The sequence below is a fragment of the Cucumis sativus genome, chromosome 2 (assembly GCF_000004075.3).
Source record: "Cucumis sativus cultivar 9930 chromosome 2, Cucumber_9930_V3, whole genome shotgun sequence".
NCBI classification, from domain to species: Eukaryota; Viridiplantae; Streptophyta; class Magnoliopsida; order Cucurbitales; family Cucurbitaceae; genus Cucumis; species Cucumis sativus.
Window position 1 is genome coordinate 19,964,200 of NC_026656.2, and position 143,155 is coordinate 20,107,354.

The 143,155-nt window shown below is 32.1% G+C and overlaps 15 protein-coding genes and 1 long non-coding RNA gene across 30 annotated transcripts in view; 8 read left to right on the forward strand and 8 right to left on the reverse strand.

The window, feature by feature from the left end:
* The first annotated feature begins 2,431 nt into the window (after positions 1-2,431).
* LOC101202793 lies at positions 2,432-6,848 on the forward strand. 2 transcript variants are annotated; one of them, XM_011651400.2, is made up of 6 exons: positions 2,432-2,977; positions 4,014-4,104; positions 4,353-4,507; positions 5,605-5,632; positions 5,951-6,059; positions 6,487-6,848. In XM_011651400.2, the coding sequence occupies exons 1-6, from the start codon at positions 2,711-2,713 to the stop codon at positions 6,566-6,568; spliced, it is 732 nt and encodes a 243-aa protein (XP_011649702.1). In that variant the 5' UTR covers positions 2,432-2,710; the 3' UTR covers positions 6,569-6,848. The 2 variants fall into 2 exon arrangements, with proteins under 2 accessions (XP_011649702.1, XP_004148415.1); XM_004148367.3 differs by having other exon boundaries at positions 2,435-2,977; positions 4,350-4,507.
* Positions 6,849-8,216: 1,368 nt separating this feature from the next.
* On the reverse strand, positions 8,217-14,870 carry LOC101222586 (glucose-6-phosphate isomerase 1, chloroplastic). The gene is made up of 14 exons (XM_004148364.3): positions 14,319-14,870; positions 13,507-13,629; positions 12,939-13,037; positions 11,878-11,961; positions 11,159-11,302; positions 11,018-11,083; positions 10,733-10,801; positions 10,536-10,643; positions 10,073-10,125; positions 9,853-9,991; positions 9,567-9,723; positions 9,320-9,398; positions 8,594-8,660; positions 8,217-8,506 (listed from the first exon to the last, which is right to left on the reverse strand). The coding sequence occupies exons 1-14, from the start codon at positions 14,868-14,870 to the stop codon at positions 8,372-8,374; spliced, it is 1,875 nt and encodes a 624-aa protein (XP_004148412.1). The 3' UTR covers positions 8,217-8,371.
* Positions 14,871-17,943: 3,073 nt separating this feature from the next.
* LOC101223064 (chaperone protein DnaJ) lies at positions 17,944-22,204 on the forward strand. The gene is made up of 5 exons (XM_004148366.3): positions 17,944-18,216; positions 18,363-18,440; positions 18,577-18,652; positions 21,588-21,661; positions 21,766-22,204. Exons 1-5 carry the CDS (start codon positions 18,112-18,114, stop codon positions 21,835-21,837), a joined length of 405 nt encoding a protein of 134 aa, XP_004148414.1. The 5' UTR covers positions 17,944-18,111; the 3' UTR covers positions 21,838-22,204.
* A 1,020-nt stretch (positions 22,205-23,224) lies between these two features.
* Positions 23,225-26,707, forward strand: LOC101222827 (14-3-3 protein 10). The gene is made up of 4 exons (XM_004148365.3): positions 23,225-23,809; positions 24,284-24,406; positions 25,827-25,943; positions 26,460-26,707. Exons 1-4 carry the CDS (start codon positions 23,312-23,314, stop codon positions 26,478-26,480), a joined length of 759 nt encoding a protein of 252 aa, XP_004148413.1. The 5' UTR covers positions 23,225-23,311; the 3' UTR covers positions 26,481-26,707.
* Positions 26,708-28,320: 1,613 nt separating this feature from the next.
* Positions 28,321-30,682, reverse strand: LOC105434655 (pentatricopeptide repeat-containing protein At1g09900). The gene is made up of 2 exons (XM_011651401.2): positions 30,550-30,682; positions 28,321-30,387 (listed from the first exon to the last, which is right to left on the reverse strand). Exon 2 carries the CDS (start codon positions 30,372-30,374, stop codon positions 28,548-28,550), a length of 1,827 nt encoding a protein of 608 aa, XP_011649703.1. The 5' UTR covers positions 30,375-30,387; positions 30,550-30,682; the 3' UTR covers positions 28,321-28,547.
* A 1,579-nt stretch (positions 30,683-32,261) lies between these two features.
* Positions 32,262-37,643, forward strand: LOC101222345 (serine hydroxymethyltransferase 2, mitochondrial). The gene is made up of 16 exons (XM_004148363.3): positions 32,262-32,515; positions 32,633-32,683; positions 32,876-32,962; positions 33,066-33,187; positions 33,481-33,557; positions 33,891-34,015; positions 34,145-34,237; positions 34,344-34,436; positions 34,526-34,723; positions 34,855-34,959; positions 35,214-35,279; positions 35,433-35,510; positions 35,817-35,928; positions 36,027-36,137; positions 36,283-36,478; positions 37,315-37,643. The coding sequence occupies exons 1-15, from the start codon at positions 32,432-32,434 to the stop codon at positions 36,429-36,431; spliced, it is 1,551 nt and encodes a 516-aa protein (XP_004148411.1). The 5' UTR covers positions 32,262-32,431; the 3' UTR covers positions 36,432-36,478; positions 37,315-37,643.
* A 723-nt stretch (positions 37,644-38,366) lies between these two features.
* On the forward strand, positions 38,367-41,297 carry LOC101207363 (putative pentatricopeptide repeat-containing protein At5g52630). Its single transcript, XM_011651402.2, has 2 exons — positions 38,367-38,853; positions 38,980-41,297. Exons 1-2 carry the CDS (start codon positions 38,665-38,667, stop codon positions 41,140-41,142), a joined length of 2,352 nt encoding a protein of 783 aa, XP_011649704.1. The 5' UTR covers positions 38,367-38,664; the 3' UTR covers positions 41,143-41,297.
* Positions 41,226-47,308, reverse strand: LOC101222107 (CBL-interacting serine/threonine-protein kinase 8). Of its 3 annotated transcripts, none has more exons than XM_004148362.3 (14): positions 46,912-47,303; positions 45,898-45,960; positions 45,707-45,778; positions 45,486-45,593; positions 45,300-45,374; positions 45,122-45,175; positions 44,884-45,009; positions 44,419-44,508; positions 43,417-43,539; positions 42,778-42,897; positions 42,375-42,491; positions 41,990-42,046; positions 41,829-41,903; positions 41,226-41,685 (listed from the first exon to the last, which is right to left on the reverse strand). In XM_004148362.3, the coding sequence occupies exons 1-14, from the start codon at positions 47,068-47,070 to the stop codon at positions 41,584-41,586; spliced, it is 1,341 nt and encodes a 446-aa protein (XP_004148410.1). In that variant the 5' UTR covers positions 47,071-47,303; the 3' UTR covers positions 41,226-41,583. The 3 variants fall into 3 exon arrangements, 1 of the variants encoding a protein (XP_004148410.1); XR_004214490.1 differs by having other exon boundaries at positions 41,667-41,685; positions 43,413-43,539; positions 46,912-47,308; XR_004214491.1 differs by lacking the exons at positions 41,226-41,685; positions 41,829-41,903; positions 41,990-42,046; positions 42,375-42,491 and adding an exon at positions 43,143-43,206 and having other exon boundaries at positions 43,413-43,539; positions 46,912-47,308.
* A 2,995-nt stretch (positions 47,309-50,303) lies between these two features.
* LOC101221872 lies at positions 50,304-52,214 on the reverse strand. Its single transcript, XM_004148361.3, has one exon. The coding sequence runs from the start codon at positions 52,012-52,014 to the stop codon at positions 50,623-50,625; it is 1,392 nt and encodes a 463-aa protein (XP_004148409.1). The 5' UTR covers positions 52,015-52,214; the 3' UTR covers positions 50,304-50,622.
* A 10,985-nt stretch (positions 52,215-63,199) lies between these two features.
* On the forward strand, positions 63,200-64,975 carry LOC101221329 (transcription factor bHLH61). The gene is made up of 4 exons (XM_004148359.3): positions 63,200-63,889; positions 63,975-64,133; positions 64,264-64,434; positions 64,718-64,975. Exons 1-4 carry the CDS (start codon positions 63,215-63,217, stop codon positions 64,805-64,807), a joined length of 1,095 nt encoding a protein of 364 aa, XP_004148407.1. The 5' UTR covers positions 63,200-63,214; the 3' UTR covers positions 64,808-64,975.
* Positions 64,976-73,554: 8,579 nt separating this feature from the next.
* On the forward strand, positions 73,555-78,657 carry CSIAA2 (auxin-responsive protein IAA9-like). Of its 2 annotated transcripts, none has more exons than XR_004214279.1 (7): positions 73,555-73,753; positions 74,850-75,299; positions 75,405-75,589; positions 75,674-75,900; positions 76,002-76,183; positions 77,565-77,626; positions 78,183-78,657. XR_004214279.1 is itself a non-coding variant. In NM_001280781.1 (7 exon segments), coding segments are annotated over 6 exon segments (1,068 nt in total). In that variant the 5' UTR covers positions 73,558-73,753; positions 74,850-74,885; the 3' UTR covers positions 78,221-78,550.
* Positions 78,658-95,220: 16,563 nt separating this feature from the next.
* On the forward strand, positions 95,221-98,547 carry LOC101220853 (E3 ubiquitin-protein ligase WAV3). The gene is made up of 2 exons (XM_004148356.3): positions 95,221-95,975; positions 96,081-98,547. Exons 1-2 carry the CDS (start codon positions 95,601-95,603, stop codon positions 97,941-97,943), a joined length of 2,238 nt encoding a protein of 745 aa, XP_004148404.1. The 5' UTR covers positions 95,221-95,600; the 3' UTR covers positions 97,944-98,547.
* Positions 98,548-102,831: 4,284 nt separating this feature from the next.
* LOC101220615 (glutamyl-tRNA reductase 1, chloroplastic-like) lies at positions 102,832-105,619 on the reverse strand. Its single transcript, NM_001280574.1, is given in 3 exon segments — positions 102,832-104,294; positions 104,783-105,024; positions 105,257-105,619. Coding segments are annotated over 3 exon segments (1,659 nt in total). The 5' UTR covers positions 105,543-105,619; the 3' UTR covers positions 102,832-103,163.
* An 18,761-nt stretch (positions 105,620-124,380) lies between these two features.
* Positions 124,381-127,495, reverse strand: LOC101207119 (protein DETOXIFICATION 48). Its single transcript, XM_011651403.2, has 2 exons — positions 126,181-127,495; positions 124,381-126,079 (listed from the first exon to the last, which is right to left on the reverse strand). Exons 1-2 carry the CDS (start codon positions 126,388-126,390, stop codon positions 124,523-124,525), a joined length of 1,767 nt encoding a protein of 588 aa, XP_011649705.1. The 5' UTR covers positions 126,391-127,495; the 3' UTR covers positions 124,381-124,522.
* A 247-nt stretch (positions 127,496-127,742) lies between these two features.
* Positions 127,743-136,372, reverse strand: SUT4 (sucrose transport protein SUC4). 10 transcript variants are annotated; one of them, XM_011651405.2, is made up of 6 exons: positions 135,646-136,364; positions 133,906-134,651; positions 133,612-133,675; positions 133,499-133,542; positions 130,744-130,903; positions 127,743-128,829 (listed from the first exon to the last, which is right to left on the reverse strand). In XM_011651405.2, exons 1-5 carry the CDS (start codon positions 136,142-136,144, stop codon positions 130,745-130,747), a joined length of 1,512 nt encoding a protein of 503 aa, XP_011649707.1. In that variant the 5' UTR covers positions 136,145-136,364; the 3' UTR covers positions 127,743-128,829; position 130,744.
* Positions 136,373-138,762: 2,390 nt separating this feature from the next.
* Positions 138,763-143,155, reverse strand: part of LOC116402030 — a 4,718-nt gene continuing 325 nt past the window's right edge. Inside the window, exons 1-2 of one of the 2 annotated variants that reach the window (XR_004214386.1) lie at positions 142,820-143,155; positions 138,763-139,445 (exon numbers count right to left, since the gene is read on the reverse strand). The exon at positions 142,820-143,155 is cut by the window's right edge and continues 325 nt beyond it. This is a non-coding gene — a long non-coding RNA (uncharacterized LOC116402030). Of the gene's footprint in view, positions 139,450-142,819 lie in introns of both variants that reach the window. The other variant, XR_004214385.1, reaches the window with a different exon arrangement.

A 143,155-nucleotide genomic window follows, 5' to 3' on the forward strand; every position in this document is an offset into this window, starting at 1 on the left:
ATGTCCTATATTTATCCGACTCGACCTCATTTGTTGTGAACCGTCATTCAATATATTTTTCTTTATTTGTTGTAGATTCACATGAGCAATATTCTATATATTTATTATAAAACCCCGTAAAGTTATATACGAAGTGTGTTTCATACAAGTCATCGAATGGGTGCTAGTGCAACAAGATAAAGCATCCCAAAATTAAGGGAGTTGTAAAATACATTAAGGATTGCAAAAGGAATAAGCTTGAAATGGGAACGCGGTTTAGTATATTTAAGGCTAAAGAAAGAAACTTGAAATGAAAACACGATATAGTCAACTTAACTAAATAAATTAATGTAAATTTGATCATAGCTCAATTGATTACATTATAATAAAAAATATACGTGTAGTGTTTGATTTTAGAGTTTACTTTAAATACAGTTTCTATATTTAAGAAAGGATACAAGTTTAGTTTTAAAATTTGAGATTCCTTCCCATTCAATTGGCATATTTTTTTTCTTCATACAAACCCTGTTCGTTTTAATATTTAATGTTAACATCTATTAACTAATTTAAGATGAGAAGAGATTCAAACTAAAACCAAAAACTATATATATTTTTCTTACCATTTCACAACGGACTATGGTCTTTTTTATTTAATCAAAATATTTGTAAGTGACCAAATTGTTGAGAATGGAGAAAGGGGTTTGTGTGTTTTCTTTAATAGCAATGCAATTGGTTGAGTTTAGAAGGAAATGAACGTTAAAACAAAGATGAGAATGTCTTTTGGTTCACATGAAAATTGACGTTTCCGCCTCTTCACAGTGAAACTCAATTCAAGTTTCTTTTAAATGATTGTTTGATTATTTTGGAGTAAGATTTTGACTCCATAGGTCCAAAATCCTCAATTTTAATTTCAGTTAGCCATTTAATGTATTTATGTGATTTTAGCCGAAACTAATACACTTTAAAATCAATTATTAATTTACTTCAATTTTAATTTGTTGGCAAAGAAAATTAATGATTACTTTTTTAAAAAATAAATTTAAGATTTATACAAATATTCTTATTAAAATAAATATTTAATATGTTTATCAATTTCTTTACGTTTCTATATCTGAATCAAACGTAATATAAAGTTTAAATTAAACTATTAATACACAAATAAATATTTATTTCTAATCAACCGTTCTTAATAGAGGAATTGTCCTTGAAAAGAGAAGAAAATATATTTGATTTTCAATACCGGAAAAAAACCATCTCACCATCTTGTAATTGAAATTAAAGAGGTATTCGTGCAGGGAGGTCAAGAAAGAGAACGAGAAGAACATGGTCTAACCTATTTTCTCAATTCGATCCAAAATTTTCAATCTAACTCTCATAGTAAATCGAATTTTTCACGTCACGGATTCTTTTAGTAAAAGATTAAAGAGAGAAAATAAGGAACTACCAGACAGTAGAGAAGAGTTGAGAGATAGGGAAGTTAGGGAAAAAATAAAGTGAGAAATAGAAAGTAGAAAGCAAGAGTGTAATTAAAATATTTTTCTATGTCTTTTAATTAAAATGCTTTTTTTTATTTATTTTCAAGAAAATAATTTTCTAAAAAGATTAAATTCAAAATAAAGGAAAGTTATAATAACAACTTCCAAAGAATACAAGGAGAAAATATATTAATAAAATAAAATAAATAAATAAATTGGACAAAATACAGACTACAGTTAATTTTAATTTATATTGAAAAACCTCCATTCTAAAATTGGTTTTTATTATTAAAAAATTAATATTGTTTTAAAATGGTTATTTGGCATGAATTTATGTAAAAAATTCCAATTCATTTTTTTTTGTTTGTTTTTAGTTTCACTAAAAAAATCTAGTGATAATCGATTAAGATAGATGTCTATCACTTATATACACTTATAATTATTCTCTTATTTAAAAATTGTGAGATTTTGATAGTATTTTCAGAAAAAGCAACCTTCTCCCATTGACAACAAAATAGCTTTTAGACCTATGGATGTTAATTAATATTATATTTATTTAATTAAAGAAACTGATGGAGTCTTTGTCAAATATTTAAAAACAAAATCAAAAATTTGACAATGATTACTTAGTTATTTTAAAAAGATTTAGCTAGAACAGGGAGTGTTTTGAGTTTTGAAATTAGATTCGAAAAATAACTAAATCAGGAGGAAAAAACAATAATTAAAGTAATTAATCACAAATTGAAAAAAAAACGAGTAAGTAATGAGTAGTGAAAATAGAGAACAAGAACCAACAATTACAAATGATAGTATTAAATTGTCATGTAAGATATCTATGTGTAGGATGAATAGATATGTATTGAAGTGTCTTTAATATAAATATACTATAAACCATAGTTGGATTTACAACGTTTTAATTTAGATTTATTTGGAATATTGGATTAAGGGAAAATAAAAGCCACCAAGATCCACGGTAGCAGAAAAAAGGGTAGAAATTCTGACGCTTGACGGAAGAGCATAGCGACTGGACAAAAGCAAGAATAATTCGCATTTCGTAATACAATACCGAATTAAGAAGAAACCAAACCCGGATGAACCTGCCCATTCCCAATTCAACTACAATCAAATTTTAGATATAGTGCTAAAGAAAAAACCCATAATTTCTAAATCAGACGGGGAACAAGACGATCCCCATGGTTTTCAATCAAACCAACAATCGTCTTTGAAGATCGAACCGAGCTTCTTCATCCCGGACCATGGAGCTTCAGGTGTCCAAACCCACCTCAGATTTCGTCGATAATAGTAAGAGGAAGAATTTGGAGGGCCCAACTGGTGATCGGGTTCGCGTGAAGAAGAAGACTTTGCAGGCTGTGCTGGAGCAGTGTCAGAGAGCTCTTGAATCGCTGAATGAGTCCAACGCTGACGATGAAAACGAGGGGAATGATGTGGATGAAGGTCAAGATGAAGATGTTCGGGGAGGGGAGGGTTCTGGGTCTGTGCCCCGTGACCGGGAAGCCGACGAGGTAAGGGGGTTTTCTACGATTCTATAATTTTTGTAGTTCTGGGGATTCATAACTCAGAAGTATTGTATTGCATCTGGGTTTGGATAATTTAGCACAATAATTACGGCTGCTTTTTAATTGGGAATTCTTGCCTGAAAGTTTGGCTTGATTGCTGAGGTATCTGATTTAGAAGAATCTACCATCATGATTGTGAAGATGCTACGTGACTCTAATGGTTTCTAAAAACAGGAACTTCAGTCTGTTTCTCCTTTTTGTTTTGCACTGCTCTGTGAGATTGAATACAGTATGAGATAAACTTCCTCTGTTTTTGATATATTAGCTTATGGTAGTTTCTCGTCTGATATTGAATTGGAGTAACTTTCTATGGATGCCTCCACGATTCAAGTGGTACTTTTAATGGTTCAGCTTCAGGATGTTAAGTGCAGAGTATAGGATGTAAGATTGGTCTGAAATTGGCTTCAACGATTGGGTTATAGTTGCCTGGAAGCAATTCGTAATGAAAAATCTTTTTATGTTCGTCTTTTTTTAGGATCTGTTTGTTTCTTGTTCCATTGAAGTTTTTTATGTATGTTATCAGTGATGGGACTGGTCACGTTGAGGGCATTAATTTTCATTATTTTGGAAGTCTAATTGACAGCAGCTCGCTAAATATAAGCTTATTTAGAGAAAATGTGAAATACAGTAACTGCTTAAGGTGTTTTTTGTTTATATTGGAAACGTGTGTCAATTCAAGTAATATCATTCATTTGGAGAGAACGTGAAATACAACGACCTATTAAGGCCTTATTTCTGAAAAGTGGTAACTAGGATCCTCCATCCATTCAATAGTCCTGTCATTGAAATAGATGGAAGTTTGATGGCAATTGCTAAGAATATGTTCCTTTTCCCTTAAACCACCTATGTAAATTCTTGGTTGAAGTTAGATGTCTGAAATTCTTTCTACATAGATTGTTTTGTTTCATTTGTTGGAATTTGAATCTATCTGTACTTTAAATATCATGATCCGTGGCACTGACATGAAGACACTTTTCTGCAGTTGTGTGATCTTCTTAAATCTAAAGTTGAACGTCATGACTTTCTTGAAAAGCTAGAGGATGCTCAAGCATCAGTTCCACAAAATACATTTGGTATGTCTTCAGATCAGTTCTTAATCATGGGCTTATCAGGGAATTCCAACCAGATTGTAGTTATTCCCTCAGGGACATCCGATAAAATTGAAACAAGCAGATTTTACATTTATGCTCTTGAAGATGGATATTTAGATTTCACTGGACCATATAAGATAAACATTTTTTTTACTTATGGCATGATCGGTGAATTATTATTATTCATTTCATTTCATTTTTATTTCGTCTTTTCTTTGTAATGGTAGAAGAATGTAGTTCTTGGGATTTGGTCAGTGACGTGGATCTGTGGGAAAGTGATGATGCTCTAGATCAAGAAGGTTATGTCGTTGTGAAACAAGAGGATATAGTTGATGGTATTGCTTGTTTCATGGCTGCATACTTATTGTCCTTGAAGGAAACCAAGGTAAACTCACAATGGCTCTCTTTCTCTCCCTCTCTCACGTACACACACAAGCACACAGGATAAAGGATGGTGATATTTATTGTCTTTTGGCAAGTTAATTATTAAGTATATTATAATCCGTGGTTGAAGTTTGAGAAATTTTGGTGGTCGCTAGTTTTAAGTGAATTTTGGGGGTGTGGTTTGTGGAATTTTAATTATTTTGTGTTTTATGTTTTGGTAGTTGGATTCAAATATATTTTTTCTCTTCCTTTTTAATTTAATTTTATGCTTTATTACTTTTTTGTGGGGTGGGGTGGGGGGAGGGGATTCTCCATTGTTGATCTGATCGATCTCTAGTTCTCTGTCTCTAAAAAAAATGATGGGAAATGAAGGACATTATGCATAACAGGGCAAAGCTACAACCCAGGGGATAAGAGGCATCCCCATTCCCAAAGTAAGGGTTCCAAAAAAACATTTCAATCTCAGTTAGCAGGGTCTAAAGAGTAGTTACAAAACAGCTTGTGTTGAGCCAGAACTACAGGCCGTAAACTGTTCCTCTAGTGTCCAATTGTTTTGCCGATTTTCATTTTAAATGTTATTGACATTTATGGATCTGACTGTGCTGGGTGAAATGGATAATAATGTTGGTGATATATAATTAAATTTGCCTTCAACCACTAGCGTAAGCTTTTGGATGAATTGGTGGTTTAATATGGTATCAGAGTAGGTGGTCCAGGGAGGTTCTGTGTTCAAGCCCCTGCATTGTCGTTTTCTCCCCAATTAAAATCAATTTCCACTTATTGGGCATTTCAAATATTTCAAGCCCACAAGTGAGGGGGAGTGTTAGTGATATATAATTAAATTTGCGTTCAACCACTAGCTTAAGCTTTTGGATGAATCGGTGGTTTAATAAATAATGATCATTATATCCCTCAAAATCTCATGTTTGTCTTACTGATTCTGGTTTGTAAACTATAATACTCCCATAGAGTTCCTTGTGGATAACAAAAAGAGAGTAGCAACTGGCGATTTATTTTTCATATTTATCTTGTCTTTGAACAGGCATTATTTATATGATCCTACATTCAACATTTTCATTGGTTCTCATTGTCTTGCAGGAATTGTCACCTAACCAACTTCAGAATGGTGAGTCTTGCCGCATTTTCTTGTTGGCATGATGGTTTTAGATTTCAGTAGATCACAATCAATGTTGCAGAGCTCAGTAATGTGGGCTTTTCACCCTAAAGAGGGCATTGAAATGGTTGAAAGCTGCTTCAACCCATTGGGTAGGGTATCTGGAGATTGTCCATCAGCCTACCCATTTCCCAACCAATGTCGTGGGTGAAAATGTTCAGAGGGTCTTGGTCGAGTTTTTATCAAATATTTACTCTTTTCACGTTGGAGTTCAGATTATTGCTTTAAGCATCTTGGTTCTGGTCTGATAAGATCTTGAATCTCATGCAGCCCTTTGCAAAACATTCTCAGTGAAGAAGAGAAAAGGAAAACTCAGGAAGGCATGGGATGGAAGCAAGGTCATTTATAATGTGGCATCTTGGGGAGCTACTGCAGTTGGGTATGTTAATTAACTGATTTGACTGAATAATATCATATAAAAAGAACTATTGCATTTAGCACTCAATAACTCTTCATTTTATATACCACTAAGAGGATTAAACCATTGTTGCTTGATGTGTTCCCTTCAACCGTTCTTTATTTATTTTAGTACAACAAAAGCAGAATCGGAAGATTCAAACCTCTAAACTCAAGGAAAGTGATAGATACTATTTGCCATCAAGTTATGTTCATGTTGAAAGATCTTGATATTATTTACATCAACTGGTCCTTGAATTTCTTTGTTTGAAATATTCATGTTCATACTAAAGGGTTTTTATTTTTGCCATGTGTTCATAATCAATTAGCTTAACATTTTGAATATCCTCTTTTGAAACTGAAAAATGCAAATATTTTCTTCTTCTGATATTTGCAACTGATATGCACAGGATATACCAGAACCCTGTGATTCTAAATGCTGCTTCTAAAGCCTTCTGGACCTCATGCCAAGTAATATCAAAGCTTCTCTAGTATACTCTGTCTTTCCCATTGTAAATATCCTATGCTCAAATGCATTATCTGGAAAAGAAATTGTTGTTCTTTTGGTTTATTCTTTCATGCCTCAGGTTGATTATTTTCATGAAGAACACACTCTTGTAAATATCTATTTCTTCTGTTAGGATATGGTCATTTGGATGAAAATTTATGTATTTATGGTAGCAACTATTGTCTGTAATTGAACCCTTTTTTCTCACATGGAAGCAAGCACTGCAATATATTATGATTTGATAGAGATTCTATGGTTTACAAATTAAGATTGTGTTATGTGCTTTCTGCTGTGTGAATTGGAGAATACGTCTGGTTTCCTTTGCTTGTTTGGATGCTATTTCAGGACTTCTCTTGTAACCACAAAAATTGTTTACAATTTTATGACATTAATTTCATTTTTTTAAAAGGAAAAAAAGAATACTTTTTCTCATTTTTCATATTTGGTACTCTTGAGAAAAGATTCTGCCACATGTGCCAGCACTTTGTAAGTTGTAACTGACTTCAACTTGGATGGTCCAATATTATGATGCCGATAGTTTCATGTGAGGTTGTACAATTTTCGGAAGTGTATATATATATATATATAGTTTTATATGTATTAATCGTAAGGTTTAAATTTTGAGTTTTACGTCTAATTATATTTTAGACTTTCAATTTCGTTTTAGCTTATTATATACAAAATTAAAACTTAGAAATACTAACATTTTATATTGGAAATTTTATTTAGAAGTTTAGATGATAGCCAGCGAACGTGGAATCACGGTGAATTAGGGGTTTGGTGGATTAATATTAGTGAGGTTTTAGATTAGTGAAATTGTGCATTAAAAAGAAAATATGGTAAAGTGTATTAGTATTTAAAACATTAATTTAATTCAACTAAGAAAATGCTAAATTGATAGAACCCATAAGAATTTTGTTGACCAATATTAATATTTAAGACATCAATTGAATACAACTTTTATAAAGGGGAAAAAATGAATCTCATATGCCTAAGAATTAGAGATGAGCCGTATATGTAATTGGAAGCATTGAAAGAAATGAACAATGGAAATGCAAATATCTTTCTTTTTATGTGTTGTGGCAAATAAAGAAAACAAGAAGGGATTTTGTCGTCATTGGTAAGTGCATGGGGATGTTTCTTAGTCTTTATGGTTTTTAACGCATTTTTCCAAAACAAAATTAAACATTGCGATGTGACAAGATGGATTTTTAAGACAATAATATAGTATTTAACTTTTAACAATTGTGTCTTAGTTTTATAAAGATATCCGAAATTATTTATTTCGATGACTACGCTTGTTCCTAGGAAAAATAGTTGAATTCTGGAAAATACTCTTTTTATATATTAAAAAATATAGTAAAAAAAGTAACAAAGAAAATAGAAGACCGAAAACTAAATGGTTACCAATCGTGATAGCTGCTAGCCATGTTTGCAGTATTACACCAAAGAAAAGGGGAGGATCTTGTCTAAATGCCTTGGAATGGTGTATTATCTCAACAAAACCCTCCTAATTTCCTGTGCAGTTATAGATAATAAGTATTTCAACTAGAGCTATTTGAGAGTCGTGTTGGCCTCTTATTCTTGATGCCAAGATATTTATTTGTATCAAGAAGAAATGAGCATTTGATATTGGGGCAAAAAAAAGCTCTCATAAGATTATTTGAGATAATTCCAGAGATGAAAACTCTGAGAGCCTGAAGTGACATGAACAGCAAAAGTACTTTCAATTTTATTAAGAGATCCAAACAGCATGAGATATAAGAACAATTACTGCTGTTTTTAGGTTAAGCATACAGATCATCAACATTACACTCTCCAAGGAATACCTTAATGCTGCGAGGTGAACCACAAGAGCCTTCAGCAATCAGTGCTCTATCATTGGCGGCCATGTGAGCGATAATCTTGTAAATCATTTCAATCTGTAGCAGTAACACAAATTAGCTAGTAGTCAGCAAAGAAAATATGTTGTTTAAAAAGTTCATAAAATGAGTATACGGACTACTTACATCCTCAGGAGCATGACAACGTTCAGCTACTTCATCAAGTGTCAATGGTTCCACAGGTTCTTTACAGCTGAGAGAGAGAGAGAGAGTGAGTGAGAGATACAGAGAATCCCAATTATCACAGAGAAGGCTTAAAAATTTCGTGCAGGGGTAGTGTAGCCGATGTGGAAACAGGGAGAGACTAAGCCAATCAGGAAGTTGCCTAGCGAACACTATAGACGGGGGTGGTTCCAAAGATTGCGTATTCAATTTTGCTACTAAAAATGGCATGCCTAAGGATCTATTAGACCTCCAATCCAGAAGGTATATTCAAGTAAGGGGAAAAAGGGAATTGTGGCTAACTTTTAGAGTACTTTCTATTGAAGTGTTGTTTGGTTGGGAGTTATAGCTCCTTTAGCCAGTCCTGTTAGCTTTGGTTTAATTCTTGTGCTTTTTCTCAGAGTAGAAAATTCTTGAATTTCGTGTGGTTTTTGAATGTTTCTGGTTTATTTCTATAATTGTTGAGTATAACAACTGTGGAGGTAGGGGATTGAACCTCCAACTTCTAGATAGAAGGTCATGCCAATTACTACCGAGCCAAGCTCGTTTTGGTAAGATCTCTCAAATTGTTAACTCCTAGTGTTAATTTTTCTTGTGAAATTAGTGAAATTGATGGGGATTTCTATCAGGATCTTATTTCAGAAAATGATGCATTGCATGAAAAAAACTGGGTCTTTTAAACAGATATACCTGGCCTCATTAAGTACTGCCAAGACACGCTTTTGGAGAGCAAGCACTTCCCCTGCAGCTTTCTTCCCAGCTTCCACACCTGAGATAGGATTTGATCAATGCAAAAGCAGAACTGAGGTGAGGATGGTTATCGAATCAATTTTGCAGAGTTCATTTTCATTTTAAGAAGCCAAAATGAAAGCACATGTAAACAAAAACATTAGAAGAGAAAAGACTGAATGTTGTGCTAAAGAAATATTGTATTTACCAGGTTGATGGTATGCATTAATGTTGATAATGCTGGCATATAATCCAACAGCTCTTTCATAAAGTGCTACCATTCCGCCTACAGATCTAGGAGTCACTTCTTGAACAGTGACTGAGATGGACTCCCTATCATTAGCATAGAGTGCAGATCTTGTTCCCTGAACAAGCCTCAAACAATTAACGGGAGCAAAAAATTGAAGTCTTTTGAGAGGCCAAAACAATTGAACTAACCATTTGTTATAGAAGCAAGATAATAGTAAAACTAGGATGCCTTATGTAAACCTAACCTGTAGCATACCAAAAAGGTAGTCACCACATGTAACACCTGGCTCAAGCTCCCAGTCATGACCAGGGGGCCTATCACGTAGCACTTCGATAAATGTCACGAAGAAATTATGCACGCCTTCTCTCAATTGTTGAATGTAGCTGCATAAAGTAATCTGCATTAGGTGAATACACCTTACCATTACAAGGTATATAAATTCCAATAACTAGTAGAAATCTTACGCATGTTGATCTGTACTCCCTTTATTTCCATATACTGTAAGCCCCTGATTAACCTGTGGAAAGAAGTGAATTTAGTAAACCATATTGTTATCCAAAGCATCTTTTATATTAATAATCATTCCAAGGATGGTTTACAGCAACAACGGAATAGTATTATTGTAAATCTTTTATATTCATGTCAATGAAAGCATATCCAATGATGGCAAAGGTTGAATGCGAAACACATATCAAGTGTGTCCAAAATGCCTACAAACCCTTCTCAATATCATTTTGTTCATCGTGGAAAAAAATCAAATTTCCTCCCCGTTGGTATCAACTGTGCTTTGGGGTTTCAGGCAGGTAATAGTTTTTAAAAAAATATTTTGACAAGAAACAACTGGCGGTAGTTTTTGTATCTTTCTGATTTTCTCCCATTTGATAAACAAGAATAAAAAACATTAATCTTCCTAAATGTTGCAGATACCCGATTTCCATCAAGGTCAAACTCTTTTCCAAGGGATTCCATGACCAGTTGCTGCAAATAACGACTAAACAATAGCAGACTGTCCTTGTATGGAAGAACAACCATATCCTGAAGAAAGAAAACAGGAATAAATTAACTATGGTTAAATAGTAGCAACGAGTTTCAAGACTAAAGAATAAAGAGGCAAGATTGTCTACCTTAGATCCAACCCCATCAGAAGCCCAATACCAGCACAAAGCAAGCAATGCTGCAGGATTATTTCTAATCTGAACAACAGATGATGCAACATAAGTGTGTTATTATTTGATTACGAAGAGAGAGCAGATAGGGTCATATGTAAAATAAAGTGAAAAACAAAAACTGGGGAAGTAGAACCATCAAGAAACAGCCACCAAATAATAAGAATAAGAAACTAAAACAGATCAAAGAACAAGACTACTGCATGCAAGGTACAGTATTAAAAATTAAGGAATTTTTCTCACCTCAGTTGATCTAGTTGCATTATCCATCAAAGCAGCACCAGCAAGCATTTCTCGAATGTCAATTCCCTGTTGTAAGTTTCACTTGTAAGGACAACCCAAAAGATGGGGAAGTCATGGGTTTAAATGCTTACAGCCACTCACCTGAAGTGCAGCTGGAAGAAGACCAACAGCAGACATTTCTGATGTTCTACCACCCACCCAATCAAACATTGGGAACCTGGCTAACCAACCCTCAATCCTTGCAGTATTATCCAGCAGTGAATTTTCTTGTGTTACCGCAACACCCTAGGTAAAAGACCACGTGTTGGGTCATTATTGAAAGCTTATACTATAGAAAGTAAAACCATTTATGTTATATAAGTCTAAAAGAACTTGAAAGGAATAATTAAAATTATTTATTTAAAAAAAAAAACAACAAAAAATCAAAACAAACCAGAATAGTACAGTTAGGGCTGGGGAATGCGATCTACCAACTTTGTGATTAATAACACATACATGTGCAAGTTGAATTATGCTCTTTATGGTAACATATTAATTTCCTGAAGCACTAGATGATTACAAAAAGAAGATGGAAAGCTTAGTTCTTGTTTCAAAAGAAGCACAAGATGATTAGGCTTGAGCATGGAAATGCAAGGAAATTTGTTTTTAAAAAATGTTGGAGATAAAAAGATGCAATATATCTATTTAAACATCAGAGAATGCAAGACTTGCGAGTTGATTTACACCCAAACAGTGATTGTGCAGTATGTTATCATGATCTATAATCACAATTAGAAATTAACACATGAGAGAATCTCTGGAACACTCAGAAAAAGAAGATAAAACTAATATTAGCAGAAAGAAAAACCTGAGATCAAAACCTGTTTTGCAAAATCCAAGCCAGCCTCGCGAAAAGCCTTCTGTACTTCCAATAAACCATTTCTAGTTTCAGGGGTGCCTCCACTCTGAGAACAAGGCAAATGAGCATTAAAATGGCAATATATCCAATAATGTGCAAACATATGTCAAAGTGAAAATATGTGGCAGCATACTACTTGATCATGGGGACGAAACAATGGGGAGCCTTTCCACCCACCTATGGGGTAAGCCTAATTGGTGAAAAGGGGTAGCTCCAGAGAGAGGGCCCCAAACAAAATAAGCTTGGAGAGTACACTCTAAGACTTGGTCCTGAGTGATTTATCGAAATAATTTGGTCTCTCACATCAACTTCCGCTATGTGACGATTGATCTATCTATCCTATATAAATTGGAACCAGCACTAAGGGTCCTAGGTCCAAGTCCCTTGGATGCACTTTGGAAAGGAACTCTTCTGAAGAGACAATAAGGGTGTACCCAAATGGGTTAATGTTCATATAAAATGACAGCTCAAATGGAGTAAGGTTTAAAGTGTGTGCTCACCCTTAGGCTGGTTCAGGGGAATAACTAATATATTACAATGGATTAACCCTCACCTATTAGTTGTGGCTTTTGGACTCAATTTTTTTTTATATCCGTCAGTGTTCAGACCAAATTACACACACCTTGACTAATCTTATGTGACAACCCATCTGACCTTACAGCATTTGGGTGTCAACAAAACTATTAATTCTTAGGTAGATGACAACCATAGATTGAACTTATGACCTCTTAGTTCGTCTCAGTGTCAACAAAACTCATAAGAAATTAATTCTTAGGTAGATGACAACCATAGATTGAACTTATGACCTCTTAGTTCGTTATTGAGACTGTATCTCCTTTTTTACCAATAAGCCAATTCATTATGGTTCCAAGGCTTCAATTGTTTAACATAGTCCAAGCATTTTTCTACATGGAGCCTGCCTTGCAATTTAACTCTATTAGTAGCTATTTAAGTTGATATCAGTCTCTTCCCCAAAAGTTACTTACAAGATGAAAGAAAGGTAGAAGAGAAAATATTGCTGACCTTCGAGATCACTATTACAAGAGTAGTTTCCAATTCCTGTCCTAGTTGTGCAATCTGATGATCAATTCCTGCTGGGTCTGTATTGTCAATAAATCTTATCTGCCATAAAGATGAAGAAACAAAAAAGAAATTTAATATTACAGGACAAAATAAATTGCTTTTATTAAACGGTAGTAGGAATCTTCTGTGTTTTATATTAGATGCAAAATTCAATATAATTGCTAGTCATTACAAGAACAATAGTGTTGAGAAAGATCCTCAGCAGCACACTTTTCTAGTAAGTGACAACTAGTAAATCCTTTAAACTACCGTAACTGATAGCATGCTAGATATCAGTTGCTCCTCTTTGCATTTAATTTACACGAGAAAGGTTCCTCAGCAATCAATAGGATGTCTTGTCCCAATTAAATATCTCTAATCAAATCATTTTTTTAAAGAAAAAACATTTCTTCCCTTGATTTTTCTACCTGCATATGGTTGCTATCCCGGAAAAATAATGGCCTTGTATGTTCCAAGATGGTGAAGTTAAAGATGAAGCAAAATCATTACCAATAAGCAAGTCAAATACCTTAAGTGGAGGGTTGTCTGGCGCCAATGCCTCAGCTACAAACTGCGGGCCAAGAGCTGATCCACCTATCCCAACAGAAAGTATCTGGGTAAAACGGCCCTCGGGAGAAGATGGGGGCTTAATCTGCATTGTGCATTGTGAAGAGGATCAATATATCCGGCAAGGGGAAACACACTAAACAAGACAGACAATACTTTAAATGTTATTTAGGGTGTGTTTGGTTAATTTTTCAAATGTTTGATTTCGAAAATAAGTTAGTTCAGGGGGGAAAATTGAACAGTTTGGCAACCACTTAAAATAGGTTTTGAAACACTTTCAAAGTTTATTTCGAGCATTTTGTGGCAAAAAAGTTCAAATAGAAATGACTTTTTTAAACACTTTTTTCTATAGTCAATCCAAACAAACTCATATTCTAGAAGCAAAGAATTTAACATATATATGGCTAGATATCTCAAATCAAATCATCCTGTTTCTCTGAATCCCTTCTACCCTTCGGCTCAATCAAACTGGCAATGCACACTTCTTCAATCCAACTAGTAATTACAAATATTAGTTTAAGAACACTAGAGCTGTTCATTTAACATTTAAAGAGTTTGATCTCCAACTCTAGTTACGTTATCTAAAAGGTGTTGCTACTCGAACGACTTTTTAGCAACTTCCCATTTACATTACTCGCAAATCTTGGTATCTCCCAATACCAACCTATTAATATAGTGCATTGTAGGTTTAGTTGAAGAACCATAAATCATAGCTCAACAAGAAAGGAAACATCCAAAAAAGGCTGAAGGGGAACAAATGCCATGAAAACTCACCTTACCGCTGATGATATCGTCTGCAAATTTACATACAGCATCAAGAGCACTATTAATCTGCGACTTCAAGAACGAGTTAGGTGCAAGCTCAGAGTTCCTCAACCAATAATGCCCAACCATCCGTCTCTCATCTGGATTAGCAATCGCACCTTTCTCAAGCGCCTCCATATCCTTGAACGCCTTTTGAAACCGAGGCTCCATCTCCGCTAGGAACTCATCCGAGAACCCAATCCGACTTACATCCAAAAACAACCCAAGTTCCTTATGCTGATAAAGCCAGTCAACGTATCTACTCCAAAGCGCACGAGGATCTTTCTCTAAACCCTTCTTCTTCCCCTTGCTAAAACCTCCATCAGCAGCTGACAGTTCAACTGAGATCTCTTTAGCAACCGAGTGAGCAGTACCAGAACCCAATCTACCGTCATTGAGCTTGGCACGAACCGGAAACGAGATTGAATCTTTGCGTAATGACCCAGCAGGTCCAAGAAAAAGGGCCTTGGTTTGAGGCTTCAAAGATGGAGAAGAAGAACAAATGCCGGAAATGGAAGCCATGGAAAGAGATGAAGAAGTTGATGGTGAAGATGGGTTGATTACAAATATGGTTTTCGAGTGAATCTTTAGATCATTCCATTTGGGTCTGTACCGCCCAAATGAATGAAAATGAAGAAACTGAAGAGAAAGAGAGTGTAATGGCAGTGGAATGAGGTTTTTGAGTTGGTTGGGTTCGCATGGTGTGCTTGTGCGGGCGGCGGTGTAAAAGCCTCACACGTTAACTCGTTCGCATTTGGCAAGTTGATTAAATCACTATATTGCCCCTATCTTGTTCATAATACTACGAAATTGCCATCAATTTCGAATATTCCCTTTCAAACTGCCAACTGTCATGCGGCCCGTTCCCTTTTGGACACCTGACCGCTGTTTTCGCCTATGGGAAATTTTACGGACTTCTATTTTTCATCATTTTTCAATTCTCTTTCCACATTTTAATTCAATTTTAAAATAAATACAGCCCAATTTTAAATTCAAAATTCTCAAATCTTTGAAGTTCTGTCTCCCAATTTCATGAGTTTTGTAACAAAAAACACAATTATGATGTAGATGTCATAATTTAAATAATCAATATACACCAACTAGTTAAATGTATTAAAAATAACATTTAAAATATTCGTCCTACTCCTACAAATATCAAAACATCATAGCTCAATTAGTATGTAATATTTGATAGAGATAAATAAGTTTGTGATTTTAATCTTTAACCTTTATTATTGTACTAATAAGCAACGTCGTTTATTGAATTTGCCAACATAAATCTAACTATATGTTTGTTTGTTTTTGCATAATATTCTATCTCCTATTTCTCATTTTACTTAAATAAATAACTTCAATGTGATTGCTTTTAGTAATACCCTCACTCCATTTGATTAATCAAACATAAATAATCAGAGTTCTTATCTTAGTGGTCAAGTCCAATGAGTATAAATTAGTAAAATAAAAATAAAAATAATTATAAGAAATGAAAAAAAAATCCACTAACAAAACAATAAAAATAAAAAATATTTACGATTATATAATATATTAATAAATGTTTATAGGCTTTTAAATATTAATAGACCCTGCTACACCCAAACATTAATAACAAAGCGGTACAAATGCTTATCATTAAAAAAAAATTGTTATAATTTATAATTCTTCCTATATTTAAAAACAATATTTGTAAATTTTGGTTAATTTTGGGTTGATAAATAAAAAAAGTATAAATACTTGCATGGTAGTGTAAGAGTAATTTTATTGATTGGCATATATACTTTATTGTGTGTGAAGAAGTACAAATCAAAGTACTAAAAAGGATAAATAGTACAGATTAAATTTTCGTATTTATAGATTGTAAAATTGGTCAAACAAATATTTGTCAAATCAATTTGATTAATTCTAAATCACAAAGCAAAATTCAAATTTGGTACCAAAGAATTGTTTATAATTAACCTTTTTAAATGAATAATCATTATCAAATTAAAAAAAGAAAAAACTAGACTGTATTTTTGTTGGCCTCAATTATTTAATTAGTAAATTAAGAGTTCAACTAATGAGCGAGGAAATTGCCAATTTGGCCTTTGGGCTTTCTAGACGTCGCACCCCATCGCCACCTTGCGCGGCCGCCAAAGGTCGCTCTAATGACGATGATTTCAATAACAATAATAGACATAAAAAGAACGAGATAACAAATAAAACCAGCAAACAATGGTTTAATAACTCAAGTGAAGTTTACTTCCAATCGTTTTAATTTCCATACAACTGTTTCCCATCTTGACGAAATTTTGAGAAAAAATATATTCTGTTTTTCATCCATCTAAAGTAAACTCCTGTAGGGGATAAATTTTGTTTTCCCTGAGTTGCTGATGCTAGAAGAAACAAAAAGAAAAGCGAGAGAGGGAGATGGAAATGGTGGCGGAGAGGTCAAAGTAATGGTATATCTATGTAATGAGAAGAAGACAGGAGTGAGGGTATAACCATGATATAAAGAGCAGGAAGAGAACAAGATGAAAATGTCATACAACCTTGATTTAAAAAGCCAAGTAAAACAAACATCATCATGAACCTTTGACATTCGTATAGTTGATATTTCATTACAGTCTAAATGAGATATATGTATAAGATATAACACGAAGTATGTGTTAGAATCAATCAACATCAGTAAAGATAAACTTATTAACTTTATAAATTTTACTAGGTTTGATTTTTTGGATTTTTCAACGTGGAAATCTCAACAAGTCCTTCACCATGTTGTTCTTTTTAACTTTATTGGCTCTTGTGCAATTTTCAACCATCAAGACTTGGACTAGCTGCCTCGTTGGTGTCAGTATTCAAACGAATAACAAGAGAGTAAAGACTAAAAAAATCAAAATAAATGGTAGGTGGAATGAAGGATAAAGGAACCGGTGTAGAAAAAAAATAGAAAACATGAGATCGAGATGAAGGAACTGAGATAAAAAGCAATAAAACGATATTGTATGAATTAAAAAAGATACCATACATCGTTAATTTAGAAAACTAAGTCAAATTTCATTTAAATCTCTGTTCATCTATATATTATTATTCCCAAAAAAACATCACGATGAATAATACACTTTCCTCGTTGTGATATTAATCTACCAATGTATGGTTGATATGTTAGCTATTATATAAAAGTAGCAAGTAATAGAAGTTTCTAACTAAAAACTAGTAAGCACAAACGAAACCGACTCACCTATTTTATACAAAATGCAAGGTCTTTTAATCTCCACATGGATCCTCAACGTGTCTTTTAAGATTTTTTTTCTTCTTGTTATATTTTTTGAATTGGGTATTTGTTCGGGTTTCAGCGATATCACATCACATAATATGTTATAAGTTTTGTAGAGTTTTTCAACATTTTCAACAACAAAAAAAGGTTTAGGCCCTAAGAAAGAATCAAGACATAGATAAAATAATTTGGAAAGATTTGAAATACATAAGGCATAAGAACATTATAGCTAAGCTTAGTCTCACAACAAAAGAAATATTTGGTTATTAATTCTAAAAGTGGTACGTGGTACGAAAAATGCCACCAATTAGAGTTGGGCTCACCCTTGTAAATTGAGTTTGTTGTTTGTCTTTGATTCGGATTGCATAGCGTTTGCGTAGGCTAAAATCTTTAAGACTCTGCCTTTTGTATTACGCGGCATGTCGATAAGCACAGAAACTCACAGACAAACTAGACGAGTCAGCAGGCCAGCAGATACCACTGTCCATTCACTTCAATCCATCATCTCCGACGATGTGGGACGATTGCCACGCTGGGTTGCCGGAATCCTTCCCCCCACAATACGATCAAGAATCCTTTACTAATTTTGATCTCTTCACTACCGCCACTAAATTTAAGGTGATGGTACTTTAACGAGTACCTCGCACATCATCTTCCGAGTGCATTTCTTGTCTTTGTGAAACCTAGCTAGGGTTTTGAGTTGGTTTTGGGTGTTGGGCAATTTTCTGTATTGATGAAGTTTTTTGGGTTTCGCTTCTTTTTAGGATTATTACAAGACTTTGGAGGTGGATTATGATGCAACTGATGATGATGTTCGTGCCAATTACATACGGCTGGCTCTGGTTCGTGACTTCGTGTTCTCTCCACCTTGTTTATTTTCCCTTGTTTCTGTGTTATCTATTTTGATTTGGTTCTCATTTCAGTATTCTTATTTGTGGGTCATAATCTCAACCGGTACTTGGAATTGGTTCCCTGCAGAAATGGCATCCTGACAAGCAAAAAGATCAGGATGTTGCCACTTCCAGATTTCAGGAAATAAACGAGGCTTATCAAGGTCAGGTTCTAGCTTTTAGTTTTTAGTGCAACTTACTGCTTGCATTATTTTACTGGATTTCCAGCATTTTCCATCGTATATTTCTTTAGTCGTGGATCGTGTATGCTTGTGATTATTGAGTTTTTCTTGTCGTGTTACTAAAAGGGGTTCAGGTAGAAAAAAAAGGCGTTTACAGTATGAGAAGGCTTGAGAAAAAAATTGGGTGGTGCATGTTTGTCCGATCACTTGTGATTAAAGTACTGAGTAGTATATAGATATACGAGAGAGACAAATAAGACATCATTAGAGTAAAAGTAGTAGAACAAATGGGAGGCAAGGAAAATATGAAATATCAATCAGATTGGCTCCATGTACTTTTGCTTCCTATTTCTCCTTCCAAGGTTCTATATTGGCAACATGAGGCTCTTAGATGGCAGAGTACCTAGAGAAACGAAAGAATCGATACCGGAAATATGAATTCTGTTGGGACTTTGTGGTACTAGTTATGTTGGGAAGAAAGCTTGCGGAGGAATGTTCATCTTCATTCTTTCTTTAAAGAGCATGATAACCTAGTGTTGTTGCCATTTAAACTAAGCAATTTCTGTTTGTATGAGAAGCTCAGCATTTTTTTGTGGGTGGTGGTGGGGAGATGGTGATGAAAGGAGAGACTTCTGGTTGGGAAAGGTGGTAAAAGAACTCACAGATTAGGCTAATGTCATTAGTTGGAAAAAGAATGGTTCAAACATCTATCCTAATATGTACAAGGACTAGTATTCTCCCATGATTTACTCATCTAGATAAAGTAAAAAACAATAAAAGAGAGAGAGAACTTGGATAAAACTATACCCCAATATTTTATGTTAGGAGCATGGAATAGGAGAAAGCACGAGACAAACTCTAAAAATGTCTAGAAAATATCAATTGACATGCAGATTTTGTGGGCTTATAAGAGTGCGTGAAGATTTACCGCTGAGTGGGTATTAATTATTTATTGAGTAATGTCTGGATACGGTGCAAATAACCTTTGCAACTGGATTAAGTCCTTGCACTTTTATAAAGAATTCTCACTTGGCTTTGACATTTTCTTCTCTGTCAGTTCTCTTAAGGAAGTGTTTTCTTCTCTGTCAGTCCTCTTAAGGAAGTGTACCTGATCCCACGTATGCTACATATGAGAAAGAAAGAATGAAGAATAAACTGTGATGGTTTCTTTCATCAATTCTTCCAATCAGATTTACAATGAAGAATAAACTGTTATGGTTTCGGATCTAGGTAGAGGTTAGAGATCTTGGAATCTTGACCAACCAGGGCCTTTTAGTACAATTACAAGAAAGGAAAATCAAAGACAAAGTAAATGTGCTGGTGAAGAAAATGGTTTGGAGGAGTAGAGAACAAAGAAAAAAAATGAAACCTCCTCTCTACGTGGCCCTTTATAGCTTTAGGTTTCCCTAAAATAGCTCAAGAGCTCTTTTTTACTTATTTCTTTTCACGAAGCTCAAATAATTCCACCTTCTCTGCCACCTTACGCATTTCTCCAAAAGAAAGTTGTGCAACAATCATGCTACTTTAATTTCTTTCATTTTCTTCTTCTTTGTTTTCAACCACTTCAAGCAATGCTGTGTCCTTTGTAGGCCTCAGGTGGAGAGTCTCCTCCCTTGTGAGGTTGCTAGTTTCATCAGTCTTCTTTGGTTTTGATGGATTGGATCGTTTGGTATGAAATAGAACTGTTCCACTATAGTTAAGTAGGTGCCTCCGAGGTCATCCTTTTCTAGAGAAGGACAAAGTTTTGTGGCACACTAGTTTCTTTGCTATTTTGTGGGATATTTGGTTAGAGAGAGGTAATGAGATTTTCAGAGAGGTGGAGAGATAGTGTGATGAGGTCTGAGAGGTGGCGAGTTTTAATGCCTTTATGTGTGTCAGTCATTCTGCCCGTATTCATGTTATTACTTTGATTTGTTGGATTGGAGTAATTTTCTGTAGTAGTTCTTGGAGTCCTTTTTTGTTGGGCTTGTTTTAGGATGCCGTTGTGATTTTTTTTCCTTTTCATTTCTCTCCTGAATTCTTATATAAAAACACATTTTCAAGTGAAATATTGTGTTGCTCTTCGCCTATAGGCCATAAGTTTCTCCATTTGACAATTTTTCTTCCACAATAGGGAAAAAGTGAATCCAGAGAAAATCGTTGGCTTGTTATCTGCTTACCAGCCTTCTCCCGATAGGGTAGAATTCCCTTGTTATTGAGAAGGTCAATAGTTCCCCGCCATACTTATAGTTCCCCATCTTCGTTTTATTTGATAAGAGAATTAACGGATGGTGGGTATTCGAAAGTCGAACTTATTTTTTTTCTGGTAAACTTATCTGAAGACAATTAAGGAGTGCTTGAGAAGGAAATTTAGAGGAACTTGGTCTCCGTTTGAACTCAATTTTGCCGTCCTAAGAGTGAATATGAAAGTTGTTTCATGATGGTATTGGTGATAGATAAATTTCACCGGTATCTAAAATTGGATAAATATTTATCTGATGTCTGTTTGAGGTGCTGAGTTGGTTATTAAAGTTTATGAGCTATAATATTCTGTAAGTTATAATAGTCTTATGTTTGAGGTGGAGGCTAAATAGTCTAAGTAGGAAATACCAAACACAAATAAAGAGGGGTTTGAAATAATAATACGATTGTTGCCTGAAACATGGAGTGGCCTATAATAGTCTACTCCACCCACTTGAAGTTGGGGTCGAAACACCCTCGAACTTTCTTTTTCCAGGGACTTTCTTACTACCTTCTTTTCTTTTTCCTTCTGTCTCCCCATTGCTGCTGACTGTAACAGATTATTTTTTTTTGTTAGTCCAGACTGTTTTGGCTTTTGGAGGTTACCTAATCCCCCCAACCACACACACGCAAAAAGCCACAAATGTTAATTAATAAACTGTAGATCTCACAAAACACTTGTATTATTCATGGACAGTTTTGAGTGATCCCATCAAGAGGAGAGAATACGACAACAAAGGCATGTTGTACAAATGTGATTACACCGTAGTTGTAAGAAATCCTCTTCTCTCTCTTTATATGCTACTTTTTAACAACAACATCTAACCACGCCTTCTATTATTCTTTATGTTTGTAAATTATTATGTTCTGTGCAGGAATATCTCAACCGTTTCAAGGGCCTTATTTTGACTTGTAATGGCCTTGGAATTAAACATCCAATTTGGTAGAAACAAAAAACACCATTCTTCCTAAACTATCACTCTTGGGAACACACCAATCTGCTGACATGACAACTCGAGTACATGTGCGAATGTCCGAGCCAATGCTTTTGACTTTCTACTGCACCCCCACATTTTTCTTTTTTTATGATCTTTGTATAAATACCAAAACAAAAATCCTTACATATTTGTAATCAATACTCTTCTCTGACTATACTTCCTAAGTTCGTAATATGTTTATACTGTAGGCTCTGAATTCTCTATGGGATCGAAAAGGAATGCTATTTATTTGCTTCATTAATATCCATGGATGTTGGTTTTGTATTTAAGATTCTAGGTTTGATAGCTATGTTTAAATATGTCAAAAATATTGTTATTTGTTTCAACGCCTCCAATTTTGACAGATAACTATAACTTGAATAGACTTGTGATATATATATATATGTGTTGATGACTCGTTAGGTCATTAAAGATGCCCTTTTATTTGTACTTTACGTTTTCATTTTCAGTTATTTTCATGTAAAGGAAATTACTTTATGAAATGAATGTAGTCAACATGTATACATTTTCTTCTCCTATGAATGAGTCATTCCTATTCTCTAAATTTTAGTCCATGTATATTTTATAAATCTTAAATTAGTCTTCGATTTTTATTATCTACAAAAATGTTTTTACACTTTTTGCATGAAAATTATTATTATTATTCAATTAATTTTGATAAAAATCAATTTTCTATGTTTGAGAGTGAACACAGAAGAGTAAAGTTGAAATGGAGATACCGAGAATAAATGTGGATAAATTTTAAAGTAAATGAATTGAATTAATTTTTTTCTTTTTGAAAACTGAAGGAAGAAAACAGAAAAAGAAAAATGAAATAATTAGAAGTAATTTATTTATTTTGAAATAGAAGGAATCTTCATTAAAAAGTCGATCAATATTCCATAAATATTCAATATCCTTAGTCCTTCCCTCCCATCAATTTATTAACAGCTAATAAGCGAATATTTATTGTTTTCTTAGAGGTGTTTTTAAATTTAATATTGAATAAAAATATGATAATCTTAAAGTAAATTGTATATATACATATATAAATATATGACGTGGAAATGTCGTGGCTTTTCCTCTCATGGACGTATTAATAATTAGAAATTAATTAAAACGCTACCTCACAACATGATTGAAATTATTAAAAATAGAAAAAGATGTGTTAACTTTCTCTCTCCTTGCGTTTTACATTAGCTGGCAATCCCTCCTCAATCACCTCGATCTCATCGTCCCCATACTTTAATCCAACGGCTCTCCTTCACCCCTTATTCTACATTCGTCGTATACTACCACAGCTCTTTTTTTTCTTTTATTTATTTATTTATTTATTTATTTGGCTTTTAAGGCCGCCCGCGCATCTTTACCAAACGGCGAAAACGCAAATCCCTTTTTTCTTTTCTCTTGGTATTATTTTTCTTCTGCTCGCCGGAGTTCGATAATGGCCGCCGCCGTGCCGGAAAATCTGTCTCGCGAGCAATACGTGTACCTAGCGAAGCTTGCTGAGCAGGCGGAAAGATATGAGGAGATGGTTCAGTTCATGCAGAAACTTGTTCTTGGTTCAACACCCGGCTCAGAGCTATCTGTTGAGGAGCGAAATCTTCTCTCTGTGGCTTACAAGAACGTGATTGGGTCACTTCGAGCTGCTTGGCGGATTGTTTCTTCCATCGAGCAAAAGGAGGAGAGTCGTAAGAATGAAGAGCATGTTGTGCTTGTTAAAGATTATAGATCAAAGGTTGAGTCTGAGCTTTCCGATGTCTGCGCGAGTATTTTGCAGCTTTTGGACTCGAATCTTATTCCATCTGCCTCTGCTAGTGAGTCTAAGGTCTTCTACTTGAAGATGAAAGGGGATTACCATAGGTATTTGGCGGAGTTTAAGGTTGGAGATGAGAGGAAAGCTGCTGCTGAGGATACTATGCTGGCTTATAGGGCTGCTCAGGTATTTGTGGCTCGCCTTTTCTTTTTACTTTTTTTTGGTATTAGTGAGATATTTTTGAATTGGTGCTGCCTTTATGGACATGTGAGGTTGAACATTTAACTAGTGAATTGACTTCGAATACTGATTTAGTATCGCTACGGAACATCCCTACTTATCTGATCCATCTTTTACTGTTGTTGTGTTTCCGTGTTCTATGTTACATACTTCTTTCCTTGTAGAAATGAAATCTTGATTTAGCCTATTCCGATGGGTTTCAAATTGAAGGCGATTTTTCTTTATTACTCTGTTTTTCGTTGTTTTTCTCGTGGGATCTCCAGTCTCCAACAGACCATTTCCATGCCAAACTCTTTTAACGGTTTATTTTAATAAATTGAATGAAAAGATATTAGGATCTTTCATTTCTGTAATATAGGTGCTTGAGATTGGACTATTCTGAATGCTGATTTTCCACTTGTTGGATTTTATGCTATGAAGGACGTCGCAGTTGCGGATCTTGCTCCCACTCATCCGATAAGGCTGGGGCTGGCACTCAATTTCTCTGTGTTTTACTTCGAGATTCTGAATCAGTCCGATAAAGCATGTAGCATGGCCAAGGAGGTAAGTTTGATCCTTCATGTGGCATTTCTATTGTATATCATTTCTCTTTGTTTTTGTCACCGAGAAGAAATGAGTTGATTCCAGCACACTTTTGCTTTTCTCACTGGGGCCTCCTTTTGTAGATCTTTGTCATATTGTATATTTTTTTTCTGGCTTATCAAACTGTTTGTGAGAAATTGTGTCAGGTAGTACTATTACTGGTGCGACTTGGTCAAACTGCTGTCTTTACGTTAATTTTTTTATGTGTTGGCACTTGGCAAAAGGGACCTTCGTCCTTAAACTTGACTTCTTTGTTTATCGCTTGTCTAGGATCACTAATTTGCAGGCATGAACACTACTGTACATGTGAAACAGTTTTACGTGGATCTTACAATTGTAGGCTTGCATATGCAGATTTGGACACGTTTGCTTAATTTGCATCTTCTTTGACCAATGGTTCAGATAGTTCACAGTTAACACTGTTGCATTGTTTCTTTGTGTCATTCTTTTGCTCTTTAGTTTCAGCTTTCAGGAATTGCCGTAATGTCATACATGCTATTGTTTCTTTGCTTAAACCACTGTGCATCATGCTTAATATTGAAGTATTGTCATTTAGTGTGGAATATGTCTACAGAAGTTGATTGGATCTGTGACTGAATGTGAATCATTGATCCATCTCCCTTTGCAAGAATTCAATCATAGATTGAAACTACTGGCTGACTTTGGTATTAACTAACCTTACTGCACTGTGTTTGGAAAAAAACATTATTCAATGGGGCTATTTCATAATAACCCGTTGGATTAGATTTAAAAAAAAATGGCGCTAGTAATTGCTCTTATGGTTCACCTCTTTATTCGATTGAATTTTTAGTAGATATCTATTGCTCTCTCTCTCTCTCTCTTTCACATAAATATATATATATATTAAAGAAACAGTGAAGGAATCTATTCCAAAAAGAACAAAAAACTGCCTGAGGGCCCTCTTTTCAAATATTTCATTTCAACCAGAAGGGTTTGTAACATGACTTGTCTCCGCAGATTTCTAACCCAAATTAATATGTAGTCTTGAGAAGAGGGTATATATCATTGGACTGATTTGGATTGATGTTAGCCATATATTCTAAAAAAATTTGCATGCCCTCTAATTATTTCTAGATTCAAATGAAGTATTATCTTCTGTACATCTTACAGTGAATAACTATCAATTACATCGTGATGGTCCCATTAAATAATTTGTATGTTGATTGACTCTTTGATTCTTTTAATCCAATTGCCCATGTTAACATTTTCACGAGTCTTTTGGTTCATTTCCATATCCCCTTTTGCTGAAAAAATGCATGGAACTGCACTGTTGTAAAGTTAGCGACTTGCACTTACAAGAAGTATGCTTTCCCCATCTTTCTTTCGTGTGTTACTCATCATTCCATACTCCTCTGATCAGGCATTTGAGGAAGCCATTGCTGAGCTGGACACTCTGGGTGAAGAATCATACAAGGACAGTACCCTCATCATGCAACTATTGAGGGACAACCTCACTCTCTGGACTTCAGATGCGCAGGTCAGTGAACACCATCCACCCTGAAAAAAAAAAGAGGAACATACCCTTTTGGTTCCTTGGTATAATATAAGTTTGGGTCGTTGGTTTCAAAACGATTTTGAGTTTAGTTTCCATTTAGTCCATAATTTCAACCTTTACACTTTTTACCAAGTTTTCACTAAAACTCACTTTTGATGTCCAACACATTAGCTTTTAGTTAATTTTTAAAAATTATTATAATTTGAGCATCTTAACTAATTTTAGCGGTGATAAAAAATTAATGAGTACTAATTTAATTATTTTAAATGAGTGTTTAGTAAAAAAAACAAAGGAAAAAATGTAAATTTTGAAATTTAGAGACTAAATGAAAACAACTCCAAACTTGAAGTTTTAAAACCAAATACAATTAACATTTTGGAATCTACCGACAAAATAGAAACATTCTCAAAAGAAACCCTCAGAATGAACAAACTGCAGCCTCTAATCCCTTGTCTTAGGAGGGCATTAACACAAGTGAATTATGTTGAATTGTTGCAGGACCAGTTAGATGAGTCATAGAAGGGCATCATAAGCTCGACCTGTCCTGTGCTTGTGAATGGTGGGGGGAGGAGGTGGGCTTCAAATGTCATTTACTTTATGCTATGTTTTAAAATGTGTGAATCTGGAAAAATTAAACGCATGCATTAGTCTGTGAATGATGCCGTCTTGTACTCAGACTAACAACTTGATCTTGAATTCTGAAGTTAAAAAAAAAATATATATTGGTGGGTTTTTTCTTCTTCTTTCTTTTCTTGACCGAGGGTGGACTTTCTTTTTTTTACTCTAAAAAAGAATCAGAATGAAGAACACTTTTTAGCTTCATATTTGCTTGATCTCAAGTTCTGATATCATATCCCCCACACTCTATACTCAGTTTTATTGGTTGAACACAACCAATGGGAATATGGCATTTTAAAGAGTGGCCCTCCATTAAGGTGCTTTTATGGAGGACTAGAAGAATGGTGGACAGTTTGTCTAAATGATTAGGAACTGTTATTGGTGTAACTTTTTTTGTTTTTTCAAATGGGATTTGGGGTCAGAGCCACATGTATAGTAATGTTGGTGGATTCTGTTTAATTGAGACTGATAAATTGGCTTTTTGTGTCAGGTTGGCCAGTTTCTGGCTTTTTGCTTTAGGCGGGTTTGGTTTTTATATTATTATGTCCATTTTCAAATGTGAAAACCTATTTTATATATATATCTATAGGGTCAAATTTTTAAACCTTAACTTTGAATTTTCTGCTACTAAAAATCCTAGACTATAACAGTAGTTGGGTTTGATGCTTTAGATGTCATCAATCTCTTCAACGAGGTGGATTCGGTTTCGGTTGGAAAGGTTATATAACCTTGATGTGCATTTTATCATATTGCTTGAGATGAAAACAAATGGGATGTTTATTTTATCATATTGCTTGAGATGAAAACAAATGGGATGTTTGAGGCAAGGGTTCCATCAGATTATAATCAATAGCACACTTTGCTAAAGTAAATATTGTTTAAAAATCTTCGAATAACTAGTAAATCTTATTTTAAAATTTTCAATTTTAGCTACGATAAATACTATTAAAAAAATTCAATTTGTTACCGTATTTATTTTTTTGTTAAAGCAAGTTTATAATTCACACCTCAAACATATACTATCTTAATCACTTAATTATAATCGCTTTTAATTACTAAGATAATTAGTGAAAATAAAATAATTAGAATATCTTAATCACTTAATTATAATCGCTTCTAATTACTAAGATAATTAGTGAAAATAAAATAATTAGAATTATAATAACTGATTTGTTATAATAATTTGCTGTTCTCAAACACTCCAAAAACTTTTTTAAAATATGTTTTTATAGATACGTTTTTATGGCTTTAAATCATTAATATTAAACTTGTGAATATATCCATTCAAGTTTTAATTATTTAATTATTATTACTTTTGTTTGATTTCATTTAAATTCACCTCTAAAAAAAACTCATCATTTTGAGACTTAATAGAAAACAGAAGTATTCATATGAATGTTCGAAATTAACTTAACAATGAAAGTCCAATCTTCTTTAGTATAAATTGGGGGTGAGAGTTGTGAAAGTTCGATTTGGAGATACGAATCCATAGCTTCTTGATCTTCAGGGACAGGTTTTAGTTGATTAGCCCTTATTGGCTGAGAGTTCAATTTGATTGATTTTTCTTAACCTTAAAAAAAACATTGAATTTAAGATGACTTTCTTTCTCCACATTTTTAAATAATAAAAATTGTTTATATTCATTATCTTAACTGAAAAACTGACCTTGAAAGTAGAAAAATGGAAAATCCAGCTTAAATCAATGGAGGAACTCTCCATTGAAAGCAATGCAAAATGCAGATTAACAAAGAACAGTTGGCTTCAATCAAATCTGATGTATACTACAAAACTACTCAAGTTGAGCATTTTATCTTACAAAATTGATTTGGATTCCACCCATTACCCCAGAGATGATAAACATAATTTGGCTCTAAGATCATAAAAAATCCCACACCTACGAAGATTTCACGATGAGATCCAAGGCCATTAAACAACAAGTGAAGCAAAAAATAAAAAATAAAAAAAACATTAAAAGGTATTTTTGACAACCACTTGCTCTGCAGAACTCTTCTTCACAACTCCTCTAGAGCATAATTCATTAAGCAATTCCAATGCCTCCTTGGCTAAACCTTCATAAGCCAATCCTTCAATAAGAATCATGTATGAAGTCTCGGTCGGTTTACATCCTCTGGCAACCATGTACGCCAAGAAATCGATGGCTCGTACAGTTTGTCGAGCCTTACAGAGTCCTAACATGATAGAGTTATATGTGATAGCATTTGGTTTCACACCCATTTCTTCTAAATCGTGAAAAAAAGCAATTGCTTCATCAACTTTTCCTTCTCTGCTCAGCCCACCAACAAGCGTGGAGTATGTAATTATATCGGGTTTGAGTCCTTTTCCCTTCATCTCATCTAGAAGTTTTATGGCATCGTCTGTTTTACCTACCTTTGACAACCCATCAATGACTGTATTGTATGTAATCAAAACAGGAGAGCAGCCTTTGCTACCAAGTTGATTCAGTATCTCAACCGCGACGTCTACCTTCCCATCTTTACACAATGCTGTCAATAGAGTATTGTACGTCACAATATCTGGATAACAACCTCTAGAAACCATGATATCCAAATACTCAATCGCTCGTTCCATCTTCTTATCTTTGCATAATGCATGGAGCAAAGGGTTGTAACTCAAGGAATTTGGAGTACATCCATGCTGAGGCATCTTCTCCAAAACATCGATTGCTCGACCAATTAACCCCTTTCGACATAAGAAATTAATCAGGATATTGAAAGTAACAACACTAGGTGAACAACCCTTCCGAATCATCTCGGCCAAGAACTTCTCGGCATCCATCCACCTTCCTGTACTACACATGCTACGCAGAATAATGTTATGAGTGATTACATTAGGTTGGCAACCATAAGAAGGCATGTGATTCAAGAACCTAATAGCTTCATCTAACCTTCCTTCCTTACAAATCCCATTAATAAGAACATTATAAGTAACAACATCAGGTTTACATCCTTTGTCCCTCATTTCATCCAACAATTTCATTGCCTGTCCAACTCCACTCTCTTTACAAGTTGCTTCAATCAAAATAGTATAGGTTATTACATCAGGATAACACTCTCTCTGCATCTGTCGATCCAGAACTTCCATTGCTTCCTTCAACTTACCACTGTCACAGAGTGTACGCAAGATTGTATTGTATGTGACAACATCAGGAGAAACACTCATTCGATCTAAAAGTTGTAAAGCACTGCCAATTTCACCCGTTTTACAGTAACCACTGATAAGAACATTGTAAGTTATCACATCAGGAACAGCACCAGAATCTTCTAAAATTTCCATTACACGAGTTGCCTTCCAAGTTTTTCCAGTTTTGCACAAACCACGAATCAAACTAGTACAAGCTATTATATCAGGAATATCACCACGACAAACCATATCTTCTAGAAATTTAAACCCTTCTTCCAATTCCCCATTTCTTACCAATCGACGAAGATGATTGTTGTTCTCGACTTCCTCGGAACTCTGCGAATGATTCGAATATGAAGATGATGAAGAACTGGAACCATTCAAATGGGTATGAAGATTTTTCTCCCCATGTGACAATCTACCATTGGAACTAAAAGTATCCACCCTCGGAACCGCACGGACAAGTTGTTCTTCAGAACCATAAGAAGGAATAACAAAAAACCGACCTTTTTCTCCCGCATGAAGCCTTAAAGAATTAGTCTCCGACGAAACCCTTCCTTTGGCCATAACTCTACGGTCGCGGTTTTTGGCGGTGTGACGGTGAAACAAACAGAACCCATCTGTGTAATGCTTTGCAGGCAAGGTTAAATCCATTCTCCACCTTCAACTGGAAGGAGACAAAAGGGTTTGATGTTTAGAACACCATTTTAGTCCAATGTCAATAAATTAAAGAAATGGATGTCAATGGGGTCTTAGTATTTCAGTCTATGGAAGGGGAGAGATCGAGGAATTTGCAAAAGACGAGAGATTGAGAGAGCGGGAAGCTTACAGAGTGTAAAAATGGAGGCGGCGTTTTTGCTTATCCAGTTTCTGAGACGGTCATCGTCTTTGTCTAAGAAAAAAGACGCTGGTGGACTGCAGAGGCGAGTCACTCGAGGCAAAGCTAGCCCAATCAATTTTAGTGGGCTTTTCTACTAATGATCCTTTATTGGATTTTTATCGTTCTTTTTCTCGAGTCCATTCGGTAAAATAAGTTTTAAAAATGAGGGTCAGAACCAAAACTCAATATAGATTTGATACATTTCATACACTTTCCTACATTAAAATATATTGTATTCACAAAAAGAAAAAATATTTAACACACTTTAAATAGCATATTCTTAGTTTGTCACCGACTGCAATTTCATATTTTATCGATTATTGAGCAAACAAAAGTCAAGCTAGACCTATTTGATTATATAGAGAAGGGATTCGAACTAAATTAATGAATCAATCAAATGTAATTCAAAATGCTTAGCTCAACTTACCTAATATATTTGTAGAGTGTTTGATCTCTAGACTTAACTCATATCTATATTATTTGGAACTTATATTGTAATAATATGTACTTCTAACGGTTAAAATATGTAATTAACTTGTTATCATAATTTTAGTTCAATGATAATTAAAATAGTTTTTTATTTTAGAGATGAAAGTAGTGTTCGATAATTATGCTAAAAAATTAAACATAAGATCAACTAATCTACAAAATTGAAAATTTGAAAACAGACATTAGATGAATCAATATTTTGCAATATTGCAACCCAAATAAAGTATTAAGAGGAAAAAGAAGCACTTGAGTCATAATGGGATTATTAAAGATGAAGTGACGAGAGAATTCATATAAGATGTATAGTGTAAGCTTTGATTTCTCTCGTCATTTTGGCGTTATCAACAAGGCTCTCCTAAGTCTTAATTCTCGTGCCATATTTTTAAAGGAAAAGCACTTTTACCAAATTTGGAACAATTTTATTTTCTAAACTACCAATAATAAATCAACCATTTTTTGTTTTTCTTTTAACTCTTTTCAATATTTATTACAACATTCTTGCTAGAAGTTGATTTAATTAGAAATTAAGTCAAATAACCAAAATATTTATAAAAAATCAAGTCACATCAAATTTCATTTTTTCATATTATGAATATGACAAAATTAATGAAATCAGATGATAATAATTATCAAAGAGATATCAGACGATAATCATAGAACTATATGATGGTCTCAAATTTCAATTTTTGCAAATTTAGAAAATGTTGTGAAATATGTTATATTATCATATACTTTTTTTTTTCATGTTTTTACAAAACTCCCGTCTATAAATTTTAATAGGTAAGAGTTTAGACTCTGTCTTTTAAAATCTATAGCAATTTAGTTTTTATAAAAGAAGTATAACCATTTATAATAATTTGAGTTTAATTTTAATATATAAAAATTAACAAAATATTTACACTAAAAATAAAATCTTAATAGATTAAATTAACTGTGACTAAAATGTTATAAGATAAAAATTATAGATTAAATTGTTATAAAATTGAAATCTATACAACATTGAAACAAATCCCAAATTATTGAAGTAAAATTTGGAGGGTAAATATAACTTTGTGATAAAGTTTGTTTTATGCATTATAATTTCTACTATAAACACGAGATATTAGATTCCCTCAACTTAGACATAGAAAAAAATTTAATACATAAAAGAAAAAAGAAATATAAAAGAGAGGAGAAAATGGAAGGCACCAACAAAGCGGTTTAGGCCTCCGTCACCAACCTACTACTAACCCCACTCCGCACTGCTGAAAACGGAAGAGCACCAAATCAAAAGGGAAGTCCGTCGGATCTTTTACGCATTTCCATATCGGAGTATCCTCCCCTCCATCACCCACCGTAATCAATGGCTATGGCTCTTCGAAGAATTGCCGTCGGCGTTACGAACCCCATTCTTCCTCTTCTCAATGCCCGCTTCCTCCATCGCATGGTTCTTTTTTATCTCCCCGTCATTCTTAACTCATAATACATTTTTCATTTCTTCTCTGATTCCGGATTCTTCTTCTTCTTTTTCGTATTTGAAATTATTTTCTATGGCTGCCTGCAGTCTTCTCTGTCCGGGGCAGCTGCGGAGGAAAGGGAGAAGGCTCGAGCTACTGTGAGCGTTTCATTTACTCTATTATTTTCTAATTCTTAATTTTACATTTCCCTGATTCAAGAATTGCTTCTGGTACTTCTAACGTAAACGAGGACAAAATAATGCATGTGGATCATGAGGTTTACGAGATCTGCATGATGTGTCGATTTTCCTTGTGTCGATGTTGATGTCTGGAGGAAATTTTGATTTCAGTGGATTCAGCAGCTGAACGCTCCTCTCGAGGTCATTGATCCGGAAATTGCAGATATTATTGAACTCGAGAAAGCTCGCCAATGGAAGGTAGATTTGGACTTTCGAAATTCATGTGTTGATATCCATCTAATTGAATTGAGCTTCGAGATTAACGTCAAAATCCTGTACAATTTGTTTTTGTAATGCGAAGGGCTTTGAACTTATACCTTCTGAGAATTTCACTTCATCATCAGTGATGGAAGCAGTTGGTTCAGTTATGACCAACAAATACAGCGAAGGATATCCAGGAGCCAGATACTATGGAGGAAATGAGTATGTGGATCCATCTAAATTCCAAAGTTATTATTATTATTATTATTATTATTGCATGAATTATAGGATTTTGGAAAATTAGAATCAAGGATGACTTTCTTTCGTAATATTCCCCATGCAACGGCTACTCTTCTGGTAAGGTAGATGGATTAAGTTTTCGAAATCAGTAACTTGCCGCGACGGCACTGGTCCTTTCTGCTCGTAATTCTTATTATATTTATTTCCCCCGTTTTTTCTTTTTTCTTCCCCTTTTCACACTGGATACCTAATGTACAAATGCAAATGGGATTTAGGTATATTGACATGGCCGAATCCTTGTGCCAGAAACGCGCACTAGAAGCTTTCCGTTTGGACCCTGCAAAATGGGGAGGTACGAGAATTTTTGTGTTATAATAATCTTTTGTTAAGCCGAGAGCGGGTGAGGGATTGAACCTAATCCGAAGGATGATTAACTAAGTTATGCTCGAATTGACTTAATTGTAGATATTGAATTAATTTCAAACAATAAAATTTGTTTCAGACTCTGTCTATTGATATATAAAGTGATTTACTGTGTCTTTTACCGAGTTTCTTGTGAATTCAGCTGGACGTTTGCAAACATTTTCAGAATTTTCTGATTCAGTAATTGTATTTATCATCTTATCAACGAACTTCTCTCAAAGTGGTATCTTTGTTTAAATTCGGCATGCTATTTTTTTTGTAGTTAATGTGCAGTCTCTCTCTGGATCACCGGCTAACTTTCAGGCATATACTGCATTATTAAAACCTCATGAGAGGATTATGGCTCTTGATTTACCACATGGTGGACACCTTTCGCATGGTTATCAGGTGTTTAATTTTCAAATTTAGTACTTGGTTTTCACATGGCTGCTTTTGTTGATTTGATAATGAGAACATTATATGATGATTGTTGTTTAATTTGGTACTTGCCTATGTATATTCTTTAAACGTTTGCAGACTGATACAAAGAAGATTTCTGCTGTTTCAATATTCTTCGAGACAATGCCATATAGGTTGGATGAGAGCACTGGTTACATTGACTATGACCAGGTTTGAAAATTCTTGTGTGTTTGAAACTGTATAAGGATACCCTATCGATTTTTCTTGAAACTGCATTTCCAAATATACATACTTATATGGAGGGAAATTCTGACAGTTGGAGAGAAGTGCTTCATTGTTCCGACCAAAACTCATTGTTGCTGGTGCAAGTGCCTATGCCCGTCTCTATGACTATGCACGAATTCGCAAGGTTTCTTCCTTTGCTTGGCTATACAAATTATAAAATAGCTCTCTTCAGGGTTGTACACTACATTGATTTGGTTGTGATTATTCCGACAGGTTTGTGACAAACAGAAGGCAGTCATGTTGGCTGACATGGCACACATAAGTGGTTTAGTTGCCGCAGGCGTTATTCCATCTCCTTTTGAATATGCTGATATAGTGACAACAACCACTCATAAATCCTTGCGTGGACCACGGGGGGCAATGATTTTCTTCCGAAAGGGCGTTAAAGAGATCAACAAAAAAGGACAGGAAGTAAGTGATATCTTTAAAATGTAAGAAAGATTACAAACTGAGGAAGGGCTTCTATGACGACACCTAGAAGTAAATATATGTTTCAAGAAGCAAATTCTTAGTTGTCTAATATTTTCTTTTGCAATTTGCAGGTGCTCTATGACTATGAAGACAAAATCAACCAGGCTGTCTTTCCTGGTCTTCAAGGTGGCCCACACAACCATACCATAGCTGGTCTGGCAGTTGCATTAAAGCAGGTTGTTTATTTAGCCTCTATTTCTTAATCATTTGAATTTTTGTTTTTGTTTTTTTGAGCTTATAAACGCTACTTCCACCTAAGAGGGCTTTTTGTTATGTTATCTTTGTTTCTCTCATTTTTCGTCTTTCTCAGTAACAAAAAAAAAAAATTGGATCATCTCAATGAAGTTAATTCAGATTACTAGATTTCGCTATTTGGAGGTTCACCTTTTTTTTATACGCATTATTTTTCTTCTTTACCATATTGCAATAGGCCACAACTCCGGAATACAAAGCCTACCAAGAGCAGGTTCTCAGCAATTGTTCAAAATTTGCTCAGGTATGCAGAGGAAAATTTATGACTTCTTTGGCAAATCAACAATATAATACTCTTCAATTGCATGGTTTTCTCATTGTTTGGTATTATTAATTCCTGAAGTTTCTTCCTTGCATAATCAGTATAGTTATTCTGTCAAATCAATTGTTTATGCAGAGTTTGATTGAGAAGGGGTATGAACTTGTATCTGGTGGAACAGACAACCATTTGGTCCTTGTGAATTTGAAAAATAAGGTAAAGGGTGACATCTTCCACCATGAATATTAGACTTCTCATCCAGGTGTTACCGTTTCTTCTTTCTTCAGGTGTTTGTGTATAGTGGACTCCGAGATTACAAATACAAAGAGTTTAAATAACATTATAAGTCATCCCGAGTTAATTTGGCTTGATTTAGACAAGTATTTGGAAATGACTTGCAACATTGGAGCACGGTCTCTTATCCAAAACAAAAAACAAAACATTGGGGCACGATTTTTCTCATTATTCTATTTATTTATTCTTATTCTTCTTATTAATTTTTTGGGTTGGGGTATTTGGCAGGGTATTGATGGTTCAAGAGTCGAGAAGGTTTTGGAATCAGTTCATATTGCGGCAAATAAGAACACAGTTCCAGGAGACGTGTCTGCCATGGTTCCTGGTGGCATTCGTATGGGTATGACGTTCTACCGTTCTGTCTATGGGTCTCCAATTACTAGTCTAAGTTTCTAAATTTATTTACATTTTTTCTTCTGGACTTACTTCTGTATATAGGGACCCCTGCTCTGACTTCGAGAGGTTTCCTCGAAGCAGATTTTGTGAAAGTTGCTGAATTATTTGATGAAACTGTGAAGTTAGCCTTGAAGATTAAGGCTGGTAGCGAAGGTTGTCAAAAACATAACATTTATTTGCATTAAAATATACCGATCGTGATCTATCTCTCACCCCCTCGAGTTTGCCATTTTTTGGACTACTGTCTCTTAGAATCCTTTGATATACTCCTCCCTGATTTCAAGTATTGTAAACACAGGTACTAAGTTGAAGGATTTCGTAGCAACCATGCAATCAAATAAAGATTTCCAATCTGAAATCTCAAAGCTCCGACATCAGGTTGAGGAGTATGCCAAGCAATTTCCAACAATAGGATTTGAGAAAGAAACAATGAGATACAGAGACTGAAAGAAAGGATTTTAAAAGTCGCTGGCAGTGTTTACCTGCTGATTCGGGTTAGAACATCTCTTAACTTCCATAGCTTGCTGAATGAATATCCTAATTAATGTGCATGTAGGGATAGCCACTCACATGCATACGGTGTCTCTATATATGCTTTCACCTTTTCAAATGATAGTTACGTTATATTAGGTGTGAATTTGATGGTTTTTAGAAGGTTAAAAGTGCATTCATTTAGTATGTGAATTACTTTTGAACAGTTTAATCATGCTTTGTCAGATAATTCAATAATTACGAAAGGTCTCAACAAACGGTAAAGTGGTTTTCTGAGTAGTATTGAATCAATAATTCCTCTTAAGGTGCTTTCTTTATATTGATTTTGAAAGGATTAAAATGACTCTAAAATATATTTTCAATCCTTCGAAATCTATTTCACAATTTGAAGTGATTTTGAACTCGACAAAAGTCCTTAAAATTCATTTTTGTGAACTATATTATGAAGCACTTTCTTTTATCTTTCAGAAATCATCATCGCAAATTCACCCAAAAGCTTTTACATATATTCTCAGTATGAAGTTTAAGAATTCAAAAGATTCCAATCCAAAGATCGATTTAGCAATAATAATAAAAATATTTTCTTAATTGTTCCTTTATTGTTTGTTAGGAATTATGAGTATATATCATTTAAAGTTGGTAGAATATTAAATTAAATGAATAAGACTATTTCACATGTAGCAAAACTAACAAAAAGAAAATGTTTATCTATCATGATAGGCACAAATAAATATTAATCTATCAATGATATATTGCTATATTTGTCAATATTTAAGCTTCGTAGAATGAATGATATTTGATATTTGATTACGGAGAAGGTATAATTTTGCTTCTGCAGAAAAAGTTGGTGAGTGAGATCGTCTCTAGCAAACTACCTTTGAAAATGATGGCAAGCAACCACAGAAATTTAAACGTTTCTTCTAAATAAATGTCCATAGTGGGCAGCAGATTCTTTGGACTTTCAATTATAAATCTCCACATTATAGTCTCATAATCTTTGCCAAATTTGATTTATAGGTTATTTAGCTTTGAATCATAACGTCTTATTTTCACGTAAACATAATGTTTCCATTTCATAAGTAATAGTGTAATACCACGTTACAATGCATATGTATTCTTCGTGTTAATGTTTTCTTATATTATTATTTCATTTTGTTGATTTGGATATTTTTATTTTCAAGTACGTAACTTAATTGTTATTTAAATTTAAATTTTATATATAATGTAGAGTATAATAGTTGTACGGTGATGATTCATACTTTTTGCCAAAATTTTGTATGAGTATAGAAATTTGTTAATCTTAGTACATTAAAATATATATTGTACAATAAAATGTTGATTTATATTTCAATTCTTTAGTTACAATTAATACTCATTTTATAAGTTTCAATTATTGTTTGACATTTATGCACTTTTTGACGTAGTTCTTACTTTGGAAGAAATTAATTTACCCATCTAAGATGTTTTTCTTTTTAACGAATGTATTAGACCAAGATTTCTCATAAAATGATTCTAAATATTTCAAAATGAGCAACAATATTTACAAAATATAGAAAATTTCTATATTTTGTAGATATTTTAAACATTTTTGTCATTTACAATCAATTTTCTTTTTTCTATTGTTTAGCATTTATTTTTAATAAAATTATATTTTTGAGATTTATCTTTTAGAGATACAAAAGTTTTAAATATTAGTATTTTAACTTAAATTACATTGTCTTATAATTTTTTTAGGGTTTAATCTATCTCTTTAATATTTAAAAAATGCTTTTCAAATATGGTTGCTTTTTAATATATTATAGATAGATTGTATGAAAATAATCCCTATTTCAATTTTCTTCATTGAAGTCGATGTAAGTAAATATTTGGTGTTTGAATTTATATGCTCATTCTATTTTATTTTCTTAACTCTGAATGTTATGTTTTAATTAACTTCGAATTAACTAACAAACCCTTTTAATTAAAGTTTGAATTTACTTTTGCAATGTAAAAAAAAAAAAAGCCTAAATTGGATTTAATTAGAGATTGAACAACTACTACTCTCATATTCATGTGGTGTGGATTCTTATGGTTATGGTAATGTAGACTTACACCCATTACATGAATGAGCAAATCAAATTATAAAGATAAATTGAGATGAGCAGGCAGATGCAATTGTTTTGTGTGTGTGAGGTTTAGATTTGATTTGATGGGTGAGGGGATAAAGTCGCAATATCTTCTTCCCCTCTCGAAATTCCTTTGTTTTTTTTTTTTTTCTCTTCTTCTTCCTTCCATGGCTTCCGTCCCTTCTGTTTCCCTCACTGCTGCTCTCAAACTTGAAACCCATCCAAGAAAACGTCATTCAACCGCCAGCTTTCCCCTCAACGATAAGGATAAGGTAACACCTTCATTTTTCCTTGTAATCTTCATTGATTTGAAAATCATCCTCTTCTCTTAATGCAATTAAACCTCACGGACTTCTTCTGTATTGAAATTTGTTTATTCTATGATATGCTTACTGCAGAGTGTGGGGTTTCAGAAAAATCATTCACTAATCCAATTGAATGTTGTTGATGCGGAGGAGCCGAAATTGGGTACGAGAATCGAATCTTCTTACTATTTTCCATTGTTGCAAGAATGTATAGATAGGAACTTAGCTACAGAAGCAAGAATGATCCATGGACATATCGTAAAAACTGGATTTCACGAAGATTTATTTGTTATGACTTTTCTTGTTAATGTTTATTCCAAATGTGGAGTCATGGAAAGTGCTCACAAGGTGTTTGATAATTTGCCTAGAAGAAATGTCAATGCGTGGACAACTCTACTGACTGGTTATGTTCAGAATTCACACCCTCTCCTTGCTCTTCAATTGTTCATAAAAATGTTGGAAGCTGGAGCATATCCTAGTAATTACACGCTCGGAATCGTGTTGAATGCTTGTTCTTCCCTGCAATCTATCGAATTTGGGAAGCAGGTTCATGCATATCTTATCAAATACCATATAGATTTTGATACAAGTATTGGCAACTCTCTTTCTAGTTTCTACTCTAAGTTCAGAAGATTGGAATTTGCAATAAAAGCCTTCAAGATAATCAAGGAAAAGGATGTCATTTCATGGACTTCAGTTATATCTTCTTGTTGTGATAATGGTCAAGCAGCTCGGAGTTTAAGTTTCTTCATGGACATGCTCTCGGATGGCATGAAACCAAACGAGTACACTTTAACAAGTGTTTTGAGCGCTTGTTGTGTAATGCTGACATTGGATTTAGGAGCACAGATTCATTCACTAAGCATTAAGCTTGGTTATGGTTCAAGCATACTGATAAAAAATTCGATCATGTATTTGTACTTGAAATGTGGATGGCTTATTGAGGCTCAGAAATTGTTTGAAGGTATGGAGACTCTCAATTTGGTTACATGGAATGCAATGATTGCAGGCCATGCTAAAATGATGGATCTTGCTGAAGATGATGTTGCAGCTCACAAGAGTGGTTCTACAGCACTTGCTATGTTCCAGAAATTATATCGCTCGGGAATGAAACCCGATCTGTTCACATTTTCGAGCGTTTTGAGTGTTTGTAGTAATCTAGTAGCCTTAGAACAAGGGGAACAGATTCATGGTCAGATAATCAAAAGTGGTGTTTTGGCAGATGTTGTGGTGGGAACTGCACTGGTGAGTATGTATAACAAATGTGGAAGTATAGACAAGGCGAGTAAGGCTTTCTTGGAGATGCCTTCGAGAACAATGATATCATGGACTTCGATGATTACGGGATTTGCACGACATGGTTTGTCTCAACAAGCACTTCAACTCTTTGAAGACATGAGATTGGTAGGAATTAAACCAAACCAAGTCACTTTTGTAGGAGTTCTATCAGCTTGTAGCCATGCTGGTTTGGCTGATGAAGCACTCTATTATTTTGAATTAATGCAAAAGCAATACAACATTAAGCCTGTAATGGACCATTTTGCATGCTTGATTGACATGTATTTGAGGTTGGGTCGGGTTGAAGAAGCTTTCGATGTAGTCCATAAGATGAATTTTGAGCCTAACGAAACTATCTGGTCCATGTTAATAGCTGGATGTCGAAGTCATGGGAAATCCGATTTAGGGTTTTACGCTGCCGAGCAGTTACTCAAACTCAAACCAAAAGACGTCGAGACATATGTCTCTCTGCTAAACATGCACATCTCTGCTGGGAGATGGAAGGATGTTTCGAAAGTGAGGAAATTAATGAAAGAAGAGAAGGTTGGGAAGTTGAAAGATTGGAGCTGGATTAGCATCAAAGAAAAAGTTTATTCGTTCAAACCTAATGACAAGTCTCATTGTCAAAGTCTAGAGATGTACAAGTTGTTGGAGACTGTACTCAATGAGGTAAAAGCCCTCGGTTACGAGCCTATTGAAGATGTGGAAGTAATTGAAAAAGAGGAAAACGAGGAAAGGGTATTATCTTCTACCGTTCTTCATAGCGAAAAGTTAGCCATTGCTTTCGGTTTGTTAAACCTGCCAACTGCGACCCCAATTCGGGTTGTAAAGAGCATCACCATGTGTAGGGATTGCCACAATTTTATCAGATTCATTTCTTTATTGAAAGGAAGGGAAATTGTCATCAGAGATAGTAAGCAGCTTCACAAGTTTTTGAACGGATACTGTTCTTGTGGAGGATATGGAGATAATCTTTAATGTGGATGGTGAGATACAATCTTAAATTCTTTACAAAACCTAATAACATTCAACTGTCAAAATGTTCATATGAAGATAATTTATGTAAGTAAGATCAAGAGAATAACCAGCTGATATTGAGCTTAAGGGGAAAAAAACTGACAAGTTGATGTCGACGCCATTGTTTCTTTTCTATTTACCGAAAGACAAGGCGTCGATCTGCAAATTTGCGAAGTAAAAACTAGATGACGTAATGTACAAATTTGCAAAGATTTTAATACAAATACTCTTATACAAATAACCTAAGGATTACTTATCTTCTCACTGTTGCCGAAAAGGGCAGGTAAGGTATAATTAATTAATCAAAAAACTGTAAACATATCTCAACATCATACTGCTTTGCCTTTCTTCCTCGGGTTAGATGATAGCTGTGGAATTTCTGAGGCTTTGATGCATACAAAATCAACGTTTTTTACTTTTGTTCTTGGCGATTCTCGATTTGCTGGTGTCAAATGATGGTTTCCAGACGATGTCTTCAAGATTGCCATAAAAGCTCTTGTAGAACTGTGACATGCAATGGCATTGTTTCAATGTCTAAGAAGTACAATGAGATAAAATTGTGTATATGAGAATAACGAGAAATGTGGTACTCTTTGATTTATATTCGACGACCAAAGGCTATATGTGGAAATTCTACCATGACCTACCTTGAGGTACTCGCTGGTTTCCCCTGCTGCTTTCTGAATGTCGACCATAAAGAACGTGGGAGCAACTTCAAAAATCTATGAGAAACATAATATGGATTAAAGTCCTTGAAAAGAAAATAGAGATTGTAGAACTTTTCGTGCAGAAAAATGGTGAAACTTACTTCCATAATGACTGAGAAATACGAAGTTTTACTTGCCGAAGGACCTTCTACTCTCATCTGATATTCACAAGAGATTTGATTAAGATTAGCCTTTGAACTTTAACAAGACTTTTAGTGGGAATTCAAACTTTTAATTTTGTGTTTAATATGTCCCTGAAATTTAAACTCCAGTTGAAAGCATACTAAATTAATCAATTAGTTTTTTTTTTTTTTAATATGTCAAGATTGCTCAAGAACTCAATGATCGAAACTAAAAATTTTAGAGAACGGACTTGTAATTTTACATTGAGATTATGAAATACGGGAGGGATAAGACGGATAACCAGATAGGGAAGGGCATGGAGTTGAATCGCAAGCATTCGGATGAGAACTAACGAAATGTTACCTTGTAATTGCGTATGTGTGTCTTGAAACCCATTGATTGAGCTACGACTTCCATTGTTGATAATAAGACCTTTGCAGGCTTTTGGCAGACGAAGCGTGTAGGGTACTTCATAGAATCCTACAGTTATTAGAAGAAATTAAACCATCAATTCTCGAGAAAGATACACGCACAGTATCTTATACAAATATTTTGAAATGATCAGAGCTGATATTCTCAGTCTGAGATAATTAATTATATATGCTTAATGTCGAGTAGAAACAAGTATTATACACCAAAGCAAAGATTTTGTAGTGGCTTCAGGTGAGTTATTATTATTATTATTATTATTCGAGGCAAATTGGCTCTATTAGGCTGCATGTTTTAGATGAACATCGGGGAACTTAATAAAAACAAGTAACCATACCTGGCCACGGTCAAACATCGTTCCCAGGTTTAAGCCTTGTGATAGAATTATTAGATCAAATGCATTAAGGGCCAGAGGGCACATGTTCTCGTTACTGCGTTGTTCTTCGGTCCTTGGTTCCTATGGACAAGTGTTGCGAGTCAAGAGATAATAACCATAAAATTTTATAAATGGATCTAAACACCACACTTTGACGCCACAGCCTTCAACCACATTTACAGTTTTTAGTATCTACATAAAATAAAGTTCTAGAGACTAAGATTTGTAAAGTTTAACCCACCTTAGCATAGGCAGAAAATATTGACCAAAAGAAAAGGAAGAAGATCATTGAAAGAATTGAACACAGAAGTACACAAAAATATGACCTTTTATGTCTCAATAGTGGGGAAACTATGCTGGCAGAGAACAGGTTGGCGGGAAACATTTAACCTAGAATAGTAAATTCACCACTTTTATTATGGATTTGCTTAAAAGTAATTAATGGATAGGAACCAAAGTTATAGTTAGGTGAAAGGTTGCCAGCTAAGGAGAGCAAAATAAAAATAGAATCTGTATCTAATCTTCAATCTTAACGACACCCAGACTTTAATAAATCCGAGTTCACATACATGCCAATATAGTACTCAAATCCTTACCAACCTCAGGATCATCAAAGACAGCATTCACATCATCCAGATTTACATCTTCGTCTTCGACCAATTTGACTGAAACATAATTTTTCTTGAACCACTCATCCTCTCTGATCTGTTCAATTGTAATACGCTATACACAAGAAAGGAGAGCAACTTATCAATAAAGATTAAAATATCCATCTATATGTTAGATATATGATATATCCATTGACAAATCCATAAATCATAGGGTTCAATATTGACAGTAGAAATCATTCAATATCTTATATAAATAGCCACAAAACATAAGAAGATATCATCGATTAACCATTCTAAAAGACTAACCTTCAAATAAACATAAATACCAATAACAAGCTCTATAAATTTGTTTAGAAGTAAAAACAGCTTAATTATTAATTTATATAATTTTTTATTTACAAAAATATCCAACTATATTTTTTCGATATATCCATAATTGAAAATTTGATATCGTCATCAACATCAAGATTTTAATCCCTAAATCTGAAAATACTATTGCCCAAAAGTAAAAAAGATTGATAGCAACAATTACTCTGGTACGTATAAAGCTGAGAATAATGAAAAATTTTAGTGCCCTACTCTAAGAAGCCAGTTAATAAGATATTAGAGTAAATAGGGTTATCATGAGTAACAACTACTACATTGGCTTCCTTAAGTCATGGCGTAGTATGAAACTCAAAGGACATTATAACTATACAGTGCTAAAATTTACAAGCTCATTAAATGAACTAAATAATCCTAATGTCTGTTACATCTATTCCCTCAACCGGAATGTAACAAAATCCATTCAGGTCTCAGGTAGTTTGATCCATCACTCAGATTTGAAAAGAAATGCATTTTTTTGACAGTAAATTGCTAATTTTGTACCCAGAAAGTAGCACGAACGGTTTTTTTTTTTTCTTTCTTCCACGTACTTAGAGAGTAAGTTGAAGGCATAAAGAATACTCAACAAGGCTTATGAAGAACGTCATATCTGGCAATCCATACTTACAGTAGAAGGATTGGGGTCAAATATTCTGCAGATTAAGGCTTTTGCCCCCACCGGGAACCAAGATGGACATGAAAAATCGGCTCTTTCAATCTGTTGAAGGTAAATGACAATATTAGGCGATCACTCAAGTGCAAGTTGAAAAGATATTTCAGTCTAAGTTAACCTAAGAAGATTAAGATCAAAATATTAAAAATGAATAACCTACGAAAGCCCTGCGCATCCTGATTTAAATTCAACCTAAAGAGATGGAAAATAGATTGTTTTAAAGTTTAACTGCTTTCACTGCTTGTACTTGATCTTCACAGAGGGAACTTTTTTCTTGTTTCAACGAAAAATTCACTCATCATGCTGATTGATCGCATTTTGCACCCAAGAAAGAAGTTGATAGCATTTCAGCGTTTGAAATGGAAAACACAACACAAAAAGGTGAAGTAGATTTAAGCTAACATGACAAAATGTTCATGCCTTACTATATAACGTGGTGAGATCAAGCTCATCAAATGGAAGATATCCTGCCATCAACACATAAAGGATTACCCCACAGGACCAAACGTCTGCCATAGCACCATCGTAACCCTTGTGATTGAGCACCTACATGAGAGATGAAGCGATTGAGAATCAAACCAAAAGGCAAACTTACAACTCTCATTACCAATTTATAAAATTTTTGGTTTAACAAGCTTTTTGATACCAACATAAATACCTCTGGTGCTACATAGTTTGGAGTCCCACATGTTGTGCGGAGTAGGCTAACTCCCTGTCAGCAAATACAATCAGCTATTTGTTGTTGTCTCTTAAAATTACATAAGAAATATATATTACTTGTTCAGGCAAAAAGTGTAGATCTATAAGTAAATAAAAATCATTAAAACATGTCTTACTTGTTCAGGCAACGCACTCAGACCAAAGTCTGAGATCTTTAAATTACCTAGGGAGTCGAGTAGCAGATTCTCAGGCTGCGCAGAGAAATAAAGAAAGAAAAAAATTATTCGGGTCTTGTTTATTTCTTTTCCAAATTTCAGTTAGAATGTTTTCTCCACAAGCTCAGCCAATAAAAGTGGTCATACTTTTAAATCTCTGTGGTATACTCCCCTGCTGTGGCAATAATCTACACCATCAATTAGCTGTTGGAAGTACTTCCTAGATTCAGCTTCACTAAGCCGTCCATGACGAACCTGCAGAGTATGGATTACATCATAAACTGTAGGAATACAAAATAGTCAATAGTTTCAAATTGGAATTGGCTCATCTTTCTTAAACAATGCTCTATTTTTTTTTAATTACTCACTATTTTGTCAAACAATTCACCACCAGTAATGTACTCCAAGATTATGTAAATCTTAGTCCGGCTTGCAAGAACCTAGAAACCAAAATAGATATTGTATCCAGTGTTAAACAAGTAAAACGAAGTTCAAAACTAAGCACTTAAAAAAAGGCTAAAATCATAAATGAGAACTACTTGAGAAAATTAATCCATGCCTCATGAAGACGAACGACATAAGGGTGCCTCACAAGCTTCATGATTGAAATCTCCTTCTTTATCTACAGAATATTAGTAAGAGTTGTTGGATGAAACGCCAGACAATTTAAAGGATCAAATACTGAAAAAGCTTCAGAGTGCACTCCAGTTAGATTACAAGAACTAATGAGCTAATCAGTAGAAGTTTGCAGATCGAGCATGCAAAGAGGAGTATAAAGAACATCATGCCACCAAACAACCATTTTTAGGATAGGAAAACTTGAAACGCAAACATTTTCAGCAGCTTATGATAGAAAATCAACTATCCATGAAACAACCTGCCAATTATATTATTTTTTAAAGAATCCGTGTGTGAGTTTGTTCTTTAAACTCCTTCATCACCTACCAATTATTTGCACTATTCAAGAGAAACGGTACGGAAGATACAGTTCGTAGCAATAACAGTAAGATTGCCCATCCGATAATATTTGCAGCTTTAATCAAACAGTATAAAGCAGGCACATATGATTTCCTTTCATTCGAAGTTTAAGACATCAAAAGCTCCGTTTCCTCTTCTTCAACATAGTGAGTGAAAGAGAGTAGGTGAGAAATAAACAAGGTTTTTTCATTCTTCAATCGACTGTAGATAGAGAAGCCCAAGAATGATTACAAATGAACCTCACCAGAATCTTTTAGCTCAATCCATAACATATACATTCACAATGATACCATACACCATGTAATTCAAATATAGACATCATTGAAGCATGTAATCACAGCTAACATTGTTTTGATGGCTAACTCTGAAACATTTGAACTATACACAAAGTTAATTTCAACATCCTCAATTCAATTGAAAGCTTGAGTAATCAAAATCTTTTGCCGCGCAGCAATGATGCAGTCATATAAAGCAAATTACATAGAAGAAAATCAAACTATTTCACTCTAAATCTCCGGTAAGATCAAGAACGAACATATTTCCATTTCTTAGAACAATTAGTGTAGAGAAGAAAAGACAGAGGACGGACACAGACCTGCTCGACCATCTTGTGCTTGATTATGGTGCTCCGATCGAGGACTTTCATAGCAACACTCTCGCCAGTCTCAGTGTTCTGAGCAAACTTTACCTTTGCGAAAGTACCTTCACCAATCGTCCTCCCGACCTCGTACTTGCCGACTTTTCTAACCACCATCTCCGCCGTGAATCTCCCCCGGTTCCGGCAGGGGAAAATCCTAATCAGCAGAAGTCGATCTCAGCATTTGCAATCCGCCTTGTGGAGAAGCTTTTTGGGTTGAAATCATGGAACATATATAAACCGAAAATTTCGAAGTTGGTGATTTAATTTCTTCTTCCTCTTCTTCTTCTTTATTGAGCTTCTTCTAAAGCAGCTTTGAAGATGTGAAAGCGTAACGAAAATATAGGGATGACTTTTTTAACATCAATTTAAGGAGAATTTTAATTTTATTTTATGACCAGAAATAACAATAAACAAATAAAAAAGATTAATTATTCGAATAATATTTTTTTCTTTCTCTTTCTTTTTTAGTTGGATTCCATGAATTTACAAGAAGAAAGGAATAATTTTCTTACACGTTCGGTTTTTAGAAAAAACAAACAAAGAAAACAAAATTTGTATTTCGGAATTACGAGAAATAAAAGATTTTGCGTTTAATTCTAACAATTATAATATATATATATATATATATAGTACGGAAGTTATCAAAAACTGATAATTTAAAAATATATATATTTATAAGTATTTAATGAATTTTGTATTTTATTAATTCCTTTTTAGAAAAATTGTTAAAAAAAAGTAAAATTGACGAAAAAATTTAATTAATTAAAATTTTCAGATTATACGAAAATAGACACTGACCTCTGGTATTGATGGTAGGTTCGTTTCTATATTATAATCCAAAATTTTGTTTAGGGTGTAGATATTTTAATTTATTTTACTATTTTTTTATCATTTTTTTCTTTTATGTAGTGTAAACAATTAGTCAAAAATATTTCTTTTTGAAAGAACTTTAAAATAGTAATTTATTTATTATAGCTTTTAAATAAAAAATGGTAAAAATATATGAAGTGAATTTTGTTTTTGAGTGGTTTTGTTATATAGAGTGTAAATAGTTTATTTTTTTATATTAAAAAAAGCTTTTAATAAATGAATAAAATTACAAAAACTATGGGATTGGTTATAATGGTACCGTAAAGTTTAAATGTGAAATTTAAAAAATTAACGCAAAGTAAAAAATAATAATTTATCAGTCCCAAATCAAATAAGTGCTTTTAGGATGGTTAAAATAAGCATTTTTCACCCAAATTTATTTAATTGAAAAACGTATTAAATCAACGCCTACTATTGTGGTTTTGTTTTTCTAACTTACAAAGAAGGATAATGATTTCATTGGGAGTAAAGTTGTTATTATAAATTAGATACCATTTTTCCTTCTAAGATAACGATAGCTCAATTGTTAAGAGAGCGAAAAAAATAAAAATGGTGTTGATATTTGTTTCAAATGGATGATGTGGCATAACATGAAAAATGTTGATAGATGTTGGCTTATCAATAATCTCACTCCACAGTTGTTTAAAGGAATATTATAATTTATTTTATAAATTTTAAAAAATAAAATTGTTAAAAATATTTGTAAATATAGTAAAATTTTATGATTAGATTCACCTCAATAATTGTATGATAATTTTTTTTATCAGTAAAATTTGAATGATGTTTTTTAAAAATGATTGTGATATTTTAAAAATAAGAAAAGAAAAGAGCACTAAAGAAACATCCATGGTTTGTGGACAAAGGGAAAGGGATATGCAAAAAATGGTGCCCTTAGTTGGCATTCAAAACCTAATTCTTGATTTGATAACAAAGGAGGCAGCCAGAATTGAAAAGCCCCACTTCTCCACTTCTCCACTTCTCCACTTCCTTTCTCTTCCATATCTCAACATAATTATGTCTCCCCCACTAAACAATATCCCATACTCTATTTTCCAACTTATGTTATTAATTCATCCCTTACCTTACTAAATCAATCGATTAATTAATTTGTTTTTTAATTTAAAACTTGAAAACTAAAACACAACATTCACTTGAGAGATTAATTTGTTTTTTGTTTTGGGTGAGAGAGACTTACACCTCATTTTTGGAAGATGACACATCATTCATCAATGATCTATTTTTCTTCAAAATACTTATTATTATTTGATGTGACCATTGTTTTTTCAATTATTCAACTTGTGAACTTTATAAAACATGACTATATTAGTAAATTTGACATTATTTCTAACCATCTTAACAAATTTGTAGACCTATAAAAATTAAATATTAAATCAGATGTGGAAAATGATAATGTTACATTATAAAATGTGGATATTTGTATTTAATTATATGCCTAAAAAGATTCATTGGACATGGGTGAATATAATAAAATAATGTAAAGGAAATCCCTTATTTAGTACTCAATTATGGTTTGGGGGTTTCAAAGAAATAATCAATAAATGATCCAACAGAGCGATTTGACATTTAGAAAGCAAGAGGAAACTTCAAAGTCGTGGAAATCAAATTTTTATCTCTAACTTAGAGTCAAAAATAAACATTCAAATTCTTATCCATGGTGTGATTGAACGTCACCAACATATCACGTTTGACATGTAGATGATTTGTATTTGTTTTTTATTCATGTCAATTATTATTTAAAAAGAAATAACTTACTGTAATAAAATTTTAATTTTAACCTCTCAATTATTTAAAATCTCACATTTAAGATTTAGGGGTTACTGGGTGGGTCTGAGTTGCCACCTATTTTTCAATAATCAAATAAGTTCAAAAGCAGTGGGGTGGATTGAGTGTGAGTTTAGTACACAAAATAATTCATTTTCTACACAAACAATTCAATCAACCCCACTGATTAATTACAAATTCAATAAATTTAATACTCTCATTAATTAATCCTGTTTTATATTCCTTCTTTATACATTAAGAAAATAAAAATCCATTTTACTATTATTAATCTGAAGTCTCAACAGATACACAGATTTCCCACTGAATGTAGAAAAGTGGTTTGGTTTGGATCATTGCATGATTCTTCTCCTATTCTCTTTCTCAATAATTAGAATTTAATTGCTGACATGTCATCTTAACAATGGGCTGAATTCAATCCCATCCAATCATCATATCTTTCTTAAAATATTCAAAAACCATACCCAATGAGCTAAGTCGTTGTCCTTTCCATGTGCTCCACCAACCCAACCAGTTTCTGTTCATCGTTTTCTTTCATTTCTCTGCAAAACTTACTCAAAAAGCAGAAAGATTATACGAAACAAATGAAGTTCGAGATTGCTTCTTTTGAAGAACAAAGGGGTATGAAAGTCTTCCAATGTAGTAAATGGGAAATAATGACTGTTGGAAAGCCTAAGTAATCAGAAAATTGAGTACAAAACTCTCAATCTAAACATGTATTTGAAATGGAATTATCAATGTCAATTGGGGTTGGTGAAATGACGCAAAAAATGTCACAATGCCGGTTGTGATTGGATATTCCACATTATAAGACTAAAAACCATAGAATAAACAAATACCTTCAATCTCATTTCAATATAGACACATCAAATAATTATGACGATACAAATTCATGAACACCTAGATTATCAACCAACAACTACGCTTATTAAACTAATGACAATGATAAAATTGAATTAATCACAACATATCCATGTTTTTTATTTCTGTAATTAATCATAAACCAGAGGCTTTGGAAGTGTTCATCACGTTACCGTCCGGATTATAGGAGCTTACACCACCACCAACACCACCGACACTAGGTCTCCCATGATCAACCGCCACCGGAGCCATGGTCTGATACGGTGGCGCGGTGGTAAAGTAAACTTGTCGGCCGGTGTTATGATCATATGCAACCTGAGTGTAGCCGGCCTCGTTTACGGTAATTTTGGGCTGCATCATTTGAATCCCCTCTGAAGTGTAAACCCCAACATTTGGTTGTGCCACCGAACTATGAACCTGGGCTTCACGGTATGTTGGCATTCCGTAATAAGGCTGGTGCCCAACTGGTCCGTTGATGGGTCTAAGCGTTTGAGCTTGAAATAAACCCCCGGCAGTCGGAATTAGATATATTGACTGGTCGGTGGCCGGAGCATTGGCTGAAGCAGCTACTGTATAACCACTGGAGATCATCTGCCTGTCGGGGAAGTATGCCGTGGGGACTGCTAATGGTACAGGCAGAGGAACTGCCGCCGGTGGTGGAGCGATTTTCTCTGCAATTTTTGGTGGGTGAGAATCGCTTGCAGAAGTTTTTGAGTTAGTCTCATCGCTGCTTCTCTCATTCGTCACTTGCAACCTCTGCAAATCCAGAATCTGCTTTTGAAACTCCGACGGAGAAACAACAGGTTCTCCGACTAAATGACGATCTTCAGATCCACAATCAGACCCCGCGGAAACGTCCTTCACCACCGTGTTCGAGGCGGGTAAATCCGTCAAGTTAGAACCAGAAACAGGAGTGGGATGGTAACCTTTATCAAATCCAAACAAGAAATCAGGATTCGAGGCAGATCCAGGAGGATCAACAGGAGAGGAGGAAGAATCTTCCAGAGGCTGAATCCGCACAGAATTCAACGCATCGACGAACCATTGCCTGTCCGACTTGGGGTCCTGGGAGGCAAGAATCTTGGGAACAACAGGTGAGTTTAAAGGGAAGAGAAAAAGCCGTAACCTCGCAGGCTTCGAGACACGATACAACCGGTCATACTCCAACATCATATGCTCAAGATCCTCATCGTTGGTAACAGAAATCAAAGCATCGAGATCTTCACCAGGGAGTTGGTACTTAAAACAAACAGTAACATCGCAGAGAGAAGATAACCTGGAAGAAAGAGCAGAGAAAGTGATAGTACGATCGACGGCGAGAATCTTGGTGTCGCCACCGGTGTAAGTGAGTTGATTGTCGTGAGCTCTGGGTTGTATCTTACCGCCATAGCTACACATGAATTTGACTTTGTAGTTGTGATGGGTGGGGTTGAGATTGGTAGAGGGGTCGTCCCAAGAAGGATTTTCGCATGAACGAGGAGAGGAGTCGCGAGAATCCGGATAGGAGGAGTAGGAATAGTTATCCATTAGAGAAAATAAAATGAAAAGATATTGAATAGAGAAACCGAGGAAAAGAAGAAGAAAAAGGAGAATGAGGTTTTAGTGTTTAGTAGGCATTGATGATAATGAGAGATTATTCTTTCACGGGGAGGGGGGGAAGGAAAAGCTGAAACAGAAACAGAAACAGGAAATGTATGGTTACGGCGGAGAAAGGAGGAGGATGGAGGAAGAAGATGAAGGGGGGGGGGTGGATGTGTGGGACCAAGAGTTGCGGCTGTGTGTGGGCCCATAAGGAGATGAGTTATAACAGCTGTGGGACCCCAATTGGTTTAGTGTTAAAAGAAAAAAAAAAAAAAAAGCAGTTTTGACAGCCAGGTTTTTGCGTATTTCTGCTTTTGCTAACAACAAAAAATTAAAACGTGAATAGATACTTCAATTACCGCAATGCCCTCCATCGAATATTTAACTTTGCTGTCATTCATATAAACTAAATTAATAAACAATAAATTTGATTTAATATGGGAAATTAGTGTTTAAAGTTTATAAAGATTATAGGGGAAAACAAGCAAATTGGTCAAATATCGTTTTCGTGAGAAGATCTGCACTTTTTTCATTTTTTCTTTTTGTAAAAATATGAGTATAAGATTTTATGTTTTATATATAGTTATGGAAGATACACGATTTATTACCAAAATTATTGAAATAAAAACAACCAACCATATTACATTTTGGTTTATACATTTACTTCCAATCTTCATTTACCTATTTTTATTTTGTTTGCTTTACTTTCATTTATTTGACCAATCAAAACTTTCCTATATGTATATCTCAAATAGAATTGAACAAAAAAAAAATATATTTTTTCGTATTTGTTTACTCGCCTATTATTGTTGAATTAAACAAACGTTGAAGTTTATTTGCATAGATGGCAAAAAAGCACAAAATAGTAGTTGTTACTAATATTTATATAGTATAAGAATAAAATAACTACATAGATAGCACAACAAATAGTAAAATACCATATCATCACTAGTAACGTCTATCAACAATTGATATTTGCTAATAATTTTTCACACATTTCTTTTTTATTTTTTCACCTTGAAAGCTATCAATAATGGCTACAATTGGTGAATATCGTTGATAGCTGTTATTGGTTGTAATATCGGCCATAACAACATAAGGATATCACTCATGTAATCTATAAGTAATATCCACAATGGGATACTATATAAATAATATCAAGGTAATACTACTATAAGGTGATATTGTGGTTGTTTATTTCTTAGTATGAATGAACAAAGAAAAAGACTAGATTAGCATGATATCGATAATAACTTTGAATCACTAATAATATATAATCCATGTGATAGCTTCTATTACTAATAATATAAATTAAATTAATATATTTGTAAGTTTTGTTGAAATAAATTATTTATTCCAAGTCATGCTATCAATATTTATATCATTTAGAAAGTTAAAGTTCAAATTATCAATGATAAGTAAAAAAAAAAAAAACATATTGAAATATTATAAATGACGTTACTCATACGAATTATCACCGATAAAAAATGATATAATTAGTGGTAAAAGTATTACTAATACCACGGAGAGGAAGGAAATAAAAGGCAAAATTGACAATTTAAAAAAATTACCACACGATTATGAACGGTAAAAATGGTAATTTTTTAAATATCGTTCTCTTGTATTATTGAATATATTGATTTTTTACATTTTTCGGAAAGTAGAAGAAGAGAAAAAAAAAAACTTTTGCGTTGGGCTATTTCTCACTAAGAAAAGTTCAAGATAAGTATTGGGCTTGGGCTTGGATCTAAAATTGGGTCAAGTTTTTTCAGCCATATTATACATATTGGGCTTGATACTCTAGGCCCATTTAAGTGTGAAAACTAAGAAAGTGTTTTTGTTTTTTCTCGCGGGGGGACTGACAAACTGCTACACGGAAATTTATTTTCAATAATTTTAACATAAGCTTTAGATTAATGTTTTCCCATTTAAATTAGTGTCACTAACACTAATAATAACAAAGAAATGTCATATAATTATGCTAAAATTCTCTCCACGACAATGAGCTAAAAATTACCAATTTGAACAAAACTCAACCAATCAATTAATAGAAGTAAAAATTCCATATATCCAAATAATAAAACGAGTCGAGAATTGTTCAACCTTAACTTAATTCAATACGTCAAAACTCGATGAAATTTTAATAATTATATTGATAATAATAACAAAAAGAAATGGAAAGAAACTTCCAAAATCTAAGATAGCAAAGTCAATAATGGGGGTAACACAGCACATGGCCTTGAAGCATTATATTATTTTGTAGCAAACCAAAACCATGAGTGTTCTAAAAGCATGGATTTTCATTTTATCCACAATTTGAACTTTGATTAATTTCACACACTATGGTTTTGGAATTTTTTGGTGCATTTTTTAAATATCAAAGTCAAAAACACCAACCTCCTTTTTTTAGGGTTTTTTTTTAATTAATTAAAAAAAATTTCTGTCTGTCTATGAATACATACAAAACCATAGCATTTTTGTTTAAGTTGCATTCAATACCACATTAAACTAAATAAGAAAAAGCCAAAAAGGATGTTTAGTGAAATAAGAGTATATTTACATATCTATAGTGGATTTTTGGATGTTATCATAATGAAAATGTGCTGGAATGATGATAAGATGTATGTTTAAAGAATTTTTAATACATAAATATTTTTTTTTCCATGAGTGCAAGTTTTAATTTACATTACATTACATTAATTGAATTAGTCTCGTCTTAGTTTTAATATTCAAATTTTAAACTAATTAAGCTCATAATTTTCTTTTCCATGTATTCATATTAATTCAAACTCTTAATAAATATTCTCTTTGTTTTCATCATTCCAAAATATTTAATTTTTTCCCAATTCCTAAAAAGTCAAACGTGGAAAGGTTAAAGAGATAGTTTATAATTAAATTATTTTCCATCTAAGGAAGTAATATTTATATGATTCTAATAATATCAATAAAGTCAAGTAATAATCAAGAAATGGTTGTACTGAAGACAGCAAAATCTTTTTTAAAAAATTCTAATTATTTTGCCCTCAAACTATAAAGAGTAGAACATGTACAATTGGTAGTGGCCCACTGATCGAGATTAATGAACGATTTATGAAGTGTATTATATAACTTTAATGACATTAATAATTGCCTTACTTAGCCAGGCAAATTACTTCCCTAATATGCTACAAATTAGCATCAATAATACAACCCAAAAACAAAAACCCATTTCCGTTTACTTTAAACCCTTTTTCATTAGTCGAAACCGATTGGATCTCTACTTGTTGTCAATTAAACTATGCTTATGTAAGCAATAGTATTCTAAAGTCATCAAAGATAGAAGGATGATAATTAGTATTATATATTCAGAAGAAAATTTGCATTATATCACAAAAATGTTTAGAAAAAAACCGTTTATCACACCTCTTTTCGTATATTGCAAATCTATTTTAGTAAGGTAAGTGATATAAAGTCTATTGATTATAATTTTAAATAATATGCATGTTTATATTATTATATTATTTTCCATTTGTAAAAGTTGGAGAATATCTATAATTAAGACAATATCTCAATCACATTTGAACTTTTTCTTTCAGTACAAACCATCATTAAATTAATTAAACATAGATAGAGAATAAAGCAGATGTGTGGTATTGAGTGACACGTGTTTTGTTTTACATATTTATTTAAGCCTCAAAGCATAGTATAAAGTTTATAACATTAAATTGATATAAATTGTGACGATCCCTAGAATCAAGTTCACGGGGCAAGACATGTTCTTATTGGAAATAGGTCCACTTCTTGGTTCACAACTTGACATCACCACACACACATATATATATTACTTTAATGTTTATTTGTAATAGATGCCTATCATTGCAAAAAGAAACATCAATTTTCAGATTCAAAATTAAGAGAAATAGTATATTTTAGCAATAGTTTAGTCATGATTTGATTTGTATATATATATAAAATTCATGTTTAGATTCAATTTGTAATACCAAACTATTTAGTTATTGTAGCTTTTATCCTAACCCTTCTGTCATGATTTATGATCGCATTATTTTCATCTCCTCTTTAACTTCTCATGCATTGTTAACACCCATCATGATTTACATTATAACATAATAAACAACCACTAAGCAAATTGTCAAAACAAATCCATGAATACAAACAAATCTCTAAAATCAACACATTCGTGTACGTTAGGTCTAATGTGAACATGATTAAATTGTCATGGTGGGACATATATATTATCATCATTAATTAAATGGTTTTTTTGTATAGTTCGAGTGAAGAAAGTGTGTATATATGTGTGTAGGACAAATAGAGGTGCATAGATGATACGGTGACAAGGACAATACATGAGAGATGAAACATGGTGGGGTTTGTGGTTGTGGGGGCACAAATATTCACATACACAAAAACCTACATACAACGTCTCAAAAAGTGTTCAAGAAAAATTATCGATTAAACATTATTATTATGGTCTCCACGTCTTGAATTTATTCAATTTCAATTTTTAAACACAAAGTTTGATTATAATAACTATAATTCAAATATATGTCCAATAAATATATAACTTAAAAGAACTTGTAAAAACTTTGAATATTATTATTCCATAGAATCCATGAGATACATGAAACTAAACTCATAATTTAATGAATAATATAACCCTTTGTACATGTTAGCTAGGATAGTACTAGAAAAGATTATTATAATGAATATGTGTATTTACCCTATCTGAAGGTCAAATAAAAAGGACCAACCTAAGGGGAAGTCGACCCTCATGCTTTCCATGAAAAGCTCTACTTTCAAACTGTACCTATGCATTATTGCATTGGGTTGCATTTTGTTTTGGAATTTGGAACCTCTCTTTCTTACAATTTTGATCTCATTTCAATATATATATATATGTATATATTCCCAAATCAAAACAAGGCACTACCCGACGAATTTCTTGCTTCTAGGGACCCCTTCATGATATGTCTCTTGCTAAGCTATAGAGAGAGAAAATAGTGGTTTTGAAGGCTTATAGAATTGTAGTTTACCCTCTCTCAACATTATATAATAATATTGTGGGCTGCCCTTAAAAAACCACTTTTGGGAGACACACACTTTTGAGTTAGGGGAGAGAGGGGGGTTGTTGCTGTTGCTGTTGTTGTTTCTGTGCATGGAATGGATTGGGGATTTTGGAATGAGCTCTCGTGATATACACTCTCATATCTCTCCTTAATTTGTCTCTTTACTTAAATGCCCCCTTTTTCTTTCATACTAATTATCTCAAATAACTTCAATTGGATGCCTTACCTTCGGTAATTAATTAACCTTTTCTCTAATGGGGATTTTCTTTTTCTTTCATACTTCCTCAAAACAAAAGCTTTTTAAATCTTTTCTTACCCTTACTAAGTTTTTTTTTGGATTATTTTTTTCTCTCTTCTCTTCTACTTATAGCTTTCTTTCTTTCTTTTCGTTTTTGTTCTCATTTTTACTTATTTGTTTCGTTCTTCTTTACTTTCTAGGTTTTGTCCTCTCCCTTTTTTTCATCTAGAAAAAATTATATTTGTTGTATTTGATTGATGTGTATTACCAAATTAAAGGGGAGAAGAGAAGATTTTGTTTACTGATGATATACGTTGTTGCCACTGTGGTCAAAAGTTAATTACATGAAACATAAGGTAGTGTAGTCGATCCAATGTCAAAGATTAAAATACAGTGTCTTCGGTGTTAGAGAGAATTAAGTACTGTTGTGAGCGGCTAAAAAAACTTTTGTCAATAAGCTCGATGGCATATATTAGATACGTACAAAACAACAAGAACAGTAACTTATCCAGTACATAATGAATTTTTTTAAAAAAATAAACTTAGTAACTTGACAAGTCGAAAAATAAAAATCCTTCGATTGATCCGTTTAAAGAATATAATAGTAAAAAAATAAATGATTTTTCATTTTTATATCAAATTAATTAGCTTAATATATACTGATTAATCAAAACATAGATGAACCATGGAAGACATTGATTAATAGAATACTCTTGAAAAAGACGTTAGACGACAACCGACAATGTTGATTATGTTTGGAGTTATTGTTTTTAGTAATTTGCTATAAACACTTCAATAATGTGTTAATCATGTAATAAAATTGATTGATTATTTAGGATGATCTCAATTATTATGTAAAGGAAAGAATTAACAAAAGTAGGATATAGATGATTTGTGTTAGATTTAGGGTGTAAATTATAAATTATTGTGGACTATAGATAGGGTCATCTCTTGTCTCCCCTTCCCCTCTTCACATGTGACCTCTCATATGATCATCTCTAACCCAATATCTAATAACTTTAATTACACACAATAGTAAAATTTAAACCATTTTTTATTTTTAGTTTTACTAATTTCATTTTCTTTAATTCAAAATGCCCATTTATAAATTTTAATAAATATCAATTTAGTTTGAAAAATATATTACAATTTAATTTAAAATCATAAACCGAATTAAGGGACAAATTTTGTTCATAAATTATAAGGAATACGTTGTTACCTTATATTTGAGTTTGGCTTGAATATTCTTTTATATATTAGTTTATTTTTTTGGATTACTTTTCCTTCTTACAATAAATTATTGAACTTTTTTTTTTTTAATTAGAAAGCGATTACAATGACTATTGATAGTGTAACCTTTCAACATTCAATGTAGTTGACATAAATCTAAAATGTCCATTAAAAAGAAAAACTAACTTGAAAAAATAAAATAATAAACGTGGGTTGTTTTTTATAAAAATTTAATTCAATTATTCTAGTTGTATGCACATGTTTTGTTGTACTTGAAAAAAGTACTTTTTCTTTTACTCATTTGGTGAGAAGTATATATCAAAACACATTTTATGTATTCAAATAACCTCCTTAAGATAATTAATTAATAAAAAAGGCATTATATGGTAATTAAGGATGGCATAAATATAGTACTTTAATTAATTGATCATAATAGCCTTTAGCCAATAAATTAAAGTAGCCATGAGTAGAGAGGTGTTACCCTCTAGTCTTGGTAAGTTTAATTTTAATTTAATTAGAATTGGCATAGATTATTTTTGGTTCCAAACTTTGATATAAAAAGTTGAGATCCAAAGAGAAAAATAAGAATGAGATGAATTAGCTAATGTTATAGCATGTGAATATTAGATTCCTCTCTAGGGTTCTGTCTATGGTACTTTGATGCCATAACCATATGTCTTATTCTTAAAAGATAGATAGCTAATAGCTAATAGTAGAGTCCCTTTTACTCCAACTAAGTACTTCAATATATATATATATATATATATAACTCCATTATCAGAAGAAATTATTGATAGGTAGCTTCAAAATTTTAGGTTTTTGTACTCATTTTATTTTGGTTAGGTAAACAAGTGATATTGTTTTAAAATTCGCAATTTGATATTTAAAATAAGCCATTAAACATACGTACAAGTTAGCTTTTTTTTTTTTTTTTTAAATTTTAAATTAATTAGTGTTTGTTAATTTTTATATTTCATAGAAAATTGGGGTGTAATTATTTTTATTCTGAGTGGATTAATTTTTTTTAAAAAAAAACCTTATTTATTTAAACTCTTTCACAAAAACTTTTTTTTTTTTTTTTCAGAATCTCCATAATGCATTTTAGACGAATAATTTTAGATTTCACCTTGAAAAAGAAAAATTGGAATAATGTTTAAAGAGTGTAGTTTCAAATATAGAAAAATGAACGAAAATATTTATAAAAATTTTAAATCATAATAAACTATTATAGTTATGGAAGATAGAACTTTTTAATGTTTGATAGATAGTATGGGGTTCCAGTGTGAGTCTTATTAGTTTTTTCAATATGCGACTCTTAACATCTCAAACGTTTAACGGTTTTATTATTTAAAATAATTCATCATCGCGTTTAAATGATTTTCGAAATTGTGTTAAAATGTATTAGAGAAATAATAATAATTAAAAAAAAGAGAGACTTTTTTCCCTTTTACTTGACTTACATGATGATCTTGTTCTTCTCCTTTTTTTAAAAAAAATCAACCATTGTGTAATCAGTAGAAAAATGTGTATCCAAAAAGAAAAGTTCTTTTTTCTTTGGTTTTTCACTTTTCACCCATTGTAGGGTAAAAATGTCAATGTCTTGGCTTTAAGAGATTCTTTAACCCTTTTCATCCCATCCCTTTGTTCAACTCTTCCAAAACTCCCTCTTTTTTTGTTTACTTTGGAATGCTCAAACTGTACGGACCAGCACCCCCCTCTTTTTTCCTTTTAAACAACAACAATTATATATCAACCCTTTTTTTCCTTTTTCTTGTTTTCCTCTTTTGGTAAGAAATTTTTTTTTTGCATAGCCGCCCTAACCCACCGACTGCCCGGCGATGAAAATTCCGGGGAGACACTGCAGATGTAATAGTGGCACACTACATTCATGAACAACAGACTTGACTTGATCGACAAGATGATCGATGTTGGCTTGATCGAATGTTATCTTCTCCTTCTTCCTCTGTCAAGTTGTGTATCATAGTTTGTGTTAAAAGAAGAAGACTATGTCTTGTAATTTAAACATGATATGCAAACACTTAATTTTGACTCATATATCATTTTGTAGTACAAAAGAAAAATAAGTAGTAATAATATTATATGTTTGTTTGCTTATCATTATACTGTAAACTTAAGTTGTTTTAGAATTCGAATATTTATAACATTGTCATTTTAAGTTATAAATTTTGAATTTTGTTGGAAGTTTTAAAAGATATTTGAAAGTTTAAACTTAAATGTTTTAATTTAACTGAGATAAAATTCTAAATGATTGAGTTAATAATACATATATGTAAACTTTCTACCATTTTTTAGTTTTTTAATTTTATTGATTTAGTTAAATATAAAATTAAGAAAAATGGTAAAAAAAATAATAATTTTGACAAAATATTTACAACATATATCAAAATTTCAAATTCTATCAATAATAAACACTCACATGCTTCTATCGGTGGTAATATAGACAGTAATAGAATCCAAAATTTTGCTATAATATATAAATATTTTAATTTATTTTACTATATTTACAAACGTCGCTAAAATTAAATTTAGTGTTTAATAAGAAAAACATTAAATTATTAATTAAATCCAATTAGTAAATTTAAAGAGTTGGGTTAGATTTTTTCTTCTTCCTAAATAAAACTTTATACATATTTTAACCTATGTATTAAAATCAAATTCCATGCAATAACTCGTTGTGATTCCTATAATTATATATTTAGTTGTTTGTGTTATTTTGGTGTTTAATTGTGATTCCTTTACTTTTTTGTTGTCTCGTGAAAACAACAAAATTAGCATTAAATGATACCAATAATAATAATAATTTGGGGAAGAAATATTGGGCTAAAAACGAGTGGGTTTTTTTTCTTTTCTTCTTTTTATTTTTAAGTACGGTTAAAAAACAAGTTAATGATTACAAAAGGTACAATAATTAAAGTTTAGGGTAAACAAAATTGCATTGTTTTTTGTTTGCATCTTAGGCCTTAATAAATAATATTATTTTTCCTATTTTTAGTACATTATGCCCATGTGGAGTAAGAATATAGAAAGAACAACAAACAACCCACCATAATCAAACTAGATCCATCTAAATTAATAATTTCAACAAATTAGCATCTAATTATATAGTTTAATTCTTGGGGGGGGGGGGGAAAACTATACAAATAAGACAAAATATCTAAACACACAAAGGACAAAATCTTCAATTACCTGGTGTTCTCCACTTTGCTCTTTGGGTATTAATTTAATTTCGTAATTAATTAGCTACCTTTTTTTTTTTTAATGGATTCGTATTTTAGTATTTAAAAAGTATTAATTTTGCCTTTTTATTTTATTGTATTTATTGCTTTGTTTAGTAAATTTAATTTGAGAGTTAGGTTAAAATGCATTCATTTTCAAAATCAAACACTATAAAGAATAGGAAAGGGAATAGATGGTAGAAAACCGAAAGAGAACTAGAAGAAAGTTATAATATATAAGTTTAAAGATAATAGCAAGGTTGTTTCTCAAAATTAATTAAAAATGCAATAGAGGAACGTATAAAAAAATAATAATTGAGGTTGGAAATGAAAATGGAAAGGAAAAAGTAGTGAAAATGTGATGAACATATGAAAAAAAACCCAATATTGATGAATAATTAGATTGATGGGGTTTGTAAAATTGATTGTATGGTTGAGGTGGGTCTCAGTTTCTGTTCACCCTCTGTTTATGTTATGTCCTTCTGACCTCTTCTCATTCGATGGCAGTCATTTTTCCAAAATTACTTTGACTGCTCCTCCACACACACACACCCAAGATTCCTACTTCATTTTTTTAAAAAATTTAAAAACTATTTTTCTTTAATTATTAGAAAAGTTTCCAAAAAATACCAAAAAAAATAATTAGGATAATAAAATTCATATTAATTGCATTTTCAAAATTGTAAAAATAACAAATTTAAAAATAGATTACTATCATATTTGTCAATTTTGCAATATAAAAATAATGTGTCATCTAATGCCGTTTTTCTAATTATATTAACCCCTATTATTATTTAAAAACATTATTTTAAACTGCTAAAGTTAAAAAACAAAAATTAGTAAGAAGTTGAGATATACGTTGTTTTTACGAGAATATTAGAAAGAAAAGGTGATTTCAATAATTTTAAGCACGACTCAGAAAATTGCATTCAAAAGGAAGAAAAATTGAACATTTAATTAGCAAAATTTATCAAAGCATATCTAGTCCATGAGAGTCTATCAGGACAGAAGTAGCTTTATCAAAACGAATCCAAATTGGCATTAAGTTTGTATCAAATAAGTAAAAATAAAACTTAAATCATATTTTGGATAGATTTTTAAACTTTCAATTTTGTATTTATTAGATATCTCCGACTAAAGAAATGTCCAAACATTTTAGGAAGTGTTTGTAACACTCAAAAGTGACTTATAATAATACGAGGATTATAAGAGTTCATGATTAATTAACATGAAAATGAAATTTTAATTTGATTAACCATTAAATTTAGAAGAAGAAGAATATTTATTTTATTATAGAGTGGTAGTACTGAATTAGAAAAAGAAAAGTTGTAATTTAAAAGTGTATTAAGCCTTTGAAAATGTGCCCTATATATATAATCATGGGGGCAGAACCGCCATTAGAGAGTGAGAGAAAGCTTGAGAGAGAGATGGAGCTCGACGAACATGTCTTCTTAGAGGAGTTAATGGCTCTACGAAGAGATCCAAATTGGGAAGCCATTCCAAACGAAATTACCGATCTCTGCTCAAATGCTTGGCCATTCGATTACTGTTTCGATCAGAATACTCTTAGTTTTCCCCCAAATTCTTCCTCCCAACCTCTATCCACCCACAATCTCCACGAATTTTACAATCCTTTGCCAAATGAGTTCTCAGTACCACAAATTCCTGATTCCGCCTTTACGGCCATGGAAGTAGCAGCAGCAGCAGCTGTAGCCGCCGCGCCTCTGACATTTCAGCCAGAGCATCCGAATGTAGAGCGAGAAGAAGAGGAGGAAGAGGAGGAGGAGCAATTAGGTTTTCTAGCGGATGAGATTCAGAATATGGAAGCAGTTCAAGTTGAATCGATTTGTAAAATGGAGCCGAATCAATCTCCGGAAGAACTCCAGGTTTTCAACATCGGAACATGCTCCTCCTCCTCCTCCTTGGAACGAAAGAACAGAGCGAAGAAATTGCAAGGGCAACCGTCGAAGAATCTGATGGCGGAGAGAAGGAGAAGGAAGCGTTTGAACGATCGACTGTCAATGCTCAGATCTATCGTTCCAAAGATCAGTAAGGTAAGAATTAGAATCCATGTGAACCTTGAAATTGAAAGGTGAATAAAGGTAAAATGATCTCTGTGGCTGATTTTTATACGAACAGATGGATAGAACAGCGATTTTGGCAGATGCGATTGAGTATATGAAAGAATTGCTGGAGAAGATCGGGAATCTGCAAAATGAAGTGGAAGGATCAAATTCGAGGATGAATTCGTTGAAGAACACAAAACCGAGTGAATTCGTAGTGAGAAATACACCAAAAGTAATGAAATCAAAACTATATTTTCTTTCTTTCGTTGAATTTCAGATTCGTTAGCGTACTATTATTATTATTAAGAAAGAATGAAACCAATGATGAGAAACTGATTAAGAACCAAAAATTGGGAGAACAGTTTGAAGTGGAAAGCAGAGATGGAGAGACGAGAATCGAGATATGTTGTGGGGGAAAACCAGGATTGGTATTATCAACGGTGAATACGATTGAAGCATTGGGGCTCGAGATTCAACAATGTGTTATTAGCTGCTTCAACGACTTCGCATTGCAAGCCACTTGCTCTTCTCAGGTAATTTTACCTTTTCTTTTTTTCTTAGAGGATAAAATAATTTATTTTCTTTTTACCTTAAAATATTTATTTTATTTTTTAGATCCTAAAATTTACTTTTTCTTTTCCTGTTAGTTAAATAGTTACCCTCAAGATCCTTCTTCTTCTTCCTTTCTTTCATTAACAAAATAGTCCATTAACAAATGCCACAAGCTTAGGGTAGTATACACTAGATTTCATATAATTAATTAATTGATTATGAAAAATTCAAACATAACATTAGAATATATGGAAATGGAAATAGGAAATGAAGCAGAGAACAAGAGAAGTGGAGGCAGAAGAATTGAAGGAAGCATTATTTAGGAATGCAGGTTATGGAGGAAGCTGCTTGTAGATTTTTCTTTTTCATTGAAAAGAAATGAAAAGAAAAGAAAGAATTTGTGGTAATTTTCTTAATTAGTAATCAAATCTCTGTATTTTAACGAGGTTTCCAATTTTCTCACATCCCCAACCCCTCTTTTCTTTATTAAATTCAAATGGAGGAATTCATTTCAATTTCCTACCCTTTTTTCTTTTTTGATAATACTTTTAGTTCTTTTCCCACACTATCTATATTACTCACATAAAAAAAATTAAAATATTTTAAAAACTCGAAATGCACAGATATAGAGGGGATATTCAATCCAAACATCTTAAGGATAGTTTGGTGAATCATAATGGAATGATGTTATACATCGTGATGTAATACGTTTACAAAACGTATGTTTGGGTTAAGCGCTCTAGATCTAACTTATAATATAAAATTCATTTCACTTGGATAATTTTATTTTAATGATATAAGTTAACATTTGTTGTCATTGTTTTCACGCTTTACGATTTCTTGCATTTTTCATTACAAATTTTGATTATTGTATAGATAGAAAACTAAACCTTAATGTCATGTCTATGGTCATTGAGTTAAGTTTACCTTCTTTAATTTCTCTACCTTCCTTCCTGAGAAAGAAGTGGTAGATTTTTCTTGAAAATATTCACAGTTGGAAATATTTATTTTATTTTACTTATGTTTCATTCAACCAATTTCTTAATGCTTAAACATTTTCTTGAAGTTTTTGTTTTTGATGATAGGTAGGATGAAATCCAACTTCTTATCTCGAAATCAATAATATACTACAAACAACATCACTTGAAATATGTACTGTCATTGCTATTAATTTGTTATCATTATTATTTGAAGTTTTAGAAATAAAATTATTTTTTAATGGGAAAAAACTCATAAAGTTCTACAACTTTTTTGTTGTTGTAAAAAGATAGTTTGTGCCATTTTGAGCTTTTAAATTGTCCCTCTCAGTTGCATTATTGTAAATATGGATGAAAGAAAGCAGTAAAGTTTTTTTTTTTTTTTTTTGCATATTTCATTTCATAAACTAAGACGTTAATAATTAATTAATTAATCAACGCCAAAAGTGAGAGTTTAGTCACCTTCTTCGTGATAAATTTAAAGGTTGATTTTGTAACAAACAGATATCCTATGCCAATAGTGAATAACCTATTTGGCATAAAATATTAAATATATAGCAATTTTTTAAATAATTTGTAAATATAGCAAATTTTGTATTCTTTTTTAAACTATTTCAAAATTACCCTTAGTTTAAAAGAAATCTCCACAATTTTCTCTTTTTTCACAATTTTCTCTCATTCTCTACTATTTTCTCCATTTTTCATCTTCACAGTCGTTTTATCCATTCTCCATATTCACCGTCTTTTTCTCCCTTCTCCATCTTTACCATTGTTTCTTCTCCATCTTCTTTGTGATTTTCTCCTATTTTAAGATCATTTATTCTCTCCACGATTTTCTTCCATTTCACTTTGATATTCTTTTAGATGTGATTCTTCCCTAAAATTTTACTTCATCCAATTTTTACAATTTGATTTAATTTCATCACTTGATTTTGTTCAATTCAACTGATTTTACCAATATTTTTATATTTAAAAATGTGTTTAATTTCACTTGTATTGTACTTCATTAGTTTGAGGATTCATAGAAATTGAGCATATTAAGAATTTTTCTTTAACTTCTACAATTTCATGTTAAAAGAAATTGAAATTTTTTTTCCTAAAAATATTGATGAATACAAGTTAGTACTGATAGACTATTAGTTGGATTAGTTAGTATGAGCATAGTGATGTTAGTTTATCATTGATAGACCTATATCCTAGTGCAACACTAATATTCTAAGTTATCATAATAGTAGTCTATCAATGATAGACTCATATCCTAGTCCATCACTAATAGTAGTCTATCAATGATAGACTCTTATCATAGTCCATAAGTGATATTAGTCTATTAATGATAGACTCCTATCTTAGTTCATCACTAAGAGTAGTCTATCAATGATAGACTCGTATCCTAGATCATCACTGATATTAAACCATATCCTAGACCATCACTAATATCCTAAGTTATCACTAATAGTAGTATATCAATAATATATATGTATCCTAGTCCATCACTGATAGTAGTCTATCAATGATAGATCTGTATCCTAGTCCATCACTGATAGTAGTCTATCAATAATAGACTCGTATCCTAGGCCATCACTAATATTAGTCAATCAATGATATAATTTATCTTTTATAATGCTATGAGTGTAACACTAGGATGATAAACTATATATATATATATATATACATTCAGAAGTATGATTAATCAATGTTATGAGTGTAATACTACCTCTATTTCCACACATTTTTAAATATAAAAATACTAGTAAAATCAACTGAATTGAAAAAAATCAACATAGAGCGATGAAATTAAATCAAATTGTAAAAATTAAATGAAGTAAAATTTTAGAGAATAATCACATCTAAAGAAATATCAAAGTGAGATGGAAGAAAATTGCGAGAAGAAATGATCTTAAAATATGAGAAAATCACAAAGAAGATAAAGAAGAAACGATGGTGAAGATGGAGAATGGAGAAAACGGTGAAGATGAAAAATGGAGATAATCGTGGAGAATGAGAGAAAATTGTGAAGAACATTGTAGAGAAAAAGAAAATCGGAATATGAAGAAAAAGAAGAAAGTGAAAAATGGAAGACAATACGTAAAGTGTATTTGGGGGTATTTTCGTCTTTTACCCTTAAATTCAATTAAAATTTGTGGTACTTTCCTATTCTTTTAAAGATTTGGTATGTCTTTAATTAATTTGTTGTAATTTGTTATATTCATAGTCACCCCTATAATCAAAGGGCTCAACCATATATTTTGCATCAAATACGTTTCGGCCCAATTCATCTTTACTGGGCTTGGGTTTTCGACCCATAACTGCTTTGAGCCCGTCCATGACACCACTACCCCTGGTCAACGTCGATAATTTTCGTATTTGTTGTAGTTGTACTAAAAAATATTTTCGTATTTGTTGTAGTTGTACTAAAAAATTAATTGGGTATAGACTTAGAGATTAAAAAAAATGCTAATAAATTGATTAATTAATCAAAAGAATTTCTTAGATGCTTTTATGCTAAAATCTTAGAAATTCATTTGAAATATCTAAAAAAAGACCAATTTAACCTTCAAATTAGACTCACATTTGAAAATTGGTATGATGTTATTTGATGTGTATTAATTTTATTATTTAAACTTACTATTGTTTTATTTTGAAAGTTCAAAAGTTTAAATAATATGATATTGACTACTTTTAACATAAATTTCGTGACGTTTTTAGTTTCACTCCAAAACTTTTATACCATTGCTTTTAGTTTTATCCATAAATTATCGTGAAACTTTGGTTACATTTTCAATAGTTTACGAGATCATTAAATTAAAGTTTAAATTATATAGAAAATCTCATAAACATTAGGCATATGAAACGGTGTAGTATAAGTAAGCTATAATAATATAATTCTTATAAGTCTACAGTGCCCTCATTTTAATTAACTCTCAATCTTGTTTGAAATTCAAAATGATTTATACTCTATAACTAATTTTTTTATAACCAATTAGATCAACTCATTTGCTACATATGATTGATCTGTTATATTTACAATTTTTCTAAAATTGTTTTTCATTACAACTACCCTAAAATTAATGAGAAAATTTGATGTCTCTCTTCTTTGTTTTTTCTTGCTGGGCATTTTTCATGAATTATTTCATTCCATTTTCCGACGAGTGTGTTCCTGTGACTTTTAGCAGAGGTAGTGATGATATTGGAAATTTTGGAAAGAGTAGTTTTATTTTAGGAAAATGAGAGAGCGACAATAGTCTTTAATTGCTAAACACCCGTGAAAGAGCATAATCATTACCAAAGGAAGCACTCAAAAGAAAATAATAATAACAATAACAACAGAAAAGAAAAGAAAAGATGAGAAGGTTTGAATGCTTTCAAACAAAAAAAAAAAAAAGAAGAAGAAGAAGAAGGAGAAGAATAAAAGTAAAAAAGTTTGATACATGGTTGAGAAAATGGTTTCACAAAGAAGAGTATAATAATGATGATGATGATGATGATCAATATTTATCATCATCTTCCACACCCTGCAACCATCTTGTTCAGAAGTTGTCTCTTCTCTCTATTTCTCTTTCATTTGAAACCCATCCCTTTTTCATTTAAAGAAAAGAAAAACAAAAAAAAGTTAGCCTTTTCATTTCATGAATTTTACAAATATATGATTGTGTTTTTTTTTTTCTTTTCAATACTCAACACAACCGTTGGACTTCGATTCCAACACACAGTAGTTGGATATATGTATATACTTTGAGAGACTATGCATCCAAAGCTATAAATAATTACGAGTAAATTTACATATTAATGGATTGTTTCGTCGGCTGTGTAGCATCTCTGTTTACATATTATGTTCTAGAGACGTACAAGAATTGGGGTTAGTGTATAGTGTAGTGGAGGGTACGTTAGATGAGTCGTAGGTTTATTGGTTGCGATCCGATGATGGGGGCAAGGGGAAGGGGGGTTAGGTAGGAGAGTGTAAAGGGTTTGGGGGGTGGTGCATGGGCGCATGCGCACCCAAGTGTGTTTGTCGTTTGGTCTCAGTCGAAATCAGCGGAGAAGCAGCTGCTGCCTCATCATGATGATGGATGAGAGAGTGTTATATGCCACACACCCCATTAACCTTTCCCCCTTTATGTTTATGTTATTGCCCATCCTCCCCCACTCTTTTCAAATATTCACTTATTTTTATGTACCAAAATATCATAACGTCTGCCACACACAAAAAATTCTTCTTATACTTGGAATACAATAAAATTATGAACTATTTTCTGTTTAGTAAGTGGTTGGTTTAATCAAATTTTAAAAAACTAACTGAAACACAGTATGTAAATTAAACCCTTTTTTGAATAAGTAGTAAAGAAAAAAAGTCATCCTTCACCGGTGTTTAGTCATTATTTTAAACAAAAGAAAAAGGGAAAACGAAGGAATCTGATATAGGAAAATTATTGAATAAAAGAGAAAAGAGGAATTAGATACGGTGTTGGAGAGGAGAAAGAAGAGACGAAAGCCCTGTTGATCCAAAATTCCATATTGAGCATAAAAGAGATTTGTGTTCCCTTATCTCCCATTATAGGAAGAGAGTTTGTAGCTTTCATTATCCAGATTCCGCACGTGCTTTGCCACGTGCTCCGACAAAAATAGGTCTTTTTCTTACAATATGGTCCCATTCCATTCAAACCCAACAAATACATATATACATATATGTCTTTCCCTTGGAATTCAAAATCAAATTTCAATTTGGTTTTGGGTGTCTCCTATGTATTGTTTTTTTAAAATCATAATAATATAATTAGTCTATATGATAAAGATAAGATAAGATAAGAGATAGTTAATTTACTTTATAGACCTAACTTGTTTGTATGTGTATATATATATATATATACTGCTTGTTGTGCAGGAGTAAATCATGAAACAGTTTATGTTTGTTTAGGTGAAGAATGAGAATGTGGGAATGTTCGTATGATTTGGGCCGAAAATGGAGGGAAAGCCCAAGAAGGGAGGAGGGGGATAATGATCGATAATAAAGGAAAGGGATTAAAAAGGATGAAATTGCAAAATTTAGGGATTAAGAAAAGGGAACAAAGCGTGCAGAGACAGTCTGAGTGGCAGTTAATGATCCTCCATTAATTAATAACAATAATAATAATAAGTTCCTTCCTTTCCCCCCCATCAGCGCGTGCCTCTCACGTGATCTCCTCCTCATTTTCATGTTTAGTTGTTTTATATATATATATATAAAGAAAAAGGAGAGGGGGGGAAATGAGGGTAAGAGATGCGCGTGGGGGTGTGAAACTAAAAAGGTGGTTTGTTGTCCCCTAAATGCATCATATTGCTTTTCCTTTGCTTCTTCTTTGTCCCCTCTCCCCTTACACCTCACCACCCCTTCCCCTCATTTTCCTCTCTACGTAACTTCCCACTCTCTCTCTCTCTCTTATTTTCATCTCTCCCCAAAAGAAAAAAAAAAAAAAGGAATTTCAAATCATATATCATTTCATCTACTTCTTTTCTATATTTTGCTAAATTACCCCTCACCTAACTCGACTCCAACCCATCACCCATCACCTCTCTCTACTCCTTCTGTGGGGTTCATCCTCAAGCAACATCTCAAATGGTCAACCACACTAATACCTCCTACTATATCATTAATACATTTCGTTTTATTGATATTAATCAGCTCTTTTCTGCTATACCTATAATATGTATATATATATATAGTGGAAGGAAGCAGTAGAAATTGGAATGAATTGATGTCAGGAAGGAGGGACCCAGATGATGTGGAAAGTATCTGGGGGGTTGGGTTGGAATCCATTCTACCAAAGTCATGCATATTGCATGGTGCATGTCAACTTGGAATTGGTGGAATCCTCGGAACCGGGGCATTTTGGGTATTATCCCTAATTATTTCCAACAAAAGAAAAAGATGCTCATTATGTCCCCTGGGGACGAAAAGTAGAGGATCTATTCTTTTCTTTTTTCATTTTTCTTTTTTAATTTAATAATAAGTGGGGTTTGTTGAATTTTTTCACACACCCTTTCAACCTTACCCAAAAATGCTTCTTTTCTTTCTCCTAATTATTATCACTTTCTCCTTCTTTTTCCCCCCTCTAAACATTCCTAATCCAGTTTCAATTTTTATTAATCTCACACACTTTAATTATTTAAATTGTTACACTCTTCCAAAGTCTCTCTGCTTATCTTTTATTCACACGTAAACAAGTTTAATACTTAATTTAAATATTTCCCTTAAATGTGTTTATAAATCATAAAACTAATTATATTTAACCATCAAATATTTGGTTGACTGTAAACTATTAATAATTAATTTATGAATATGTTTGAATTGAAAAACATTGTATAGTTTGTTGTTTTTGTGATATTTTATAATTGATACTTTTTATCTTAGGAGGAGTAATGATGGTTGAAGAAGTATGGGGGCAGAATCGTCCAAGGGGGATATTTATGGAATCGGAGGGTGGAGAAAGGAAGAGAGATGGTCGGAATCTGGAAGAAAGAAACGACAGTGGAGGGCTGTGATTTAGACATGTCATAGTTAGTGATTGATTGATTTTGTATTGAAATGACAAGTTTACCACTGTGGGCAAGATTGGTATTGTCCATTTGTTTGGCATCTTCCACAGTGAGTGCCGCTTTTGCCTTTCCCTAAAACACTGCTAACACGATCCACATAACACGGCGCCGTTTCCCCCACATTTCTCATTCCATTATTTAATTCCCCAACTCCTCAACATTCATTTCATTTCTTATCCACTCCTAAGTTTAACTTCTTCATCTTTGTATACATATGTAGAGATTAGAGAGATTAATTATAATTTATATAGTTTATAAGAAAAACTTTAATTGTTACAATCTTATGTGTTTAGAAAACCATCCGTCTAAATGAAGACGTGTTTTCGTGGGAGTAAGGATTTTCTATTTATACAAAGTTAAAGGAAATTTTCATTGTTTAACTAAAATTAATGTAATTAGATGTGAAGCATGGAAAAAAAGGTACGAAAAGTACTTGAAAATGGAAAAATCTAAGAAAGGAATTCAAATTCCACCCCCACTAAATTAGGATTTGATACTAATATCTATGCCACCACCACTCTTATATATTCATTGGTTGTCTTAATAATTTGACTAAACAATTTTAGATCGAGGTAATACAATTTTAAGATAATTTTTTTGATGTAAAAACAATAATAACAATAAGGATTAAAAATACTGTTTTGATTTTCATATTTTAATTTGTTTAATTTTAATCTATATATTTCTTATTCTCTAATTTTTTTAGTTTATGTGAGTTTTTTCTCTCAAGATATCTTTTTAAAGTATGAGATTTTTTCATCTAGAGATAAATGGTAAAAATACAACTTAATTAATTGATTGATATTAAATATTCATCACTATTAGTTTTAGTTAGTGATTAAATATAAATATACCATTGGACTCGATCAATTTCAACTAATATCTTTATCATTAGTATTTTATTTTATTATAATTATTTAATATTCAAATAAATTATTGTTTTTAAATATCATCCTTATAAGTAATTTACAATAGAAAAAACAGTAAAAAGTAGTAAATTCGAAAAACTATTTACAACATATTTCTATTAATAATGAACATTGACAGAGGCTGATATGTTTCTGTCGGTTGTATTGATAGACAGTAAAATGTTGCGTAAATATTTTAACTTATTTTACTATTTTAAAAATGCTAATTATATTAATTAAAAATAAAAAAATGGTAAAAATAGACCAAATATTTCTACTAAAAATAAAATATAATATATATTTGGTCTTTTAGCGTTTTTTTTTTTCATGAATCGGTTTATTTTTTAATTATTTGAAAAAATCGAAAAAAAGTATTGATTTGTTTTTATTTAATTAAGTAACATAACAATAAAATTAGTTAATGTTAAATTTAGTTGATCTATTGCATTTAATTAATTAATCATTTAGATTTGTGTAAAAGTTACACTTTGACAAACGGGGGGCTAAATACAGATTTGTTTAAAACCGAGGACTAAATTGAAAATTTTGTACAAAAGAAAAAGAATGATTTTATAGAGAGAGGATTTTGTAATATGCAATTTGTATAATTTGTATATTTGTGTGTGTGTGTGTTTGTGTGTTTTTAAAAGTGGTTTTAATGCATTGAGTTTCACATCGGACACCAAAAGGCTTTTGTTACTTTGTGCCAAATGGAGGGTCCTTAGCTCCTCTCTCTCTCTCTCTACCCTTCAGTTTTCTCTCCTGCTTTGCTACTGCTAAGAATCAAAACACTTCTTCAATCTCTACTACTTCTGGTTAACTCACTGATCTTCAGATTTATTCAGGTATAATCCTTTAATTTTGCTGTTTCTTCCTTCATTTCCACCTTTTTCTCACACCTTGATTCTGCTCTGATTCTGTTTCTTCCTCTTCTTTTTTTTAATAGCGAATTTCATCTTCCTTCTTCGATTCTTTGTTGTCTTCATGTTAGTTTTCTTGCTTCTTTGTTACTGTTTTTCTTTTCTTCTCTATTTCTGTCTTCCTCGAGCTTATACAGTTTATGAATGAATCTCGTAGTCTGTGAGTTGAGAAAATTGGTGAAAGATGAAGGTACTTTGGTTATGAATTCACGTATATGTAGTTTTCGGTTGTTTTGGCTAATGTGTGCTGCTTGTTAGACTGAATCTTATTCTTCTTACTTTTTTTTTTCGTTTGCTATTATCTGAAAGAATTTTGGAATTTAAGATCTGCGACGTCTGTCCTTTGTTTTACAACTTGCTGAATAGGTAGTCAAGAGCTACGGATTTCACTCTTAATTTGTTTATTTATTTTTTGTTTGTGGAACGAATTTTCTTTTTTCTTTTTGATCTTTGGATTGATTTCGGTTTCAGTTATCCCTGTGAATTTAATGCTTTTATACCAGCAGCTACACACATGTTCATTTTGTAGATTTATTTGTTTTGGCTTAGATACTTTGTTTTCTCTGCCTCTTATGCTTCCTGATTTTTGGGGGGAAAGGCTACGAGTAGAAGATTGTTCTTGTTCTTTATTTGATTTTCTTTTCTACGTGACTGTTTCAGCCGCTCCCCAATTCCTAACAGTTATGCAAATAATTTAGGCGGTTGTTATATGTGAAATTCCGATATGTTATTTTGGAAACGTTTCTGTTCCTCACTGAATTTCACGTCATATTTGAGAGAAGAAGTCTCTTTGGGTTAATGAAGATGAAAGTTTCCAATCATAATGTCCATTTTCTTCTTTATTTATTTGATTGTTTTTCCTCAACTTGTTGGATGGTTAGAAGAAAGTAATTTGAAATTGGGAGTGGTGTCTTATAGTCTAGGCAGCTGGACAAATAACAAAGTAGAGAGAACAGAAGAATCTTTGCAGTTTGGCTCTCTAGTTGAAATTGGGAGATTCATCGTGTTTTGTTTTATGCAGGTATAAAATCCGGGCCTTTTTCTTTCTGGAATTTTGATGTCTCCACCATTACTTGATGTTGGGGAGGTGGAGGAAAGTCGCAGCAATGTCACTCTGTTGGCTTCCTCAAACTCGATGGAGAGTGTCAGTCCGAACAATTTGGAATTTGAAGAGCGTAATTACATGGGATTATCTGATTCTTCTTCAGAGGACAGCTGTATGACTGCCACAAAATCTGATGGAAACAAACCCTCGCTGAATCTTAAGGCTACAGAACTGAGGCTTGGTCTCCCTGGATCTGAATCCCCCGAGAGAGATCCAGATAATTGCCTGCGTAGCTCTTCTCAACTTGATGAAAAACCACTATTTCCTTTGCACCCATCAAGTGATGGTCTCTACTCTTCCCCACAAAAGACTGTCGTCTCAGGCAACAAAAGGGGGTTTTCTGATGCTATGAACGAATTCTCAGAGGTGAAATTCCCTCTGTTTTTTCCCTTTTCTTTTTGAAAGGCTTGCAGGTGTTGTAGTAATGTCTGTTCTCAAGTCTTAACTGTAGAACAATTTAATCTGATGCAGGAAAAATATCACGCTAACATAGGTTTGAAAGCTGGTTCTTTGCTAGAGAACCTTGGAAGTCAAATGGGGAAAGTGAAAGAGCCAACTACACAAAAGGCTGTACAAGAGAGGCCTCAAGAAAATAGTGAATCTAGACCATCTCACAATGAAACTGCAAATAACAACACCAGCACACCTGTTTCCAAGTAAGTTATAGATAAGGGGTGGGAGGTTGGCTACAAGTTTTGCCTCAACTCAGAGAGATGGTAGCTTATCTGCTGCACTTGCAGGGCACAGGTTGTGGGTTGGCCGCCCATAAGATCTTTCAGGAAGAACACATTGGCTACAACTTCAAAGAACAATGATGAAGTTGATGGAAAGGCAATGGCTGGGGCACTCTTTATCAAAGTCAGCATGGATGGTGCTCCTTATCTTAGGAAGGTAGATCTGAGGAATTACTCTGCCTATCAGGAGCTGTCTTCTGCCCTTGAGAAGATGTTCAGCTGTTTCACTATAGGTGAGCTTTTTGAAACTTTCTTTTCAATCGAAAAATCTGTTACATGATGATAAAATAGTATTGTTAATTTCAAAACTGATACTTGAAAATTACCTGTCTAGTTTGCATGGATCTAGTTACTGTTGTTTCAGTATTGAGCAGGTCAATATGGAGCTCATGGAGCTCTGGGCATGGAGAAAATGAGTGAGAGCAAGCTGAAAGATCTTCTTCATGGCTCCGAATATGTATTAACATATGAGGATAAAGATGGTGACTGGATGCTCGTTGGTGATGTCCCTTGGGAGTAAGTTATACCGTTCAAATTGGTTGGTTTCTATTTTTGTTAAGACTTGTTTCTAATCTTGACTTGTATTGGTTTAGTTCAAATATTTCATGTAAATGACTGAAGAAATCTCTCTAACTTTTATTTGCTTGTAATCATGACTCCAAATTGTTTGTTTCCTTTTTGGGTTTTTTTTCAAATTTTTATTTAATTTTTAAAAATAATTGTTCTCTTTTGGGGGATAATTGAGAGGAGAGAAATAGTAGGATGTTTTGGGGCTGAAGTGATCTTGGGAGAGGAGGTTTGGGGGTTTTAATGCTTCCTTATAGATGTTTGTGCATCAGACTTTCTAAGTTATAGTTTATTTATTTTTATTTAGAAAGCTTGGTTCAACCCTTTTGAATTGGAATCCTTCTTTTGTTTTGGGATTTCTGTGGAATTCTGTTTTGTTTTTAATATTTTTGATGCGCTTGTACATTCTTCCATTCTTCTTGTTGCCCTAAAGATAGAAAAATGAAAAAGAGAAGCAAACAAAACAAAAACTCAGGAAATTTGGTAAAAACCAGGTAGCTACTGTTTAGACAGCGTGGGTAGATGTTTATGAATGTAATGGATGCCAGTTACAGAAGCATTTGGAGTTAATGCCCTTCATTTAGATAACTATGTTTTTATACCCTTCCCTCTCTTCCTATTCTTCCTTTTCCTTCTTTCACTTCACTGCTTCTATCTCTTTTATTTGTTTTCAACCTTGATCAAAGCCATCAAAAGCTGTAAAGCCTTGCAAACATGTTGCATGTTGTACGTAAACTTGTGACTATAATTGAGAAAACCAACAGTCTCTTTTCAATGGTTCTTTTAATCTGAGACTGTTTTTCCGAACATTTTATCTCTATTGGTTGAGCATTCGCCTTTTCTATATTTCCAGCAGTAGCTATTTGAGTTTGCTACCACTTGTAAATGCCCATTTTTCCAAATAATAAGATGTTTATGTTAGGTATTAGATATTTAGTTAGTGTTAGTAAGGGGTATAAGGGTAATTAGATAGACAGGGAGTTTATTGTACAAGGGTGGTTACTGCTTGTTAAATAGAGGGAGGGTAAGTGAGTAAAGAGGAGGCTATTACGTGGAGTGATCAAGGGCTTGGGTGAGAACACTCACTAGGGAGGTTCCATTTTCTGTATACTTGGGTTTATCTTGTATTTCTTCATAGTTATATTTCAATATATTTGGATCTTGTTCTTTTTAGGAAGTATTGTAACAGTTAACAAGTGGCAATTGATGAAATTTCTTTTAATTTAGAATAAAAGAAAACTACCGTGGTCATTGTTCAATAATAATAATGTAATAGTGATATTTTACAATAGCAAAAATCTGATTTCTAATTCTGAATTCACTTATCCAGGATGTTCATCGACTCTTGTAAGAGGCTGAGGATTATGAAGAGCTCCGATGCAATTGGACTGGGTGAGTAGTTTTATGCATATGTTATGAATTCTTGTATACATTAGATTCTGCAGCATTTACTATATGACACACGCTTGCTTCTGCATAGTAGGATTAGAATACGAAACTGTATACATGCAAATGATGTATGGCTCTTTTGCATAACTCTATTTTAGGCAAGAAACTTATGTGGTAGCTAATGAAGATCTGCTGATGTTGAATGATACATCCTGAGTCTGAAAAGGATTTAATAATCTTATATTGACTGATTGATTATTACTTTTCTTGTGACGTTCTATTATTCACCACTCATTAATAGGAGGACAAAGATCATCGAGTCTTTGAGTCCTCGCTCCCCTTATATGGGTGCTGCATATAAAATTATTTTGAGGCCAATAGCATCATGTGTAGTGAAATTGATGAAAACATGAAACTATATGCAATGCTTGTTATGATTTTGAATCTTGAAAACAAAAATGGTTCATTTTAACTATTTTGTGTTTGAATGGGAACAAAAAATTTTGAACTTGAAATCTCCGAAATTCTGATCTCATTTCTGTTCATTTTAATTTTACAGCTCCTAGGGCGGTGGAGAAGTGCCGAAACAGGAGCTAGGTAATAAGCGCAATGCCACGGTTGATGCTATCCATCTAAATGTTGAAGCAAGATTGATTAAACTAAAAGTACGTCATATGTGGCTTTGGAAGGTGGTTCGAGGAATGACAAAGTGTTGGATGGGATAGGTTCTTGTGTGCATCCCTTTGTTACCTTCTGTCTTTTTTTTTTTTTTAATCTTTCTTTTAATTATTATGTTTATGTTACTTTGATGGCGTCTAAGCAGTTGTCTAGTTTGTGAACTGAACTATTTAAGAATTAATGAGCAAATCTGCAGATTTGTGGACAAGTCCCTGTCCCTTCTTTGCAGGACTCCTAAAAGTTTGTAAAGTTATTGATTGTCAAACTGTGTTGTTTTGAATGTTCTGTAATATTGTAAACTTCTGTCTATTTGACTTGACTTCTTCAAATCCTACTTCCACCTGAGTGTTCTTTTAGTCTCTCCATATACTTTGTTTTAATCACTAGCATCGTTAGTAGCGTTTGCTTTCATTGTTTATAACATTTTTTTTTCAGACAAACAAAAGAAATGACCGCTTCACAATCAAGTTATGGGTACATATCAGAAAGGAGGATAATTCCAATAGTTTGCAAAAGTAGTGTGAAATTACGCCAAAACCTTTCAAGGTAAGACAAAACTTTCGTAGTAATTTGCTTTCCATCTGTACTTAAATCATGAAGAAAATGCCAAGCCTGCCAGTTATTTGGTTGTGCCTGTCTGTTGATGACTGATTTATACTTATAATTTAGGTAATGCCAGTCTTTGTCAGTTATTTGGATATGATTGTCGGCTAGTTCTTAGGATGCATGTGACTGCTTGATTTAACTGTCTGCATTATTGATTCTCATATTAAGAATTATATTTCCCTACAAGATGCTTCCTCTACTTGCATACATGCATATGCTCTCCATGGCCATCCTGTTGGTTAGGACTTGGCGTCTTTTGGTCGTAGTTAAAGTTCGAATGAGCTTAGTTGCATACATGCATCAAGTGGAATCTTGGGATTTTTATGAGCCAACTAGTTCCTTTTATGAAGTCTAACAAAGTTGTAGTCATTATTGTGCAAATAGTCTTAAGAAAATGTGAACTATATTTTTCTAATGAGTATCTTTTATGGGATACAGTGTAAGTGAGTGTTGAGGAAAATAATTGAATGGTGCAATGAATGGTAATGGAACTTTCTGATTGTGTCTACCCACTGATTCTCGCTATCTTATCTTGTTGGATCAGTGGGAGTGTAGTACTGAGTTGATTCTTTTGAAGCAATGATGAGACCCGTATTGCATCTATTGCCCTCTTCTGAAGATGTAAGGTAAGGAAAAACAGTATATTTTTGTCTGCCATTCAACTGCTTATTTATTTTGTCGTGAAAAGTATACCATTAGGCACTGATTCGTAATCAAAATTAATAAAATCGTAATGGAATTCCATTATAGATTAATGATAATTAGTCTTAATCACAAACACAATCGGATTGTGTTTACTTAAACTTAATTTGATTATGATGGATGTTGTTTACTTTGCATTGTCTAGCATCATTGGCTTTTCATCGTGTTATCGGGATAGAGTCAATTGATAATGGTATGTGCAACTTTTATAGTTACTGTGTATGATTCATAATTCTCTTACTATGTACAATTGATGATAATGATACATTCGGTAGTAGTAATAGTATATGTATAAGTAATGATAATGATACCTCTTAGTGGGATCCACGTAATTTTAATAAGCTTCACCCTTGGCTCTGCATTCAAATTTATTTAGATTACTCTTGATAGATTAAGTTTGTACGTGACTTTATTTGCATAGAAGTTTGGGGTTAAATCATGTGATGAGGGATTGTACCTTCAGACTCCTACAAATCAGTAGGTTTGGGTGATTGATTAAGCATACCCCAACTTCTTGTTTTTGTCTTCTTCCAACCTGGACTTGGGAGTGTTGTTGTACCAACGGAATGGTTGTCACATGGTCTTTAGGCTATTTGGATATATATATATATATATATATATATAGTGAAGATTAGTAATATTGATTCAAGTTGGTGTTTCCCTTCCTACCTAACATACATAACATATCCAAGGGATACGAAGAATCTTTAATACAACTGAGAGGTAATTAAAACCCACATCTAGGAGAAACGAGAAACATTTATTTAAAATTTATTATCAAAGGATAGGTTAGATAAGAAGTATCATATCTTTGCATGAGCGCATTAATTTTGGTTGTGAACTTATAGAAGTTGGAGAAGAGGGGCGGAAGGAAGATATTAAGGATGGTGGGAGTCAGGAGGATGGGCCTCCTCAATACTCAATACTGATGTTAGTTATATTTATTTTTCCTTAAATATAATCCAAACTTATGACTTTGCTTTGCTTATATTTAATTTATGTAAACTTCACAATTCAACCCAATCAATAAAAGTTAGAAAATAAAAAATGAAAAAAAAGAAGGCGTTTGTTTTTAAAAAGCAAAAATTTAAAATCACGTTTTAAAAAGAAATATAGATTAAAAATTAAAAACTGAATTGTTTACCGAACGCTTACTTCACTTTATAATATCTACATTTATTTTTACTTTGCTTTATAACGTCTAGAGAAACGTAGAAGGCTCTACATTGAACACAATTGGACTAGCGGTGATAGTACATTTGTATTTGAATTGAGCTGTGTATTTGCATTTATTTGTTTTTAAGTTGACATGGTATACATATATATTTATTATTCTTTTGGTTTGTAGCCCATGTGGGAAGTTGCAATACTTTTTAACAACTCTCAGACAGGTTACTAAACCATTCTCTACAATCATTTTATCACAAAGCATATAAAAATTAAATAAGAAATATGCTTTCCACAATCTTTTCCTGCTGGTATTTTGAAACGATTAAGAAAATTTATGGTCATTAGAGTTAAAATTGTGGTATTACGTATGAGGATTTACTTCATGGCCAAAGTCTACTTGGACAATGAATTAGGTAGAGATCATCACTAGTAAACCATCGAAATTAATTCATTAATTCAAAAATAATTGATATGAAAAAATAATTGATGTGACTTTTCATTTTAGAGGTGAAAGGTTCAATCTCTCATTTCCACAATCACTGTAATTCCATACATAGCCTAATTCGTTGAAGGCTTTTCACAAAAAAAGTTTTGTTTACTACCATTTTTCTTAATCTATTATAGACTGAATCTTGTATTTGGTGTCAAATGTCCCATTATGTGGTATAAACCCTTGGTTTTAGGTGTGTATAATATATACTTAATTATGGTATGTTATGTGGTTACAACTAAAAAAATGAGCCCCTAGCAATGATATCATAAAATAAGTCATATTTTTCACCTTTATTGAAGGCACAAAGATCATCTACCATCTTGTGATAAAAGTAATAACTACAAGGTTTGGAAAATACACATTACTAAATTTGTTGTAAACATTATTTCATACACATACATACATAGAAAAAAAAACTAGAGAAATTTCATCCGATGACGAAATAATTTAGAAAAACAGTCCGTAACACATATTTTTATGACAAGTAATTAGATATATCATAGAACTATAACTTTTAAGTTATCCACTATTACAATTTAAAAAATGTAGTGACATAGATTCTCTTATCATTATCAAAACTCTCGTAAGAAGTCTAAAATTGATTTTTAGTTTAATTAGATTTGGCTAATAAACTCCATGACCAATTTTTTTTCTTCAAAGTGAACGTGGATAAAATGTAAGATTTAGTAGCGACGCTTTGCTTAACCAATAATCTGATGGTGGCTGTAGTCGTTAGTACTATCTTAAATTTTATCATCATCACTATCATTATTTTTGACAATGTGAGTGATGCTAATAATATTATTATTATTAAGAAAACATTATTTTATAGGAAAGGGAATCAAGATTACAACAAAGCAATTAGGTTAATGGCAGGCATTAGTCAACTCTTAGAAATCATAGTGCTAATAAATCAAGAACAAGTTAGCATTTACACAGCTGAGTTGTACATTTTTTAATTTAATACAATGAATCCAAACTAAAATTAACTACTCATAAATCCAAATGTGAATCAAATCCAAATTGAATAATGTAGATTCCTTGAATAACAAAATCAAAATGATATTATTTTCACAATCCCATCATATGAATACTACCATTTAATTGAATAAAGGACACTATACCTACACAAAAATGAAAAAAAAAACAATAAATTATATTTTCATTTTAAAAAATCAAATCAAATTATATATAATAATCAGGACTCCTAAATTAATAACAATTTAAAAAATCCACTTATTTATAAATTGCTAATAATGAAACTTTGTGAAATTTAAATAAAGAAAAATACAATCACATCTCATAATTATCTTTGTCAAATAATTCAAGAAATCAAAGACTAACACAATAAATTAATATGTACCTAATAGGAAAAGGGAGAAAGATTAGGCACTTTGCCACCATAATTTGGACTTTGGACTAAATCGTGATTTGAAACCTTATCAACTAAGCATAATTTGGCTCTACTTTTTCTTTGGTGTTTTAACATTTTGATTTAATTTTAAGTTCTAATTGAGTTTGGATTCAATTTAGTTTACAAATTTGAGATGTGAGATTTATTTCAATTTGGTCAATTGGTTTGAGATTTACACTTAATATAGACTTTTCATTGAATGCTATCTCTTTTATCTTTTAGTCATTAGTGTTTGTAACTATTAGTGAAATTTTAAATTTAATTTTAATAGTGGTGAGTCTAAGAACTAAATGTTATAAGTTCCATTCATGATCACCACCTATCTAGGATGTGATATTTTACGGATTTTCTTGACACTAAAATGTCGTAGAGTTAGAAAGTCTCTATTTCAAAATTTAGAGATTAAACGAGGTAATTAACAATTATAAAAAAGAAATTAACAATTAAAACATGTATATTCTTTTCAATAAAAAAAAATGAACCAAAAGGGAGAATTGCATTATTTGTGACATTAACCAACACATGAATATGCCAAAGCAATGAGACATTAATCAACATGACGAAAATGATACAAAATCATAGTTAATTAATTAAATGAGGTCTTTAACTTATACCCTTTATTCTAAGATTCAAATTATCATATTATTAAATGTCATTATATAATAAGTTAATGGAGTGTCGAAGCTAACTTTTTCAAAGAGCAAGAAAAAAAAAGTTTCAATACCTAATTGGTAAGCTTTAATTTAGGTTACTTTTAATGATTGTAGCCTTCTCTTTTTAACTTTTATCATATTCTAAATTAATATTTAAAATTATCACCACTCTTAATCTAACATTAACACCTAATTCAAGCCTCATACTAAGAAAAAACCACAACATGTAAACCTCTCAAATATATATATATATATAAGAAATTGCTTACCCCCCAATTAAAGGCTTTTCACTTTTGACTAACTTTTCTTATATATGCTCAAGTTTTTCGAATAAAACAATTTATACAATATATAGTCTCATACATCAAAAATAACATTTGTTAGTACGTATTTGTAAGCACATAAAATAAAAAATAAAATAAAAATCATTGTGTAGACACAAATAGAAGAAAATAAATAAAATTGAAATATACAACATTAATGATATTAAAAAAAATAAAGTTGTTATATTATATAATTTTAGTTGTTCCAATTTAGGAGGCCCATTGGGCTTGGGGTGGGCGAATTACATATCCTTGAAAAGGAATTTATATTAAACAAATAATATTCTTACCTACATTTACATAATATATTTATTTATTGGCAAAGTTCAAATCAAAATGACCTTTTATATGCATTATGTATATATGTAATAAAGTATAATTTGAGTTGAATAATGGTAATATGTAAGAAAGCATGAAGATCAAAATAGTGAGGAGTGCTTTAGGGTTTCCTTTTCCTTGCATGGGAAGGGATGGGATGGTCACACTTTGAAGAATAATAAATTTGATTGTTAATTAAAGCATATCCTTAAATATTTAAAATCATACCTTAAAAAAGTTGGGGGAAAAAAAAGAGTAAAACAGTTTGGATCTTATGACTCTTCTAAACATATAATTAGATAGAAGAACAAAGTTAATTAATTACTATGTGTTGTTTGATAACATTCTCCTTTTGCTTTCCATTTTTTTAAAATTAATCATTACTTCAAACAACTATTGATTTCTTTATTTTAATAATTATATAGTTTTTAAACCAAGAATAATTTTGAAAGGTAAAGGATGTTATAAATTAATAATGGGTTTGATTTTTTATATAAATTAATTGCTAAAAAAGGAGTAAAACTTATTGCTAACAAATGTTTGTAATTCTAATCTTGGAAAAAAATTTAAATATTTGTTTATAAAGTTTAAAGTGATGTGAGGTTAGGAACCGACCAAAAAATGAAGAAAAAAAAATTGATGAAAACTTTTTGAAGATGAAGAGTTTAACCTAAACTTTGTTTCTAACTTTTTCATGATCTTACTTACGTACACTTCTTTAACTGCATGGGCATGGCTGCATCCTTTTTTTTCTTTTTTACTTTATTAAAATTAAATTATCAATTAATTTTTAGAAAGAAAATAATTAGATGAATTTTAGAATGTATCAAACTCATAATCTCTCCTCCACGTAATAAAAAAATAAAACTTATTTTAAAAATAAATCACAATATGACTCGTTATCAAATTGAATAACATTTTCTATATAGAAGATGGTAGATTCTTAAAATGATTTCAAATTACTTGTAAGGCTAAAATGAAAAAGAGTGACTTAGTGGCAAATTAAATTTAGAATATATATATGGGAATAGAAAAAGAGGGTATATTCTTTTGAACTTTATCCCACCACTGGTAACATTCCTAGAAGAAACTAATAACATAAGTTAGTAGATAAGGAATAAGAAAGAAAATGAAAAGTAAAGTTTTGTTGTGAATGTCATTATATTTTGAAATATAAATAATTTAAAAAGGTCTTACACAAAAGCTATTCCTAGTACTACATCAATCATTTTTTTTTTTCACACAAACTTTTTCTTCCATAAATATTCTTTCTATATAAATAATACTTCACATCTAACTTCTCATTTTAGTTTGATAAAGTGATTAATATTGTTGATAAAATGATGTTAATTTCCATCTTAAAATGAAAATAAACCCCAATGAGTATATAAATAAATGTTAGGTTTTGTTTGACAATAACAAAGGCAGTCTTATCTTTATCTTATATACATTACTAAAAGGGTTAGTTCAATAATAAAATTCAAATCCATATATAATTTGTTCTTCTTTGGTGATACGAAAAAGTCAGCAAAGCAATTTGAAACCCCTCTTCTTTGACTCTGAAATTTAAAAACCAATTATATTAATACACAATATATATTTATTTTGGATCATTAATACCAAATGAAAAGAAAATAATAATAATAATTGTTTATTATTATGGAAAAACTTCCTAACTCCTAACTTCTTATTAATCCCCACATACTTGTCAATGATGGTTCATGCACCAACAATAATATTCATTAATAACCTAATCACCCAAAGTGTGTATATGTATATATATATATTGAAAAAAAGCTACTCATTAAATATAGAAATAAAAACTAATTAAAAGTGGGGTTCATTAGAGGATCAGTTGGAGTGGTTAGCCATTGTTGGTTGAAACTAAAGTTCTTGAGAGAGAAGAAACAAATGGGTCTAATGATGAGTCCAATCAAACCCTTTTTTCTTCTTCTTCTTCTTCTTCTTTTCTATAATAATTTTGTTAAAGAAAAAAAAAAACTCACCACCTTCTCTCCATAAAGCCCTATTCTTCTCATTTGACTCTTATAAATGCATGATTGGTTTCAAAACTAATAATCAATTTCTCCAACCTCTTTAATTTCATATCCAAAACATATGTTCTATCACTTCCAACCCCATCTCTCAATTATTATTATTATACTTCCCCAAAATAATTTCAAAATCAAAATAAAATCCCAAATTCATTCATCCTTAACATGTAGATAGAAAAAAACATTAACCATCACGTTATAACACAATCCTATCCGATACTTTTTCATTACGACATATAATATATATATATATATAAAGTTGAATTGAAAGGTTATTGTTTTTTCTTTTTTCGTGAGAGTTTTTATTGAATTGATCCAAACGCTCAATCCAAAGACATAGAAGAAATATGTGGGTAAAATATATATATGGGGTAAGTAAATGAAAAAAAGTTTGAAATTCTCAATCAGTCCCCCACAATAAGAGACAATCCCACATGGATATGTTTTGGCAGTTGTAAATAACACGAGAAGCTAAGCTACAACATCGTTGTTGCAAATAATATATGATTGGGGGTTAACATGATAAACCCATCTCAATCAAGTCAAAGTTTTTTCCCCAAGGTCTCAAATGTTGGAGACAAGTTTTTTGTTGTTTAGATTGATAGAAGTAAAAGGGTAGGTTGATAAATAAACCTAATTTGTGATCTAAGAGAGAACAAATAAAATTAATAAATGTCATTTGTTGGTGTGTGTTTGTTTCTTTTTTTGTGTGTATATAAAAAGAGACAAAACAGGGAAAAGAAGAAGAGTGATATCATTGTTTGGTATTAGTAGAAAAAGTAGACATTTCTTTTGTGGATTAATTGAGCCTACACAATAATCTCTCTTTTATTTTTTTGGTTTTTCATTTTCAAACACTTTATACGACAACCCTTTTTAAATTGTCTAATGTCTCTCTTCCTCTCTTTTAAATCATATACTATTTCTTTCAAATATCACCTCCCTTACAAAAAACGTAATAATTCATGTCTCGAACATGTTAGTAAAAAGCATATATTATTCTAACGTTCGAAATTCGAACATGTTAGTAATAATTCATGTCTCTCGAACATGTTAAATATACGATACAATTTAGTCAAAATTTTCCAACAATACAACACAAACAAATTATTTTAAATTGACATTTTTAACCGTTCGAAACGTTAACTTAATTGTTATTAGTTTAATAACATTGTAATCTAGTAAATTAAGAAGGTTTAGGGCATAAAATGATATTTTCCCCTATTTAATATGATTTATCAATTTTTTCCCTATTTGACATATATACACAACTAGAAGTACTCTGAGAGAAAAAAAGTAAATGAAAGTCATATTATTTGAGTAAAAATATTTTGAGGTTGGGTTTAGTTTTGAGCAAATAACTAAGGGAAAATAAAAATGCATGGGAAAAGATGTCATTGCTTGGATCACAAACCCATTATTCTTTATTAATACTTAACTCTCTATTTTATAATACTTTGCTTTTTAATTTCAACCTTTCTATGTCAGTCAGTGTGATCCATTATTCTAAAATTATATTATTCTAATTAATTATTTAAAGAAAAAACATGAATTAAAAAAAAGAAAAATCTAAGAAAAGTTTTGCTTGAAATGTGAATGGTCACAAACAAGGCTACAATTGTCTTCATTGTAAAGTAAAGTCATACCTTCCTCTTTATCACATTCATTGTACAAACATTTATTAATTCAAACTATATATCAAACCACCTTAAATAATTAAATAATTAAATTCCTCCCTTTTTATATAAATAATTTCAAAATATCCAAACTATTATTTGATTGATGTCATTTTTAAAATGGTGCAACTTTAATTCTAATATCCATTACTTTTTACCTATCCATTATTTTATATATATATATATATATATATATATATATATATATATATTATGTCTTGTGACAAATTATTATTGAATAGTTGTTTCTGTAGAAAACATTTAATTCTTTCTTTTTTTTTTTGTGAGTTAGAAATCTTTGTTGAGACCATGTTTCAAAGTCCTATTGATCTTACATGGGTTCTTGAAAAGAAAGATGAAGAAGACGAAACAATTGAAATAATATATTGTACTAGGCTATGTTAAGTACTATTAAAATGTCTAAGAAGTACTCTTTGATAATTCAACAAAAATAGTGATAACTTGACTTTTATCTCCAAAATAGAATAAACGTGATCTCATCTAGTAGCTAAAAGGAATCTCGTTGCTAGCTAGGAGTACTACTTGCACACTTACCCGAGTACTAATATAAGTTGCAATAGAATAAGAGAGTTAATTTTCTACTTCAAACCTCCGTTAAAGATATACAAAGAAGTTAGTGACTAAATACAAATCATACCAAGAATGAATTGAATTTACTAAATTGAGGAGATTTGAAAAAGCTTCTTAATAATAATAAAGAATAATAAAAGAAGGGGGTGAGGGTATATTTAATTTGATAATTTTAATTTTTGTTGGAAGGAGTTGTAGAAAACATGGGGGATAATAATGGCAGTCATCTTAACAACCAACCAAAGTTAGTGAATGCCTTTCATTTTCCTTTTTTTTTAAAAAAAGAAAAAATGCACATTTTTAATTCGAAAACATTTAATATTTTACCATTAAACTTTAAAATGTTTGTGATTCGTTAGAGACCAAAAAGATAGGTCACTCAAATTACTATATATTGCAAAAAATATACGTGAGTGAATCATATTATCTCTATATAATTTATGAATGAAAGACTATTTGTCACGTGCCAATTTTTTATAATAAAAATGTAAGTAAAAGTAAACAAATGTGAATAGCAATGGTAATGGAGTGGAGTATTAGTTGTAGTTCAAATTCAAAGCATCTCTCCTCATTTGTTAGAATTAAAAAGAAGAAAAGAGAAAGAGAGAGAGAGAGAAGATTGTTTTAAATGTTATCTTTGCATGTGAATGGTACGACCCATTTGATGTCGTTTTTTAACCAACTCTTCTCCTCCACCACATTTTTGTTTTTGGGTTTTTCCCCCCACACCCCATTCTCTCTCCATCTTTCACCTTTCCTTTTTTTTTTTTTTCTTTTTAATACACATACCTTTCTTTTTTACCTCAATCTTTCATTTTTCAATCTCCAATTTAGTATTTACCCTATTTTAATCTTTTTGTTATATTTGATATTGAGTTTCACTCAGATGTTACACAAATAATATATTCTTAATTAACCATTTCACCATTTATTTACTATTCTTTTATTAATTCTCTATTTTTAACATTTTTTAGTTTACTCATGAAAGATACCATTTGAATTTCCATTCCATTTGTCTCTCTTTCACATTTACTTTCTTGGAATACTTGTAGAAGAAATTAAGTACATTTAAAAAAAAATAAAATTAGGGTCTTTAATTTTATTTTTATTAAATAAGAGAATATACATTTTTATTATATCATTATTTTCAGTTCTCTTAAAGATTTATTCCACCTTGTCTCTTTGCTACTCAAAATATATTTATTTTAGTTCCTATCTTTTTATTTTTATTTTGTCTTTTGTCATTGTTGTTTAATTGATTATATATGCAATAAATTATTGTGTCAACAAAATATTTACCTAAAAATAGAGAATTTTTTAGATTATATAAATAATAGACACTTTTATATATTTTGTTATATTAAAAAAGAAAAAAACCCTCTATATAATATATATATTAGTGTGTTTGATATTGACAAGAGGTGAGTACCAAATTATCTAGCCCTAAGAAACTTTCAACACATTCTCTTGTAATTGTCCCACACCATCTCTATCATTTTCTTCACTTTCTTTTTAGGATAGAATTGACATTCATGATTGTTAGTATCAACTTTTAGTTCAAGCAACAATTGTGAGTTGCATTTACAATTCCAATGCTAGTGTAATTCATGTATTTCAAGCGATGTCATCTATCCCTCCGATGAATCTCGAAAAAAATATTATTGTAAATGATAAAACTATTATAAAATATAACAAAAATTTAAATTTACGAAGGAAGTTTATAATTTGAAATTTGGAAATATTTTGATATAAGATTGAAACGCACTGGCATGTATATGTATCGATATTGGTAAAAAAAATTTAAAAAGTAAATTAAAGAGATGAAAATAAAATAATAATGGGAGGGCAATTAGGTAATAATGTTCGTAGTCAAAGGCAGCTAATTAATTGTAGAAATATGAGGGAGGGTGAAAGATTAATGAGCTAATTAATTCTAATCCCACCAACGTAATCTCCATTATTATTTTAATTATTAAAATAGTAGTATCCATATGATTCCTTTACAATATTTCCCTAATCAGAAACTAATCTTTCTCATACCCACAATACACTCCAATGTATTTTAATTAATAATTCCTAATTACATAAATCAACAAAAGACCATATGAAACCCACATAAAAATGATATAATAAAATTCCCAAATGTGGGTTGTCAAGAAAGAAAAGAAAAAAAGAAGAAAAATTGCAAAGAGAAAGAGAAAGTAAAATAAAGAGGCACATGGGTTATAATTGAATAGAGCTGATTACACAAATCCAAGTGGATTTTCTACATTGAAATTGATGGGAATCTTATTAATTTTAAATTTAAACAAAAACCCAAATTTTATTTTAATAAATAAATAAAAAGTTAATTAAGTTTCTTTCTTTCTTTTTTTTGTGGGCTTAGTTGATGGGATCTCTTCCATATGGGATGTTGAATTAAATTAAGGGGTCATGTGGTATGTCATTTGGCATTTCCTTCACAAAAACACCCCCAAATCACACTCCTTATGATTCTTAAAACCCTACCATTTAGTCTTTTCTTCACTTACCATTTTTAAACAACACAACTACCCTTTTCTTTTCTTTTTTATATAGGATAATGATTCATCAACTTAAAATTTTGACTCTTCTTCTATTCAAATCTGTTGCTTTGCAACAAATATATATCAATTCCTCGACTTTCCTCTCCTATTATTATTATTATTTTTAATAAATAAAACTACCCTTAATTAGTAGAAATCAACTACCATAATATTTGATGATAAATAGGCCACATGAAACAATCTAGGGTAACAGTAGTTACGTATATTTGTTGATTTATGTTAAAGTAGTTTGGAATAATTAGAATATGGTTGAAACAAAATGCATTGGATTTAAGTTGTTATTATTATTTATTTTTGTAATTTAGTCAATAAAATGTTGACCCATTTTGCCCAATTGTGACATATTGTGGTGGCCAAATAACACACACAAGGTGGAAGAATGAGGCTTGTTGGATTTGATGGAGGGACAATAAGGAGCTTCTTCCTCTTTAACATATAAGCCATGCCAAAAAGTTTGTGTTCATTTTAATGTGTGGGGTTTTTAATTTTCCTCTTGCTTCTGCTTTTCTTGTCATCAATTATTATGTTATTCATTACTTCAAAGCTTTTATTTTCATTTCCTTCTATTTTATTTTATTTTTTCTCGCATTCAAATACAAACTTCTTTTTGACCAATTATTATAGTGTATCTAAATAATAAGTGTGTATTATAATTGATTGATGCTTGTATTGTCTCTTCACAACATATCATATAGAATTAGTTAAAAAGTTATAAATATTTTTTAAACTTTTGATAAGACCTCTTGATCATTCATTCATATATGATGATTATGATTGTGTACAATGAAAAGAAAAATATTTTGTCGGTTATTTGTCATCAAACTTCATCATTTGATTTGATCAACAAGATTTTAAATAACTATTTTTGTATTATAATTTTCTTTTCTTCCATGAATAACTAAACACGTCTTATACTTAAAAGCAAACTATATAAACCTAATTAAGTTCCCAACAATAATTAATGTATCTAAAACCTAACCCCTAGACTCCAAAATAATCCTACATTAATTTTATAACCGAAAGGAAGAAATAAATTTCTACATTTTATTACTAAATCAAAAAAGAAATCCTAAGCTTCTACTATTATTATTATTTACTGATTAATAAACTAACAAAAAACTTTTAGTAGGGAAGCAACTAATTTTTATTTATTTATGAACTTACTTGAACTGCAGAACTCATGCATGCACTTATCTTCATATAATTTGTAGTGTTATTGATAAAAATATTTAAAAGAATGTATTTTATTTAAAAAGAATAATTTAGAATTAATTAGATGACCATTTGGATGGTACGTAACAACTAGAAGTGTTTTTCTTTCTCCATTACTAAAAGGGAGATTTGATTATGATATTAGAGGATTTGGTCAAAGGTAAGTGAGTTTGACCAAAAGAAGACATGTGGTGCCACGTGGAGATAAAAAAATGTTAGATGGTAATGACATGGGCATCCCACATGGGATGCTGTTATCCACGTTGGCAAATAAGAGGGACCCATCGTCCTCAAATAAACTAAAATAAATTTAAACATACCTCGGTACTTGGAAACAATATGTTGACAAAGGCAAACCAATGTTTGCTTTTGATACGTTGACTTTGACAAATATATTTTCAATTTTTTTTATCTTTGCTACTCCCAAAACGTTAGATTATTAATAATAAACCCCAAAGAATAAATTATATATAATAAATTTGAAAAAGGAAAAAAAATTGAAGAGAAAGTGAAGGGACAGAACATTGTAAAAGGGAAAACTTGTGGGAGTGAATAAGAGATGTTTTGTTCCAAATGAGTTATTAGTAATATATATATATATATAGTCTCCAAACACATAGGCAAATTGATGGATTTGGCCAAACACAATCCTCAAATAAAGCTACCACACTTAGCTGATCACCTTTTCCTTTCCCTTTCCCTTTCATTATTCTGATATCATTACCAAACACTGCAAACTCCATGCATGAAAGGAAATGGTGTAATCTCAATAAAACATATATTTCATATTCAAAAGGATTTGAGTTTCTCAATAATCAAGGTTGTAAGGTTGTGTAGCCAATGGATAAAAGATCATCATCATATTGTTGAATTTGTATTAAATTGAGACTGTGTTACTCAACCATTATGTGTATAGCCAAGTTGGATATCAAATAACACATGGAAGTCATTTTATAAGTGTTGGAATTCAAAAGTTATAATAAAAAGCAATGAAAAGGGAAGTGTGTGGCAGCCAATCATATATATATATATATATAATTTAGTTTACTTGTTGCCCTGACCTAACCATTTTCTTTTGAAAAAGGAAGGAAAAAAGTGAGTTGACATTTGAAGGAGACATGAGAGATAGTGAGCCTTAACTATTTACTTAAAAGTCTCTCATATTTGTTGTAATTTTTCAAACCTTTTACACATATATATAGGTGTGTTGTAGTTATAAATATATATATAGGGCACACACACACATCAATTCCGTAGGACCAAAATCCCTACACTCTCCTCACCATCCGCCGTAGGATCAATCATAACTCAATCAATCTTATAAACCTAACCATACGGCTACTGTATCACATAATACATATATACACAATCCTTTTCTACCTCATCCTTATTGGACATTATTTTAGTGTATATTAATGATGGTCCAAAGCCTACATGCGAGCCTAAGCTCAACAAATTTGAGAGACGACGGTGAAAACCTATACTAGGTTCTAAGTCGTCAATTGATCAAATCGAGAGTATTATTGTTATATAGAAGGAAAATGATGTTCGTATACAACGTGACATTGAGTGAATGACTAACAAAATTTCATAAATTACAGCTTTTAATAAACCATCTAACAACATTGTTGACACTCTATACGCTTGTAGGCTACAAATTGACCTTACTGTAAATAGTGTCATTTAACAATTCGAAATGATAAAAAGTAAACTCTCGAATAAGAACTTCGATGTTTCTTTATATGTGCTTGTTTGAACTACTACACACTTTCTACACTAACTTAAGCATATGGGTATCATTAACTTGATACCTCACAAATGTACTCTTACGTTACGTCGTAGACGAGATTAAAGCAGAGAAGCGAAACAAATGATTTACCAAAGACATGTGACAATTATGAATTCCTTTTTGTCCTAGTATTTGTCGCAATAATTTAAAATATATGTATATATATATATATATAGATATTGTGGTGCTATTCGATTACATTAAATAGCTAGGAAAGGCCTTTAAACTTTCCCCTACTCTATAATGGCCTACGTATTTAATCCTACATACATATTATTACTACTTCACTTCTCTCCATTTGCATCAACATCATCACTTCCTAACATTCAAATTAATATTAACCCTTCTGACACTGTTCTTCATTACTTCCCCTCTTCTTTCTTCCACTTCCTAACCTTATTTAACTTGGTCCTAGTATAAGTTAAAAAAGTGCCTTTAAGTTTTAATGAGCTTAATATATATAAATCAATACATAACCCAAGTTTTAATGAAAGTACCTAGTGAGAGATACAACCGAAGACGCAAGTCCAAATAGAAAGAATGAATGAACTTGAAGAGAACTCGAAGACTATATCATTGTAAGAGAAATTGTCCTTGTCTCTTTATGTAATTACCTCAACATGATCATCAATATACTAGCTCTCAAGTAGATGATAGCTATGAGGTCACGTAGGAAAAGCCTATACTACTATTGATCGAATATTATATTTATTCACAATTATAAAGTTGTTTTCATAAATATTTGTGAACTTCACATTACTTTTAAAAGCATACTAACGCGACACACAATAAATAAAGATAACATAAAAAAAAATTATTTTGACTTAGTACCACAATTCAATTAACAAAATCTTGTTAACCTAAACATTAGAGTGGGTATAACCTACCATTACACCCATAAAACATCTCATAACACAAGTATGAAGAGAATGAAAAGAATAGGAATTGAAAAAAGAATCCAAAATTACAAAAGATATAAGGCTAAGATTGTTAATATGTGTTGTCTTTGTAGAAAAAGAATGAAAAAGGTGAATAAGTAGAATTGGATGGAGGGGTGGGCGAGAGAGGATTAGTTTAGAAACAGGATGGAGAGGTAGGAGAACTTGTCCGATCCGGGGTCGGTCGTTGACCCGAACCGACTTTTTTTTTGTTCTTTAAATTTCCTTATTAATTATAAGTAATTGAAAAGGAATTATTAATATAAATATTTAAATAAAGAAAAAGACGGTTAATTTGGTAAAATGGGGGAGTGAAAAATCACATTTTCCAATGAATATTTATATATATCCCCATAGATGCGAGGGCCTAAGGAGTGAGGTACCTGTATTTCTCAGAGAAAAGAAAAGCAGAGATCTTTTTGGGCCTATCGATAACTAAAAGAGAAAAGCCAAAGAACCCAACATTTTAAAATTTTAATAAATACCCATTCCATTCCAAACACCAACCAAGAACAATCAACAATCCTAACTTAACATTGTCTTCTTCTTCATCATCATCTTCTTTCTTCTTCTTCTTCTTCTTCTTCTTCTTCTTCTTCTTCCACTTTTCTTTCCCTTTTCTTTCTGATGATCCCCATGCCATACTCTGCTTTTCTTTTGTCCCCTTTCACCCACAATTCAGATCTATCTTCTTCATTAATTTAAACCACCTTTTTCTTTGCTTTTTTGCTTACTCTATAACTTTTTCTCCTTTCTCTTCCTCTTCTTACCTCAAATGGGTACTGGTTGGAGGAAAGCGTTTTGTACTACCATTTCTCGAGATTCAGAATCTAATAATGCTTCTGAGAAACAGAGGAGCTCTGCTACTCCTAATCCCAGTCCTAGAAGCTGTGTTCGATTGGGTTTCTTCAGTAACCCTTCTACTCCTCGGATGCAATCTCATCAGCCATTGAGTAGTCCAGGTCTTCGTTGCCGTACTGCTCAAGATGCCACTGTTAATCAAAGTCCCACTCTTCATTGCAAAACCTCATCTTCCTCTTCATCAACTCCTAAATCTGCTAAATCCCAACGAGGGATTTTGGGTTCGAATCCTTCCTCTCCTCGTTCCCCTCTTAAACTCTCTCTTTTCAAGAACAGCTTTAAGTTCAGAGTATGTTTTTTTTTTTTTTTTTGTTCTCTCTCTATCTTTCTCTCTGTTTTTTCATTTAGAATTCGAAACTTGACTTACGGGTTCTTTTTGTTTGTTGAAAAACAGAGTAGCTGTGGAATTTGTTTGAATAGCGTAAAAACAGGGCATGGGACGGCGATTTACACGGCGGAGTGTGGGCATGCTTTTCATTTTCCTTGTATTGCTGCTCATGTCAGAAACCATGCCACTCTTGTTTGCCCTGTCTGCAACACTACATGGAAGGACGTTCCTCTGCTCGCCGCCCATAAGAATTTGGGCCCATTGACCCAACACGATCCTAAACCCAAGATTGAAGATAAAACCATGATTGAATCTTCCCCCCGAGCGGTTAAAACCAAACTAAACCCAAAAGAAAAGGAATTCAGATCCTATGATGACGATGAGCCCCTTCTGTCTCCAACCTCCGGTGGCCGGATTATCCCAATCCCTGAAGCCGATGAGAACCAAGACGATGTGGAGGAATTTCAAGGCTTCTTCGTTGACCCAAAGCCGCCTTCCAGTTCAGTTAAATCTTCAATTCAGAGGACCAATGTACAGGTTCGACTCCTCCCTGAAACGGCGTTGATTTCATCTGGACACACTCACGAGACCTACGCGGTCGCTCTGAAAGTAAAAGCCCCGCCGCCACATCCGGCTAGAAACAGAGCAAATGCCAATTTATTGGACCCATCCCGCCGTGCGCCGATTGATTTAGTTACAGTGCTGGATGTAAGCGGAAGCATGACGGGGCCGAAATTAATGATGCTGAAGCGTGCCATGCGATTGGTTATTTCGTCGTTAGGGTCATCGGACCGCCTTGCCATCGTTGCTTTCTCTGCCACTCCTAAAAGGGTGTTGCCGTTGAGGAGAATGACGGCTCAAGGCCAACGCGCTGCCCGGCACGTGATTGACACGCTGGTCTGCAGCCAAGGAACCAGCGTAGGAGAGGCTTTGAGAAAAGCCACAAAAGTACTCGAGGACCGGCGAGAGAGAAACCCAGTAGCTAGTATCATGCTTTTGTCAGACGGCCAAGATGAACGGATCCAGTCAAATCAACGGCAGGTGACACGACACGAGTCATCTACAAGATTCGCCCACATAGAAATCCCGGTTCATGCATTTGGGTTCGGAAAGAGCGGTGGATACTGTCAAGAACCGGCGGAGGACGCATTTGCAAAATGCGTAAGTGGATTATTAAGCGTGGTGGTTCAAGATCTCCGTATTCAACTCGGGTTTTCAAGCGGTTCATCTCCGGTAGTGATCTCCGCTATTTATTCATGTACCGGGCGGCCCACGGTTTGCAGTTTGGGTTCGGTCCGGCTTGGAGATTTATACGGCGAGGAAGAAAGGGAATTACTCGTAGAGTTGAAGATTCCAACCTCGGCTTCAGGGACCCACCACGTGATGACGATGCAATGTCTTTACAAAGACCCGTCCACACAGGAGGTAGTGTACAGCCGAGAACAAGACATCCTCATTGCACGACCCACAGCCGTTGGATCATCCACTCCTAAGATCGAAAGGCTGAGAGACATGTTCATAACAACTCGCGCTGTGGCGGAATCCAGGAGATTAATCGAGTACGAAGACCATACGAGCGCGCATCACTTACTCGCCTCCGCGCGTGCATTACTAATCCAATCCGGATCACCAAGTGCTGACGTGTACGTGCGGGAGCTGGAAGTTGAGCTGGCGGAACTCCATTGGCGAAGGCAACAACAATTCGAATTACATCAGCACCAGCAGCAACAACAAATTTTGGTGACAACAACGCCACGTAGGCGAGGGGGTGATAAGGAAAATCCCACAATGGTGGATGAAAACGGAGAGCCGTTAACACCGACGTCGGCGTGGAGAGCGGCGGAGAAGCTTGCCAGAGTAGCGATTATGAAAAAATCGTTGACGAGTAGAGTGGGGGATTTACACGGGTTTGAAAATGCGAGATTCTAGAAATGGCAGAGGATTGATTGACTGACTGTAAAATTTGGTTAATTTTGGAAAAGGGTAATGAGAATTTGAAAAGGAAAGCTAAAAAGTAAAGTACAAATATGGATTTATGAGGGGCAAATTGGGGTTTTCTTCTTCCTCTTCCTCTTCTTCTTCTTCTTTGTTCTTGTTCTTGAAAGCTCCATTGATTGGACTTTCTTCTGGTTTTCATCAATTCCACACATACAGCTCAGCTTTCTGTAGCTTTCTTTCATGTTAGAGTAGAAGAAAAATGGGATTTCCAAAGCATTAGAAACCACAAATCTTATTTTTATTTCAAAATGGGTCTTTTTGTTTTCTTTTTCTTTTTTTCTTTTTTCTTTAATTCCCTCTCATTTTAAGGAAAAAAGTTCTTTACTTTTTCTTCTTTTTTTTGGTTGTATATTATTATTATGCAATGATGGGAAAGGAGTAGGGGTGAGGGGGAGTTGGTAAAGTGGGAAGAAGACTCAATTAGAAAGGGAATGAAATGATGATGAAATGATAAATGCAAAGGTTATTGTTGCTGTTGTTGTTGTTATTATTTAAGATTTGGAGTATTATTAATCAATAATTCTTGGGTTGGCAATGTTTTGGAGATCAAATTCTCTGCATTTGATCTTAATACATAACTTCCATTTTGCCTTTGAAAATGACCCTTACATGGTTTATTTTGCTTTCCAATGAAGCATTGGGTGGCAAAAAAAAGAAGATAACAATAGTGGTGAGTTGATGCAAAACTATGTCATTAGTTTAACCATTACTAACCAAAAAAAAAAATAAAAAAAAATTGAATGTTCTATCTCTTATCCATGCAATTGTTTTATTAGAATTTTGGTGTAAGGTAAAAAATGAGAATAGTGTAATTTTGAGAATGGGTGTGAACAATGAAGTAAATAGGTATTGATTGTGCAATGGGTTGCACAAATTGGTCCACCACAAAGCTTATTAATAAGGGGACATAGATAATATATATATGGAGAGAAAAAGATTCATCTAATTCAAAAAAAAAAAAAGAAGACATGATGGAAGGATGGAGCATTGTGTTCAATTTATCCAACATGTGAATCAATGTATACATTCATTCATTACCATTAACACTCACTTCCTTCCATCTCTTTCCATTTCATTATGTTTTCTTTTTTTTCTTTTTCTATATCCACCTTCTTTTTATGTAAATACAAATAGAAAAAACCAATGGTTTAGGCTTTTGATTTGGTATATTATTTCATTTTTTCAAATAATTAAAACCATTTTCTCTCCATGATTTCTTGGAGTTGTTTGAATATTTTTTCAAAATAGAGTCTAATTTTTATCCACATTTCAAAATTAAAAAGGAAATAGTTTATTTAAAGATAGAAAAGATATTTATAAGTTCTTATTTCAAAATTTAAAAGTAAAAAGGTCAAAACCTTACCCGTTTTCAAACAAGATGTAATAACACCCTAATTTTAATATGGGAAGCAATTTAGATCAATTACCCTTTTGTTTCTATTCTATCGTGGAATTGTTGTAGTTTAGAAGCATGATATATAGTGTGTATTCTAGTAACAAAATATTAAAAAAAGATTGTATCGATATAGTTTGTTGTAAAAACTTTATTGGTTGGTAAGTGGTGCCAATCACAATTGAAATAATCTCAAATTTACACATAGTTAGGTTGCAGTTTTATGATAGAAATTGAGGAGTAAGTCACTAAGTTTTGGTGAAGAAAGATATTTATTTTGATGGGTTCGAGTAATTTTTAAATCAACCGTGGATTATATAAATGATTAATTGTCAAAAGAAGTTAATTATTATGATTAAGTCAGGCTAGAGTCATAATATACAGTGGTTATATATGTTTAGGTATTCATTACCATAATGATAATTATATTTTACTTTGGGAATTGTGTTTGAATCATTCAAACGTTAATATTAAAATGGATAAAAGAACTACAGAACATGATCTGATTTCATCAGAATCTTTGAGGAAAAAAAAAACTCATTTTGTCCTTCCATTTTAAGTTAGAAAATAATAATAATAATAAAAACTACAAATAAAAAATGTTAAAAATATTAATTGTTTAGGTTAGATTGTTGTTTGTTTTTCACTAAATATTCACTCTTAAAAGGTAAATTTCGAGCCTTATTAGTATATTCGAATGCCAATTAAATTAAGTAAAAAGAAACAAACATAATTGTTTTAGAAAAGTAAAATTATTTAGTTTTCACTAGTGTTTTTCATCACAAAGATATCTAAATTGAGTAATTTATTTTGGAGTTTCATTTATTCGAACTAGTAGTTCTTGAGAGTTGATACCAATGAAAAATGTTAAGAGTTTAACGAGATACGAAGTATAAATTGATAATTTTAATTTTCACTTCAAAATTATTTTAATTGAATTACTTAATATGTTTTAGCTAAACCTTGAGAGTATAACAAATGTAATATTAAAACTTAAGAAAACTATCAAATTGAACTAAAATTTAAAAAAAAAAACATTTTGAAACTCATCCCATCAATAGAAAATTATAAATATAACAATCAAATTTAAAATATTATTATATATAACAATATAAATTTTATTCATCGTCACAATTATTATTATATTAAGAAAAAGAAAAATGAAATTAAAATGTTACATATAGATAAACATGTAATATTTTAAAACCTAATAATCCCATGAAATTATATTCAAAAGTTAAAACTTAACAAAAATGAAAAGGGCAATTTTTTTCAAACCAAAAAAGGTGCTTGTCAAATGAAATACATTTTTTGAAAAATATGTTTATTTTTTCAAAAAAGGAAAAAAACAAATTTAATTTCTTAAAATCCAATTTTTAAATTTTGGAAAAACATCGCTTTAGTCTTTAGAACAATGATCTGCAAAATTGTTATATTTTTATTTTTGTTATGCTCTACTTTTGAAAAAATAAAACTCTAATTTTTAAAAAATATGTCGGCTGTTTAATATGAAAGTGTTACAATTAATTAAGTCTATACATATTATTGAGAATTATATTTAAATATTTTCATTATTAGAGAGAAAAAAAAAGGTTAATATATAGATTTCAATAATGTTGGAAACAAATAATTATTTGCTACATGTGGGACAATAAATGCATTCTATTCTCAATACACACAACACCATTTTCATAAATATATATGACTCTTAATTTTTAAAAATACTTGAATTCAAATGATTTCTATGATTAGCCAATTTTAATTTATGACTTGAAGACTAAATTTATAATTCCTTTCTAATTCAATAATATACTAATTTTTCATTAAAATAATTACAATCAAATCACAATTTGTATGTAATACCTTTTAATATAAGCATAGTGTATGAAAGAAAACCAACAAGATGATATAATTTAAAGTTTTAAAAATTGGGTAAAATATGTATTCTCGAGTAAGAGATATATTTTTTGAATTGGTTCGATTTTTGTCATTGTGTATTATAAATATTACTATGTAGTCATTATATTAAAAGAAATATAATGTATTTATTCAAATACATTATAGCAAATTTTTTCTTTTAAAAGAAAACTGTCAATTAGTTGATTTTTTTTAAAAAATAATTTATCCCATTAAACTGTCAAATACATTATACACACATTTGACTCAATATTCTTGAGAATTCTTGACTAAAAATGTTAACTTCATATATATTGTTGAATTAAGAAAAAAAATCAAATGCTTGAAATTAAAATATCATGATAGACACTACTGAAATTAATGGTAAAATAAGAGAGATTATATATACACACACATATATATATAAAGAAATATTCACATGAGAATTGGAACTTGAAGCACTTTCGATTTTAAATTGATTGAAATTATACTCTAATGGATCTGCCCATGTGATTTTCTTTTTTTTGACATGGAGGAAAAAGAATTAATAATATAAAGCATATACTGCCACTGAAAATATTGCAATCCCAAGATCAGTTTTGTTTTAGAAAAGGGGTTCCATTATCTAAGATAATTCTTTCAAGTATGTTACACATTGTCAAATCCTAATTTCTTTTGAGAAACGATCTAGAGAAGATAGTTGTACACATAATGTACACCACAACTTTGCAAAACATAAGGTGGAATTGATATTGAAAAATCTCGACATTGAAATTATGACTCTTTTACCAAAATGAGTTTGAAAATTTTGACTTGAGGGTGATCATTTTGGCATAATTTAGTTGTTGCATGTGATCCTACGTTGAACAGTCTTTATTCGGTAATTTAGAAAAATGTTTATCAAAGAAGACAAAAATCTTTGTTTGAGAGTTCAGTCTTGACGACTCAACTTCAAAAGAGAATGCCTCATTGTGTCTTTGTTTCTAGATATGAGGTAGGTCCTTGAATCTTTTGGTTGGTCATTGATCATGTCTAACAATATTTAGAGATTTTCCTGCTTCCATTTTTGTTGTCCACTCGTTTCATTGTGCAAAGAAGACTTTGTGGCTGGTTTCTTCTAGTGGAAGGAATGTTATAATTTTAGAGATCCTTACTCAACCCGTGCGATATTTTTATGGATTTGATTCTTTGTTATGCTACTAAACTTCTTTATTATTATTGTTGTTGTTGTATTTCTACGTTGATTTGTAACTGGAGAGCTTTGTTATAACCACCTTTTGAGTGTTTGGAAATTATGCTATGCTCATTTATTTCATGCTCATCAATGAAATTTGTTCTCTTTCCAAGAATATGTATAGTGAAAACTGGTTTAGTTTTTTATTATAACAGTAGATGTGATCATAAACATTAAAAACAAAAAACAAAAAAGAACTTACAACTTAGTGCAGATATATCTGAAGCCTCACTTGTTGGCCTAATATTGATTTGATCGCAAATAAGCAAAAGAAGCAGCAGGAGATATTACAGAATGACAGAAGAATGAAGGATTATCTCTATATATTGAAAATCAGTATCTTAATTACAAAAATTAACCACATTTCAGATACAGATTACAAACTTGGTACAAAGATTACCTCACAAATGGACAAGGAACAAGCCAACACAGAGGTATGACAGACCAGGTTTCACCATTGTCAATACACAAATCATCAAAAGGAAAGTTCCCACAGAGGGATTAATGAAGATTAATTACGGGATTCGAGATCACGATGAACTGAGGTGAGGAGTTTTCCCCTTATTTCGAACTGTGGAAGTAAAAGCAAAGGGAGGTGAACGAGAGTTTCATATAATATTACTACTGCTTACTTCTGGTTTTGTTCCACTTTAGCTCTGATTTTCTGTTCCAACACTGCGATTTCTGTTTCCAAGCTGAACATTCTATTTAGAGCGTGCATGTTCTCCAAGGTTTCACTTAAAGTTCGGCTGTCACTCCCGTCGCATCTCAAATGCTGCATAGGACCATGAAGCAGCTTGTTAACTATACCACGACTAAGATCATCCACAGCTCGTCGAGTCTTCTTGGGGATATCATCACCCATCTTTGATAGGCATTTTTCTAACTCGGCAGTTCTGATTCTTTCGGCATAAGCCCTTAGTTTTTTAATTGTTGGAACAGTCTCCAATGAATCCCTCCAAGCTTCAAATTGCTTGGATTCTTCAGTGATAATTGATTGTGCTTCCATTGCTTTTCGGAGCCTATCTTCCTTGTTTGCAGCAACTACCTCCTTAAGGTCGTCAACATTGTACACTCGTACATCTTCGAGATTGTTGATACATGCTCCGACGTTTCGAGGAACAGAGATATCGATGAAAAGCCTCAAGCCCCCAACATCATGCCCAACAGGGGGAAGATCCTTAACCTGCTCCTTTGTAAACAAAAGACTTTCAGAAGCTGTGCTGGTAAATATCACGTCTGCTTCAGCTGTACAGCTAAGCATTTCCGTGAGGGGCTTGTAGATTATCTCGACATCCTTCATCTCCTCACGGATGGCTGTGACTCTCTCTTCAGACCGATTCACAACAACCATCTTTGTGCAGCCTTTAGCAACCAAATGTTTAATTACAAGCTTTCCCATCTTACCAGCTCCAATCACCAACATTCTGGCAGTGGCATGTGAAGGTTCAGGAAGCTTCATCAAGGCCAATTCGACAGCAGCGGAACTCACAGAAACAGCTCCAGCAGCAATATTAGTCTCTGTTCTTACCCGTTTACCCACCGTGATGGCATGCTTGAAAAGCCCACTAATGTTCCTTCCAAATCCTGCAACACCCTGTCCAACCTTGACAACTTGTTTAACCTGAGCAAGGATTTGGCCTTCTCCTAGAACAAGAGAGTCAAGGCCTGCTGAAACTTCGAAAATATGTTGTGTGGCATCGTTGTTATACAGCAAAAACCGGTGCTGGCAAATCTCCGAAACCGGGATTCCACTTGTCTGAAAACAACAACAAACCACTATTCATATGAATTTCCATTTTTCACATGACATCAAAGTTGAAAACATATTCTTCAATGGTGGTGGTCTGAATCAGAGGATACAGTCCTTCTCTAATCTTTCAATAATTGTGGTTGTTAGGTAATCTCATACAAAAAGCCTATCTAATCTAGCCTTGAGATTTCGACATAAAGGAAGCTCGTCTGGATATTCAAAGTAAGGTTTAAAGATAATAATTTTTTACAGTAAATTCCGTTGCAAACTCGGAGTCTATTGTCATCACATCTCATCCTAGGTTCAGGCTACCCTGGGGCAGGTTGTGACATTCAATAGCATTTGGAAAATACATCTGAAAATATAAAAGCTAAGACCTGGAGATGCTTGGAAAGTACAAAATCAGATAGAAGGGAAAACAAAACCATATAGGTATAATCTAACATGGAAAAAAGGTAGTTTTCAAAGATTATGAATCTTAATATCAATCAAACCTTGGACATCCATTCAGTCACTTCCTTCACTCCACGATGCTGAGACAAAGCAACAACATATATCTCCATTCTGTTGCAGGTGCTAAGAACGGCTGCTTCTTCAATGTGGTTTAAGCCACAGAGCTCTCCAATGGCTCGAGGCCACTCTGCCTCAGGAATGGCCAGTTTTTCTCTCATTTCAACAGGTGTTGTATGAATACTAAGCCCAATGACAACAATGCTGCTTCTTTCCTTTGTATATCCTAATTTCCATACAGAAAAAACCCAAAAACTTCAGTGAACACACCAGTTTAGACATGTTTTACAACTCTTCCCACCATATAGCATTTTGACAAATAGAAATTCAATCACATACCCAAGAGCTAATGATGGAAGTCAAACATTAAGGAATTGGGAATTTGAAACTAGAAGTAATGGTTAAGATTGTAATGCAAATTCAAGTAATGGGAAAGTATAATAAAAGGGAAAACATACTGTCAACAGCAGAGGTCTTGAGCTGTTCAAGGGCAGAGAGATTAGAAGATTTAGGTGGATCAATTTCATCATTCTGAACCAAAACATCAGAAGAAGCAAGCTCGCACTTGAATGGGGTGAAAGAGGAAACCCCAGTTCGCTGAAATAGAATTCTCCTGGTTCGAATGGATTTACAGAAACCGGGAAGGTGAGAAGAAGACAAATTCCTGGTGGAGGAAGAATTTGAAGCCGATTTGAACAAAAGGGCTTCCAATTTAGCACCGGAAAAACTGGTGGAAACAGCCATTTGAAGGGAAGCCCTAAAGCCAGAAAGGAGAAGCAGAGAGAGGGAGAGGGAGAAGTGGGAATTGGAAACGAAGGTTGAGTTGTTTCAATTCAGAAGCAAAAATGGTGGAGCATGGTGAAATGGGAGGAGGAGGTAAATGGAAGGACGAAAGTGCAAAAATGAAAGAAATGGAGGGTAGGAAAGCAAAAGAAAAGAGGTGTTTAGGGAATTGGGAATTGGGGGATTTGGGGATTGGGGGATGAAATCAAAAAAGGAAGAGAATTTAGAATTGGGATTATGAAATTTGAAGATTTGTGATTTCTCTTCGTTGTGATTGGTGGGTTGAACACACGCCTTTATCCACACTCATTTCCAGCCTCTATCTTCTTCACCCTCTCCTCATCCCTTTTTAGCCCTATTTTCTTCAAACAAAAATTATCATATTTATAAAACCTAATTCACCTCCAATTATAATATTTCTAATGCAATTTATAAATTTATTTTACATTTTTTATTCATTAATATGGAATTACGTTCGCTTTCATCTTCATCTTCATCTTCATCTTGTGTAATTTAATAGTATATAAGTTATAATAGAACCTTCTCCTCCTTTCAATTCTTTCTTTTGTTGGGATTCATAACAAAATATCATCTTCCTATAAACATGTCTTGGTGGCCAAAGGTTAAACACACAACCATCAATATCTAATAATAAATCTTCATAAAAACCGACCCTAAATGGTATTTTTCAATCTATCCATTCTTTTTCCTTTAATTAGTACATTTTCTTTTATTGATATTTCATTTTCTTCTAGTAAGAATTTTAATTTTGAGCGATTTGAAGTGAACCTCCCGGCTCAAAAATAAAAAGATCATTACATTTGTTTTGAATATTAAAATTATTTTATGTTGTTATAAAGATAAGATGATTGAATTGGATGGGAATGATATGTGATAGGGATTGATTCATAAGATTTCAGTGCTTGTGTTTGCCACAAGTTTCTTACACAACTCATATGTGGACAACACTCTTGCACTCACTTTTCAATCTTCAATAACATCATATATATTCTAAAATTATACCAATGTTACACAAACAACGTTGGTAAATTGTTAATGAACCTCTTTAACCTCGAGGTTGATATTACCCGTCAATTCTATCTTTACATAATATAGCGTTTTTTGTCTCATATCTATATTAAACAATTTCAACTATGAGGAGGTAGTAAAGGTAAAAACTAAAGAGCCAAAGATTTCATTTATATATAATATATCAATAGTATTTGAAGTGAAGGAAGATTAATGAGATGAGTTGATGAGTTGATGAGTTGAAAGACTTAAGTTGTAATGGATCCATTTTAAAATGATAAGCCTAAAAGATAGGAAAGGATTAGAGATGCTTTCCTTGATACCAAAGCAGAGAACAAAAACACTCAACTCTCTCATACCTTACACATAGACACATGTACATAAGTTGTATCAAAATAACACACAAAACTTTGGAATCACATATATTTTTGTTATTATGATGATTGATCAACATTTAAGGTTTCCCTAAGAAGAAAAACTTTAGCTTTACAAATCCTCATTAAACTCCTGAATTTAGTAAAAATTGAGGTGGATTCCAAGTTATGGGTTCTTTCTTGTTGCCTACAATTTTGATGAATCCATTTTCTACTTTCATCTAAAATAAAAGTATTGGTAATGGTTTGGGTTTCTTATTTTTAAATATTTTCAAATTTGTATACTGACATTTTTATTCCATCTATCATATGTGTTTTTGTTTCTTTATAATAAAAATTCACTATGTGAATTTAGCATTTTACTAATTGCTGTTGTTTTCTTTTAACATATGGTTGGTTATTGTTGGATTTTTTAAATTTGGGTATGGCTTATATTTGTTAATGCGAGATGAACTTATATAAATATTTTATTTTAGAAATTGTATTTGCTTTCCATAACTACTCTCCACAATCCTTATGTTTGAAGTTATAGACAAGTTTTAGAAACAAAAACTAAAGTCTAAAGTAGTATTGTATGATAACCAAGTTATATGATTTTAAAATCCAAAGTTTTGAAAACTAAAGAAAAAGTAGTTTTATTGGCTAAGAATTCAACTCTATGATAAAAATGGGCCGATTCAAAACCTAAAAACGAGAAAACCAAACAGTAAAAAAACTCCGATCATGGTGGGCTTTGAAACTAACTAGGCCGATTCAAAATGCATTGTTTCACAATTGTGGGATGGGCTCAAAACCCAAATAAAAACTAAAATGGACATTTTATGGGCCGTTTTTTAATCCCTTGAATAAACTTCAGAATTTCAAAATAATTTCCGAGAATCCTCAAAATTTTGAATTAAATTCTATTTTTTTTCATTTATATTTAAAAAGCACTATTTTGGTTTCCCAAAAAGAAGAAGACAAACTTTTTGGAATTTGGTATATATATATATATATAATTTTTTCTTTTTAAGAATGGAATTTGATTGCTGATGAAGCACAAAAATTGTAAGTTTGCATCAACTGAATGATGACAATTGAAGGAATTTTTTTATTCTTTAATTCTAAAATAAAAGTACAAATGATATAAAAATATAAAACTGGCCTAACCCAATACAAAAATGTGTAGACTTTTCAAGGAAAGAATAATTTGATTTGATTTGATTTAATTTAATTTAATTCAATTCAATATAGCTTTTCTAAAAAAAATTCCCAATGATCCACAAGAGCAAGCAACCTTATTTATTGCTTTTGGGCCCAATTTTTCAAATTTCACCCATGAAAATGACAGAAACCTACAGGCCCAAACCCAATATTTCATCTCACAAACAAACAAATTTTCTTTTTATTTATCTTCAATTTGTATACATATATTTTACTTTTTTTAAAAAAATATTAATAAAAAGCTTAAGGACATGTTTGGTACTTCATTTTTTGATTTTTCTTAATTAAGTTTTTTAAAAATAGATGTGTTTGATAACTTTTTTTTTTTAATTATAAAAGAAAATTAATTTTTTGTTTTTGAAAGTTTTTAAAATTATAAATGAAAATAAAAAATAAAAAATAGAAAACAAAATTAGTTTGGAAACATATATGGTTTTTGTTTTTTAGTAAACAAAAATTTAAAATGATTTTTTCTTTTAAAAAAAAGAGAATTTTAACAAACTATTTACATTCCATAAACAAAATCACTAAAACAGAAAATTAATTACATTTAATTTTTCTATAAAGTGAAAATATTTTGTTGAATGTTCTATTTTTAATAATTTCTCAATTTAAAAACACAATTTAGGAAATAGAGAAAACAAAAACAAAAAATTAAAATGTAAGGTGGAGAATTAAACTCTTTAACTTTTATAAAGTAATGAATGTTTTGTCCACCGATCTATACTTGAACCGATGTCTGCATAATTTACATGTAATCAATAAAAGATATGTGTATCGATAGGTATAATTATAGTTATCCATTGTAGTGAACATTTTTTATATTCTTCTCGATTCATAAAGATAGGATTGATTGTTCAAAAGTTTTATAATAAACTTGAAATTCAAATCATGTAACTTTTTGGTATAGTAAAAGGAGAAAATGATAGGGTGAAGAAGAATATGTATAGTGAATAAGACATTTTTGGGTAAAAAGGGAAGAAAAATGAGTAAGAAAGAATGTTCAAAACCCTAATCTTGTAGTGGATTGGCTTGAATATTACAATGGGAAGGAAGCATGCTTCCGTATTGCTTTTTGCCAAAGACCAATATTTATTCCCATCCTTTTACTTCAAACAATATATCACATCTCTCGTCGTTTTGAACCGGAACTTCAATAGATATCGTCTCTAACTTTTTGTTTTCTTTCTCTTGCGTAGTTTTTCTTTGGACCAATCTTTTCCTAATCATGAAGGTTACGTATTTGAAGTCATAGTAAAACTTAGACCGACAATGTTCAAAGCTTTCTTTTTATTTCCTTACGATATGTCTGATGATGGATGTGAGTTGTTGCTTCCTTAGTTTATGATTTTTTTTGGAATGTTTGACGACTAGATAGATTAAATCACGATCATGCGTTATAGTAGTGGATTGTTGTCGTCGTCATTGTCATTTGTTGGCATCATCATCATCATCATGATCATTATCAACATGGTGTTGATGATGGTTCCAACCAAAAATTATTCAAAATTCCACAAAGGTTATTTTGAAGTTTGACCCTAGAAAAAGAAAAAGAGATCAGAGAGAAAGAAGCACCATCTTTCTCAAATGCCTCTATAGGAAGTTCTCATTGGTTGAGTTGAGTATAAATGTGGTAATCCATTTTATGAACATAACAACACTAACATAATATGCACACAAGACAAATGTCAAAGCACACAAACTAATATTTTTCTCAAAATTAAGTTTGAATTTGGTCAAACATTTGCTACAAAAATAATATGAAAACAACAATAATAATAATAAAAGTCAACCCCACTAAATTTTATAATGGAACCTTTCTTAATTTCCCCTTCACACACACATAAATAAACCTCATTTTCACTTCAAGGCAAACATACAAAGATAAAGAGATAAAAAGGGTTGGCTTAGTTTTCCTAACTTTTTCACCTTCTATCTTATATCCACGTGTTTTGCATAAAACTAAACACAACTAATGTAATAACACATATCCTTTCTATTCTTTTCATTCTGTTTTTAGAAAATTTCTAATACTACTATGTGAAAATTTTATCTAACTATAAAACAAATACCTTTAAAATAAAATAATATATCATTTAACAACATACATTAGCTTAGGAAAGTAATTATATAGTGGTAGGCTAGTGGAAGGCAAAAGTGCTGCTTCATCTGCTGGCATGAGCAGTTGTTATCAAAGTTTAGTTGATTGACTTTTGTGTCAAAGAAATATTGGGTGTGTGGGATAGTGAGAGTAGTGTGTGTGAAAGACCAAAAGAAGACAAAACATTAGGGTTTTTATTTAATAATAATAATGTGGGGCAATTTTCAAACAACAAAATAATTGACATATATGCGAGTTTTCTTTTCTTTTTTTTTCTTTGAGACATTCCTTTATGTGGGTCGGTTTTAATTTCACATTATCGGAATTATTGTTTTTATATATAAAATAATAATAATAGTAATTATAGTTGTAATTGTTTGTACTCCCAAAACTTTATGTAAAAGTAAACATTGAGCATTCACGCATGTTAAAATTCAAGTCTTAACATAATTGTATACCTTTGTAGAAGTTTGTTGGTTTTTTATATCATAATTTGATGATCACATTAATTTCTATGATTATAATAAGGTTGGAAGGTCCAATTCTTGCCGTTCAAAGTTTAAAGATGTAATTGGAATGGATTTATTTTTACAAATTGACAAGGGGAGAAGAGAAGACAAAGAAGATGGCTTAAATTTGTCCCAAAAGAGAGAATTCCCATACCCTAAAGCCTTCCCACATGCCCTACAAAAGACCACTTTTGTTCCCTAAAAATGACCCACTTGACTACCCTATAAACCAATACCCACTGCCCCAAACAAACGTGTCTGTCCCCTCTCAAGCCAAAGACCCAATAATATTCTAAAAATAAACACTTCATCATTATGATTATTATTTTTTTAAAATAAAAAGAGAATAAAGAATAGTTTATTTTGCCTCTATAATAATATATATATCGTAATTCGTAGGGCATGCAAAATTAAATGGTCCAATCTAAAATCCCTTTTTGAAAGGCATTACACACATTACGGCTTCTGATATGTCCTTTCTTAAGACCAATGAATTATCTCTATCTCCCACACAATTGGCATCTTTGAATTCTACTTCTACCTAATTTTTATTTTTCTTTCTTTCTTTCTTTTTATATAATTTATTTTCTTCTTATATGGGGTTATTGTTTCAACTCATTACTTCATTTACGTATTTTTAATGTATTAAACTAAGTATATAGTAAAAGGGAAGTGATCTACGTAATCTCTGTATTTTTATTTACTATTATTTGCTTTTATTATCATTATTATATATGTATGTTTTTGTGGATGGATAAAGAATATCTGCCGTTTGCTTCTTATTTTGAAAATGGCTGCTGTGGCTATGCATGGAGCAGAATATTTAAAAAGGAAAAACAAAAACAATAATAGAGACCAACGAAATTATGAAATATATATATATATATATATTAGAATGGAAGAAACTTTTAACTTTGTCACAGTTAAAGGCATCGTGCCGTGGGGTCTTTGTTTTATATATTTATCAAATATAGAGTCAGAATTATATTTAACTGCAAAAAAGGGTTCAAAGAAGAAGAAAAAAAGAAAGAAAAACAACCCTAAACAAATGGAAGAAAGTGATGAATATTTTAAACTCGAAAGGAATCAAACTATATATTAGGGGTTAAATTATAAGTTTCATTCATCGACTTTATAATTTGAGTATGCAGTAGATTTTTATGGTTTAAAAAATTGGCTAATGGGTCTCTTTTCATTACTCATCTTATTTATAATAATATAGGTATCCCTAACTTTGAGGATTATTCTATTTTGTAAAAGATGAAAAAACGACTCAATCTTTATAACACATAAACATTGATTCTCATCTCATTGTTAATTGATTGTCGTTGAATTCATTAATGTATGGCTAAAAATTTAGAAATTAAACTTGAATTCAATTTAACTTGCCAAAAAGGATTTCCTAGTACTACTATCGTAAAAGAAACAAAGAGAATCCTCTCCATGACTCATATTACAAAGAAACATGATCTTCAAGCATTATATGATTAACACAACTACACTTATTTTACAAGGCTTGAAGTGGTTTATAGATTAGAATTACGTGAATTTAAAGTCATATGATTATTTAATAGTACTTATTAGATGATATGATATTAAATTACTTTCACACGTCAATAATTCAAGGCTTTTAAATCAATCATAATCTAAAATTGTACTAGGTGAGAGTGTTCAAGAAGTTCATTATGATTTTTAACGATCTATTTAACTTTATGATGAGACGACAATTATTCTTTTAATATTTTGCAAAAATCCTTCAATTTTCCATCATTTGTGGTAAAAGAAGCTTTGTTAGTGGCCACTTCTCTATGTTTGGCTTTCACTCACTTTGGTGAAAGATAAAGGGCAACGACCCACTCTCTCCATCTCTATTTTTCTGCTATCTAATCTAAGTTTTCTTTTTGGAGTTGTTTGTTTTATGATCTTAAGAGACATTTATGGGAAATAGGGCATTTATAACACAGACACCAAATTTAGCTAGGCATGTATCTCACCCTTAATATGTATAATTCTTTTTAAACTATTTTGTTTTGGTTCATCAAATATGCATTATATAATTTTCTTCTCCTTTACTTATATTCTCATTTCACTCTCTAGTACCTATCTACTTTTTAAATTTCCTAATTTAGTTTAGTATATAGTGTATGTACTTTCAATCAACTATGTCACAGTTATTCCATCTTTCCTTTTTATACTTTCTTTTTAACGATCATATAATTTAAGACGAAACTCGTTCCAAATCTCTTATTTTGAATTGAGATTACTACAATAATTAGTGTTATTCTTTAAAAGTAAATGAAAGTTAACATCAAATATAAAGATAAGGATGACTCTTTTTATGTAAGATTGGACATTAGATATATAGAAAAACGCAACGTTTGAGATGTGAATTAGGTAAACTTTTAAATCTAGAATTTACATTATTAAAGTCGTAAAGAAAAATAATGAGTTCAAGAGTGTGTAGTCAATGTTTAAAAAGCTTTGTATATGCTTTGGAAATGCAAATTTAGAAAGTTGGATAATATGTAAAAAAGACCTAGTTTGAGGTATGTAAACAATTATTACAAGAATAAAAAAAAAACAAAGGGTTTGTCCTACAAACTTCAAACTTAACAAGTTTAGTAAACAAACTATGGATTATATTGATGTTCAAACTATCCAATCTCTCCTTAATCCAATCAATTGTTCTTTCAAAATATACATAGAAAATTTGGGTTGGTTCATTGCATAAGTTGTTTTGATGATGGAATTCTTTTATTTGAAAATAAATACATAAAGAAATTAAGTAATTAATTAATTAGGAAAAGGAATAAAAATATAATTATTATAAAGAAAGAAAAGAAAGGGTAGATGGGTTGGAGCACTAAAGATTCCATTATTATTAGCACCAATGGGAAGAGGTGAATGGGGGGGGTGGGATTTGGTTGCCTTTTCTCTGATATTTTGTTGCTTAAAAGAATGTCTTTTTTGGGGCAAAATATTACTCTTTAAGCTACAATTTCCAATCTTCACACGCGTCCTTTTCCTATTGGCCACCCTCCTTTTTCTTTTTCTCTTCTCCCTAATGCCACCTCGGATTAATCTTTCCATTTTCCATCCTAATTTTAAATACGCTTAATATTATTATTATTCCCATTTTGATTGTGATTTCAATGAACCATATTCTACCTATGTCTCTTTTTCCTATTCAACTTAATAATACCATCATTATTTTCCTCATTCCTTTCAACAAATATCCTAAAACAATTCTTTTCTCCATTTTCTTTTCTTTGTGTATTTAAATTATAAATAAATAAATATTATAATGCACTTTTCCCAAAACCCTAAACCCCTCATGCAAGTCTAATCCTACAACATTTTTCTTAACATTTTATAGAAAATAAAAGTTTATTTCTCTTTTGAAGGTTTGTAGAACAAATGTAAAATGTAAGTTTAAGGTAGGGAATTTGAAAACCTTTGATTTTCTAGACAAAGAAATAGACTGAAAATTAACATGTCCTAACCAAAATTAAACTATATATCTTTGAATTAATAATATCGTTGGATAGTTTATACCTTTACTTAGTTTAATTGATGATGTTAACTTGAATATGATCCAATTAGTTTAGTTTAGATATATAAGAATTCATAAATAAATATAAGTGATGTGTGTATAGATATATATTTCAATCTTCAAATATTATATTGTAATATTTCACAACGTTAATAGAAAAAACTAATACTTTTTTTCGCTTAAAAGAGACTGGAATAAAATGTTAAAATGGAATAAAAATGAATAGCCTTTGTAAAAATCTTATTGGATTCAAATATAAAATTTAGTATAAAAAAAGGATATATTGTGACACTTTTTATATATATATAAATTTAATATGAAAGGTTTTAAAATGACTAAAATGGAATAAAAATTCTTTTTTCCAAGAAGAAGGTGAAGGATGCATCTGATTCCTCTTTGATTCAAATTCTTAATATGAATTAAATGGTTTAAGTTATTGGGTTGTCAAATACGAGAGTAGATAATTAGAGACACCCACTCTTTAATTTAATGGTCCTAATTAAAAGAATTAAAGAGCATATTCAATTTGATTTAAAAGGAGAGGGTCCCATTTTAAGTTGTTTACTAAATTAATATATTCTCATAGCCATTTAGGGAAGATTCCTCCCTTGGGAACAACACTCTATATCTATTTTATAATCATCACTTAAAAAATTAATAACCAAAAACTTTATAATACACACATTTGGGGAAATTTCCCTCTTCCAAATGACTTCCTATTTTTGAATTAAAATAAAGTTTTAGACAAATCAAGTGTATCATTATTCGATGAGTTGATGCATTCTTTTTACCTAATTAAACTAATCTTAATTAGAAAAAAACAGCACATTCTATAACCTCAAATTTAGTTTAATCTCTCCTTGGTAGTTTTTTTTTATAAGAGGAATGTAAATATTTAGATGTTAAAAAGATTGTGGTACATCAACAACAACTTTACAGCAATAAGAATTTGACTCAACTGACATCTGTAGATATGTTATGGATAATAGATCTAATGTTTAAATCTCCTCACTTCCAATTTGTACTAAAAAGATAGCTATACCTATATAAGTTTCCTAAAACAAAAGTTAATAAACATACTTTTTTAGTTTTTTATTGACAATATTAGAGGTAAAGAACAACATCTAACTTGATAATAAATGTATTATACTAATTGACCTGTGTTCATTTTGGCTTCTTGGTAAGTTTTTAATAATATATAACATTCATTTAACAAATAAAAAACAATTGAACTTTCTTTCTCTCTATATAAATTAATAGTTGTCTATTTGTGTTTTAAAAATATTCATTTTGTTTCCATATTTTAAAAAAGTGATAACTTAAAAGTGAACTTTTAAAAGAACATAGATTCAAAGAAGTAAAATGAATATTTTGAAAGTAATATATAAAGATAAAAAGAACGAAAAAAAACCCTAAAATGATAATAACTAACTCAATCAACTATGTAATATCAACTTTTACGTCAAATTTTTGATTTTCTAGCTATCTTGTTCTAGGGTAAAAGAAAACTAAATCTCAAAATATAAACATTAAATAAAGTATTCAAACTATATATTATATAGAAACATGAACTCGAATTAACCTATATAATTTATTCCACATTGCATGATGTGATTGAAAAGAAATGGATGCATGGACATTTATTTTTTGAGTTAAATGATACAAAAAAAGTTCTCTTGTTGTAAATGATGAGAATGAAGGCGAAATAGAAAACGAAGGTAAATCTTGGTTATTTTACTTTAGATTATCTAAACAACATATTGATAATATGAATGATGAAAACAAGATATGGATTCACTTATACAAGCTATAAAGTTATTTATTCTTGAGCTAATATGATGCTTTGTTGGACACTAAAAGGAAAATGATGGGAACGAAGGTAAAATAGAAAACGAGAATGCATGGAAGAAATTAAGAGGGTAAAGATTATTATTTGATATTGAAGAAGGAAAAAGGAAAAGCAACTTTTAAGTACAAAGTACTTTTAATTATATATTTATTTTGAGCAGAGAGGGAAGGTGTCCTTTATATGTATGCTGCACACTTTGAAGGGTAGGGTACCCCTCTCTCCCTTCACTTATCCAAAACTGAGAGACTATCAGTACCAATTGTACGGAACATTGACCCTAAAGTCTCTCTCTAGTTTTCAAATCCAACACTTTCTTCTTTTAACACTTTCTACTATTATTATTATTGGTGCTATGATGGGTTAAAGACAATAACTTCCAAACCCTCTATGGTAAAATTCAAGTACAATTTAGTTTGTACTATATCCCTCTTTCTTTCTTTTTTTTTTCTTCCTCCCTTGTTATTTTCAATTAACTTTTAACTCCTTTTTTTTTTTCTCCTTTCTTTATTTCATGACCCAAACAATAATGCTACTTTGGATGATTATCTTATTTGATTTATTGACTCGATACACTTTTTTCGACACTTCACATGTGATAACGACAAACGTGTGATGTAGATGTTCAGGTGATAATAGAACAAGTTGCTTGTACGTCTTTGCTTCGTCATCGTTGTTTAATTAGTTGAACTATCTGGCATGTTGCCATTTGTCATACCTATATGCCTGATCAAAACCTTGCATCTTTCATTTCGATCTTGTATGTGTGTCTAATATGACGCAAATAATTGTCAACTATCACACTTTTGAATTAAACAACTCGATCCCAACACATGATTAATTAACATGATTTTCTTTTAGATAAAGTTTACGTCTACTCCCCTTCAAAAATTCAAAAAAACTAAATATGTTCTCAAAGATACCAACATGTTCCATCTAGTACTCCAACCACGTCACTTTGCCAATACTTTTTTTCTCTATTATTAATCATTACATCCAAATTATAATTGAGAAGCAAGATAATCAAAGACTCCTTAGTACATTGTTTATTAACCATCACATCCAGATTAGTACTAGGGTTAGGGTTTAAAGATCTCATCATTTACTAGGATGAAACAATTTCTAAGTTGAGTAAACGAATATGTATTAAATATCAAAATATCATTCCTTAGTACATTGTCCCTTTTCCATTTGTTTCAATAAATTTAGGGTTTTAAGTGCAACATAAACACACTCATATTAATAAGGAAAAATCGAATTTAAATCTTAGATTTCTATCCTGTGTCGTGCAAGTACGGAAATTACGGTATACTTTACCATCTGATGGAAGGTAGATTCAATCAAAACCATTAATAACTGACAAGTGGCAGCCATCTACTAATTCCCTCCCCAGTCGCAGTTGACTTCATTTACTTCGGTTTGCCGTGCGTTAAAATGATGGCGCCATCCATCGGTTCTCAAACGCGAGTATATCCATTTTCTTCAGAACGAGCGCGTCAGACACCACCCACCTCTTCCATTTTTCATGCTGCTCTCTTCTGCCCCTAAACCCTTTTCTTATCAAAATTATTAGCTAATCACTTGTAGATTCTTTATTATCATTAAAAAATACTTTATGGTATTTTCTTTCCAAGTATTAAAGAGATGCATGAACAGAGATGTAATCGGATTGCATACTAATATTGTTATTTATCTTCCTTTTTCCTTCAATGTGACTATTTGTTATTGAAAATCAAAACTAAATTATAGCATTCATTATAACTATATACATATGAACTTTCAAACGTGTGAAATAATTGTTATATGTACCCTAAATCTTGTAGCCCATTTTAATACTATGAAGTTGTATTAATATATCTTCAACAAAACTTTCTTTTACTATTAATATATTATTGACAAAAAACATTTATTGATATTCATCACCTTAGTCTCTCATTTTCTTCTCTCTCTTCTATCCTCGAGTTCAATATATTGACTACAACTTCTCCAATTTTTCTTTACCTTTTTGTTTCTTTTCTTTTGTTACTTTAGGGTTCTCGTTTTTCTATGGCTACCTAATCCCTAGTATATAGATAGAAAATGTTATCTATACCCTAAAATTGTGTACCCCATTTCAACATCGAATGTATCCTTTTGAAAAAGTTCATCCGATAAAGAACCAATTTATGTATTTGTTCAATAGTTGAACATCATCGAGTCATATGACAATAGTCGCTCTTTAAAAATATTAGCCAACGCCCTAATATAAATTCAATTTCTTGTTTTTTTTTTTGTTTTTTTCACTCTCATACATTTAGTGACGCAAAATTATCCATCACATTATGGCTTGTTTGTGCCTAGAATGATTTCTTATAGATGGACCTAAGTTAAAAATAATTAAATAGATATCTTTACAAATTCGCAACATGTTTCTTTTATTAATATTAATAATACCATGGTGTATTCATTTATTTTAATCTCCTACCAATTTCATTATTGCATTATAGACTTGAGGGCATTTAAATTCCTTGTTTGACAATATTGTTTTAGAATATATCACTTCCTTGCTTTTGATTATATATTGAATAAATATTTGAATAAGTAATGGTGGAAAGAATTTGAAGCAATAATGATATGAAATACTTTAAATTATCTCTACACCTTCCAAATTTATGAGTTGTCACTAACAAGACATACCCAAAAAATGCATATATTATTATTATTATTATTTCAATTAAAATTATAAAATTTAGTTTTCCCACTGCCTTTTAACACTAACTTCAAAGTTGTAGTTTATATATAGTGTAGCTCTTATTTTATATTTATAAACTTTGATTTACGATTTTATCCCAATATTCCTAATTATTTATTTTCTAGTCCTTTTGGAATTTCTAGCTGTGTGTTGTACATCACTTTGTACTTTTATTAAATTAATGCAAGATGTTTTATCATGCCACATTTTTTCCCCAAATAATAATCATTTTATTAATAATTAAAGTATATCACATCCTCATCATTCTTCAATATATATATGTGTGTGTGTGTGTGACCAAAGACTCAACAAATTAAGGAAGAAGTAAAAAGTTATGGCTACCCTAGAGAAGAAAAAGGGAGTGTGGGGGGTGGTTTGAAATAATTAGAAAAGATATATATAATAATTAATGGGAAGAACCCTAAAATTCAAAGGATATGGAATCCCACCAATATTATTTGAAGGGCACACACACTGCCCATTATTATTTTAAAAAGATACTTTTTTGTTTTTGTTTTTCACCACAAAATTATATTGCATGCTCATGCTCATGGAGGAATTTATAGGATAGCTTAGCTACATAGCCATATAAATAATGATATTTTTCAACCCCCAAAAATTAAGGAAAAAAATATGGATGAAGACTGAAAAGTCGTCTTCCTCAATCGAAAGAAATTTACAGTTAATGGTCATACGTGTCCCACCAAGGAGCAAAATGTGAAGAAGGATATATATAGTGTGTGTGTGTGGTATATAAAGGATATGAATATGCCATAATGATCGGTAACAAGTTGGGCTACATACATTTAGGTTAAGTAAATTTATTATATTCTTTTTTTAGAGATAACAACCATGGACGGACTAGATTGAATCTTTGATTTCAAGAACAAGAATTTCCAATATGTCGACCAAGTAGGCATTGGAAAAAGACTACGTACCCTAAACTCTTGATGGTCTTCCGCTTACGCATTCTCCCAACTCCAATCTCAAAACAAATTTGGCTCTTTTGACGATTGTCCTTATAAAAAAAAGACTTATTTTTGTAGCTAGATGATATAATATTAATTAAGTTTTTGAATTAACTATTAATTTAAGAGCACATGTAATTAAACTAATTTTACTTATTTTTAGATAAACTATTATATTTTTATATGTCCTTAATTTGCATTACTCAGCCTTGATGATTCATCTACTAGATTACATTACTACAAAGTGATATGTGTAGACTATTAATGTTGGCATTGAAATGCAAAGAGAACAAAGTGCTCCACTCAACATTTTAGGGTTTAAGGGTTAAAAGGTTGATTTATATATATAAATGTAAGTGTAAGTAAAAATAAGTTAGAAGTTGTTGTCCATTTAATTTTGATACCCTTTTGTTGAAAGGGTACAAATGTTTTGATTAGTCAAATACAAAATATTTTACCCATTATGTATAGTTTTAAAGAGACGACAAAATTCAACAAACTCACATCATGGTCTAAAAAAGCAAATATTCAACTTTTCTTATCAATGTGGGAACTCAATACATGGCCATGTTATTAATTAATAAAAGGGTGAGATGAACTAATAGTAAGTAAGACTTTTGAAAATATTAAACTTGTATTTTATTTTATTTTTCCTCAAGTAGTATATATATATATATATTATATTAGCAAAACATGTAAATGAAAAATATCCCTTTTTTAAATGATAAAGACATATTTGTAAATTTAAAATACATAAATGGACCACATAATGAAGCTCATTTTTTTGTTATATTTTTCCTTCACTTTCTGTTCCTTCAACAATATTATTGTATATGAAGATATATATTTTGACATATGGATGTCATTGTTTGATGAGTGTATATATATATATAATATGAATCAATTGATTTATCACACTTTCATGTATATTATTTATTCTTATCAACATACACTTCACAATTACAATTAAAAAAAAAGAAACTTTTGTTTTATTCATGTGATATATATATATATATATATATATATATATATATATATATTATATATATATGAGATATATTTTCCTTACACCTATTTTTGTTTTTAATTTCACTATCCAATTCTCAATATTTTAATTGGTTGTTTGTGTGTGATAAGAGTGAAATGTATAAAAATGGATGTATGTTAATATTTTCTAATTTTTAGTTATTAGTTTCGATCAAGAACAAATTTATCTTTCTATAAACCCTACGAGCTTGGTTTTGTGTCTTCTATTATTTCTTTGTGTGCGGTCATATTTTATTATTTTAAATAGAAAATTGGTCAAAAATAAAAAAATTAACAAAATAAAAAGAAATTGGTCGGTCAATTTTTCAATTTTTGAAAAAAAAAAATCCCTTTTAAATACCATATTTCAGCTTTATTATTTTATGAGTAATATTCTCACTTTTTATTGTAGAATTAATTAACTCTTCCACTAGAGGATATGTCATGTCACTACCTCAATCTAACCATGTTTGATTGAAAGAGTTGCCAAATGTAAGTTATTTTATAGGAGAGATCCTTTCTTTTAGCTTCGTTTTTTTTAAATATGATACATGATGGATCATAACTAGGTTTGACACACCTTCTTAACATTTTTCTTTCATTTCTTGAACATATACTCTATAGACAATAATCTTCTTTTAATATTTTTCCAAAAGTCTCACCTCTAACTCAATAACTAAACATCTAGACATATTACAAAAATAATAATGTGAAACATGCTTCGTCAATTACAGTTAAAATTATAATTCATTTCGTGCTGTTTTTTATAATCAAACTTCAAAATAACTATTAAAAAGACTGACTAAATTTAGGCATGAAAAAAATTAGAATATAATAATTTGAGGAAGGGTATATATATATATATAAAATGAAATATATGTTATTGGTTAGAAGAGATGAAGATAGGGTTTGGGTGGGTTTTGTGTGGATGGAGGTGAAAAAGGAGAGGGTTCAGGAATGAGAGAGAGCCACAGCCACTGCTCTCAAAATTTCTTGTCATCAAAGAAGTAGACACACACACATTATATAATGTTTATTTATTGCCTTCATTTTGTTTCTTCACAAACAACCAGGCCCCCCCCTCCCCATCTTCTTCTTCTTCTTCAACACAATAATAAAACTTCCTTTTTAAAAATGAATAAAAAGCTCCTTTTCTTTTCTTTTTATCTTAACCAATTATTATTATTTTTACTGTTATATTTACCTTTATCTTTTTTGTTTTTGTTTCTAAGATCGATCAGTATGCATGAACATATATATTAATTATTAAGGGCCAATGCATGTTTCTTTGAGCTTTATTCAATTTGTTTTCTGTCAGATATATTGATATGATATATTTCAATTATTTCTATTCAATTTAAATTTGATTTATTTTTTATATATATAAAATCACAATTTGATAAGTGGAGAGTACTGTTTTTGTGATGTCAGTTAGTCCCCAATTTTTAGTGTTGTACATAATTCAGACAATAAGGTTTTTTGTTGGTTCATTTTATCCAACATTTATATATATATATAATCTCTAATAATTAGAACACTTCACAATATAATAACTATAACTATAAATAAATAGTAAAAGATCCACTAACCCTCCAATTCTCTTACTGTATCGTTTGCATGGGTTTTCCAAGATTAACCCTTCATGCATGAGATCAGTTCTTAATGCCAGAGATTATATATACGTGTGTGTATATATATATATATATACTAATAAGTGGGTTTGTTGTTTGATGATACTGATCTTTTAGCCTTTGTCCCAATAGGGGCTGTGATAAAGTTAAGTGCAAAGGCAAAGAGAGAAAACTAAGACATGGGTTGTAATTCAAAATTTAAGACTTTAAAAAAGATGGGATTTTATTTATTTATTTTGAAAGAGTGATGATCAGAATATTTTTCTTTTTCTTGAAAAATGAAAAGAAAAAAAGAAAAAGAAAGGGGTCTATTTTGGGGTTGTACAAGTTTCTTTTTTTTACCTGATATGGAAAGGGAAGCAGAAGAAAAGTTAGGCCAAAACCACACACTTAGATTCCTTTCATTACAAAAAGCCTCTCAAACAACCGACAACCTCTCTCTCTCTTTCTCTCTTTTCTTTTTTCTTTTCTCTCTATTATATTTATATTTACAATGGACATCTTAAACTATAATTTTATATCTAATCATTCCCATATTATTAATTATTATTCAACTTATAATATATATTTTATACATCAAAAACCATATTTATATGTATTCATACACACACACGCGAAAAGACAGAGAAAGGAAAAGAGTAAGCTTTATATATATGGTTTGATCAATAACATTTTAGGGTTAAAAGTTTTCTTTTAGGTTTCTGATATATATATTTACTGATTACTATATCAAAGGACGTTGTTAACAAGTCTTTAATACAACTTTTCAAATCTGTATTTGTTTCTAAATGGGTATGAAAATGTGAACTTTTAACTTTAAATAAAAGAGTTATATAGGTAGATTATCATGGAAGCTATATAGTCGATCATTTTCGTTGCTCAAATTGGACGTTTATCGTATATGTTGTTTATTTGGTAGCTAGGATCATCCTTTAATAATATAGACAACATAATTATTTATAGAGTGATTTATTAGTTACAAAATCAAAAGGTTTCTTTTTCTATTATTGTTGTTGATAATATGCCGAGTGGAAGGGAATCGAACATTTGACCGTAGTTGATTGTATATGCTTTTATGTGTCTTCTAAATTATGTTTATTTTAGTTCTTATAGAGCTACTTTATTTTTAGTTTTTTTTTTTCATTCTTTTAAAATAATTATTTGCTAACAAATCTCTCTATAATTTTTTAACATACTCAAATTATTTCACTTCTTGCATTTTGATAATTATACATAACTCCAAAACTTATAACTAAACACTATACTTTTTCCTAATATGTTAGATTTAATTTGTTTATGAAATGTAGTAAGAAAGTGTCTTAAACAACCAAATCATGTTTTGAAAACTCAAGAAGTAGGTTTTCAAAAATTAATATGTTGATTTAATAGGATTGATAAAAACAATTTCAAAGCTTTGATGGGTAAGACGAAGCACAAGTTTAAAAAACAAAATAACTATGAAAGAAACCCTAAAAACAAATCACAAACTTTTTAAACTATAAAAACAAAACCAACACAATCTCAAAAGTCAATATAGTTCAACCCATAATTTAGCCCTTAAAAAAATATCAAAATATTAAAACAAAAATATTCCTACACTTTTAAATGTCAAATTTTAGTCAATCTAATTTCAACAAATATTATAAATATTAAAGTTTTGTATCCACGTTTGATTTTATGATTAATAATTTTCCCACAAAAAAAGCACAATATTAGAATTATTCCATATATATTGTTGGTTAAAGGTTATTATTATTATTATTATAGGGATCGAAATACAAAAAACAAAAATGTTAAAATAAAAAAATAGATGGAGTAAGATAAAATAGAAAGGAAATTGTGGAAGTAATAAGATGAAGAAAGAAGTAATTTCTACAATAAGTGGGGTCGATTAAATAAATTGGTTTTCACATCAGGACTCCTCAAGAGGGCGCAAAAATTAGAAAGAAGAAAAAAGAAAAACTAACAACTTAATGAACAGTAGTTTGTTTTGTAGGAGTGGGAATGAGAGGATGAGTTTCATGATTACTGCACAAAATCTGCTCCAAATTTTCAATCTTTTTCATACTCTGACTTCCATTTTTACGGCCCATATCATCATCTTCTTCATCTTCTGAACAAGAAGAAGAAAGTGAAATTGGCAACAATGGTGGATTCGAATTAGAAGAAGAAGAAGAAGAAGAAGAAGCCATTGTTAGTTGCATTGCTCTTTCAACTTGAACCATCCAATCTGTTGTGCAAAGTACATAAATCATCATCAAAGCACATGTACCTTGAGCCGCAAGTAACCCAATCCACAGCCCTGCAAAACCCATTTTCACTACAAACCCCATCAAAATCGCCACTGGAAAACCCACCAAATAGAATGATCCCAAATTTATATTTGCTCCTGTCGTCGGCCGAGCACTTCCTCTCAAAACACCACACCCGGTGGTTTGTGGGCAATTCCCTAACTCACAAAGCCCCACGATCGGCAATGCCACTGCAGTGAGCTCCAAAATCTCGGCGTCATCCGTGAAAAATCTACCCCATTTGTGCCTCATTAGAGTGGTGAACACCATGGCTGCCACACCAAGCGCAACGGCACAAATGAGTGAAACGATCATGGAAATGCGCGCTTTGGCTGGTCGATTTGCCCCTAATTCATTTCCAACTCTAGTGGAAACACCGAAGCTGAGAGAGGAAGGGAAAACATACACTAAAGAAGTGGTTTGAATCAAAATCCCCATTGAAGCAATTGTAGCTTTGGGATTAACAAGAAGTCCACAAAGCATTATCATGAATTCATACCACCACCATTCAAGACAAACAGAGACGCAAGTGGGAATTGCAAGAGAAAGCAGAGGAGTCCATCCATGGAGGCAATCCACACTTGGAGAAACCCAAGAATCTTTATACACTCCAGAGAAGTAAACAAAGGAGACAAGGAACAAGAAGACATTTAAATTAAACCACACCATGGCAATGGCAACACCAGAAATCCCCATTTTGAAATGGACGACAAGGAGGAAATTCAGGGGAACGTGAAGCAAAACAGAGAGAGCAGAGCAATAAGTCAATGGGAGAGTAATGCTTTGAGTTCTTAAGTAAATACGAAGAGGATGAAGAAGGGAGAGGAAAATTAGATCAGGAATTGAGAAAAGAATGAAAGTTTGGGCAACGGTAGAGATTTCCTCATCTTGACCACACCATAAAAGGATTCGTTTCATGTTGAGCCACATGAAGGAGATAGGAACAGAGGAAGTAAGAAGAAGAAGAACAGTTCTTTGAAGAGTTATACCAAGGAGTTTCCATTGTTTAGCTCCATAAGCTTGGCCACAAATGGGTTCCATTCCCATGGCTAAACCAGAAAGAACAGAGTAACCAGTGATGTTAGCAAAGCCAATAGAGAGAGAACCCCCTGCAAGTTCAAGTTCACCAAGGTAACCAAGAAAAAGCATGGAGATCATAGCTCTTGAGTACAAAAGTAGCCCTGTTATTGCTGTTGGACCTGAAATCTTCCCTATTTCCTTCATTTCTTCCACTGCCTGAACATCAATACAAATTATAAAAAAAAAAAAAGTCAGAAACTTTAGTAAAAAAGAAAAACAAGTTCATTCTGGGGTAGAGAAAATTCTCTTCTTTTTACCTCAGAAAGAGTTGGTAATCTATGAAGTTGAGCCAGTTGATCATCAGAAGGTTTGAGAAGATTGTTATTATGATGATGATGAGTATTAAGATTGTTATTATTATTGTCCAAGTTCTTGTTGGGAGTGGTAGTGGTCATGAAGTTGGTTTTGTAGTTAGTTGAAGGAAGAAATGAAGAATTATTAGGAGAGGAAGGTTTTGGGTTACACATGGCTAGCCTAGCTTATTAGCTACCACACCACACCACAATCTTCTTCTCTCTTTTTTGCTATCTATCTATCAATCTATCTGTATTTTTAGGATAAAGAAAAAACTAAGTAAGAAACAATAGATAGATAGATAGATAGATAGATATATGATTGTGAGTAAATGACTCTTCTATTCTTCTCTCTTCAATGATATTTTGTATGTAAGTTTGTAAGAGCTTCTCAAAATGGAATGATGAGAGTGAATGGGAGAATGGGTTTATATACATACAGGAATTGCCACCCAGAAAATTTGTTCTGCCGTCCTCTTAAGGAACGTGTCTCAAGATATCAAGGACAGTGCTTAAGAGAAAAAGAAAAGAAAAAAAAAAAAAAAGGAAAAGGAATTTTTTTTTCCTTTTTGTTTTAAGGGAGGAAAAAAAAAGTTAGGGGCCGACTGTCCTAATAAAAAGCCATTCACTTTTCCGACCATTAGCTAAAATCATTTCATAATATATCCATCACAACAAGAAACAAATATATGGTATATGGGGGGGGAGGCAAAATTTTCAAACCTCTTTTATCTTATCTTGAGGTACAAGTGAAGGTAATTGAAAATTAGTTCTTTTTTTTTTTTTAACAGCCACAATCCTATATTTGTTTGGTTTCAAACAAAAAAACCCATTTTGGAAATTTTATTAAATTTATAAGTAGTGGAATTAATAATTTAATAATTTAACTCTGCCTCTTTTTTTTCTTTTTCTTTTTCTATTTTTTTTGGGATTAATAGATTAATATTCATAATGGAAAAAACTCAGTGGATAATCTTTTTTAACACTTCGACCTCTTGTGGTCGTGTTTGGAAAATATGCCCCGAAAGAGATAAAAGAAACTTATCTTGGAATGCCAAGTGGATGAGGAGATCGAGAAACGAAATTCTTTCTTTGAAATGACAGAGAGCATATGAATTGGTGGTTTATAAAATATAATAAATAAAAAAACAAATAAAAATTTATTTATAAATATAAATGTTTTTTGGGGGGTGGCTTTCAGTAGAAGATGACTGGCTGGCTTCTATCTTTGTAGGCAAAGGAGATGTTTGCATGTTCAAAAGCAACATGCATGTCCGATTCTTATACAACCCATGTGGGAAATCATAGCCAATAAAAGCACAACTCCATGTGTTAGTAACAATTTCAATAGGATATATTAAAAAAAGTCACTCGGACTGTTATCGATCTTGGTCAAGAATGAAGGGAAAAAGAGAACAAAATATGTTGTAAAAGAACTTTATGATTAATATTCTATGGTGATGGTTCATAACAGATTTGGGTTTGGTCATGAGGAGGATGAGATAAAAAGGAGTGAAGGATGTTGATTGGGAAGGAATAATAATAATAATAATATTATTATATTATATATATATATCTACATACACTTATGGTGTGGGGGGTGGAGATTGTTTTTAAGCCCCTTTGGAAGTGGAATAGGATTGTTAAGATTTTGTGATCCCCTCTTGGAGATTTTGTGACAAATTAAACCCCTAATAACATCATTCCAATCAATAATTACAATACTATTTTAGACTAACGATCAAAAAAAGGTGGGGGCCATGAGATGATCACAATTTACAATGGATGGAACACCTCTTTACTTCTCTTTCCCTCCTGTATTTTTCTTGCAGGAATCCAGACTTGAAATGGGCTAACATCTCTACCCCATTAGTTGATTTGGACCTATTATTATTGTTGTTGTTATTCCAGGTGGGTAAAACCTTTGGGCTTAGGAGGAGGAGGAAGAATTATAGCCTAATAACAATAAAAACAACCGAAGAGAGGAGATTAGGAGTGGATTTTTGAGAAGGGAGGGAGGGGTCAAAATCCATCATCACAAGGAGGATACTTGAAAATGCAAAAAAAGGAAGAAAAAAAGAACCCTCAAGAAGAGTTTGTCATCTTATTTGGTTATAGATGATTAAAAAAGAGAAGAGGATTCTTCATGGGTAATGCTGCTGTTGCTGCTGTTGCTGCTGTGTATTAAGAATGGGACCACCTGATAAGAGAAGAGAGTATGTATGTTAATGGGGAAGGTGACAGTGGAATGGCTGTGTGAAGAAGGAGCAGATGGGAGAAAGGGAACACACAGATTTAGGTGAACCAATTAAAAGCATTAAATATGTATCCCTTTTCTCCCAACACAGATGAGGCTGTCTCTATAGAGGGAAGAGAAGTTGGGGGGACTGTGTCCTTAGCTGAGGCACACAGCCCTACCATCATCAACAAGCCAGAAACTTCTCTTTATCACTCTGAGCAGCAGCTGCACAAAAGGACCAGTTTTTCATTTGTTTCCTTTGTATAAGATATTACTTCTCTGAAACTCATAACACAACCCCATGTCAGATCCCATGTGTCTTTGGCTCTATCAGTTGATGTAGGTGAAGGGTAAGTATCAAACAGCAGAACTCTCTGGACAAAACAAAAAACAGATAAATTCAAGTAAGTAAAGATAAACAAAAAATAATAATAATAATAATAATAAACCAGGTCGGTAAGTACACTACAGATAGAAATTTTTTGCAGTTTGGGGAAGCAAAATTTGGAGGGGTCCATCAAATTCCAGATCCCAAACAGGATTGAAGCAAAAGAAGTTGACAAGCAGAGCTAAAAGTATCACATGTTGATGCCCATGCATTTGTTCTCTTCCTCATCAATCAGAAAGCAAATTTACTCGATACCAAGTTGTTCTAATGGAGATCATAAAGAATTTTTCTTGGCATCTTAGCAAACAGATTATAATAAATGCTAATACATGTTCTTTTCGAAAATGATCTACAGAAGTTGACATGACAGATACTTGACACCAATAATAAAGATTATACCCTTCCACACACTGGAATAGATTCACCATCGTTCCTCCATACCAAGCTTTCTTCTATCTTTTCAAGAGAAAGATCAATTCTATCACAAGATTCTAAACAGCTTAGACCTAACATCTCCTTAAAGAAAAAAATAAAAGTATTTAACTGGATACCACTCGTGCTTTCTTCATCAATAGTAAGATGCATGAAAATGCCTATATTGTATTCCCACTGTGACTGTTTTCTAAATTCAAGCACAGATTATGTTATCACTTAAAAAGAATTTCATTCTACCGTTATGCTCGCTCCATTTAAGATGGCCAAAGAATAAAGGAATATTACCCTTCAAACAACCATTTCAGTACTAACTGATACTTCTCATCATGCGTTTTAGGAAGCAGCATAGCATGAGAAGAGAGCATATTATACTGATATAACAGCAAACCAGATTTGTGTCAATGATCAATGCAACCAAACATGGGGAACTTATTCTGACATGAAGATGCAATATCAAAGAAAAGCTAAAAAGAACGTTTATTAATATATACAAATATATATTTTATTTATTATATATTGTTCAAGGATGCCATCGTTAAAAAATAGCTTGAGCTTTATTTAACAAATTATCTAAAAGCATAAAAGAAATGTCCCCATCAGGGTTTCAATCAGCACAATAAATAATTGTTGCCCACCAAGCACATTTCAACATACTTATACAAAAATTCATGCACAAATGAATGAGAATCCAATACATTATGATTGAACCATCAACGCACTAAATATTGCCTTAGAAGAAAAATGATACTTCATAAGGAATAATTTTCAATCAGCAGCATTATCTTCGTTGGTAAGAAAATAGTCTTCAGAGTAATTTTGGAATCCACAGCTCAGGCTTCCCCACTTTTAACGCAGAAATTGTCATAAAGCAACATTTCCAGGAGGTGGGACTGATATTCATAAAAGAAAATTCCTCACTGTTTGCAGATAACTTGTCTCTCTCAGCATTTGGTGACAGCTAGTGCCATAATTATCAATGAATGGCCGATATGTCTGATTAATTAATACCTTCTTTTTCCTCTTCTGTTGCTTACTTATATACACCATTGATCACAGTAATATATGGCCATGCCTTAAAATTTACACCAGCGCTCCCTCACTGTTTAACCAGACACGTTGCTACTGTAATATAATAAGCAAACTTCCCAACCCATCGCACCATAAAAAAGGAAAAAAAAGATGTTGTACACCAAAACTCAGAAGTATAGTATGTAACACACGTGTTTTACATAAAAATTCAGATCAATTATCATGTTGATCATGGATGAGATGCACACCAACCAAGCTTTTCAAATATTCTGACAATCAACAAAAGGAACTTTTTAAAAGAAGAAAACCCTATATAAACAGAGTATCAAAATGTATATTTAAAGCTGTTTACAAATTTGTAGTGGGCTAGACAGTTTTGCAATGAGATGATAAGCTAGATAAAAAAGACTAAAGAGAAATGGATATAACTGAGTACCTCATGTGAGGTTTCTGGGGTTCTGAGCACCAGACCGAGGAAGAGCCAAGATGGCAATGAGTCCACTTGCAAAGGCTGCAAGTGCTGCCACAGCAAAAGCTGGAGAGTTTCCACCACCAAACAGCTGATCCCATGGTCCACTTCCCAGGGACACCACAACCTACTATCAGAAACAATAAAATTGGTGAATTAAATAACTTCAAAAAGGTTAAGGGAAAAATGGTTGACAAGTTACCAATAGTATGCTACCAAAACTTCCTGTGCATGTCATCATGAGAACTAATATTGTGATTGAAATAGATTTGAGCATATCAGATCAATTAGCTAAAAAATTGCTTAATACCATATGATGGAATCCCTTGATTGGAAAAATAATTGGGTTGAAAGTATAACACCACATGCAACATTTTCAGGACATGACAGGTACTAGAGACTAAATGTTTGACTTTTATTATTTAAGATCAAGCCTCATGTCGTTATATATATATATATATATAAAGGAAAAACAAATCAAAAGAAAAAATTGATTGCAATCCCAAACAAGCTTGAATCTTGCAGAATGTCTCACGCAATTACTCTCTCAACAAAGCACCCAGCCCCACCCTGCTCTTCTGTTCTGAAGCAGACAGAAGCACAATGTATGGGACCAAGAAAATTAATCGCTTTGTGAAACATGATTGTCCCGCTGAATGCTGAACCGATTTTACCTTTAAGTCACTCATATAAACCAAGACCACCATATTCAAGAAAACAACTATACCTGCATCCTTCCTCAAAATTTAAATTGAAAAATGCAGAGTTCAGCATGAAAATTGAGATAACAAAAAGAGAAAAAGTGGCAAGTTAGTTCACTTTGTTATTAACAAATGAGTATCATCTCTAATAGAGAAGAACCCACTTCATATGAAAAGCCAAGTAGACTTATATATGTATAGATAGAACACATGGTGTCCATTAATACAATGTAATGTGTGTTTGTTTTAAACAAGAATACAACTGAAATTGAGGTGAAAATAATAAATACATCAAGTGACAGATTCGCAAAAGCAGGGGAAGAAAAACCAAAATATGTGGCTCTTAAAAAAATATGTTCAGCTAATGCTTCACTGTTCCAGAATAAAATGTTTTACTACTATGTGGCCCTCAAAGTCTACCATATCTTACAGATCAATATATGCTCCTGACAATGTTACCTAAGGCAACAGCCAAATCTATCGGCTGGATTGAATCCTACAGAGAGGTCCACTAACGATCAAAAAGTTTTGAATAAACAACAAAATATTATGTCAAATTATTTTATTTCTATTATTATCCATTACATATTGGAAAGTGACTGCAGGACTACAGATATGGACAAACTCTAATCCTCTACCTGTGATCTCTTCCACATGGAAATATATTTTCATCTGCATCCCTAAATGTTTTCCCAAGACAAAAAGTAAATTGGCTAACGGGGATATCCACCACTGAATTTTTAAGAGAAGTTTTGTCTTAGTATGTCCCAGAAAGAGGCCAGTCAAAATTAGACAATCTTTCTCATTTGACAAAGTCAAATGATTAGACGGAGAACACAAACTGTAATGTTCCTTCATTAGTTCAGAATAGGACTCTTTCTCCCAAGTTAACTGCCCTTGTAAATTATACCGCTTCCAACATTAGACGTTTTCGATCATTTCATCCATGATTTTTATCCAGTGGTTAAAAGACATTTTTATTGGTTCACAGATCCCTTTAATGCACGTTCATATTGTGCATAACTTCAAAATAATATGAACCAACACTTCTGATGCCAGTTATCAGATAGTGCAGAACCTATAACAATTTCCTTTTCCCAAAGAGGTTTGTTAAAAGAATATAAAATAAATAGAATGACCCAATATAAGACAAAATTTGTGTTAAAAAGATATCAAGTATGAACAAATATCATAAGATAATTGTTCCACTGTTTCTTCTATAATATTCTGCGCACATTGAAAACAGAGCTGAAGCACACTAACCTTACGATCAAATATTACATGATACAAATTTACAGGCTCAAACATGGAGGAAGCCCAATTTCAATTAATAAGAAGTCATTTGATGAAAATCTTTCAACGTAGTTCAAAAGAGTACCACATAATAACCAATGAGACAAAATAGAAAACAAGTATTACCCCCGTGAAGTGACAGATAAAAAAAATATATTGTCATCAAATAATAGGGACAGTCAACAGGAAAAAATTGCACAAATAATTGCATGCTTAGTTACACTCTTGAAAGAGTAGTTTTAAAATATGGGCCCTTCTCATATGCACCTTACCCCTTAAAAGGAAATAAATTGACTGCTGACAAAAGAACAATGGTATATTTTGTTTATTGACCTGTATTGTGTGAGTCCTTGACAACGTTTTGGGAATAAATGATGCTACCCTCCACCCCAATTGTCTAGAGTATCTCTCGTGTTTGTCACAAATTCAAGACTTTTTTCAGCTAAAGTCCTATTATCTAACTGAACACCCTCAAAATTTTGGAAAGCACAGAATTTTGGTCAACGACCAGCAAATAACTCATCTGAATTGCCATAAAAAATCAAACTCTATTTTAATAAAGAAAAAAAATTCAAACCAACAAGTCCTAGCCATACATATTATATATTTTTCTATTGGAGTTTAATAGGTCGAGAGAAAACCCTTTTAAAGAAAAAAAAAAGTTTACATCATTTCACTGTCGCAGAGGAAAAGAAAATTATGGAAGATATATGTAGGACTAGAATCACCTGTGGGAAAACTATTGCTAAGTTCAAGACACCCGCAGACAAACCTGCAAGAAGCAACTCCACAATAAGCAGCCCTCTAGTCTTCCATTTGAAGAAAATAACATGAATCTCACCTTGACCAAGTTGTAAAGATTCAGCGCGTGAGGAGATCATGGCATATGGAACACTGTAAGTAATCTGCAATTAATTAATCCAATAAATCAATAAAAGTGATGCACAAATGGAACTCGGTCATGAATTATCACGAATTGATAAATCTTATGTTGACTAAACATTCCAAATCCAATATGTAAACAAGTACATTTTTTATCCTTAAAATCTCTACATTTTCATCTAATGGGAGTAGTTCGATTGGACAAAAAAGATAAACATGTGTGCACATTCTATATAAGGAAGGAACTGCTTACTGCCAAAGGGGCGCCAAGAAGAGCAAAGATAATCAATGCAGCTGATACAATACTATTTGGTGGGAGATCGTGACCTATATAGCCCATATTGTTTGCCACATACGTAACAACCAGGATAGTAAGAAAACATATACCCATAAAAATATTAGAGATTCCCCATATGAAACCAGCACCCCACTTTCTGCACAGCTTCTCCATAAGTAGTGAAGTTATTCCGAGGACAACAGAGTTACACAACAGACCAAATGCTCCCATTCTGACTCCCGAACTATAAGTCTGTCCTTCATTTGGCTTGCCACCATAAATCTCTCTACCCATCCAATCAGTATCAAAGAGAATAAATGGAAACCATGCTATCCATGTCAGGGAAGTGACAAGCAAAATTACCCATATATAACCAGAGAAGTGTCTAAAAGTGTGAAACAAGTCCCAGAAAAATGCTTCTGAAGCATGACCTGACTCCCCCATACTTTCTTCTACAACCAGGGAGGACCTGTCGTTTGAAACTAGAGGTATCTCTTGAGCTGCCGATACACTCAAATATGTTGTAATTGCAATGAACACGATATCAATCAAGAAAGCTGACTTGAGATTTGCACAATTAACAGAACATGCAGAGGTGAGAGTAAATGGGAAGATCTTGTACAAGCCACTAACAGATCCAGTTGCATATCCAAAAATATTACCAACAGCAATAAATAGAGAAAAATAAGCATTTGCCACTCGATTCCTTCGATGATCCTTTCCTAGCACAATATTAATTTTTTAAAAACATAAGTGTCTCAAGATCCACAGAACATAAGATCTTTATTAGGTAGTTAGGTTTAACCAAACATGTCATACCCACGACCACGAACTACTGGTTTTGAAAGGGGAGGGGGCCTTGATTGTGTGCATTAGCAAGCATTTGAAGAGTACAAAAGTTGGTATCTTAGTTCTAATCCTTAAACTGCCCTCTTAGCATGTCAGCACATTAGCTCAAATCCATTTATACTAGAGGATGAAAATCAAACTACAAAATTTTGTTTTTTTTAATATAATTTTGGGTGCAAGGGACAAATAATCCCACAAAAAAATGATTCCACCCCACAACATTAAGCATCAAAATACTCAAAAGGGTATTTAATTTCCTACATAAATCATCACATTGATTTGAATTAAAACTTTTCAAGATTCACATAAGTTGTCCTTTAACAACAAATTACTGCACGTGTTTTTGTTTACAACAACCATTAATTTACTATTACAATTTACAGCAAAATACCTTATACATTACTGACTTTTTAGAACCTTTTGCAATGATTGGCGCAGTGTAAGATTTTAATTTTTCTTTCTAGTATATACATATATATTTAGCCAAGTGGAAAAACTACTATCAAGGAACTCCGTCTGACATCTCTGCACCCCTAACCACCCTAACAGAGACTTTCTAACTCCAACATATTGACTTCAAATTTCATAACTCACTTCAATGTCCCCAACACCCCCTAATAGATCAATATTGACATACATGGAAATTATAAAGGAGAAATCATAATAGAAATACACACCACTAGCCTTAATTCAAGAATTAGTAGCATATTTGATATTACTTCAGTAAATTGGGAGGCACGCTGGTAATATAGGGACAACGGTAAATGTCTAAACGAAGAGATGAAGCTAAACACTTAAGAATCTCTACAAACGAAATTATATACTAACAGAGATATCAAAATTCAAACTTTATACCGAAAAACTTACCGGTAAGATCAGCAAGCAGAGCTCTACAAGGACCTTGGGAGACGTTGTTAGCTACATCGAGAATCCAAAAGCCAACCACAAAGAATACAATCGCACGAGGCCTAACATCACCTCTGTCACCAATCCACCAACCAAGGTCTGCAGAGTGACCAATAACCAAAACAGCGAGTACTATAGAAAGCGCTCCAGCGACGATGAACGGCCTCCGACGACCGTATCGGCTGGTGCAGTGATCGCTCATATGACCAACGAGCGGTTGAACAAAGAGACCAGAAATCGGTCCACAGAGCCATATAAGACTAGACCAGGCGTGAGGAATACCAAGCTCTTGAATATAAGGAGTGAGAAGAGAGAGCTGCAAAGCCCAACCGAATTGAATTCCACATGCGATAGATGCGACTCTTAGTAACCGTCTCAGTGGAACCCTAGGTCCGACAAGCGGTCGATTTGCTCGCCGAGAAGCCGTACGGTGACCTTCAGACGACTCCGGCATCACCATTTTGTACCTCTAGCTAGCATGCGCAAGCGCAACCTCTCTCAAACTTTCCTCCGGGGCACTCACTCGGAATATCTCTCTCTCCCTCTGATCGTAACTGTACTATAAGAATCCAGGAGCGGCGAAGAAGGAAGGAAAGGTGGCGGTTGCCGTCAGCTTGTGAGCTGAGCATCATCAACAACCGAAACTGCCCCTACAGTTTTCAATTAAATTACGCACATTGCCTCCACAATTAAAAAATATAAAAAAAAGAAAAAAGCGGGAAATCAAGGCAAACCATTTTAATTAATTAACTAATTAATTCTATTATCTAATTATCATCCCTATCAAACTCTTAATTTATTTTGCTTTACTTTAAAAAGCAATTAAATTAAGTAAGACAAAAGTTTGAAATGCATACGAACATGTTTACGTCTCAAATTGAAATGAGGAACGAAACTTGTTAAGGAGAGGAATGTATTTTCTTCTATAACTTGTTACAAAATTGAAATAGAAAACTAATTAGAGATTGCTTCACTATAATAATGACGATGATATCCTATAAAATCCCATGACACAACCAAACACAAGATATCTTAGAATGTCTATTATTATTATTTTTTTTTTTTGTGTATTTCAATCCGGCCTAGATGAATGAACGAGCCTTGAAAACTATTGTTTTTTTTTGTTTCATCTAAAAAATTTCTCATAATGACAATCACATTATCTTTCTTATAAGACTTAAATTCTTTACTTTCAATATTTAATTCTATAAATTAGAAACGAGAAAAAGAAAAAAGAAGAAAGAATGTTACCTTATTTTATTATAAACAAAAGTATAGAAATTCGAGGGAAACATATATGTTATGTATTAGAATAAAGTGAGAGTGATAAAGAGAGATGCTTTTGAAGTTGCTTAGTATACAAGCAAGTAGGTTGGCCTTCTTTCTTTTTCTTCTTCCAATTTCGTCCATAACAAGTAAGGAAGTTGGGCCGAAAGGCCCATTAGCATTTCTAGAGCGGTGACCACAGTTCCACACTCACAACACCACCACGTCAAGCATATATTGCCAACGAACAAATGCCCATCGACTACCCATTGGCTAATCCACCATTTCCATCAAGCTTGTGTTATCAATTTTACACACCATTTTATCATAATTATAACATCATTGCACCATATGGTATGTATGCTCTTTCAAATCTCATAGCTACAACTAGCATCTGACATTGCGATAGTTTATATTACTAGACTAAATTTTAACGTAAAACTATGGATACCAAACTCTAATTTTATTTGTGTGTCTGATAAACAACAAAGAAAGAAATAAAAAGTCGAAACGAGAAGAAGAATATAAACTATCATAATGTTGTGTTTAATGAAAAACAAGAGACGAAAGAAGCTAGAACGAGAAAATAAAAAAAAACTGTATGATCACTTTAGTTTCAGGGCCTCACATGTGATTCGAAGACAATGTGATATTTTTACACACTTGAAGTAAGAAAAAGACAAAAAAAAAAATCATTTAAATTTGAATTCTAGACCAAATTTTATTGGAATCCAAAAATGGGTAAAACCCAAACTTGTTGGATATCCTCTTAATATACCCTCACTTCCTTCTCCAATTTCCAAAGAAGATTATATGTCCATTACAACTCAATTTGCCTTTCTTTCCTTTCAAGTATTGTCAACTTGCTATTTCCAAAGCTCACCCTAACCAAAAATGGCCCCCTAATCGATCCAAAGTGTACGACAAAATTTTAATTCAATATCATATCTTTACCTTATTGTCTATCTATTATAATTTATATCTTTTTCTAAGATCGAGTTACTTCATAGACCTTTTATTGATTCCTAATTGTAAGCATACACTTTATTTTGATATACTTTTTTGGTTCTTTTTATCTTCTTTTTTTTTATAAAAAAATCTTTGCACATATATATTAGTGAAACATTTATTTATTGCTAATAATCTATGATAAATTCTACACTATATCATTTAGTGCATAGAAATTAAAGCTTGGAATTATACCTTTTTGTACTCTCTGATCTTATGCTTAATCTTATAGGCATTTTAATGGAACAATGAGACATTAAAGTTAGTTACATGCTGAAATACATTGGATTTGGTCAATATTTTTAACTGATTTGAATTCAAAGCTAGATTGTGAGTAATAATAGATAGGTAATTATCTTTAATTTTTAAAGACATGCATCAATTTCGAGTCAAAATAACAATCTTAACAATGTAATATACAACGAACTAGGTCAATCGTTAAACTTACGTCGAATTCAAAGTTTGTTTACGAGTACAACAATTAATAAGTTATCGTTTATTTTTACATAAGGTATCGTCAAACTCGTAATACATCAAAATATTTTGATTTCTTAATATAAATAACGAATCTCTAACTTTAGAATAAAAATGATTGCTAAGCATATAATTTGAGACGCGTGTTTCAAATTTGTTCTTAATCTTTTAATATGATAGATTTGTTTGCAAATATCACAATAGGTTTTGTTAAATGTTAATGAATGAGAAAGTGAGATCAAATACAAACATACCTTAGTAAAATCGAAGGGCTCTCTCCAACCTTTTGTAAGGACAAAAAATAAAGCTAAGCTTGATATATTATAGATATGATATCACAAACCATTTATGAGTTCCCATATGTACTATCCATTTCCAATGCTTTTTTTACAATAAAATATAACCTAAGAGATCATGCACTGTCAACAAGATTTATACACATGTCTCACATACAGAAATAGTAACAACAATAACCCTTAACTACTCATTGTTTTGTCTTTTAACATACACCCATAATTGTTTAAAAGAAAATAAGTATAGATCATCTAACATAAACTTTACACGACTTTTCAATGTTAGTTTATTTCTGTAGTTGCATGAGCCAAAACAACCATTCCTTTCATTACTAACTAAGAACTAAAACCAAATGGAATATAACAAATTGAAAAATAATAATAATTAGTATATATACAAAACAAGTCATGGAGCTGCTCACTTAATGATGTGTGAGAGATAGTAATTAACCTCGTCATTAATGAAAATGAAATTTAGTATTCTCTCATCTCAAAATTTAAAGTCAGAAGGTAGGCTTCATATACTTTGGACATTTGAAAGGGAAAGAAGATGGAAGCAAAGAAATTAGTCCAAGAAATGGAAGGTTTCAAGATAAGACAAAATCCAAGAGGGAAAACTAGGCATGCACTTGCCTATATGCTTTAATTTCATACTAGTCCTCCACCCCAACTCAAGGCAAACACCAAAACTTCTCTAACAAGCTTGTATCCCTGGGAACCCTAGCTAAAACAAGAATACCTAGATCAACGAAGATATATAATAAATACGAGCTAAAATGCTGAAGAAAAGTTAATGTAGCTCTATACTTGCTACACATATATACATTAGGAATTATGTATTTTGAAATTATAGCACATTAAACCCTAAAATAAAACTAAACAATATAGATATATATATATGTAATTAATATTTGTGAAATGTAGGATTGGTTTAAATATAAGGTAAAATGTAGGTGATAAGTAGGAAAGATAGAAAGAGAAAGGAAAGAGTTGGAAATATGACTTGTCATTGTACAGAGAATATGAAATGGAGATGGAACAGATACTGAGAATGAATAAGGAGGGTAAGGGGTGGGTAGATCTAGATAATAATTAGTCACATGTGTGCCACGTGGACAATAATAGAAGCCGTGGACTGGCGAAATAGGACTACCGTTGAAACTAAAAAACTATGACGTGGATATCCCTTCCCATGTCTGTCCCCTAATACAATCTGTTGCAATCCCAACACATTTTCCATTACCTTTACCTACAAATCTACATTACACATTTTCTTTTTTATCCCATTTTCCATCCCTATCCCAATCCTTATTTGTCTCTTCCAATCATTTTCTCTAAACCCATAACTTATTACTTTACTTCAATCGCCACCTCTATCTACATTCTCCGATCAATTGACATACTTTGAACTTTGAGGTTTGATTATACACCCCACATAATCATTCATCAAACTACTACTATTATTATTAATAGTATGAACCTTTGAATGTTATAGAATACGAAGATGAAAAAGAAGAAGTAACTATAATTAAATACGAAGGTCGAACAAGTCCTATGCATGTCCAATGAAAACTTAAATGAGATTTTGAAATAATAACTGGTAATTAAAATTTATGTGCGGTTTGGAAGGTTGTGTTATTGGGATCTAAATAAAATATGTATGAACTAATTAAAAAAAGAAAAAAAGATAATGTCTAGAAATAACATATATATACTGCTGGAATGGAATATTTTACACTTGAAAATACTTTAGAAACATTTTTTTTACCATTTGCACAAAAAGATGTAAATTTCAAATCAAATTCAATAGAGAATGAAACTCAAAAGGTACAAAAAGATAAAGAACTAATTTAAAATATGGCAAAATAAACTAAATTATTTGTAAAAATAAATGTAGCAGTTTATGTATGTGTATGATATGATTTTTTAAAGTAAATTAAATCCTTTGTTTTTTTTAAAAAAATTAATTGCAAAATAAAATAAGAAGAAGAAAAAAGGAGTATAAAAGGTGGGAGATGGCATGAAATTTAGAAAGAGAAATATGAAGAAGTTGTTTCCGGCGAGTTAATTGGAGAAACGTGTCTCTTCTCTCTTCTACACCTACCGACATAACCGTACCGACACGGCGACTCGTTTTTCACTCTGTTTTTAACTATTTCCCTCCTATAACTCGCTGCCACCGCCGCATCTCTGCACCCTTACCAACGAAGTAATCCATTCTTTTTCCTTCAAGGAAAACCAACATTGGCGGCAACTACAACACCACCATTATCACCACCAATCCCCCGTATTCGCTATAAATAACCACCTTCTCCCATTCCCACTCTTCTACCCCACACTGGGGATTGGCCGATTCACACTGGCGCTGCTGTGAATTGAATCATGTCCAACCCCTCTAGGCCAATGCCCCACTCTGTTTCTGTAATCGAAAATTTTGCTGACTTCTACGAGTCCTGGCTCACAACTCAACGTGGCTTCCTCGAACAACTTCTCCACGTTTCCCAAATCGCTGATTACAAGGAGGAACGCCAATTGGGTTTAATCAAACAAGTTTTAGCCCATTACCAGCTTTACCACGAGGAAATTTCCAAAGCCGCCGGCGAGGACGTCTTCAGGGTGTTTTCAGCTCCTTGGTTGACTTCTTACGAGAGGACTCTGCTTTGGATTTCTGGATTCAAGCCCTCGATTGTGTTCCGATTGGTGGACGGTGCGGTTAAGGATTTAACGCCTGTGCAAGCAGCGTCAGTGGAGGAGTTGAAGACTGACGTCAAGAGGAAGGAGAGGGATTTGGCAGAGGCAATGGCTAGCCTACAAGAGACGGTAGCAGCACCGCCAATTGTGGGGCTGGCACGGCGGGCAGGGAGATTGGTGGACGGAGAGATTTGCGAAATGGAGAATGCAATTGAGGAGCTTAAAATTGGGATGTTGGGGGTTTTTGATGGTGCCGATTCGCTCCGTGGGACGACTATGAAACGGGTTATGGAGATTCTAAGAACTGATCAAACACTAAGGCTTTTAACAGCGGCGACCGAGTTTCAACAGCGAATTAGACAGTGGGGCATCCAGAGAGATTCACAGAGACCAAGAACAATATGAGATGAATCACCACAAAATGGTTTTTGAGTTTAAAGTTGAATTTGATCTTTGAAATATCCGGTACTTGTGATGGGGGGTTTTTAAAAGTTCTTGAATTGTCTGAGCGGTTGAGTTTGAGCCAATAGGCCAACTCTCAACATGTCCAAAATAAACATAAGTGAGCCTAAATGCTTATATTCTTACTCGCGAAAGCAAAGTTTCTATTTGAGTTTGTACGTTTCTATAATATATATAACTAACAGTTCACTGATCCAGATTATAATGTCCAAGCCCGAAAGAGTCATCCTTCTAGAACTCCATTCTTTCACCTAAACCAAATTATTTCTTAAAGAGAGGTTGCATTTAAGACTTCTCCTCCCCCGTACAAAATGGTTGGCTGATATTTCTCTCAAAAAAGTACTAAAGGAGAATAAAAGAAAACTTAAAATAAGAATTTCAAATGTAACTTTTTAACAAACACTTGTATATTTATTCCGAAGGCACTTTAGAAATCTTTTTTTAACATCTTTGAAATGTTTTTTTAAAAACATTTGTCTATATGGAATATCAAGAACCAGAAACTTGATTAATTATTGTTTAAAACTGAAGTAACTATGTTATAATACTATCTAAACTGGAGTTGTTCCTTCAATGACATTTGTTTCATATAAGTAATTTTTCTGTCATATAAACAATGGAACAGCAATCTAAATGTGGATGGTTTTGACAATGGCCTACTGCTCTAGAAAAATGTGGATCAATGGCCCACAAAAAAGCTTAAAAAGGAGGAGGGGGGGGTGAACAAATCGTAAAAACTACTCTAAATATTGAACTAAAAGTTACAATCAATAAGCTGATGATTTTAGAAAGCAGAACTGAAAGATGAAAGTTACTAAAACCTGTGTTCCACAAAGCCCACCACTAGTGACCATTGGTTGGATAAAAAATGCTAGTGGGAATTTACACCTTTATTAAAAAAAAACATGCAAAATCCAAAAACTATGGTAATTTGCACATACCTCAACTTAATCTTGCAAACATCTCATGTTTGATTCCACGTCTTTTACGATGTTAAATTTGAAGTAGTTGACCACTCTAGATCGAACTTATTATCTCAACTTTTTTATTACACTCATGGTTTGACTCCTTATTGATCACCTGGCCAATTCATGTCCAACCCAACCAAATAATGAAATGCATAAAAGATATGGAGAGATTTGGGGGAGTGAAAATGTAAAAGTGGGAGAAGGCATGATTTGAAGGTCCATTATAGGGTAGTGGAGAGGGCAAAGGATGATGAAGTGTTATGCAAAGGTGATTAATTAGGCACTGCTGTTAGAAATGGATTTTGAGGT

Excerpts from the sequence above, each read along its gene's own strand:
- LOC101202793 (XM_004148367.3), top strand. The coding sequence starts at position 2,711 with ATGGAGCTTCAGGTGTCCAAACCCACCTCAGATTTCGTCGATAATAGT. Across the intron at positions 4,105-4,349 it reads AGTTCCACAAAATACATTTG|AAGAATGTAGTTCTTGGGAT; the intron begins GTATGTCTTCAG and ends TTGTAATGGTAG. Across the intron at positions 4,508-5,604 it reads TGTCCTTGAAGGAAACCAAG|GAATTGTCACCTAACCAACT; the intron begins GTAAACTCACAA and ends ATTGTCTTGCAG.
- LOC101221872 (XM_004148361.3), bottom strand. The coding sequence starts at position 52,014 with ATGGATAACTATTCCTACTCCTCCTATCCGGATTCTCGCGACTCCTCT.
- LOC101221329 (XM_004148359.3), top strand. The coding sequence starts at position 63,215 with ATGGGGGCAGAACCGCCATTAGAGAGTGAGAGAAAGCTTGAGAGAGAG. Across the intron at positions 63,890-63,974 it reads TCGTTCCAAAGATCAGTAAG|ATGGATAGAACAGCGATTTT; the intron begins GTAAGAATTAGA and ends TTATACGAACAG. Across the intron at positions 64,134-64,263 it reads TAGTGAGAAATACACCAAAA|TTTGAAGTGGAAAGCAGAGA; the intron begins GTAATGAAATCA and ends TTGGGAGAACAG.
- LOC105434655 (XM_011651401.2), bottom strand. The coding sequence starts at position 30,374 with ATGGATTTAACCTTGCCTGCAAAGCATTACACAGATGGGTTCTGTTTG.
- LOC101222586 (XM_004148364.3), bottom strand. The coding sequence starts at position 14,870 with ATGGCTTCCATTTCCGGCATTTGTTCTTCTTCTCCATCTTTGAAGCCT. Across the intron at positions 11,303-11,877 it reads GCTTGGATTTTGCAAAACAG|GGTGTTGCGGTAACACAAGA; the intron begins GTTTTGATCTCA and ends TCTTTTACCTAG. Across the intron at positions 10,644-10,732 it reads CTGATGGGGTTGGATCTAAG|GATATGGTTGTTCTTCCATA; the intron begins GTAGACAATCTT and ends TTCTTTCTTCAG.
- LOC101222107 (XM_004148362.3), bottom strand. The coding sequence starts at position 47,070 with ATGGTGGTTAGAAAAGTCGGCAAGTACGAGGTCGGGAGGACGATTGGT. Across the intron at positions 45,779-45,897 it reads ATGTCGTTCGTCTTCATGAG|GTTCTTGCAAGCCGGACTAA; the intron begins GCATGGATTAAT and ends TTTGGTTTCTAG. Across the intron at positions 45,375-45,485 it reads TATACCACAGAGATTTAAAA|CCTGAGAATCTGCTACTCGA; the intron begins GTATGACCACTT and ends TTCTCTGCGCAG.
- LOC101222827 (XM_004148365.3), top strand. The coding sequence starts at position 23,312 with ATGGCCGCCGCCGTGCCGGAAAATCTGTCTCGCGAGCAATACGTGTAC. Across the intron at positions 23,810-24,283 it reads TGGCTTATAGGGCTGCTCAG|GACGTCGCAGTTGCGGATCT; the intron begins GTATTTGTGGCT and ends TATGCTATGAAG. Across the intron at positions 25,944-26,459 it reads TCTGGACTTCAGATGCGCAG|GACCAGTTAGATGAGTCATA; the intron begins GTCAGTGAACAC and ends GAATTGTTGCAG.
- LOC101222345 (XM_004148363.3), top strand. The coding sequence starts at position 32,432 with ATGGCTATGGCTCTTCGAAGAATTGCCGTCGGCGTTACGAACCCCATT. Across the intron at positions 33,558-33,890 it reads GGACCCTGCAAAATGGGGAG|TTAATGTGCAGTCTCTCTCT; the intron begins GTACGAGAATTT and ends TTTTTTTTGTAG. Across the intron at positions 34,016-34,144 it reads ACCTTTCGCATGGTTATCAG|ACTGATACAAAGAAGATTTC; the intron begins GTGTTTAATTTT and ends AAACGTTTGCAG.
- LOC101220853 (XM_004148356.3), top strand. The coding sequence starts at position 95,601 with ATGGGTACTGGTTGGAGGAAAGCGTTTTGTACTACCATTTCTCGAGAT. Across the intron at positions 95,976-96,080 it reads AGAACAGCTTTAAGTTCAGA|AGTAGCTGTGGAATTTGTTT; the intron begins GTATGTTTTTTT and ends GTTGAAAAACAG.
- LOC101207119 (XM_011651403.2), bottom strand. The coding sequence starts at position 126,390 with ATGTGTAACCCAAAACCTTCCTCTCCTAATAATTCTTCATTTCTTCCT. Across the intron at positions 126,080-126,180 it reads GATTACCAACTCTTTCTGAG|GCAGTGGAAGAAATGAAGGA; the intron begins GTAAAAAGAAGA and ends ATTGATGTTCAG.
- SUT4 (XM_031880467.1), bottom strand. The coding sequence starts at position 136,144 with ATGGTGATGCCGGAGTCGTCTGAAGGTCACCGTACGGCTTCTCGGCGA. Across the intron at positions 134,652-135,645 it reads TCTGCTTGCTGATCTTACCG|GAAAGGATCATCGAAGGAAT; the intron begins GTAAGTTTTTCG and ends ATATTGTGCTAG. Across the intron at positions 130,904-133,498 it reads TAGCAATAGTTTTCCCACAG|GTTGTGGTGTCCCTGGGAAG; the intron begins GTGATTCTAGTC and ends TTCTGATAGTAG.
- LOC101207363 (XM_011651402.2), top strand. The coding sequence starts at position 38,665 with ATGGGTGAGGGGATAAAGTCGCAATATCTTCTTCCCCTCTCGAAATTC. Across the intron at positions 38,854-38,979 it reads CCCTCAACGATAAGGATAAG|AGTGTGGGGTTTCAGAAAAA; the intron begins GTAACACCTTCA and ends TGCTTACTGCAG.
- LOC101223064 (XM_004148366.3), top strand. The coding sequence starts at position 18,112 with ATGTGGGACGATTGCCACGCTGGGTTGCCGGAATCCTTCCCCCCACAA. Across the intron at positions 18,217-18,362 it reads CTACCGCCACTAAATTTAAG|GATTATTACAAGACTTTGGA; the intron begins GTGATGGTACTT and ends GCTTCTTTTTAG. Across the intron at positions 21,662-21,765 it reads AATGTGATTACACCGTAGTT|GAATATCTCAACCGTTTCAA; the intron begins GTAAGAAATCCT and ends TGTTCTGTGCAG.